Source organism: Echiichthys vipera (genome assembly GCF_963691815.1).
Source record: "Echiichthys vipera genome assembly, chromosome: 18".
In the NCBI taxonomy this organism is placed as follows: Eukaryota; Metazoa; Chordata; class Actinopteri; order Perciformes; family Trachinidae; genus Echiichthys; species Echiichthys vipera.
This window is the reverse complement of record NC_139843.1, coordinates 5,983,751-6,127,929: the sequence shown is the minus strand read 5'-3', so window position 1 is coordinate 6,127,929 and position 144,179 is coordinate 5,983,751. Positions and strand designations below refer to the sequence as shown.

Here is a 144,179-nt window from a genome sequence, read left to right as displayed (position 1 = left end):
TTTAAAAAGGGAAGAAATGGAAATAGACATTTATACATATTCACATGATATCGTGCAGTTGTTCTTGTTTTGTTTGTTTTGTAATAATATAATATGGAGTGAATAAATATGATTAAATATGTCCAAATAGTGCAAAAAGCAGAAGTGACCATAGTACAGGCATATTGCACAGTGCAGGGTACAGGATGAGGTCAGTAGTCTATTGTCACGTCTGTCTGGGCCAAAAAGTTGCGCTTGCACTTGCTGCCCAACAGCTTATCCTAACCATAACCATTCAATGTCAATGACTAACCATAACCATCTTAGCTTAAACATTCATTTGATTGGTTGGATTAGGGTATGCATGTTGGGTTCCCTTCAGTTATTAAACAATATATTTCATGAAGGAGAGCCTAACCTCAACCATCAAAACTTAACCATTCAAGGTCAATGCCACACCTAACCAGTTTGTCAGAGTCTGCAGACTGTGATGTCTCCTGCCAGGGCCCCTGAGCACAGGCCAGCAGCTGGAACTGAGCTGCAAACCAGAAGAGAAATGTTAATGCAGTTTGTTCAGGAGATGTATTTGTACCATCAACTCCTGTCTCTTGACTTACTGTAAACAATGCCTCTGTTTCTACAGTAAGACACTCAGAGTACACGCAGACAGAGGAGGTTTATATGCAGAAAAAAGTGCGACAAAGCTAATGTGATAGCCTTCTCCACTTTGGACTTTCCAATCCCTCCAAAACTCAGCATGCTTGCTGTTGTTAATAGCACACACTAACATGTCAAATTTCACCAAAGTTCAACTCTGAAATGAATTGATTTTGCTCCGAAATGTCACAGTAATAAATGTTAGTGTGGCTACGCTGGTCTGTTAGTATGAGTTTGTTTGTGTATTATTATCATTTCTGTTTCCCTTTTTCTCCGTTTACTGTTACAGATTAGGGCACGTACCATGAAACACAGCATGTACGGGAACTGTTAAGTGTTGTCAAGTCAAAGTAACATTGTAGTTGCTAATAATGAGAAACGGGGTTAATTTGTTTGGCCCCATTTCCGTTGCTGACAACATTTTCCACATTACGATAACAACATAAAGACATGGTGACGCAGAAATATTAAAGAATACAGCGAGTGTTATTATTGTAGTTACAAAGGGTCAAGACTCGGAGGGAAAATAGCTGGATAGATGTTCTTTTGCTGCAGCTCATGCAATCAGGACTAGAGTGAGAGGTTCAGGAGGATACTGTATGTGGGACAAATTAAACAGGCTTTATGCTCTGGGTTTTAAAGCATGGCCCCTTTAGCTCACCAAGGAAATTGAGTTTGTGACCGAAAAAATGCACTTTCCTCTTAACCCCCTGACCAGCCGTCACAGACACACAAACTTTCTCTTTGAAGGCTAAACGGGCAGAAACGAGGGAGGATTGGCTGTTCTGGGGAGTTATGGAAGCCCTGATCCTATTACCCGCCCCCCTGAAAAATGTGTCTGCAGGCCCCAGGAGCTTTTAACCTTTCGCTGCTCTGCGCTTTGATTCATGGGGGCGGCGGTGCTCTCATGTGAGCGTTGCTTTTTTTGTCAATACTGCGCTCGCCGCTGGAAACAGGTGACCGTCGGCCAAGAGGTAAGTCCGACACCGTCTTCCCGTAAGTGCAGGGATTCCGTCTGTCCAGGGAAAAGAAGAAAGGAGCAATGAATCAGAGAGTTAAGTAAATAAAAAAATAGCCTACTGTATGTCAACATCAGAAATAGGAAGCAATGGTTTGCACCAAGGCGTGCTGTGGTTAGGAAAAGAAGCGTTGAACGTAACAAAAGGAGACGTGACGCTCAGGAGAAACAAATGAGTCAACGCTGCAGACATCTCTCTCTGTGCGCCGAACATGGCATTTGTTTTAATCACAGTTAACTGCAGGAGTGCCAACACAGAGACACATATTTATGAACCTGCGAGTAAATGACTGGCTGGGAGACAAAGCGCTTCAGACAACAACAACACTCAATTCAGGCGTCGGAGAGTAACACAATATACAGTACATGCAGACGAACTCACAAACATGTTTATTTGATAAGATTTCAAAATGGTTCGCTTCACACATGGTGTCTCAGGAGCTGGGAGGGTAGGAGAGTGTTTCCAAACAAAGATGTGGAAGAAGATGGTGCAGAAATGGGCCAAATGAGGCGTATTCGTCGCAGGAAATAGGATTTTTCCTGTATTTAATTCATCAAGTGTGTAAAGTTCACAAGAAAACAATCTACAGATCGTTTCTGAGTAAATCTCCGAAGAGACTAAAGAGATCCGTCTTGTTTGATTATAAAGCAGGTCGAAGTGCGATACAAATACTGTGAAAGAATCAGGATGCTCAATAACTGCCTTTAAATGAGTCATCAGGACTTCTGTACCTTTGTGTTGTCACAACTATGCTACAGTATATATAGGTAGAAAGTGCAGCAACAGTGCCGTTATAGCCATTGTGATGATGGTGCAGGGACAACAACACGCCGAAGGACCCGTGAGAGGCTGACCAATCAGAGCAGACTGGGCTTTTTCAGGAAGAGGTCTTAAAGAGACAGGCGCTAAAACGGAGCATTTCAGACAGAGGGTGACTACAGGTATATTCAGACTAGCAGGACAAGAAAAATACAGTGCATGTAAACGTGTTCTAGAAAGTACGAAGCTAAAAATGAGCATTATTTATTCAACTTCCTCTTCAACCACTTGTCCCTGTCGGGGTCGCGGGGGGGCTTGAGCCGATCCCAGCTGACATTGGGCGTGAGGCGGGGTACACCCTGGACAGGACGCCAGTCTATCACAGGGCACATAGAGACACACAGAGACAGACAACCATTCACAACTACGGGCAATTTAGAGTCATCAATGAACCGAACACGTGCACATCTTTGGACTGTGGGAGGAAACCGGAGAACCCGGATAAAACCCACGCAGATACGGGGAGAACATGCAAACTCCACACAGAAGGGCCCCAGCTATGATTATTATACTGTTTAGGAAACAAGAGCATTTTAACAGAATGCACTAGACTCACTTGTGATGCTTCGCTGCGGATCACACTCACGTTTCAACACAATTTAACACAAAGAGCCATGACATCGAGAAGAGCTGACAAAAGGCACTCGAAGGCACGCTTCTCCGTTGTCGAACAACAACACAAAGAAAAAGAAAGAGCCTTTGGGTTAAGTCAATATTTCATGACGACCATACGTTCGTCGCCCTCTGCGATATCCACTTGTGTGGCAGTTCATAACTCGCCGTGCATCTCGGCTAACGTGTTGGCTCAAATACCACGGGGAAGCTCTGAAAACAGGCATTAAAGCAGACTAAATCCCCCAACGAGCTGTGTGCTTAGCGTGGTCTCTGAAAAGGTATCCAACCGTTTATGTGAAACCTAAGCACTTCTTGATCAAAGGCTTTCAGACAGACTGCGAGGTGAATGAGGAGCCTTGTAGAATTCTCAGTTGATTACTTTTTTTCAGTCGGTGCAAGAGAGAGAGAGAGAGAGAGAGAGAGAGAGAGAGAGGGAGAGAGAGAGAGATTGTGTGTTTAGTGTCTCCATAGACGGGAATCTTTCACCAGGGAGAGCGGATTAACACATCAAATCCAGCCCTTCAATCAATACGGAGGTAATGGAGCGATAGAAAATATCTGCACACTGCCGGCCCCCACGGTAGATTTAAGCAGCTTTCTCTTTTTGCACAATCCAGTTTACACACCGTACGAGAATCTCACAAAATAAGACTTACACTTAACACTTTTTATTCAGGGACTGCATACAAGATGAAAGAATTGAATTCAGATAAGATCTCTTTTTGGTCAAGGGTGTAGTAGAGAGTACTTTTGTGCATGTATTGAAGTATTTTATTATAAAAGCTGTATTTAAATGGCAGCATTCAATAAAACCTCCTGAACCAAGGCCTCTCTCCATTCTTCTCTCATAGGTTGACGACCGAGACCACTTGTTTTTTTTTCCCCGTTAGCAAACTCTTCTTCTACTGGCGAATTACAGCCATGCGTAGCCTCAGCGCACCTCATCTTCTGAGGTGACTAATCTGTAGCCTTGTTTATTTAAATCAGTTGATGGAAACTGATTTAACTTGCATTTCAACATTTTCTCTTGACAATTGGTTGGAAACAGCTTGTGATAATGTTAGCATGCTAATTAGTAAAGTGCTGTGTTCATTAAAGTAGAAAAGCACAATATAAATCCCGTTCTTTTACCATTTTTAGCAGGTATAACGTTTATATTATCATGTTAACATGGCTAGTTACAATAGGGGGACGGGCATCCCTATTATTGCTGTTCCTGAAAACATCCCGTTTCTAATTGTGTGTTAAAAGCAGCCTGCAAAGTGAAATCATTTTCTACATGAAAGGAAAAACTAGGCAGCAGAGGCTTCTGGCTGAACAGCAGGGAGGAAATACATGAAACCGTAATTGTCCTTTTTATTTCATAGATAATAACATTGGATATTTCAATATTCGATATATTGACCGGCAAACTGGAAATGTCCCCTTGTTTCATTTCATGATTCCGGTCACCTTAAATTCCAAGTACAGTATACACGACATACAGATAAGGCCGATGGGAGTGTTATCATTTAGTATCGAGTCAAACGTATTGGACAAATTGAAATTACGGTGCTAGCATGGCTAAAAACAAGCATTGGCAAATAGCTGCTCGTGCTGTACAGGAAGTAAATACTGCAACAGTCCTGCAAAGTGCCTTATTTCAATATTTTAGCCATTTCTTTAACAGAAGAAGAATTACTTTATTTATCCTGCAACGGGGAAATTGAATAGCGAGGGGGCTTCCAGTGACCGGCACCCTGAGCAGTTGGGGGTTCGGTGCCAAGCTCAACAGCCCCTCGGCAGTGCCCAGGAGATGAACTGGTACCTCTCCAGACACCAGTCCACGCTCCATACATGGTCCTCACAGGGACTTGAACCAGCGACCCTACAGTTCCAAGCTCACCTATGGACTGAAGTACTGCCGCACCAAGATGTCTGAAGCCTGCACAGCTCCTGACAGTAGCTTCAAAACTGTGAGTTCATGTTTGCACAAACTTGACCCCTGACCTCTTCCGACCCCGCTCACTGACCCACCAACAGACTAATTTGTCAGTAGTGACCTCTGAGGGCCGAACCAGTCACCGTGACCTCCCCTCTCCGGCCTCTGCAGGTAGCACTCCCCTCACAATCAATAACACGACTCAGTAATTACTTAGAGATAAAGAGTCGAGCCTTTAGTGCTGATAAATATTAATGCACGCCGCAGCCTCGGTTTCGTTTGGTCCCAAAAGCCAATGTGGTGTTTAACACTGAGCTTGCACTATGCTGAGCACTTTCCACAACGTACTTTCTTTTTGCCACTACAATTCAAGCACTGAATACTGCACTTTGTATTCTAGATGGTATATATTTCCTCATGAAACATTACTACTACTCTACTCCAGCAGAAGTCATATCATTTTCACGGAGCGGATAATGAAGACGATTATACACGAGAGTGAACAGTTTGTGCCTTTGGGGATTTTCATACATTAGGCTCAAAGTATAGAGAGGGATCGGCCATATTTTAGTTCCATATGTGACGTTCATCATCTTTGTGTTCAATCTCCATGACAACTGAGCAAACACCATCTGCTGATGAAGACGGCACCTTCACATTTCTTCATGAGTTTTGAACACATTTTTAACCAACCATCACAGTTTATATGTGCCTACATATGGGTGTAAACAATTAATAAAAGTTTTTGACATACTGTTGGGATTTCTTCTAGTGTTTAACCACATTCAGACGCAGGTTCACCTCCGTCAGCACCACGACCACCAGACACCTGATCGGGTAGGAGCCATCCTAGCTCCTACCTTCATCCCCCAACTGTCCACCACCACTCACTGTATAAAACATGGACGTAATCTCTGTGACGATACTTAGGTTTCTGATGAGTTGAAAATAAGCCATCTTGGTGGTGCCTGACTCCGCCTGCTCCCGGCTAATCCAAAAATGGGCAAAGAGTGGGATTGTGGATGGAGCTGAGGCGGGCTGAATGATGCCTGGTTGCTGAAGGACGGCACCCACCTGTCACTCAAAGCAGTCCCTTCTTTAATTATGCATCATTTTAAACCTTAATATAAATTAAACTGGTGAGTTGTAAAAAAAAAGAAAAAAAAATCAGTGGGTAAATTAACTAAAGAGACCCAAACTATTTTTGTACCAGGCTGTAAACTTGTTTATTCCTGCTGTAAAGTTGGACATTTCAACATGGTCTATGGGGATTGACTCACTTTTGAAACCAGCCTCAAGTGGTCATTTGAAGAACTGCAGTTTTTGTTACTTCTTCATTAGACACATATTCACACAGTCTTGGCAAATATTGCACATATAAGTAGAAAAATGAAGCCAAGTTGCATCATGCAGCATTCTACCTATATATTCTTAACTTGCAAACAATGCACACAGTAGCCTAATGCTGCAGTATTTCTTAACTGTATATAATTGTTGCATAGAACTTCCTTAACTTTTTTTTCTTTAACTCTTCAACTTTCTTGTTTTACTGTGCTGTGTCAAGTCGAATACCTGTGTACATTGCACCAAAGCAAATCTGATTCTGACGTATGAGTAAGTAATGTTATTAATTTACTCTTTTTCTTGAGTTATAAATGTCGACAAACACATTGATAAACACTTAAACATGTCCTTCTTTCCCATTAAAATTACATTACTAAGTGTTATAAAGAATATATATTAATTAATAATGCTAAATAGAGGCTGTTATAGTAAAGTGATAACATCAAACCCTTTAGATTTTTTATTTATTAAGACAAACTATTGTTTTTACTGAACTGTTCTAAAACATCTTGTCAAATAGACATGCGAGATACTTTACTTGTTGCTTTATGTCAAAAATAAAAAGATAAGAGTGAGTGCAGGAGATCAAATCTGTGATTGGCACAGAGGAGGAAGCTAAGCGTATGATTGGCACGTGTAGCAAATGAATGATGGTTGATCCTGTGGCGTGGCCACAATCCACCTCATGGAGCCCCAGCACGAGGCCAGCTGTGGAAACACTTTGCGCCACAGTTTTTCCATGTCTCCTATGGCATAACATATTGGCAGCGCCCTCTTTATGCATCCGTATCATGCTTGAAAGCAAGAAAAAGAAATCTAAGAAGTCCTGTTAAGGTATTGGGAGAAAACCATTGGCGCTTAATGTTCCTTCTTCTTGTCCTCACTTCATCATCTCCGTTCTTTCTCTACCTATCAACCTAGCTCCTCTCACTTTTCCTTAACCTCAAACACCAGAGGAGCAAAGCATGGCGTCAGTTATGCAGTAGCTGGAAAACTCAATGACAGGTCGAACAAGTAGATTACCTGGAAATAAAAACAGCACCAGGAAAGTGTACATCATTTGTAGTTAACTGCCGCTCATGCGTATAATCTGTTGGATGGAAATGGCGCTCATAAAGTGCCGACTGGTGGTTCAAGCTGACGACTTCCCGCCTCTGATTTGATTTGTTTCTGGACATGATTCCACTAAGTGGAGCGGTGGTATAAGCTCCCATCAAGTACCAAATACCTACATGCATGTGCACGCACACACTTACACACACATCACAGCTGCATGTAACTTTCAGTGTAGTGGGTTCCTTGCGCAGTGCCCAGTGCCCTCGTTGGCATGCGTCACAGCTTTCCACAGCAGATGGAGAGCGCCTGCATTAACGCTGATGGAACCGCGATTCTCTGAGGCCTCGTTCCTCCCATTCTCTCTTTTCAAGTACTACGAACAAAAGCAGCATTTCAAAATTGTCAGAGCTGCAGAGGGGATTGTGTGAATATGTGATAAGACAAAAACGAGTGCGCTAAGCACCGGGGCACAAAGGAGATTCTGGAAGGTAGGGAGATAAACCTCTGTGGGTTTAACTCTTGACAGATTGAGTTTGTGAGACGTGTCAGCAACTGAATTGGACAGAAATCCAAAGGACAACATGTTGTTAATAGTTTATTTTTACAATTATATATATATATATATTTTAGGGATTAGTCTTATGTTTGACTTCCATTTAGTTTTTTTTTTAAAAGCAATACCTCCTTTACTCAAAACTGTCATATTGGTTCTACTAGCAATAGAAAATAAAGCAATATGTACAGAGACATAACTAATTGTCCTTGACAAGGGCTGGGCAACATCATACCTCAATAACAATGTATATCACTATCTATGAAGTAACCACATGGTAAAGCCTATTTTTGTTTGTTCCTGTGCTAAATAAATACTTGATAAATGAAAAGTATTTTCTCATTTTTTTAAGAAGTCTAGTACAAAATGAACATAAGGATTAGAACTACTGTAAATGTGACGTACAATGTATAGCAAATTCTGCAAAAACAAAGAAGAAATACAATATAAATCTGAGGCATGGATAAATCAAAGATCCTCCTTTGCTTTCCCAAACGTTTCAGGCCCCACCCTGCCTTTGGCAAAAGCTAAAAGTACTTTAACATCTGAAATCTATTCTATAACGTTTACACGTCCTCCAAAGTAAACAACAAAGTATCGTTCTTTGTGGGAGGTGTCTCTTATAGAAGTTGTATTAATTAATCAAAAAAGTTCCCACCACCAAGGATTCATTTAAAAAAAGGCATTGAAATTAATTTGTGCTGGAACTTTTTCAAAGTTGTTCCTTTCAGATCAAGACTCTTCCCTGAACTGATTGCAGAGTATCAGCTAATGGGCAAAGAACTGCTAAATATCAGAAAAGTTGTCCAAGTGAACATATGGACACGGAGGTCACCGGAAGGCAGGAAGAACATTAAGAAGCATTAAAAAAGGTGCAGTTGTGAATGTGTGGCTGGATGGAGTCAGAGCAGGCTGAGAGGCAGGGCCCTGGCTCCGGAAACACAATCCATTTGTTCGTGGCACAGGCGTTAATGGTTGAGCTGCTCTGAGCCAAAAAACATAAGGGAGCGCTTTAATCAAAACTCGCATGCATTACCTCCGCAGATCCAGGCAAACGTTTGCAGAAGGGTGGGCAGGAGGTGAGCGAAAGGAGTGTTGATGATGGGGGTGTAACTCTAAAAACAACTCGGGTCCCTGTGCCTGGACCACATGTCGGGGGGAAATGAGGAACGTGTGCAGTATCAGAATGGTGGCAGGCGATGGTGGTTTGAACACGGAGGTAGGATTAGGGCTGTCAATAGAGCACAGTGTGGCTGATCCCGTCAGAGCTGTGCCGGAGGTTAAAAACCAGGAAATCAGTCTCGCGGCACACACACCGACTTAATGCCGTGTGGGTGCAGGCTCTTGCAGACATTCCTCTGGTGGCTGATGAAGTGTCTTAGCTGATTAATGCCACACAGAACTTTGAAGGTCATTTCCAGGACTTTAATTAGGCCAGGCACTAACTAAATCACACTTACACAATTGAGTTCTCAGTTGAGTATCTTCAATTAGGCTCAGCCGAGGGCCGGGAAACCTGATTACTGTGTTTACTTGAGCAGTGGTCCCAAATTTAAAGGTCAAGGGGGGATAATGGGATACGGTTTACCTACTGTAGATACAGGAGATTCAGGCCAAATGAAAAGTTATGCAGGCTCTTTGCAGCAGTCGTGATAAGTGCGGAGGTTGTTCGGGAGACTCCTGCTAAGGCCAGACACACCCAAATCAGATTAACGAGCCAAATTCAAGTAATTTGACCAAGTTAATAGAGAGGTTGATCCCATTACAACAATGGTCCCTCCTCTCTGAAGCCTACAGGAGGAGGCTTTTTATGGCCTCTAATTAATTGACCATCAAACCTGCCCACCAGCACATCTGTGACAAGTTATCTTACTTGGTGATTCATAGCTCTTCCTGTTTGCCGAGCTTTGTTCAAATAAACTGGGTTTTATGTCTCATTACACCACAGAGCAGAGGTGAGTTCGCTGTCATGCACGAGGACTCAAGTGGAAGCAGCACAGACACGTCTATATTTAGGGCTACAATAACCAATACTTTTATATCAATAATGGATCGAAAAGCCAAGGCGTCACGTATAGACCTGTTTCCCTCAGTTGAATAGGAGACTTTTAGAGTTTTTCATCTCATTATTTTGTTTTCACGACCTGCTACTCACTGCTCTCACCAACATTTCTACAGCAGACAGCTGTTTTCATCACTGAAGGATTTGATAAACCCACTGCAGACCTAGGTTGTCAAAAGTATAGATACTTTGATACTTTCTTTAATACCACGTGTTTAAAACAACATCCACATTCGATAGTTTCAAAAGTAACAAAGCTATAAATTATAAAAAAAGAAGCAGATCAACAATCAGGCTGCACAGATAAAACAAGAAAGAAAACCAACTGTGTGCTGGCATTTGTTCAGGGACTTTCTCCTGCACCGTGTGTGCAGAATGTTAATTAAAGAAAAGGAAAAAAAATGTTGTGCGTCAATGACTTTTTTCTTTTCACTGTGATATCAAAAGGCATCGACTTGCACTAGTATTGAACTTCTCTAGTCAAACAATACCTGCATTTTATCCTTTTTGTACCAAGATAAATGGAAAAAGACTGTGTGTGTGGTTTCGCTTTTGTCGATTTAATGCAATGTACGATTGGCCCACTGCCTCAGCAGCTACAGCCCGTACAGGCGGTGTGGCTCACATGATGGGTATTGAATGAAGTATAAAATAAAGGTATCAAATGACTCTACTGGTGTTGTCATTTTTTTAAGAGATACTGCTTTTGATCAGTCAAAATATGTTGTTATGGAAGCCTTAACTACCATATCACTGTCACGTTTATTGCAGTAATTGAGCAAAAAGAACGTAAGAGAGCTGAACGACAGCTGATAGAAATCTAGTCAGAGTGAAAAGAACATTTTAACCAATAAGTGCAGAAACTCCCCGTCTCCCCGCTGACTGCTGCTGTTGTTAGTCAGCACGGCTAAGAGCAGACTAATGAATGAAAGCTGCGGCCAAACAACATATAGGATTAAATCATGCGGGTGATGAATTTAGCCGAAATCCTCATGGTGCCTACCTCTCCCTCCCTCCCTCCCTCCCTGTTTCTGTCTCCATCCTACGCCCACACACAAGAGTTCATCAAGTGCCATCAAAGCTTTGTGCGGTCAGAGGGAACATGTTTTCTTTCCTGCTTTCACCATTTTATGAGCGACCGCAACTTATTTCCCATGTCTCCCTGTCTCTCCTCCCTGCCTCCTTTTTCCTGTTTCCCTTCCTCAATCTATCCTCCTCTTGTCACTGATGGCATAACGCTCCACGTATCCGGCTAATGTTTTAAATGTTCAGTTAAATACCCGTACTCTGGTTAAAGCTATTGCTCTCTGGGAGAAAGGCATTCATAATTTACGCAGAGGAAGAGGCCTGGGAGGAGACGGAGAGGAGAGAGGGAAGAAGGAGCGGCAGACAACAACACATTAGTCTGATCACAGAGGGATATTCCATCTCGTTGAGAAGCAGAGTTTCATAATGCGTCATCGCGGGATGCTTTAATGCAGCTTCAGAGGAAAATGCGTCAGGAACGGTTTCTGGTTTCTGTGATGGACAAAGGTGAAAAGGAAATAAACACTGCAGATCTTCAGAGAACTTCTACAAAACTGTAGGCTGCCAGGCGTAGCGTTCTAATTTTGAGGGAATGGATAAAGATCATATGAAGGAGACGCGCCTGAAATAAAGCAGCTCCTCTCTGCTCAGAGTTTTCCTGTTAGATGACGGAAAGGTCTAGTTTCGTGCCTCCTCCTCAAACTTTGACTGCACCTCTTTGAATGTAACAGGGCTGAATTATGTCACAGTTGCAACATGGGTTGTAATCGGTCAGATTATACTAAACTATCACAACAATTAGGACCTGACTGGTTTGGGACTTTTGAGACCAATATCGATTTTAGAGGGGACATTTTGCTGATTACCATTATGGCGGCCAACATAGTCAAATTTCGAGCTGGAATGAAAACAAACATTTTCAATGTAGATTTTGCACCAATTTTGCACCGATACGACCCTGCAAAGGTACTCAGAATGCTGCTTTTCTCGATTGATAACTATATAAAAGAATATTTGACATTATGGTACATTATACAGCGACGTATCACATTATGTGCATTACATATCAACCAAATTCTAGAAATTAATATTGAGAAAATCAGGATTAATAAAAAATAATAAACATCAGCATTTTCAGTATCAGTCAAATGCTGACCATTTAAATAAAGATTAAATAGAAATATAATAAATAGCTATTTCTAAATAATCAGCATCAGCAATCAGCATCATTTTCTACATTATATGTTCTACAAAAATCTTTTCATATCTGTGCATATACACTGAAATCCATAAATACAGATATGTCTGTGATGGGCCAATGTTGGCTGATAATATCGTAATAATACATGCAGTGATTTATTCGGGGTGATTCCCTAAATGTTTGATGGATCTTGAAAAGATACCCTTTACCCTTTGGCTTCACTGAGTCTAAAAGTGTTGATCCTTCAGTCATTTCTAAATCAGAAAGCTGCATTCATAATTTACTGAGCTGACTGATAGTGTGTGCAGATATAATCACCATGTTTTAGGCTGTTAGTACGTCAGCTAGCTCTGTTTGTCAAAGAAGTCCTGTTTCAAGTGTGCCAAAACTTGTTTCTTGGATCTCTGACATAATTATGGTCAGCAAAGTGTTTCAAGTAATTCACATAAATTCCTCTTTATTACTTTATGATCCTGTAGGTTTGATGACTCAGTTTTCCCTGTGATCTGATAAGTCTATAGGCAGGCTGTTGGCAGGTTTTGAGTGATTAGATTGTATTTGTGGAGCAGATTTGCCATCGAGCGTAGCTTACACTGATTATCTACTCTGGTTAAAAGTGAGTCAGCTTTATAATATTGGAAAACTTGAGTCATGCCCACGCAGCAACTCGAAAAGTGAAGCCAATGCTGAAGTGCCTCAACCTTGCATTCTTTCAAATGGCTAGCAGGGTCAACTCCACTGGTTGCCGGTCTGATTACATAGAAGTCAATGAGAAAATGACCCTACTTCTCACTTGATTTAGTACCCCAGTAAACATTTTCCTAATGAGTTTATGGATTCAATCACAAGTCTGAAGTCTTGTTCGATATGGCATGATGTTAATGAGTAAATTATGGTCCCATTTAGAACAAAATAGTCATTAAAGCAGGGTATGTTTTAGGGTGTGGCTACATAATGATTGACAAATTGATACTACAGTGGTGCTCGACCCTTTCCTCCAAATATGGTCACTTCTTGGTCCAAAAACTAAGACAGCAAGAGCAAAATGCTAGTCCACAAACCAATAAGTGGCGTCATCATGGCTAAATTCACTTCTTCTATACAGGCTTTGGTAACGCCCAAAGATAGCATGCTAACCTACTCACCCTACTTCTTGATACAAGGCCGAGGTATCAGAAAGCGAGAGAACAGACAAATGTCTGAGGAAAGGGATGCCCCCCTATAGGCAAACTGTTGTGATGACAGGTGTGGTATTTGAATTGGACACAGCAAGGTCGGGACAAAGAAAATAAAGCAAGATAGTGACAGAGCGTCGTGTAACATTTTGCTTGTAAAACGGTTTTTCAGCTCCTCACAGGCGAAGGTTAACACCCATGTGCTTGCCCTGCGCTTGTTTTCCAGGCCACTCTTGGAATTCCAATAAAAGTCATCACATTTTTGTCTGTGCACAGTATCCTGTGTTTGGACACGGCAAGGGGAGAGGACCCGCTGAGATCTCTTTCACCAACAGATGGGAACTTGTGGGTCCATTAGGCTGAGAAGCACGCTTCAGCAGGTTCAGTCAGGAATGCTGCAAAATCTATTGATTCTCCGGTGAAAAGAAAATTACAATCCCGACATCTAGTTTACAATTCTAAGGAGCTTTCCGGAAAGTCATCCTATTTATGTGCTAGCGCCTTGCAGAGAAACTTTTGTCATCCACAGATTTGTGTGGCTTGAGAGCGGAGAGGATTCATGATGGATGTGTTGCACATTCGCCACCTGTTCTTCCACAAATGAGACAATGTTTATCTGTTTCATATTAAAACCCCATCCATTAAAACAGACAACATTTTTCTTTTTCTTTTTACAGTTTGCTGTGGTTGATCAAGTTTGATCCTCACACCCTGTAGAGGACCCCAGCAGGCTTGAATCAACCTCTTGCTCTCGCTCCCCTATTTGGTTGGCTGTAGGCCTTTAATGAGGGGTAATAGGGCAGAAAATGAAAGTCTGTCAGGTAGATGTGACAACAGGGTCACAAGCAGTCACAACACAGTAATGCAGCTGCATTCGACCATGTCTAAAGGCAAACATGTTAATACCTCACAATGGCCAAACGACGCAGTGTATTTCAAGATGGCCGGATGAGTTGCGTTACCGCAGACCCCTGACGCACTGAGGATAGTCCGCCCCAGTAAACAGTCGTGCCCGCAGGGCGAGAGGACACAGCCGCAGGAAGTGGCAAGCTCTGAGAAGTGGACGCTGTCAGTGTTGGTCCTTTCCTTTAAAGTGATCTCACTGATCCAATCAAGGCATCATGCCAACAGATCTGTTTAAAGTGACAAAAATCCAGTTTTTGGGCTGAAGCACTGCCTTCTGGAGGAAACAAACACTTTGTTTGCCTATAAAAGGATATATTTTGTCAGACATGCTCACGCAGTAGCCTTGAAAATCAGTTTGGGTTATGTCTAGTGCCCTGGAGGGAAAAGTCTGAAAACTACCACCACAGTGGAACGTGTAGAGAGTGGCGACACAAGGACAGGCTGGGTAGCAAATCTGAGCGAGGACAGCAGCTTGTTTGAGAATCCTATCTGCTGTTGGAGCTCCTGCATGAGCTGCTGCTGTGAGAGAGATAATAGTTTTGTCCCTCCTCCAGGCTCCCTGTCTGCTTCTGGTAAAGCTGACTGGCCCATTTATGAGACAAGAGGCAAGTGGGGGGACTGCCTAGGTGGAGGGATGGATGAAAAGATTGGAGAGGGTTGCTAGAATCTGGCCTCGGGCACTGAACAATGTCATACTGCCTTGATTCATGTGCTGGCAGTTGGGAGGTAGTATTTCATGCCTTGTTTTGTGGCAGTGGTAGTCGAGGCAGTGGTTGTATCAACCTGTATGTTGCTCATGTGCATGCATGTGTGTGTCTGTGGCTGCCAACTTAGTGGTGTAGGTTACTATAGGATGTAGCTATTATAAACCGACGTGGTTTTCCCATCGGGGCTCGCCTCTTGGCCTGTCAGTCTCACGTCGTTGTGGTTGCACCTCAATAGTTACAATAATAAATATGGCCAGGAGAAATTGATTTTCTGTGATTCAGTCTTGGAAAATAGCACCAAAATGACTCGATGGAACATTGCTGGGATAATTAGACAGATGTGTGATGATGGACAGACTTATGTTGAGGACAAAATAAACAACAGTGCCAACAGAGTTGATTCTGTATTATTCACATGAAACAATAGAGAGCATTTTATGTTGAGATCACACCAGCAGCTATGCCAAATTAGGCCAGGGATGTGCAGTGGTTAGGCAATGGCATCTTCCTTACTTTCTACCCCCATCTTTGAGCTCAGCCCTGTTTTGATCTGAACTACAAGACTGTAGAGTTTCAAAGGGGGGTTTGTTGCAACAAAAAGTTTCTAACAAAGTTGTGATAAAATTGAATAACTTGTTTTTCACTGAAGAGAGTAGAACTGTGTATTGGCAAGAATCTGGCGATATGATTCATATCATGATACGGGGGTTATGATTCAGTATTATGCGATAAAAAAAATCAGGAAAACTGTCATAGTATACAGTCGGGTAAAGTTCCGATAACTTCTCTCATTACAGTGAAATTAGGGACTAACATCATTATACATGAAGACAATTGGGCTCATTGAATTTACAAGAGTCTCAGCTCTCATGCTTTTCAATTCAAGACTGTTTAAGGACCCCAGTACGCAGAAATATTCAAATACATCATTTTAGAATAGGCCAAAATAAAACATTTGTACTGCATGAGAAAAAAAATGCATTTTTCTGCCCCAAACTGCATTGGATTCTCAAAATAAGTGGGCATGGCTATAAAGGGGTACCCATATAGCCCATTTTCATTCAGGTATCGTAAGGTCAGAGGTCAAGGGACCCATTTGAAAATAGCCTTGTCAGTTTTTCCCCTCGCAAACATTTTGCCTGACTTTGAAGCGTTATTTGGCCCCCTTCCTGACAAGCTAGACATGGTGGAACCACTGGATGTCTTAGGTTATCTAGTTTCATACGATGCCAATAAATTGACTGTAGCTTTATAACAGAACCCACTACAGCCTCTTAAAGAAGCTAATGTCGACTGATATCACTGTCACTCTGGCAGGTCTCAGAGGGTTAATTAAAGATCAATACAGCATCACAAAACACAATATCGCAATATCACAGTCTCTCTCTGTCTGGGATTCAGAAGTTAACTGGTGTATCACCACCAAAGGCACCAGTCATCCCTATGCATCATCTCTATATTGTAATTTAATAGCATACAATCAGTTTGTCATTAAAGACTTAAACACAACTACTACTCATCCAAGGTGACTTATGTAAGTTTCCCTACAGCAGAAAGATTCAATCATGTTCTTCCGCCCTGACCCAAGTTTGTATTGGGTGTGTGTAGTACTGCAGAGTGGCCAGCGTACAGCATACCTGTGGTGTTGATTCTCACTGAAAAGTACAGGGTGGTGCAGCTGCTCCCAAACAGAGAGGTTAGAGCAGGCTGGAGTCCAAAACTGAGGCCAGCTCTCACTCTGGCACCGAGCTTTGGATTTCTAGTACAGCATGTGGAAGTGCTTTTGGCTTGGAGGAGATCTCGCAGTAAAAAGAAATGAAACAAATGGTGGCGGAATCAGCCTCTGCACAAGGATAAAGGGGCTGGGACAAAGCACATTACTCTTCATTTTTGTCACATCCAACTTGCCAGAGACCATACGGTGGAAAAACAACAAGCCACAGAATTATGATGAATGCAGTCAAAAGGGGAAAGCGGCTGCTAACTCGTAACAAGCGGCATGCATACGATCCTTAAATTCGGTTTCGTTCGAGGGAGCAGTGTTTGGTATGAGATTAAATTACCGCTGTTGCCAAATTAATCAAATTTCCTCGGAGATTTCCTTCGCCCTGCGCCTCATTTTTATGTCTGGTGAAACGATATCAGTTTTGATAGCACGTCATGCGTCATTTTACAATTCCACACAAATATTTAATAAGCAACTGTTCAGAACGCTGACCGTATAAGGCAGCTACCTCCCCTGACTTGACCTCCTCCCTGTGACGGAGCCAACTCCCAGGACTATGACAGGCTTTTCAGTGCTCAGGGTTATCATCAAGTCCATCCACCAGTCTCAAGGCTAATATCAGTGTCTCAAGGGTGTGCAGATAACCATCATTTTCCTCCCTCTAAACCCTCCCGGTAGTCCCCGGAGTGGAGGCTCAGCTGTCTCCTGAAGCCTGTTTTTACTTCACCCCTCTGCTGTTGTCACAACATTTTCATTACATTGCAGCTTAAGCCCTTAATGACCCCCTTCGAAGACTAAACATGAGGTCAAACAGGGTGTTGCCTGGACAAAAAGCAGGAGAGGCGACAAGGGATCTGGTTCGTAGTCCCCCTCTTTACGCCTCTAATGAAGTTAACTTGATAGTAAACCCCTCCGAGCTGCAGAGAAGTGATATGATGTGTCTTTTTTTACTAAATGAAAGGCTCCCTTCCCCTTTTTTTTTTTGATAATAAACAACTTCTCCCTGTCTGTATGGTCTCCAAAGCTGTTTCACTTTACAGCTCTTTAAAATAATGGATAAAATGAGCACTAAATAAAGTCAAAGCCCGCAACCCAACTCAACACCACTCCAATGACTTACCAAAATACAATTTTAACTGTTCAACTGTCTATTAAAGCATTAATCTGTCAGATTTATTGCTGTTTAATAGGGATGGGAATTGATCAAATTGTAAAGATACCAATGCCAGTAACAATTCTGCTTAGTAGCTCAGTCCATAGGTGACTCGGCTGGGAATCGGAGGGTTGCTGGTTGGAGTCCCTGTGTGGAGTCCCTGTGTGGAGCATGGACTGGTGGCTGGAGAGGTGCCAGTACATCTCTGTGCTGTTGAGCAAGGCAACGAACCCCCAACTGCTCGGAGCCGGTCCACTGGCAGCCCCCTCGCTCTGACATCTCTCCATTAATTGCATGTATATAGGTCCTGTTTGTGCATGTGTGTGTATTTCGGGCCTGTGTGTTTGTAACATGAATAATAATAGAGTGAAAAAAATCCAATTTCCTCGTTGCAGGATTAATAAAGTAATTCTTCTTCTTCTTCTTTCTCTAGCATTGTCATCTCTGAGTCTGAACAAAGTGCAGTTAAGATAAAATGAGAGAATATTTGTACAGCTTTCTTTTTTGTTCAGGTTTTCAGGTTTAAAAAAAATAATAAAGCTCTGCTCAGCCTGTCTGTGTGGCACTAATGGTATTATAACGCCACGCTTTGGACTGTTTATTCCTCTCCACCGTGACTCATTCTTGTTGCAAATTTCCAGCAGCATAGATGCATGAGTTTGACGTCATTGTTTTGTAAAGAACTGTCAGAAAAACATGCCGACATTGGTAAAAGGAAGCGATAAGCTCGGAAGCATAGAACGACTCTGGTTCAGATTTCAATTTGTCAACGGTTCTCGACTGGAACCAGTTCTGGGTCCCAATCCCTGTGGGTTAAACGTTTAATTATGAACATGAAAGCAGCACAAACCTGCTATCCTAACAATTCACAGTTGATGCTGAGGCAAATGAAATACTTTCTGTATATGTGGTGATGTTAGTTCGTCCCTAACGGATGTCATAGATGTTATTTCTTCATGACCAGTAGATGAGTTTGTATCATTTGAACTTGCGGAGAATCTTTGTCGGAGCTGTATGTAGCCTGGGGAAAGTGCTGCCTGAGAACTTCTAAGGGCCAAAGTTTCCAGTTTGTTTTTTGAGATTGTTTGAGATTAAGACTTGATTGTGACTTTTGGCACGTGTAAGTGGTCCTATATTGGATTATTTTCTATGTGGAAAGCTGTGGTGAATAGCATGCATTCTTCCAGCGTGAACATATTTTTGCATAAAAATCACTGGGATTTAAAAAAATAAAAAAAATAAATAAATAAAAAATATATATAAATAAATAAATATATAAAAAATATTGTATATTCCTGACTTCCTGCAGAATGTTTGGTACTTAATATTTGAATTCAGACTGATAGCCATGGAGCTAAATCCAGTAAAAAATAAAATAAAAAAAGGCTCAAGAGAAAGTGCCAACGCTTCAACATTTGTTAATCCACTGACGATTGAACTAACATGTTTTGTTGCCTTTTGTGTCACGACAAACTTGATTGACAGGTTGACCGGGGCATTTACTCTGGATCAGCCTTCCCACAATTAGGAGCTTGATAATTATCCATATAAACTCACGACGGCTCATGTTGCTCCCGCTCTCTTGTTGTCTGCGGTGGGAAGGCATTTATTTGGTTGCCGCTGTCTAACTCGGTCTCCAATAGTGTCAATTTATTTCTTGTGTCTGGTCTCTATGGCTGCTGGTTGTGCTGCTGCCAGCTCTGTGGTGCTGAGTTCAGCAGAGAGACGAGCTAGCTAGGCTCAGAGCTGGGTGTGAGTTCTGTGCGAGCGTTTGCTTGGTTTTCCACTGAAGTCCAAATGAAATGATTGATGGCTATGAAGGGCCGGGGCTTGTTTCACAGCCCACAGGCTTCTGAGTCTGATTAACTTGTTTACGCAGACAGAGAATTGGAATGGGTGTAGGCAGATGTAGAGACATGGAGTTTGGATAGAGGGAGAGGATGAAAAGAAAGTGTCTTTATTAGCGTGGATTCCAATCATCACTCCGCCCTTCGGAGAAAGTATCCGCACATATTTGGGAAAGCAGGGAAGTCATGTTTTTTCGAGTATCCAGGATCTTCAGACTGTCTCCAATGACTAATCTGCAAAATAAAATGAGCACTAAAGAGGAGAGTTATGCTATTTGGCTGTCATAACATGAAACTCTCATGATGACATTTTGCTGTAGTTGTTAGGTGTTTGTGCTCCAAGACCAAAGTGCTCTGTACAGAGCATTGTCTTGTGGTCTGGGGTTTGTGGATGAGATAAACCAAAGCTTGCATCATAGTCCACAAAATAGGCTTCACAGCTGCCAATCACACTTTTCCAGTCAGCGTGATGTAGCTCTTCTACTGGTGTCTTCTCGAGGATTAATAGCCCCACTGAGTAACTAAACATAAAACATTCTCAACATTTGCAAACCAAAGTATTAAAATGGGACGAGCGGTGGTCCCTGCCAGTCCCAGTCTCTGCAGCACCGAGGGGAATATCGTCTCTCCTTCCAGAAGACAAAAGTATGACCAAATCCCTCCAAAGTATAGCACACTCTGGTGACATTAGCAGTCATTTTAACAACTTCCAATCCGCCTAAGAACTACTTGTAATGTTATTTATAGAGATCTTTATGGTGAACTTGCATCTCTACGAGGTTTTAAAACATCAGAGTTCCAGTATTTCTTTTATTACTCTCCAAATATAACTCCTTGGAGATTTATCGTCATGCCCTTGAGCATTTCCTAATGCAGATAAGAATTCTGCGTTGGCATAAGGAAGATAAGAAATACCTTAGGGCACCTGCTCCCGGGGAAAAAAAGTCCCCTGTGTGTAGGTTTCTGAATAGCCTTTGGTACCTGTTAACATTACTCTCCCTTCTCCCGTCCTCAGCCACAATTAGCTCACCTTTCAGTAAAAAAGTCCTTCTTGGCCTGCTGGCCAAGGCAGCAGATGTTACGTTGGCCTGCTCACGCAGACATGCTTGATCCAAGATGATTGGCTGTAATTATAGGCTGTAAGCTGATAGTGGGGGAATAGGCAGCCCATTGAGATGTCAGTCCTCCCAGTGTTTATGAATGCATTCAGGCACTGTCACGGGTACAGCCTCAACTGCACCAGGGTTGACAGAGTGAGGGGAGGTGACTTGATTTCAATAGGAACACCTGGAGAAGTGGACTGGGTTAAACAGTGAAAGGTTTGTAAGTGTGTGTGTGTTGGCGGGGGACAATGTTACAGCTGGTGTCTGTTAGGAAACATATTAAGAACATTGCTGAATTGCCTTCACTTTAACAGCAATGTTTTGACATTTTGGGGAGTGAACTTATTCGCTTTCTTGCTGCAAGTTACATTAAAAGATCCGAGCTGCAACGCTTGGTCGATTAATCAATGAGTTGTCAACTATTATTGTAATCGACAACCATTTTTGATAATTGATTTGATTTTGTTTTTACTGAAAAGCCCCAAATTCTCCGATGTCAGCATCTCAAATGTGAATCATTTCTGGTTTCTTTACTCCTCGATGACAGTAAACTGGAAATCTTTGAGATATGGACAAGATGTGCTGGGCTTTCGGAAACACTGATCAAACAAGAAATTAAATTAAATCGAGAAAACAAGATACATAGATTAATTGAGGATGAAAATAATCGTTAGTTGCAGCACTTGAGAAGATCAAAACCACTCTTGTTTCTGTAAATATTAAGCTTCAGACGATTAGCTTAGCATCGAGACTTGAAGTAAATCCACCTACAAGCACTTCTGAAGCTCGCTAACTCATTATAGATGTTGGTCGTTTCATCCATAAAGCCCTTTTGTAGCAATTAAATAAATGTAGAAGTGCTGTTGATTTGTTTACCTTTGGGCAGAGCTGTCTCCCCCTTGCTAGTCTTATGCTAAGCTAGCAGTCTTCATATTTAACAGATGGACACAAGAGTGGTATCTAACTTCTCATCTGACTCTCTGCAAGAAAGCAACTAAATAAGCTTATTCCCTAAAATGTCCAAGTGTTCATCTTAACTGCTTGTCTAATGATCCCTATTGTAAAAAGTTTCACTTGAAGAAAGTGTCCTCAAACTATCTGCTGGGCTTACGTCTGCCTTTCGTCCCCACATGACTAGAAATGTAATTTATTTTAATGAGCTTCGGTCCCAGCAGAGAAGAAAGTTTGAAACCTGCTGCAGGGCATCAGCTATTTGTCATCAGCACACTGAGTGAATCACAAGGTTGTTGCATTGTCCCTTTAGACCCAAACAAAACACATTAAAGCCAAATGACTTCGGCAACTTCTGTCAGTGTGGAAGAAGAAGAGAAGCGAGGGAGCAAGAGGACGGAGAGAAAGAGGAGAAAATCAGAGAGGCCTGTATGTTGGGAGGCACCTAATTGTCTACTGCAGCATGTAATGACAAGCTTACTTCACATCAATCTTTCATTATTAAGAGCTATTTCTGTCCCGATGCAGCAGGCGAACAGATTCGTCTTCAGGGTGGCGCTGAATTAGGAGGGAGACACTGGTCTGTCCACTAACAAACAGGAAAAAGCAAGGAGAAGACAAAAATGTCACGCAAAGTACTGGAGTTAATGTGAGAAGTGACTGACGGACGATTTCAAGAAGATCAGTAAGGATACATTTGGCAGTAGAAACTCAATAAATGTCATTCTGGATATTGCATGTGTTGCTTGAGTTGGTATCATTTAATAAAAAAAGATTTAAACTGGCATATCAGACATCAGTGTGGTCTCAACATGTCTCGTGATCATAATGTAGATTGACAGGGTGCTTCATTTTAAAACAATTAAAATGTTGACCATTTATAGAATAGTAGTAGATTATTGCAGTGTCATTCTTATTTATATTGCACGGAGAAATGTCAATTGTATTACCTTCATTTAAGAGCCATCTCTAGCTCGCAGCACCAAGTCAACTTCTAATGTATTTCAGCTGTTCCTGGAGGCCTTTTACCTTTGAGAGCACTGCCCCCTATCTTTGAAAACTATATAGCAACTTCTCCATTCCTGTGTGTGTGTGTGTGTGCGTGTGTGTGTGTATGTGTGTGCCTCAAATTCTTTGCTGGCATGGGGGAAAATGTGATAGATGACAGAAGAGAGAGAGGAAGCTTAAGTGAAACTTTTAATTAAAAACCATTGCTTCGTTTTGTATGTATTGCACACCGCACTGGCCCATTCATCAGCTATTAGCGTGAATCAGTGAAACATTGAAATTGCTGTGAATGGTTGAGAACGAACGAGCTGGGCACTGTGCCAAGGCAGGTCGGACGTGGAGATGAGGAGGAGAGAGGATCAAGAGTGGGTGAATACAGAGAGAGAGGGAGAGAGAGAGGGAGAGAGGGAGGGAGGGAGAGAGAGACGTCTATGCGGATTTGACTCATCTCCATCCTCCTAATAACCCCACTGGATAAAATATGCTTTGAGTGGAGATGATTACCTCTTTATCACTGTTCTCTATATTTATCCCCCCCACACTTTCTTCTCTCTGCAGCTTGTAGCTCCTCTCTCTCTCTCTCTCTCTCTCTCTTTCTATCTCTCTCACTCCCCCTCTTCTCATCCTCTCTGTACTCAGGAAAATAAGCCTGAGTCTCAGTGATGCTGTTCACTTCTCAAAAGTCCTGAAGAGATTAGTACTTTGAACTTGTGTGGCTTCATTTAAACTTTCCTAAACCTGAGGTAAAGCACAGCAGATGATACAAAAGTTTGCTTCAATGATCGAGAAACTAAAGCGAAAGTGAGCCATTTACTCATTGTGATTCAAAATCGCATTGACATTTAGTATAGTTAGTTTAATTATTCAAATGACTACAAGAGCCCAGGAACCCAACCCTGCTCAACAGGACTGTGTGGGGTTCACTCCGTTTGTCTAGACAGTAATGGTACATTTTTAATAGGCTAGAATAGTACATATCCTCAAAACCTCAGTGGGATGCAGTCGAGATGTCGGGATTAAAAGATTTTGCCATAACCTTGGTTACATAACGTCACAGTTTTATAACTGTAGTAATTGTAGAAGCTATTACATCTACGGTGTCCTGATTCCTGCATCGTTGTTCTGTGAAAACGAATCTCACGAGTCACGTTGCAAGTGTGTGTGTGTGTGTGTGTGTGCAAGTTTGTTTTTTTGTATGAGAGAGTCGTCGGGCCAGTCACCTGAAGCGCTGTGAGGAAGAGCTGTAAAAATGTAATTGGGAACTGACATTCAAGGACTTCATCCGCCACAAGAGCACCTTAAATTGGCAGCACAGGAGCGTTTTGGATATCTACAAAATGAGCAGGGAGTTGTTGTAGATGGATATCCAGTTTGCAAAGCATGGCGTCTAAAAATGACTGCCAACGCTTTGAATATGCTCCAACATCTTTGAGATAATAATCCACCCCCTTTATGCTCAAGTCAAGGTAAAAAAGAAAAGAAAAAAGGTAGCAAATATAACGTTAAAAACTGTATAAACTCAGCTGGAAGGAGTTCTTGTGGGGATATGTAGTAGTTACCTGGATGTCACTCCAGCTCTGTGAGTATGTGCTGAACCCTCTATTTTCAATATTAAGTAGGCAGAACCAAAAGAATGATGATGTCAGTAATTATGATAAGACAATATAAAAAACGAAAGTGCTTTTACACTGGAATACCAGACTGACAGCAACAGACCGTGGCAGCATTAACGTTGGGCCCTATAATGGTGTTTAATATTCCTTGATCATGGACACCATCGCAAAATTGATGAGTCAAAGGAGCTATGAGACAGATTCCCAACATTAAGTCAGTGCTAAAAGCTGACTGGAGATTTTAAATTATATGAAAAAGTCTTAAGGTTTTAACTAACTCGCCCCACTTGAACTGTAATTGTAAAAAACATCTTAGAAACAGAAAAATTCCCAGATGCTTCGGCCCGGTGAGCCATCAGACCTGCAATACACACACAGGAGGAAGCGCTGTATCGTTTTCTTCAGCAACATAATCACGTTTTCCTCTGATCGTGCAGCCCAACATTTAGGGAAAACAAATATGATTTATTCAATATTTGGTTTCGGCAATCTTTCTACCAAGTGAGTTAACTTAAGCTATACAGAAGACATGGTCAGGGCACTAAATTAGCACCATTTTCCAGCCAAATGCTGGTAAAATACTGAGCGGCTGGTAAAAATTTCAAAATTCACTAGCCGTTCGGTCAATGGACAAAACATTTCAAATGAATTTAGTTAATTTAATCCCTCCGGCCAGTATCTATGAGCTAAACAACAACATTTACTCGTGACATCTCCCTTTGCACAAGCGTGCGCCTCCTTGCCTTTACAGAAAAGCCCATGTTGTTCTTTTGCAACACACAGCGCACTACTGTAAAACACTTTGCGGCTGAGCAGCGCTACGGTGGCCTGAGACCCTTATTGTATGTGCAGATCTTCGAGCAGAAACTGTTTTCCCAGCTGTCTCAGGCACGCCAGGCATGAGAGAACGACAGAGAAGTGACGGATCCGTATCCCGGAGGATTAGCATGTAGAAGACATCCTGGTGTTGAGCAGGAGCGGATTTAAAAGCACTTTGCTGATAATAATGCAACTCTGAAGTTGGCAGACTGGGGAGGAGGACTAGAAAACCCTTTGGGAAGAAAGAGCGGAGGAAGGGAAAAAAAGTGCTCTGCTGGAGAAAAGAAAACACAACCTCATCCCCGCGCTCTTTGAACTAGGAACCACCTGCTCGCTCTTAAAACAACTCGTCTGGCTTTTTATTCTTTTTCTGCTCGCCGCTCTAACACATGCTCACATGGAGAAGTGTCTCATGTGTTGCTCGCAGGAGTTTTGTGGATGTTTTCTTCATGCGGTCATGTTCCCCCACGTCGAAGCTCTACATTAAAGGATTTTGTTTGGTTGATGTGAAATGTGCCATCTTATATTCTATGCATATGAGATATTCTTATGCAGATGCATTTTATTTGACCGGCACTTTGGGAAGCAAGTGAGGGGAGATTTTGTCATAATTGCTATTCCTAAGTGTACTTAAGTGTATTTAAGGGAGAATTGTAGGAACACTTTGGGAGGTATTTAGGAAAGAACTGACATTAGAACTATGAGTCTAATTTAATCACTCTATATTGACAAGGTCCTCAACTTATTTTCCATCTTTAATTCAAATTGAATTATTCTCATTTTACAACTTTTATTTATATTTCACCCAAACTTGAGCGATGCCTCTCAAAGTTTTTCAAAGCTCTCTGTTGTGGGTGTCTAGACATCTCAATCAGCAATGATATGGAGACTGTCAGTAAGAGATATGTTCATCCATGGCATTCATCTCAGCGGGCATCAAAAGGGCCCCCCTCGACAGCCGCCTCCGTCACACCACAGGTGGAGGATACGCTGTGAAATGGCACCATTGTCATCTCTCCCAACCATCTGCCTCACTTTCTCCAGCCCCCACACCCGCCCCCCTTCCACTGCCACTTGTTGTCATCACAGGGCAGCCACAATGGGCTGTCACCTTGTAATGAACCCTGAGGGTGCAAGGCACTGATTTAAAGTCCCATTACCGTCACAATGCAGAGAGACTGTAGGAATGATGAGCGAGGTACGGCGGTTTGCTGGCTCCGGGCACAGATGGTGCTTTTTCACACAGTAAGTGTTACTGGGTAAACTGTGCTGAGACTGTTTGGAAAATAAAGGTTAAAGTGTGCGCGGCAACAGATTGGTGTTTTTCCTTTCTCATTCGGCTCCTTCCGGTCTGTAAACTTCTCCTCCAGGAATTTGTTTAGCTGAGTTATTTCAGAAAACAGAAATAAAGCTGCAATATGCCGCACCACTGAAGTGAAAAACTGAAAACTCGAAATGAATACATAACAGAGCATATATTAAAATGCAGGTATGTCATGGACATGCACAAACCTTTTGTAGCGATGAATAAAGAACACAACTTCTGTTCGGGCTGATTGTGTTGACTCTTGTTGCCCAAGCTGCCCCGTGTCTTCGCGCTCTCCATGTGAGCCGTGTTTGAAAAGGCAGCGAGCAGCATGAGGCCGGAGCGACTGTGTCCGCTCATGTCACATGGCTCTTTTCATCTCTCCATGCTGCCATTATGGCGGGGCAGGGGGTGAAGGGCACCACAGTGGCAAAGCATGCTGGGATACATGGACTGTGAGACTCCCTCCCGCCGGCGGAGGGTTGACAGTACTTGTTGCTAGGGCACGCTGGCAGCTGCTTCAGCGCTGCGTGGTAACCGACCTATGGGGCATTAGTTCTGGTCAGACCCCTGTAAGATGTTATTCAGCACCTGCATTTTAATTCTTCATCTGTATTCAAATCGAGGACTATTGCAGGCTGAAATGTGTGCTCACTGTTGATGTTTTAGTTGTAAAATTAAAATCCACATTAGGAGGAAATCAAATTTTGTCCTGGCTGTTTATTTGGACTTGTGTATTCTGTCAAAACTGTAACTCATTTAAAAATGTATGTCCTGTCCCCCAGGACCTGACGTTTGGTACTAACTGATTTTTGTTCATGTTGCTCATAGTTTATAATGTCATTTCAATTGCAATAGCATTACAGGCAGCTACCAAGCTATGTTTCTAATGTTGTTGCCCATTATACTTACACCCTCCCCCCCCCCCCCCCCGATTAACAAAAGTTTGCTGTACATTTTATTATCTAGTTATTTGTCATCACCACTTCTATGTTTTTATGTTAAGTATAATTTGAACAACAGACAAAGACCCTTGTGTGCACAGTTACGCTCAGAAACATGAACATTAGACCTCGAGAACGGCAGGTTTAATGCCACTCCAGGGGACACACGTTGTTTCTTGTGAAACTGAGAACGAGGTTATTTTTTTCTGTTTTACTGTCCTGTCTAGGAGGACATAAGGGATTTACTTTTCTACTCAAATGACCTCCATAGATATTGATTTCTTTTGGTTGGATGACTATGAAAGATTTGAATTGTGCATCAGGAAGAGAATTTCTTCGTAGCAGATTCCCAAAATCCCCAAGCCCGGGAGAGAAAGCAGAGTATTTTGTTTAAGACCGAGCTGTGAAATAAGTTTGTAATGAAATAAAATGTAATGAAACATTTGAACACTGAATGCTGGTATCTTGTAAACCCATGACGCTTGGGCACCTTATATGCATGAGACCAAAATAAAGAAATAAAGAAATCAATCATCAATCTGTCAGGACCCTAAAAGCCAGCTAACAACCAACAACAACAAAAGCTAAAACCCTTTCTTTCTAGAATGCAGTGTGAACTCAGCACTGTGTAATAACATGAAAACCATAAGTAATGTCTGCTGGTTCATGTTCAATAATTGCTACAATTTGCTTATGCTAGAAAAACACTTGGTTAGGGAAAGAATGTAGTCAATGTAAATGAGTGACAGCGCTAACATTAGCAAGCTAGGCCAACTAGCTTCCACTTTCCGAGTGGAATACAAATATTGAGTGTTGTAAAGACACAACAGCTTAAATGGGTTAATAGCTAACATTATTTGGACCTGTTCTAATGAAGAAAATCCCTCTTGTATCTGTACAGTCCGTGCCCCAGCCAGTAGCACACCATGCAAAGTAAACAGTGTGTTTCCTAGCAATACCAACTCAAACGATGTAATGGGAAAAGCACCACCCAGAAGTTCCAGATTTAGACGCCGTTTCCAAAAATCTGTCTAGATATATCCTCCTTTGGAAAACTCAACACTACAAACAATAGCTGCAGTATCATTAAAGTTTATATTTCTTTACACAAATGGTAAGGAGAATTCAAATGTGAGTTTGACTAAAACTCGGGGATTTCAGCCCTTCGCCGTGATGGACATGCTACGTGTGGATTTTCAAACAAAAACAGCCAAGGATTACAGATGCTGAGCTTGTCACATCACTCACCCTCCAGGATGGAGAAACGCTTGGATCAAACACAATCACATGTCTCAGCTTTCCCAAGAATCAGTGAAATGACTTGTGGGAATGGTGAGGGAATGATGGGGAAGGTGTTGCATTACACGCGGAGAGACGTCTGTTTGAAGCAGAGTGTCAACACAGATTTGTTCATAAGGTTGACGGTTTACATTTAGCAGGTTGATTAGTATATCTAATCGTCACAGTTGCCAGTTTTTTTTTATTCCAGCACCTTTCTGGTTTCACAAAATTTTCTTGCCTCCTCTGGTGAAATTAGTCACGTCTGCTTAGAAATCCTGCTAACCTGCCAACATTTCACTGTTTGCTCCAACAATGTTCCCTCTTTGTTTCGGAGCCCCGTCTTAATCCTCCATGGCCAGACGTGGCAATTCGCAACACAGCGCTATTAAATCGATCAGACACATCTCAGGCAATTCGCCCTGCCAGAGAGAGATGCAGATTCAGAAAGAATTAAATCAAATGGCGACTAACCAGGAGTTGTTTTTCCTCAAAAATAAATAAATTAAATAGATTTTCAGTTTAAGGTTTGCTTTTAGCCACTGGCTTGACCTTTATGGAGACAAAGTGATCATCTCTGTATGTGCTGAGTACACACTGTGAAGGAGACTATGAAAAAGAATGGTGCTTCCTCCACAACACTAGCCAGCTCATCAGGCATGCGGTCCCAGCTGGCATGGAGGCAATATGAAACACATAAACCCTTCTGATATTAATGACTCTGTCGAGCTGAAAGCCTCTGATGCTATTCAGAGATAGGCGCTAAATGTCCCTGAGTACTGAGAACACAACATTATATGCATTCATATAAATATCCCCTCGTCTCTGCACAAGACTGCCTGTCCTTGAGTTCCCATGAAAATAATAAAGAGGTGGGCCTCTTGTAACTCAATACCCAGATATTGCCTGCAGTGGTGGCGCCGAGAGATGAAATGAAATCAGAACAAGGTGATGACAATGATGCCACTTGTGGTCGAGTTGGAGACTTAAGGATCCGTTCCCCTCATATTTCAACCCCCCCCTCCAATCTTCACCGTCCCTCTTTAGCCTCCCCTTGGCACTCCTTGACATTCCTGGAAATAAAAATAATAATAATCAAAAACCAAGTGCTTCAAACAATCATGACGCTCAGCAAACAGCAAATGGTAAAACTTGTGGGCCAATAAACGACATTAAAAGGGATCAAATTAAAGTGACAACAGCTAACGTTTAACATTTAACGTATCATTATGATGTAACAGTTGATTGTTTAATACGATTGATACAGAAAAATGACACACCGTTTAAACGTTCCATATTAAACTCCTGGAGAAATGACAACTCGCTTTACAGCACAAAAAAAGAGGAAAGCCTTTACATCTCAAGGTAGGTGAAAGTAATTAAATAATAACACGGAGACTTTGTAGTCTGCACCATGATCTGAACCAAGACAGCAATCTATTGTGCCTTCCACATTGTCAACAGCGCATTACAGCTCCACTACTTGGTTCTTACCTTTCACAATAAAAGCCCTGGACATATAACGTTACACCGCATCACTGTTTACTAGAGAGCATTTCGCTAAGAGGCAAGTCAGAAGCTATCATCAGTTAGAGTTGAAGGTGGACGATGGAACAACCGGATTAACTGTGAGTTTCCTTGAGACTGATAAAAACTGTTCCCTCTACTAAGATAGACTATTAAGTAACAAAACCTACCATTACTTATTAATACTACTGGGTATTTACCTTTGCCTTTATCAGAGCACTGAGATGAGGGTTTCTGGGATAAACTTCTGTTTCAACTTTAAAATAAAGCATGATAAAACAAATTCATCAAATATGAAAAAAAAATCCTGCAAACATCGTTGATAACTGTTGATTCAATTTGCTAATTTCAGTTAAGTACAGAGTTTTGTAGGCACTGACTACAGAGTTTTATTATGCTAATTGTAGTCATTGCATCACCGTTCAAAATGTTTGTTAAGTAAATAACTAGGCATAAACAAGCAAAGTTTACAAGGCTAATAGCTTAGTAACCTCAAAGTATATGCACCAGAGTTATTGCAGCATGATCATTTGTAACCAGCAATTATTACTACTATTAGATCACAGCTGAACCGACAGTGAGCTTTGAGACACCAGTGCTCCGTCTCAGATTGGATCAATGATACAAAGTCATGGATTTGTCTTAAGGAGTCATTTGTTCACATCATTTAAAATCAGAATCTCTTGGACAAACGTGTGTTTCAAGATTCAAAAGACATGAACTAAACCCTGGAACAGACAAAAGACCTCTGGCTGAGGATCTAAAATGACACACAGGCACTTATGGGGCTAATTTTGTATTTGCCTAGTTTTAGTTTTTTTTTTACCACATGCCCCATCCTAGTTTTCCTTTCCCAATGGGAAATCAGAGGCACTAAACTGTTTTTGCGGTTTGACAAAAAGCACCAGTGCCATACGGAAAAACTGCAGTGGAAGACAGGGGCTTAGAAGTGGTTGGGCATCCCCACCAGCCAGGCTCCTAATCAGTCCAGAGACGGGCCAAGAGGTTGTCATCCCTGGGGGGTCCCACACGTCCTTTAACGCCCAAATCTGTCACACACCTGCCACTGTCTTTTATTAGGGCTGAGAGGCAGCTCGAACACTGGATCTGTGCCGATGAGGCCAGTTATCAGCCCCTCCTGCGGCACTTCAATAACAACGTCAGTGTCAGGTTCCCCTTCAGCACACTACACTTTGGATGGAGGGCAATCAAAGGCCACTCTTCAACGTTAGGGGAGATTGGCCTAAATTTAACCCTAGCCTGTTCATCTCTCAAGAGCCTGTAACAGACTGGAAACTCGCAGCGAGCCAGTGTCCGATTTCAATGCTAGTTTACCCTCTGAACTGTGAGGACGGACGGAAGGGTAGCTTAGCCTCTTATCAGGACCTCCAGGGACGGGTAGCATTGGAGCTGGATGGGCCCAGGAGATCCTTGATTTCATTACATGCCTGTTAGGAATTGGCCTTTGTTGTCTCGCCGTCCCTGTTGTTTCCTGTGTGGGAATTTCCCTCAAAAAGCAAAGGGACTGTGTACCATTACTCGTCTGAGATCTTACTTGATGAAAGTTGAGCAGACACATGTCTCAAAGCTAGTCTGACAAACATATGCTCTTTTATTTTCACCAGATTTTATTGGAAAAAACTGGTTGTTAAGGGGCCAATTCACATAAATAACGAAGACATATCTTTTATCCATTGCATATAGTCATGTAACCATGCAGATGGTTTATGTACCCAGCACTAGGGTCCGACCAATATTGTATTTTTGAGACCGGTATCGAGAAAAATAGCTCTGCAGAGGTGCTCGGAAGGTTGCTTTACGAAACAAATAACTTTACAAAAGGAATATTTAATATTATTATACATTATAGCATACATAAAATGTATTCTGTTGTCAACCAGCTCTGTAAATAAGATACATTGACAAATAAAGAAGTATTATATTCAGTATCAGTCAATTGCTGACCATATACATACAGTGTAAATAAAAATAAAAGAATAAATTAAGCATCTTTTCCTGCATTATGTGTGTCGGCGCATATCTTAAAACATTGACACTGATACCAATGGATACCAATATGTCTGTGATTTATCCATCTGGCTCTACCCAGAACTCAAGATATCTGTCTGAGTTTCTCTGCTGCTACCCTAATACAGTTTGAGGTGAGTGGAATTTCATCTGCAATGGAAAATGACAGAAGCATGCTAATTCTTTAGTTGAAATTATGATAGGGAAAGTGCTAAATTAGCTGAGGTTTGGTTATTGCCCAGCATTGAGGTGTTTTCACAAGTGGTTCCACTTTTATATGAATATGTATCTCTCTCCCCCTCCCCTCCACTATTATTTTTATTTTATTTGCAATTTAATTTTTCCAGACTTCTCCTCTGAAGAATTTACACTTCTTCTGCAGCGATAAATTATGCATCCTGTGCTCAAGAAATATTCAGTGTTGTTGTATATTTTGGAAATCTGTTTTCAACAAAGAAAAGGAATAAAGATCTTCGAAAATAATCAACAGTACCATTTATTTCTCGCTTGTTATACTGAATCATCCAAGGAAAAACAGGCCGTCCTCGGGTTTTACAAAGAACATTTCTCTGGACAAAAGGAGTTCCAATGAAAACTGCCGACACCTGGGTCTGTGGATTATCAGTGATATTGGAAAGAGATGCTGCAGTTGGATTTTTAAATATTTTGCATCGCTGTGAGAGTCAGTGACACCTTTCCATTCACCTCCATTGTACCATGATCTAATGTAATCTAATCTCAAAGACGAATACCTCAAAACATGACCAAGAAAGTCCCAACTACACCTGCGTGGCTAGAACCACCAGTGGTAAGTGGTTCTCTTTTGTAATTTTGGATAACCAAACCTTCAAAGTTACTGCATCTGCTCTGAAGTGCACTGTGAAGACGTTGCTGTTCAGAGCACTCTGGTCCTGATTAGGCTGTGAAATGCAGGATTTGCTCAAATGAGCTCAGATTGGGGAAAATGTCAAGGAAATCATTATCGCCTCCTGTTGCCAAGAGCGCGGTGCCATGGTCGATCATCAGCACTCTACTCTGCCAATACGTCCTGTTGTCCACCAAGCACAACAGTCTCCATTAGCTTCAAACCCACAACTCCGTATTGCTTCGAGATGTGTAGCTTTTCTTTCCGAATATCACTCATGTACCTGTTTTCTCAGCAAAATGGGAGATGAGAGGTGGGAATTACTGTGGGATTATTTTGGGATGTTGTACTCACTCCGAAATCTTCATACCCGACATTTAAAAGCATGGGCCAACGTTAAATTATGGGTGACAGACAAAATGGTAAACCCAGTCTAGTTGCAGTATTTGAATTGGACTGTCTCGCCCTTCGTGAGACCAAGACCTTTGACAAATCCCACCTCTAGCCAGCCGCAGATGGCATGGCAATGCACCCAGGCAATGAATAAAAGAGTAGGTGTTGAGCCCTAATATCCCATGTCTAGGACTATTGCCATTTTGAGGAGACAGTGACAGCCAAGTCAAACAACAAAACTACACTCAGCATTAGCCACAGTGTAATTGCCGCTACTGAAAACCTTCAGACTTGTGCAGTTACAAATTATTCCAAGGTGTCGGTTTTTAAAAAATCAGATGACTTCTCGATTACTGTAACACATTTATACTCACTTTAACCCAATGAGCTGCTTCAGATGAACAGATACCTCTTGCCTTCAGTCACATTATATAGATAAGCACAAGCAGCTAATTGAAAAGAAACTGATGTCCTCCTTGGGTTGTGTTCAATGATTCCTGCACAATCAGATAATTCATCTGTTCTCTCTGAGCCCTTAATCCACTTGGCTTTGGTCCGCTGACCAAGCAGCAGTCAGACTCACTTCATGTTATTCTGGCATTTATTCGCGCTGAAAGCAGCACGTCTTCACAATTACGAAAATATTTATTTTCTTCGATTCCTCTCATTTGGCTTCACGCTCCGGCTTGGCAGAATTCTTCCACCGCGTAGAGGATGTGTGCAGGTGTGGTTTTATTCAGACCCATGATAGTGTTGGGGGGGGGGGGGGGGGGGGGGCAGAAAAAAAAGGAAAACTCACAGGACTTTTAATTTGAAATCCAAACATACTCGGTCCCGTGAACCCTGCAGCCTTCTTTTCAAAGTGCGCTTTCACCATCATACAGTAAGTGCACATGAAGCAGAGATATAATTCATAACTCATTTACAGCCTGTCTCATAAGATCAAGATGACCCAGAATTTATGACGAGCCATTATTCTTATTAGGCTTGTAAAAGGAGGCATTAGCCAGCGCCAGGCATTAGTAAAATTCACTTTACCTAACAAGAGCCAGGCTGAGGTGAGAAAACAGTTTTACTCAATCAGGGCTCTACAAGGTGATGGCAGGATGCCCAACTTTATAACTAGTTTAAAGTGCTCTAAATTGATAAATGTGACAAAGTGTATAAGCTCTACAGGGGAAATGGGCGGTAAGGAGCACGGCAGAGGTTGAAACTTCCGTAGGGAGAAGCATCCAGGCGTTTAAATCTGATCTGCGTGTTGTACAGTATAGACAGCTGAATGCGTGCAAGAGAAGACGAGCAGCAACTCATCACTGCACGTCAAATCAAACTCAAGCCTCTTCCACCCATGAGATAATAGTGCAAGACTAAATAAAATAAACAAAGTGAAGGAGCTCCGATCCTCCACTCGAATGCCCCACGCGGATCCTGATTCTGCACGGCAGCTTTAGGAAATCCGGCTGTCTCAGGGTGTGTCAAATCCCACGCGGAGGACCCCGGAGGAGCGAAGAGCACAGGCCCGGTTTCTTTGATTGTAGCTTCGTATGACACGGTTCTCACATGACTTGATAACTTTTCAGCCTCTGTCAGACAGCTGGGCCAAGAATGGACCGTCTAGATGAGGGAACAGGTGGGAGGAGGCCACCTCATTGAGAGAGGTTTTGGAACCAGAAGCTATCTGTGCGGAGGTCTGGTGAGGAACTGTTTACGTCTTGGCAGCACAGAGCACATTCGAGAGCAGGGGAGCCAGTTGTATTTACACTTGGGATTAAGAGAGAATCTGTATGAATGGAGCCAATTTAAAATTGTGGGATTTGTCAACCTTGGTCTTATTTTCATATTTTTGTTTATTATGACTAGTACTTGTGAGTAGGGACGCCACGGTGAGGACATTTTCCCACAGGTTCATGAACTCGCTATGAGTTCCAACTGCGTCATGGCTAGCAGAGTTGATCGCAGCGACTCTAGACAAACGTTGCCACAAGACGCTTCCACCTTCATCTTTGACAGATTGCCTTATTAACGCTATCTGATTCCCTATCCCCATTGGGTTTAAAGGGTCTATACCCAAAATACTGAAAAGAAAGGGAGCTGAGATTGTCCCCCCACGGCTCTCTCAGACCGTTTCCTAACCTGTTAAATAACGATATTCGGTCACGACCCTCGGTGTCTGCTATCGACACACAAGGAAGCTGAACCGGCAATCAAAATAACAATAGGGGAAACTAAGATTACAACACACAGAGGGAGAGAGTCATTTTATGCTCTGCTCAGGGCGCAATAACTAGTCTATATTGTTACTATTGTTTCTATATTGTTACATAGACAATTGTTTGGTGCTTTATGAATATTCTGAATGTTGAGTACAGCCCCTTTAAATTCAAAATATTGCCAAATAGGCGCTTTTGCTTTTTGGTTTGACACCAAATCTGCAGCCATTGACTTGTCGGTCAACCCCCCTCTAAAATCTGTATCAATTAATCAAGTAATGTAATCAATGTGCCCAAACTCCAAGTAACACCAGTCACACCGACTACTGCAGCAAGCTTAGTCATAACATTTTTCTGTTTTAGATATTTGAGAAACGTGTGATCTCCTACTTACATTTAACAGGATCCTTTCTATTGTCTTTAACGCTGCACTAATCAATGTTTATTTAATTAATTGAAAATGGAATAAATGACCATGTGTACTGTGAAAGGTGTGTCTTCAAGTGATGAAGACAATACCATCAGATTGACAAATAGCAGATTTTCCTTTTTAAAGCTAGATGTGAAGCTATAGGTGAGGCATTCAGACCACAACCCTAAAGGGAAATGTTAACAACGGGATATAATCTCTCAACAAAAGCAATTAATTAGTGTGTTTGGTGTCATGCAGCTGTCTAATTCCTCCAGGCCAGAGTATTAAAATCAGGATGACTGCAGCTATCGAGTGCATCAGTTCCACCACGAGGGAATGTTGTCCGCTTATAGGCACTGTTTTGTGGGGAAATATTCTTTTTCTAAGTTCCCAAGGGTGCAAACACCATTAAGGGATATGGATTCCATCCCACTCATGCTATCATCAAATCCACCAAGAATCAAATTAACATCTGTTGTTGTTTTACGTCGATTTTCCCATATACATAAAAGGGTCGTAAAATTACGAAGGGCCCGCTTTAGGCGCACAGGATGTAAATATTTTGCTCAAGAAAATGTCAAATTAAGGCAGAGCCGATGCTGCGATGTGATGTGTTTTCCCACTGACAGTTTCTAATGGTTTTGTGGTGAGACATTAGTCCATCATCTCCAGCAGGCATCAACTCTGGATCTCCTCATTGATCCCACACAAAACAAATGGCAATCTCCGACAGCGGCGCACAATACTTCATCCTGCCCGATCCATTAACCCCTATCACAAAGCTCCCACACTGAAGATGGAAAGCGTGGATGTCCCACTGATAGACAGAAAGAGAGAGGGACGGGGTTGTGGAAAAGGTGCAGTGGAACGAGAGGGGGAGACATGGCAGCTGGAGTTGTATGTGAGAGAAGGAGGCGTGCAGAGAGAGAATTAAAGAGAGATGAGGGGAAAGAATGAAGATGCCATGGTAAAAAAAAAAAGCACTGCTGCACGGCTAATCTTATTTTAATAAAAGTTTGAGTGTGAACTTCCCCCATTCCCCCCTTCTCACACAAAGTATTAGCAGCAAAAAATCATAAAAACGTACCAACTTGTTTGTGAGGTGTCATCACTTGAGATGCTGATGAAAGCGCAGAGAAATATTGTTGTATATGCGTGGCACATCTTCCACCGCCATGAGAACGTGAGGTTGGGTGCTGGCTACCTCCTCATTCATACTTCAAGGGCGCAGATGACCATCTCCATCCGACATACAAAAATAGCAAAGCCTTCCTACCAGAAATCCCAAATTTGCCGCTGTCTTTCTTCTAGTCATTGGTTGTAAGTGTACAGTAAAATATTATATGTGGGACAGATCATAAAGCTGAATCTGCTCAGACACCTGTGTGTATATATCGTCAAACGCCGGTTGGATAATTCTAGCATATCGCCCAACCCTTATGGAAATAGACTTGTATAATCCAAAACAAGTGTTGAAAGCACTCACATTTAATGATTTCATTTTACAAATTGCATTGGCCGAGAGAAAAACCAAGATTTATATGATTAACCGGCTCAAAGACGGGTTCACGTTCACATTTCTACAGATTCCAGTCATAAGGAATCAAACATCTGTGATGTCATTCTGACAGCTTTGAGTAATCTAATGCTAAACCTTTCTACACTATTCAATGAAAAGAAACAAATCCTGACTGCCACCATAACCTGTATGTATTTTGCACACAACAGTTCAGACAACAGTCTTGAAAAACAGCCGCTGGCTAAACTGAGGTTATAATCAGGCTTTAAACTGGGCGGTGTGATGCTGGCTTACTGGAAAACGGTAGCACCAGCAGCCACCAGGTTGGGGAGAAGTCAGTGGGTCTTCATTAAAACCAAACCGCAGAGTGAGGAGGAGGGAGGCCCTCTCTCTGGGCTGCGTTGGCTTTGTCAGCCCTTCTTTGTAATTAGAACAGACCTCCCCCTCCCACTGTAATTAACAGCAATAGGATGTGTGTTGTAATTCAGCCTCCTGCTTTGTCATGCTGATATGTTTCTGGGCCCGGGCTGATGCTGGGTGGGCCGCAGCTCAAGCTGCTGCAGTGTGAAATTATGAATGTTTTTTTTTTTAACATTATAACTCCATGTTTTTACTCCTTTTTTAAAATTACAATATATAGCCTATACTATTTTTAGAAACTGGCAACCGATCCTTGCTCTCTCAGCCATCAGTGGCAACCACTTTACAGAAATATGGAGAGCAAACCGCAAAATGTTTATGTTTTATAGTTGTTGCATTAGTCATATTTAAATATTGGGACAACTGCACAGGGTGTTGTGGGGTGAAAAGTTTGACTAGCCCGTCAACATCACAAAAAAATGTGTTGCATTAATAAAACCGACAAAGAACCAAAAAGAACATTTGCTTATTTTTGGGTCTTTAATGTCACATTTTCATTATTAGGGTGACGTATACCAACACTACTACCCTGGGAAGTATAAGAAGGACTTATGATACTTAATAATTACAGGGGTTATAATCTATTATTTGGGAAATTACAATGTAAAATGCTATTCAAATGTTGAGGATGATTCTAATTATTAATACAATGTGCATTCCTGTTGTTGCTGAAATTACTTCACTACCTTGACATTGATTGAAAGCCTTTGCTCCCTGTGTCTGAGTTGCTTATTGTTGGTCAGGTCTTGGCGGGTCAGAGCAATCCGAGGTCAACCGGTGTCACGATCCTGTGGTACCCTTGTTACTCTATCACAAGTCCGATGTCGGTTAAATGGCTTCCAGCTGCACAGAGGTAGATGCAGCCCCGGGTCATGTAGCAGAGGGGTTAGGGGAAGGGAAAGGAGGCGGGCAGGTTTGATTTGAGTGTAGACGGGTTGTGAGTGTAGACGAAGCATGCTCATCATACCGCTCTCGCAGATTTCCCTCCAAATGATCAGGAGGGGGTGTGACTGTTTATTTTCAACTGATGGGTGTGAACAAATGTTCCCCAGCAATTCTGCGCTGACAAGTCAAGACGTTCTCTATATGCAGTCTTCTGTTTTGCTGTGGCGAGGAAGAGCTGTGATCGCCTAATCCTGTTGCGACGGCGATAAGTACGCCGCGGACGGTGCGTTCGATGCCAAATGCCCAGATATGACCGGAGGGACATCTTTGTTAAGACCAGGTTGGCGTGTTTTATGTACCCTTGTAGATCAAAATTACAAAACCTACCGCTGAAGAACTCATCCCCTTCACCCGCCTCACACGCTCAATCTTGTCTCACTCCAAACAAAACTGTGATTGGATGATATTTTTAACCTGTTTGTCCAGAGGTCCTTGGTATATTGAGGAAAGAAAAGAAAAAAACAGAGAGACATGAGTGGGAAGAAAGATGAGCCGTCATCGAAACACATTTGTGTCAGGCAGTGTCCGATGTGTTGCAGTAATCTATGGGAGCACTTACGTCTGTGACATGAAGGGGCATTCATCACGTTCCTCCTCAGTCTGTGGCAGAGGAACACTGGCAGAAGAATTTCAATGCGACACTTGGGCAATACATCACGACGGACGTCCTTCAATGGCGTCGCGAGGCACGTTCGACACATTCGCCTCGCATTTTGAGCACCCTTGGAACATTTGAGAAGGCAGTGTTGGTGCATCCTGACGCCAACACTGCCCTCTCAAATGTCCCAACATGTCAACAAAGATTGGACTCAAAAAGAGGTCGAAGCATAAAAAAAGCCTTTAAAACTTTTAATGAAGGTGTCCATTATGCTCCGGTGGTTAACCCCGAGAAAGAGCGGGCACAGGTCAAAGGCTGTAAACATCGGTGTTGAAACGTCTAGACAATATAGAATTGTGAAAGCAGTGGCTGAGGGCCAGGTAAACATTAACTGGAGCCCCAACACACAACCTATTTATTGTCAAGCAAAAGACTGGAGAAACACTTATCTCTATAAATGGCACAATATCATTTTCCACCTTCCTGGGAGTTTTTATTACAGCTTAGAGACTCTGGGGTGCTAATTAAAATCGAGTCCCTTCAACTACCTTTTTTTTTTTCTTCCTATAAAGCCGAATCTCCGCTGTCTTTGCCTTCTTGTGTAGAGGCTGTGTTTTCTCCATTAGTCGACATAATGCTGTCAATATGATCCATAGTCCGTGAAGATGTTTGTGTTACCACGCTTTGAGAGTGCAAATAAGGTGTCAAAGATAGGCTCTTGAGTGATGCTACAAGGTCCGATAATGAAGGTATTCATTCTCAATGTCTACAACTTGAAGCAAGTAATTGTTTTTTGTCCGTGCTGTGAAGAGTTGCTTCAGGTGCCCAGCTTTCTGGAGTAAAAGTCCTGTTAATTTTCTGGTCCTTTTTTTTTTTTAGGGCACACTCACACTGTCCTTCCGCACCGGGCCAAAACAGGTTTTTCGGGTAAAGCCTAGTGCGTTTGACCAGTGTGAGTGCACCAACGCCGCGCATAACTGCGGCCAGCTGGCCGTCCACGGCCCATCTGAGAGAGGTGGGCTTTTGTAGAGCGCATTTGCACATGTAAGAGCACGAGCCAGTGCATGTGCACAAGCACGATGCCTATGGTGGTTCTGATGTCATTTATGTGCGCCTGTTCGGACATAGAAAATAGAAGGACGGACCATGCAAGGACATTTACAACAACAACAATGGCGGAGGTGGAGTGTTTACTGCAGATTTGGTCGATGAAAATATTCAAAAACAGTCGACAAGACGCACAAAAACTCCGAGGTCTATGGAAAGATTTGTAAACAAAGCGACCCGTTGCGATGACGTCAATCAATGCGCGTGATGTATTACGACGTGATGACGTATGGACAGGCAAGAAGCATTTGCGCGAGACCCAGGTAGTGTGAGTACAAACGGGCCTGGGGCACGGGGGGAGAGGGAGGGGGGACAAGTACCCTAAAGCCTGGGGCGCGGTGCGGAAGGACAGTGTGAGTGCGCCCTTAAAGGTTGTTGTTTTTTACAAGCTAAGGTACCTCTGCTGCTCACTGTTTGTATCAATGATATAAGAAAATCCATGTTCCTTTGACCTGAAGTAAAAGCCTGTGTATATGAGGAGAGAACGTCTGTACTGTAGACTACACACATACTGTAGCAAGAGCGCCAACTGTGCATGCTTCATCTCTTGTTCCGCACTCCGGTTGGTTTGCCAAGAAGAAGAAGATAACGAAACGGATGCTTGGTTGTGCGAGGAGATTCACAGTTACCCTCATTTATATAATTCATCTTTAAAGAAAGTACAAAGACAAATTCCACAGATGTCCGTCACAGAACGCGGAATTACAAAAACAGATAGTCTCGTAAACCAAATTCGTTATGTTTGACGGGCGACTGGGAAATCTTCCCAAAAGACACTTCCATTAAACTTTGAGAGTGCATTTTGAGATGATCAAGGGAACTCGGTGAACAGTCCAAAAACAAGTCAAAACCAGAACAGCAGTGCTAGTGATCCTGTTTTATGTGAGAGAACGGTTTTCACAACATCACTGATTTAAAAGCTGCAGTGGTTATGCAGTTGAAAGCCTCCAGGCTGATTTTTTTTTTTTTACTGCTGTTAGAGATAAAAGGATGTGCTATTAATCTCTTCTATCTCTTAAGTTCTAGGTCATGAAAGACACCAAGCGGTAGAGAGGCAGTAAATGAGCAATTACCCAGCAGCCTTGTTTAGACAAGAGCTGCGTGTTGCTGACGGTAAATGTAAAGGCCATTCAAGAATTAAACTGTCATCAGTTTAAAACAGTGAAAAAAACACACATCACCCAGTAAAGATTTACAGAGATAACCATGTGTACACTAAACACGCACAGCAGACAGACTGTGAGACGGCCGTTATTTTTGTTATTATTGCATCTTTCAAGTGATGCAGTCATGGGCTGATGAGAATTTGAATTGATATTACCTGTGTTTGTTTATACTCAGCACTAATAGAGTTTTACAAAATGCAATCTCCCCCTGGAGGGAGACCAGCGCGTAGTCAGCCACAAACACAACGCGAACAGGCCGCCTGGGATGCAGCTGTTTTCTTCATTGGATTTGTTTGTTGTTTGCCGTAACACTGATGAGATCGCTGCATGGATAACACTTGTTTCACAGCTCCGCGTGACAAATCTGCCCGGGCGCTCTCTGCGAGAACGGGAGCGGGTCAAGGTGTAATCTGCGGAATACAAACTGAATTCATGATCCATTACATGTCTGTGTTTTTGTCCGTGACATGGGTGAAAAACAATAAAACCTTGATCTCTTTTATTGGTTCATTATGTTCTGGTCCACCTCCTGCTGATTAGCATAACATTATTTCATTCTTTTTCACATCACACACACCAGTTTCTCTCACAACAGATTACTTTGTCAGAGCTCTAAATGCTACTTTTCTTTTTACTGTGAATTTAAAACAGGACTGATTCAAATGGCTGTTTGTGTACGAATATAAGGGCAGGGACACAGAGGGCGCGATGACGGGAAAAGCCTCTTCCTGTACAGACAGTGTGGATGGGGTGCGATGTGTTGATGTGGAACATGGCCCGGGGAACATCCCTGCCTCTCTGCACGGTGCCCATTATCTCCCATAGGGTACAAAGCAGCCCTGCTATGGCAAACATTTCCTGCTTCCTCTCCCGCGGCAGAGGCAGGTCCGTGTATGAGGCAGTAACATGACTTCCCACTGTAACCCAGCTGGAGAACAGAGGACGGAGGAGAGCATCTCGCTGGGTCGTGGCCTCCAGATTTAGTGGGCAGGAAGCATTGTTAAAGAACAAAGCGAGTCTGTGTTTTGGAGACACCAGTGCTTTAAGGAGCATGCTCAGTGAGGGTGTGAAGTGCTGGGGAAAATACTCTGACCCTATCTTTTGAGCTGTCTTTGTGTCTACAATGACCAGACTGTAATGGCCAGCCATTGTGTGTATGTATATACATTGAATAACAATATAATATGTATTTCTTGATCAAAATTGATGCGGTAGAATCAGATATTTCTTCTTTTTTTTTCTTTTTTTTTTTTATAAAACATGCCACCTACAGTACATTACCCACAATGCAACGTGACTGCTGAAAGTTCAATCACAGATTTGGACGTGTTATGGTGGTAGTGGCTAATGTAGCCTCAGGACGCCAGCCTCAAGCAGAGCTGAACAGCGGGCTGCAGAGGTCTGGTTATCTGTCTGTCCCCATGACCTTCGTTTTACAAAATATCTCCTTCCACACTAGAACGCAAAATCGACTCCAAATGCTCGTGGGGCCAGGAGGCAGGATTGAGGAAATGGGTTCATAAAAAATAGCATTCAGTTTAGCAGGGAATGGGTTGTGGGTGGGTGAAATATTACATCATTAAGGAAAATATTAATTACATTCTATAATGTAAAAACAGAGCTACCTCCCACTGCTGCTGCAGTCAGCTGATATGATTCCTTTGTCTACATGTCTACACAGATAAACAGGAACATTCATTCATTCATTCATCTTCAACCGATTGTCCCTGTCGGGGTCGCTGGGGGGGCTGGAGCCGATCCCAGCTGACATTGGGCGTGAGGCGGGGTCCACCCTGGACAGGACGCCAGTCTATCACAGGGCACACAGAGACGAACAGAGACAGACAACCATTCACACCTACGTGCAATTTTAGAGTCATCAATGAACCGAACACCTGCACGTCTTTGGACTGTGGGAGGAAACCGGAGAACCCGGAGAAAACCCACGCAGACACGGGGAGAACATGCAAATCTCACTTTTAATTTTGCATGTGGATAAAAAGCCCAAAACATAGAGGAAAATATCCATATGTATACATGGAGCTTTTTTCCCCCCACATATGCAGTAGTACTCCACAACACAGCCTGTTGGTTTCTTTTTAATCACTGCCATGATCGTTCCCTAACCCCAACTAACAAGTTTTATCTCTAGTGACAAACTGTGTCGTCCAGATGCGGCACCAGACGAGAAAGCGATCACATGGATAATTTTTTAAGGGACTGACGACCTTTCTTGTCATTTAGGTCGAAGGACTTTGTGAACAAAAACGTGCATATTGAAGTTGTGTTTTCAGGAAGTGTGTTTATGTATTTCAATTAGGCAAAATGTCATTAATCAGACGCTTTTTTACCCATTTCCAAGGGCTTCAGGTGACTCAGCTCCACTGTGAAGCAAAACAAAGAGGACGGGCTGTTTTGCCAAAACAAATGCAAAACAGCCACTTTGTTTAAACGCTGTGCTGAAAGCACGTCGCTCCCAAATGCACAGCTTGGGCCTGAACAAAACATTTTTCTTTTCATGCATCTGACACTGCCGTCCGTCTGCTGCTTGGCTCAGCTTAGCTTGATGCATCTGTTTGTGTTAAAAAAAAATAAAACACCTGCATATCTCCCTCCCTGCTGAATTGCTCAGAAGTGCCGCCAAGTAGAACTGGACAGATGTGGGGACTGGATCTGCAGTAGACAACTCCATCACTCTCCCCGCTCATCCCTCTATATATAAATCTCTGTCTATCACGGCTGCTCCAGTTGTCCTCGAATTCTATTAGTTTTTGTCTGCTGCAAAGGGCATTGGGGAAGGGCATTGGGAGGGAAGTGAGATTGGAAGACAAAAGGGCTGCCGCTGCTCTACATGCTGTGCGCTACAGGTCACGAGCAACATGTGTGGTCCATCATGCCTTGACGTATTCTCGTCCTGTGCGGTGGCGCGCAGCCATCCACACGTTAGCCTAATGATGTGTCTGCTCCTAAAAATGTGCTCTCATTCAGCGGGGGACTGAGTCACAAAAGAAGTCAATGAGGACAAGCTATCAGAGACCATCTGAACCCCTCCCGCCCCTGACCATACTCTCTATCACCATCAAATGCGGTATTTTGTCTCTTGCAGGCCGGTCCAGAGCAGGAAAGTGATGTCCACAGATGTGTTTACGGATGTCAGCGAGTTACTCATGATTAAGTTTCCTGGAAATGTCTAATCTCTCTGTCTCCTTTGCTGTCGTCCTCAGTCTGTCTGGTTCTCATGCGTTACCCCCACATAAACCTGAACACAGTATTCTTTTTAATTGGACTTAGTGAGTTTCTGGCGATGGGCATCCAAAAGGAAGATCTCCAAGTGATTCATACGTTTTTTACTCTTTTTTCTTCTCAAGTCTTTCAGCGTTCCTGCCTGGCCGATTTCTCAAGTTGAGTCGTGACGTGTAGTTCGACGTGCAGCTTAAAAACTGAATTTAGGTAAATGTTATATAAGATCTTGCCTTTTTAGTTTCACTATGTTTCGCTGGTCTTCAACCTACCTAAGTTCTCTCACGCTACACCTCTCCTCCGCTCCCTTCACTGGCTTCCTGTAGCTGCTCGCATCAGTTTCAAAACACCAGCACTTGCTTATTGTGCTACTTAGGGATCAGGCCCAGTTTACATCCAGGACATGATTAAACTTTAGTTACCTGGCTCATTCGCAGAACACTTTGTTTGGATCTTGTACGGCAAAATGATCCACAGGTACCTCCCTCCCCACTCCTCCTTATACCTGCAGTAACGTTTTTGCTTATTGGCTGGATGTTCACCAGGTCCTTGGACACAGGACTCATTTCCCTCCGATGTTTAACAGCATAGCTATGTTTCACTGCTATTCATAGATGTTGATCAATTTGCAGCACTACTACACATGACAGAAAAAAACTACAACAGCCAAAGTTCATGTAGGCTACAGTGCCCGTCTGTGGGCAACACCAAAAGAAAGTATTTAATGTTTATTTTGGTTATAACCAATCAAAACTTGGGGTTTAATCTAATTTTCGGGAGAAACAGGACAGGATTCCGGACAACTGCTTGTTATCCGTCTGGTGACCCTAAATGTGGATATAATTATAATGAAACAACACTTATGTCATATTACGATATCCAGAATCAAAGACATATACATATTGGAAGAGTACCAGTTCAACAGTTACTACCAAACCACATCACACAGTTATTTCCAGGAAATATCAATACAGAATTATGTGACTTTGTCAACTGATCAAAATGAGAATCATAGGCTTGTTTTATCCTGTTTAACAAAAATCAATGGTGTAAATAAACACAGATAGTCCTTTTATTGATTGGAATAATTTCAAAATGATGGTACAGATTGTGCCTTTTTACCTCCAAGTGTGAAGTTATCAGGCCGTTTTTGCTCCATCTTCTGGAAACAGTAGAATAAATGGCCTGTTTGATCATGTGAAACAGACGAGTGCGATGAGAACATGCCACCATCAATGCTCCTCACCCGTAAGCCTGCACGGAGGCTTCTGCAATGAGGTGATGTGTTTCACACTCAATTTGGGAGTCAGTAGGTTCAGCTTTCTCACTTTTACGCTGGTAAAAACGCACTTGGCACCAAACTGGGTCTCTTGTTACAGTCTTGTGAATTTGACAATGACATTCTTCACATTACTGTGCTCTATTAAAGACGTGATTACTTCTCGTATGTTGAGTCGCAGCTCGGAAAAAGCGTTCGATCCTTTGGCCCGTATATTGCTTCTCGGAGGCCAATAACTAGTGTGTAACATTTTTGGTTACTTCCTTGGCATGTCACTTGGTACATATTAAATATTGGACATGAAGGGTGCGGGCGGTGGGAATGGAGTGACTACAAAGGCATTATTCACTGTGAGAGACAGAGAGGGGAATGAAATCCAGATTGGACAGAACCAACAAGCGTTGTTAGGCAGAGCAGGAGATGAAAGTACGCTCGATTGGTTCAAGTGTGCAGAGAGAAGTGCCTTTTGGACAGTTTTGAAATGATATGCGAGGCAATGAAAGTCACAGCTACGGCGTATGGTTCTGGTCATGGTCGTTTTAACTGCCTCTCCCCTCGCTTTCCTGTCTTCTGCTGGAGCATGAAAATAAAAACAACACGTCGACTTTGACGAGAATGTGGGACTAATCAGTGCCAAAAAAGCTGGCGCTCGAACGCTCTCTTTCTTGACTTGGATGTATGGATGATGTGAGTCTTTTTTTTTTACCATCTCTTGATTTTTTACACATTTCATGTTCTTTGTTGTTTTTTTCATCCCTGTGAGTGTTTGACTGAATATCCACTATACATCGAACTCAACCGAATTTAAGATTAAATAGGCAATTTAAAAGAGAGGAGGGATTCAAACGACCCTTTCCCCAGTTGTAGGGTCATGTGTCGGGTTTATGTCATATCGGACTTACCGTAATTACCACTTTATGACTTTTAAACAGTGTTCATGTCAACATCCAAGTCGTAATTGCGACAGGGAACTAGGGATCAGATTTTTCTCCCCCTCAATTTTCCAACTCGGTGGTTAATAAAATGTAAGTGGCCTAAAATCCAAACAAAAATGGATCCCTCCTGCTCGCTAAAGTCTGTCGTTCGAGGTAATTAAACCCTAATTTAATTGAGAAAGTGTTAAATTGTCAGCACATAGTTTTAACCCTCGCATGACTGACTCTTTCTCATTATTACTGCCTTTAGCTCTCCAGTGGAGTGAATGCTCACCAGTTGTAAACTTGGGAATCTTCCCATCTCTATAGTTCATCATATGTGACAAAATAAAAGCACTGAAACTGATTAGAGTGTTTGAACTAATCCCCTGTAAATACCAAAACCAACAATGTATAAATCCGGCTCTCAGTACTTCCTGACTTTGTAACACTCAGCCCCAAACCCGTTTGCTCCTTCCGAAGACATAAAACGGCTAAAAAAATATATTTTCTTTCTAATTTAAGGCTCAACAATTTCCTAAAACAGCTGGACACTACAGTGTTTAGCAGACGTTACTCAAACTTTAGTGACTATTGCATTTTTGGGGACTATTTTCAGCTGCGGATGAATACACATTCTAGTAGTATTTATACAGTGTTTTTAACAAACAGTGATTTTGGACAAATGGAGCTCCATGGCACAGAAGAATAAGACAAACCTTAGTTAGTTAGTGGGGTGAATTGATTTGTCTTCCTTGTTTTTTCTGTAGTATTTCTTGTTGTGAAATTGTTTTTTTTAATACTTTTAGATATTAAATTTTTTTTAATGTTAGGTTGGTTCCATTTTCTTGTGTTTTTGTGCATATTTCTTCTTTTTTTATCTGTACAAATAAAGAATTATTATTGTTGTTGGTTTTAATCTTGTCATGGCATCTGTTGAAAATATAAAATATCACCAGATGTTGTTTTTCAGACCTAATTAAATCTCCAAAATGGTAGATTGACATTATTTCATTATATTATAATGTTACTAAATAGGTTCACATGTATATCATTTCAACATTTGGCTGTTGAACTAGGTCCTTGTTAGTAATTCAAAGAAATATGTTGTTGAATGAAGGCGCACTCGCTTCCACACAATACAAAGAGTATTTACAGCTGAGCGAGACCCGGGTCCAAAGATCACGTGTAAATCTCATTAGTTGTATATCCAACTGTCGCCGTCGCGCAATTACTAAATTATGAATGTGAAATTAATCAGAAAAAGGGGCTTGGTGTTGGTGCGAGGGGATTAATCTTGTCCTTGTTACGCCAAAGGCAAGAGGCATTATTCATGAACCCTTCATCTCTCACTTCCCCCCCTTCTGGAATGAGAAATATAACTCTGAGCCAAGAGTGAGCGTTTACTCTCCAACTCCGCCGACCCTGACAAAACAGAGATGTAATTATGTGAAACTATTGATATAAACAAACTGATGAATGGCCTTTGCACTCGTTATGATGTACGTATACGTGCGCGAACGTACAGTATCTGCGTGCATGTGAGAAGGTGCATTTTTGTGAGAATAAATAAAGTTGGTGTTTGGCCTCGAGTGAGTGCATGAACCCGTGAGTTAATACAACAGGTCTTTGTTCGAGTGAGAGAAGGTTTGAGCGATGTGCTGTGGATTGTGGAGCATTTCTGTTTCCAAATCAATGCAGAGCAAATATTATTCCATATTGAGACTATTATTAGTAAAAGCAGAGGAGGGGGTATTTCTATTACTCATCAAATGCGAAAAAAATAAAGTCAAAAATGAAGAATACTCAAAAATGTAAGAGGTTAGGAGGCAATTGAATCTGGTGGTAGCACGTAATTGAAACCGTATAGCTCTCGAGAGAGAAAAATATCTGTGCCAAACGCAAATCTGCTTGGCAGTAAAGGGGAACAGTTAGGGAATCTTTAACAGGCTACAATCCATTACGGAGAGTCATAAATGTCCTCGGAAATATACACATCATTACAGAGTGGGATGTGACCGTACTCTCGCAGAGACTCATCCTGATTCATGCGCCCATGAGTCGAGCTTTTATGAGGACTTTGTATAAGTTTGTGAAAGTAAAGCAAAAAGCTGTGTTATGTGATTCTTAATCTACGTGTTTCATGTTGTGCTTGTTATTTGGTAGGACCGGGAGATAATTCAACGTGATGATTGGAGGTTTATCAATGGAATCGATAGAATGAAAAAATCGTATTGAGGTTTCGTGACACAGAATTATGTCGTCTAAATTGACATTGACGGGAACATTAACTTGAAATTCTCAGAAAATGCTGTCTGAAATACCTGGGGGAATATCATTTGAAAATTGCAGCTTTAGATTTTATAATCCAAGTGTCCGTGGGCTGGAACGGTGGGAAACTGCTGTGTGGCCCCAGCACCGTCTCCCGAAAAGAGCATCTCGGAGCAGCGTACCCTCCGTGCTGCTCCCACACCTGCTTCTCGGTAACAGGCTCAAACACTCCGGCAGCGACGTCTTTTATCACACACACACACACAGCGTGACCGCACCCCCAACTATGTCTCAGAATAAAAACAGCCAACACATAACGTATAGAAAAAGGAGAACTCCTAACATTTACAGCAATATTTTATGTCATTGGGATGATGCTCTTTAAATGTAATGTTCATTTTGCACTGAAGTTCTTCATCTCTCATCTCATCTCATCTCATCTTCAGCCTCTTATCCGGGGTCGGGTCGCAGGGGCAGCAGCTTTAGCAGGGGACCCCAAACTTCCCTTTCCCGGGCCACATTAACCAGCTCTAACTGGGGGATCCCGAGGCGTTCCCAGGCCAGTGTGGAGATATAATCTCTCCACCTAGTCCTGGGTCTTCCCATATTAGAAAATACTCAGTACTTTTATAGTCTATATTAGACTATTTATTTATTGAATACCAGAAAACAAGCTAAATCAGGCTAAATATAAATATATTGGCATAGAACATTTTGGTCATATCGTCGAAACTTACTCTTTGGCATGAAAATCCTGGGAACACAAAGTACCTGTTTCATGGTGTTTTTACATGAAGATTCTTGATTGACTTGTTGAATTGTTCCGTTTCCTTTTAATAATAATATAAAGTTTGGTTCCCTTTCCTTCCCACAGTATGTTGAACACACACAATGAGCTCACTGGAGTCCATATAGAGCTAAATCTCGGCGCTTTGACTCCACTTGCATGCACGTCAATCCTGATGATATATTCAAACCTGTAACAAATTACTCACTCCCCCACCGCCCCGTGGATGACAGGGGCGTCTTGTCTCTGATTGGTGGGCTCTGCCCTCATTTGTCTTTGACACCCGGCGCTGGCCGTCCAGTAGTGTCATTCATCTCCCATGTCACTGGCAGACCAGCGTAGTCATGCTGTGAAGGAAGAAGTCTGGTCCTCCTTACGAACCACCACCACTGCCAGGTATCTTCTTTTTCTCAGAGCCTTGTCAAGACCCGCCAGTCTGCCGACAGAATCTGCTAAAAAATATAATTTAGCAGATTTGTCCAGGTCCAGCTGTTGTTCTGGTTTGGAAACTGGGCCCAATATCGTGGATGCAATATCATGTTGAATCACTTTAAAGTAATATCTTCTTGATATTGATGAATGTAATTATGAAGAGCCATTGTCAAACATCAACAATGGACGCCATTTTTGAGTCTAGAGGTATTTGAACAACACTCGCAGCCTGTAGTGATGACCAATCAGTCATCCATGTGACAAGCATAAGATTTAATGAGGCGTCTTCTCCTCATATATCAAAATTTAAGTCCCATAGGCTTGTGTTTACATCTGTATTTTAATTACCGGCAGGTCTTCACTTTGTCAAAGGGCTGTTTGAGGTTAAAATCTGATTCAGGTCAATGTTAGTGGAAGTCAAAGAATGTGTATATTCATATGATTTTACTTTTGCAAATTTAGCATTACCACAGTGTAATCACACTCATCTCATCTCACCTTCACCCCCTTGGCAGGGGACCCCAAACTTCCCTTTCCCGGGCCACATTAACCAGCTCTAACTGGGGGATCCCGAGGTGTTCCCAGGCCAGTGTGGAGATCTAATCTCTCCACCTAGTCCTGGGTCTTCCCTGAGGCCTCCTCCCAGCTGGACGTGCCTGGAACACCTCCCTAGGGAGGCGCCCAGGGGGCATCCTTACTAGATGATCCCGAACCACCTCAACTGGCTACTTTCAACGCAAAGGAGCAGCGGCTCTACTCCGAGTTCCTCACGGATGCTGAACTTCTCCCCCTCTCTCTAAGGGAGACTCCAGCCACCCTCCTGAGAAAACCCATTTCGGCCACACTCCACGCGATATAAAAATTGTGATATCTAACCTTAAGTGTAAATCATATGTAGGACTGGGTACCGGTACTCAATACCTTTTTAAGACATTGACCGAAATAACCCAGTACCATGTAGTATCGAAAACTTCTCCAGTCCAACGATTCCTGCATTCAATCCTTTTTAGAAGTTACCAAGTAAACATACCTTCAAATTGTGCTAAAGTACAGTACTTAAGTAAATGTACCTGGAGACATCACTGGGTAAAAAAATGTTTTAGGCTTGTAGTGAGGGTTGAGGAAAGGGTTAGGGTAAAGAAATGCATTATGTCAAAAATGTGTGCGTGTGTGTGTGTGTGTGAGGGTTGAGGAAAGGGTTAGGGTAAAGAAATGCATTATGTCAAAAATGTGTGCGTGTGTGTGTGTGTTCAGATCATTCATATGAAGTCCCATTAGGACCTGTATGGTGTCGGGGCTTTGACCCCATGACCCCATCGCCCCTCTCTCCGTCACCCAGTGCAGACAGTTTGCCCTTCAGTGGTTTCCATTGTAAATAAGTCAAACCAAACCAACCCGCGCCTGACAGTGGGGCTGAACTGCACGCCATTGTGAGCGCTCTGTTTGGCAGAAAGAAGGCTGGGAGAAGAAAAACCGGCAAGATGCCAAGCAATTCCTCTGCTGCTTATTAAGTTTTCATAATAAATAATGTTGTTTATTTAAATTATGACCTATGAAACGGGGGAAAAAAATTGAAACCTCCCCTTTTGTACATTTGATTAATTTATGTGGGATAATCACACAACAGCTTGCCACTTTCTGAAATTGCTTGATCCCGCAATGTTGGAAATGGCTCGATGCCCTGAGAAGCTGCATCCAGACGTCTGTACGGACACTGGCTGGTGCCTCTTCATAAGGAGATGGCGTGGCTTCTCATGGACAAACTGAACGTGAAATGAATATGAAACAAACTCAAAAATCCTTTTCTCCCTGGCCGATCCTGTTGCAGTCAACGTGGGTCTGTTCGTTATTATTCATAAAGCATTCTTTGATCCTTCCCTGGTAGGAGCGGCAACTTCGACACCAGCTTATTTTGTGTTTTACAGGCACTTTTATGGGCGCACCTGGAAATTTCCCCATTAAGGGTCACAAATTGAAATATTACGAGCATTGCAAATCTGCTCAGCACCTATCCGCCTTGCCAAACAACAGTCCTGTTGAATGCTAAACAAGTCCAACACAGCGTGCGCCTGACATCCAAGCCCAAAACATCCTCTTCCCTCTCTTTCAAACTTTCTGTCTCTCCTCATTCTCACTTTGTCTCTGTATGAGGTGAGTGAGACGAGCGTCAAGTTAAACTCGCCTCCCTGTCTCTCTATGCATCTACTTTGGCTCTAATTCTTCAGTAGACTTTCAGCATGCTATAAAAAGACAGCGTTATCGGTCCTTTCAGTTGAGCCGGGGTAGTTTATGGTCACGGCAGCCCCGCTGGATCTCTGCCACAGTGTGAGGAGTCTGAAAGGCTGCTGCAGAGAGAGACAGTGACAGAGAAGAGAAGTGTACCTTGATGTCTTGTTTTTTCGGCAGTGGCCAAAATGTCTTCAACACTGTTAAGCTCTTTGTATATTTAGCTCTGGACGGAGATGTTAGGAAACGTGAGGAATTCACTGTAGGTCATATCCACTAGAGCCCGACTGATTTTGGAGTTTTGTTGAGCTGCAACAATTAGTTGACTAATCAATTAGTTGATGGACAGAAAAATAACAATTTTGATAAAACGTTTAAGTAATTTTTCCTGCAAAAATGGCGGAAAAGGCTGTTTTCGGCCTCTCAAATATGGGCATTTCCTGCTTTTCTCTGTTTCATATCATATTGAACTGAATATCTTTGGGTTTGGACACACACACAAAGAAATTGAAAGACATCACCTTAGACCGAGATGGACATTTTTCACTATTTTCTGACATTTTGTAGAACAAACGATTAATCTAAAACTAATCTGTAAATGAATCAATAATAAAAGCAATCATTGGTTGTAGTCCTAGATTTTAGCTCTGGTGCCTCACAGCAAGAGGCTTCCCCAATTCAAATCCCGGCTTGGGCCCTTCTGTGTGGAGTTTGCATGTTCTCCCCGTGTCTGCGTGGGTTTTCTCCGGGTTCTCCGGCTTCCTCCCACAGTCCAAAGACGTGCATGTGTCAGGTTAATGGATGACTCTAAATTGCCTGTAGGTGTGAGTGTGAGTGGTTGTCTGTCTCTGTTTGTCTCTATGTGCCCTGCGATAGGCTGGCGTCCTGTCCAGTGTGTACCCCGCCTCACGCCCTTCATATCTGCACATATTGGACATCATATACGCAGATACCGATGATAGGCCAACTGATATATCGGTCTAGCTTTAATTTCCACCATATGAAAATACATAAAACCTACGTATGAAAAGGCTCAGACTGTGTTATTTCTACGACAACTCTGAAAACAAACATGTCCGACATGAATTACAGTCTTAATGGGTTGTCCCTTAATCTCCGTGGCCTGCAGCCCTATTCATCAGCGGTTGTTGTCATCACCATGTGTGTACTGTATTAGGCAAAGGGCTCTGGTGTCGCTCCACTGTGGAGCTGCTGATGGCTAAGGAATGATAAGTGGAGGGATAAACCTTTGTGGGGGTACACGGGCGCAAACAGACCCTAGACCACTGCTAAGCATCCAGTTTCAAGACTTCGGGGGACACAGGGTCCCATTCTTTCTGCCACAGAATCTCAATGCTGAGTAAATACGGTATAACCACATTAGTTCTTCACGTGCACAGGTGACTCGAAACTGGGATATCCCTTGCACACTTGTTACACTAACATAGGAGAAGTCACTGAAATAATGGCCATTTTCAAAGGGGTCCCTTGACCTCTGACCTCAAGATATGAGTGATAACCAATGCTATGCTGCATTGGGTTCTGCGGATACCCACGAGTCTCCTCTTTATGGTCTTGCTCCCTTTATTATAATCCAGTCTGTGGCAAAAACATTCAGTTTTTCTCATGCAGTACTAATGTATTTTCACCTTTCTAAGACGGTGTACTTTAATATTTCTACATACCGGAGTCCTTAAACAGTCTTGAATTGCATAATTGGTGTCTGACTGGAACACTAAGACTCTTGTGGATTCAGTGAGCCCGACTGTCTTCATGTGTGATGATGTGAGTCCCCATAGGAGCCATTTCATTGTAGTGAGAGCATTTTTTGGAAACTTGACCTGACTGTTGTGACCTCTAGGATAATCACACAGCCTAACAACCACAAACTACAAACTACACACAGGGCATCGAGAGGATGGATGTCTTACCTGGGTATAGATACTGGTTTTTCTATGGTGTTCCTCAAGGTCTGGTTGTCTTAATGTGGGAATCTGGAGGGACTTTTGACCATTATTATCAATACTCGAGTGGTAAAAGCATTAGTACTTTTAGTATTTGAGCAGCATCTTATACAAATAAATAATAAGTAATCTTAAGGTTCCCAGCTTTTCAGATGATGTGCAACACTTCTATGTGGCATCTACTGTTGACCTGCTGTCTTCCCCTGAACACCCCCTTCCCCCCTTCCTCAACACTCTTAAAAAAGGGGTGTCCATGAAGGTTAATGAGCCTTTAATCAAGAATTATGGGCAATAGTTTAACTTGTGCATGTTTGTTTGATTTTGTGAGGCTGGCATTGGAATATCATGTTGTTTATGCTTTCACTATGTCTGATTTTTACAACGGGGCTTGATTGCCACCAAATAATTAAAGTTAACGCGATTGTTTAATGGTCTGAATGCTCGATCTGGATCATGACCTACTCTAATAAGCTGATGTGTTGTTTGACCCAATTCTATTTGCTATTCTTTAACATCAGATGTTAAGAAAGAAACAAGTGAAAACATAGAAAAATATATGATTAATTCAAGATCAATAAACAAGTGAGCCTCCAAACTCTGAGTCACTGGTTTTAACATTCGTACCCACCAAAATGAGATGATTCAAAATGTAGTTGTCAGCTGGGAGTTGCCGATAAGCAAGCGATATCTCAGCGAGACACATTAAAGTACATTAACTCTGGCTCCTTCATGTTTTTTTTTCTGTCTGTACTTCAAAGCCTCATATTTTTACAGACAAAATCTGCTTAACTCCAGGACACTGAGTGTGAAGCCCAAATCTGAATTTGCCCACCCCGATACATTAAAAAATAATAATTATGTAAGCATAGAGTTTGCTTGAAGGTATGTTGTGACCGCCAGAGAGAAAACCAAATCAAAGAAAACAAACTGAGGACCTGGGTTGGCGTTTTACCTGATCATCTTCATCTGAACGTGCCAGATCTGCCTCCTCATCGCTCAAACAGCTCCCAGGTTCTGATCCCCCCCATGAGTCCGAAGCACAGCTGGAAACAGGATCTCACTCTTTGGCTCTGGCTCTTCCTCCTCCACATCACTTTATTTCCTTTCCCAAATGGTATAACATGCACACTATCAATTCACTCCACTCAACGATGCCAACAAAGGCAGTTTAAGGAGCATGTCTGTCTTTTGTCACCGTAAGGAAGTGCATTAGAAAATCGTTTAATTGGCGTTCACTCTCAACCTCTCCTTTTCCGCTCCCGCTGTTTGTTTTTGCTGCTCAAAGGGCTGCGTTGCCATGGCACCTATCTGCATTTTTCATTTGCTGCTTTATCATGCGGCCATTCCTCACTTTGTGGCTCTGCAGATATAATTTCCCTTTTATACAGTTGATTTTATGGTTGGCTTTGCTCCCTGCTTCACCCTGAGGGGTTGTTTCCTCAGAAAGTGATTGTGGTTCTCTTAGTAAGCTGGCTATCTCTGAGGGAACTGAGCAGGCTAGATAGAGGGCAGTTGGTGAGCTTAATCTTCATAAGTGTCACATTAGACCTGCAGATCCAGGGCATCTTCTTTGCTAAAAGGTGAACTTAAGGACTAGAACAGAAATATATGTTAAAGGCATGTATGGTATGTGTTCAAAGGATCTATAAACTAACCCTTTCATTGTCTATTTAAGCAGCAGTGTGTTGCATTTTGGTAGAGCTGTGATGCATTTGGAGTCATGTTGGTCACTTCTCAAAAAGTCCCCCCTGCAGCCCAAAAAGCATTTTCTCCATAGGCCACCATTGTACAAGCTAAATCTGTAAACCTGTTGACAGGACACCTGAAACTTCAAACAGTTGATTATGATCCTCTCTATTATGAATTTTGAATTAATAGAGTTTTAATATTTGTAATACTTTGCCTCGAGCCCAGAAAACCGATTTAAAAACCTATGACTTCCTTCCAATGTATAGTCTTTGGACCGAGAGGGAACTCGCGGACGGGAGAAGCGGGAGAAACACTACTGCACATATTCAGTGGGCCAGATATCACAGAAGTAAATCCAGAAGCCCAGAAACGTTTTTGCCATATTTGCCAGGCGAGCAATTCTCATTGACCTGAACAGGCGCCATATTAGGATCCGGTATCCGGTTCTTATAATACATCCACAAGATAGCCCAGGAGTAAAGCCGTAGTTGTAGGAGGTTGTAGGGCAGTTTTATTTGTTGGTCAGTAGACATGGAAGAGGAATTGATAAAGTGGCACACCCATCAAGTGTCCAATGCTGGGAAGCAGGGAGACACAACCCCTCACGTCCAAAAACCTGTACCATTACTGGTTCTGCCAGCAGGATAAATCCCCTTTTACCTTCTCCAGATCTGGCCCTGTGCCATCTCTAGTTAAAAATGGCCTTTTTTGGCTAGTCTGGCTTTACAAAAAATACATGATTAATGTTTAAGTTCTGGTCCTGTTCACTGACTTTTTTCCAATAAACATGAAGTCAAGACTGGCAGCTCATTGACTGGACAGTTTTGGCAACTGTCCTCCTGCATCATCAACGATATATGGACCCACATGGGAAGTGAAATTCTGGCAATTGACAGCCAGGTCATGCAGCACTTTTACCTTGCTTTTGATTGGCCCAAGACCAATCGTTTTATTGTATTTATGTGCTTTTCAAAGCTTTACTTTACACGCCATCTTGTTCTTTATCCTACAGTACATACGAGGCCATGACCTGGCCTCTGCAGAGAGGAAACAATGTCACTGACTCTATGTGCTCTCTTTTCATGCCCTGGGCCCTGTTAGCACCTTTTTCATCATCCATAGCATGTTTATATGTGCTGTAACAGCACAAGTGCTGTAGCCACTGACCTACAGCGGATTGTTTACATATCAGAATGGGCACGATAAGTGATTCTTATCCTTCATTCTGGTCTTGTATATTGCGCAGTGTGGTTTGATATGTGTTATTCTTCGCCTGCGTGTTTGAACCACACGGATAGTTAAATGCCAGTGGGCAATAGTAAAATAAATTCTAAATGATAAGAACATAAAAAAATAGTTTAAAAATCCCTGAGTTGTATTTCTGTTGGCTCCCAACGAGGTCACATTATTTGACTGGGAATGGCATGTGTGGCACGCCAAAAAGATAAACAGTCTTCTTCAAAACTAACATCTCATCCGTTGGAGCCGCGGAGCTCTCAGGGAAAGAGCGTGAAGTGGATGTGGCACTCTTCCTTCTCATAACAAAATGAAAACCTCAAACATCACATCAGCATACATGCAAAGATTCGGAGGCCTTGCCTTGTTCCCCTCAACATTGGCAGTGCCTGAACGCTGAGAACAGGAACTACCTGGCACACTTGTGTTATTGTTGCAGAGGATGAGGAGGGTGTGAGCCAGGTATACAGAGCTAGTTCAATAAAGCTGAGACCAAAAACAGCAAGATGAGCGGGGGAGGACTGAGGACAAGCCAATGCTGTGTCTGGGAGTGCCCTTGAATATTTTCTCTTTTCAGTGTATATTCTGTGCTTATATGAGTATTTGCAGGTATGCATACAGTATGGCAACAAAAGATTAAACTGTGGAAAGAAGGGTCAGCTGTAATTCATGTGTATTTCCATAAAAGCCAGACAATGGACAATTAAGTTCATGGCATACTCAGCTGTGGAAGGAGGAGGAGATACTAAGAGACGATCCTTTGCCAGTATTCAGTATCACTACCCAAATCACAGGTTTGATGGTTCAACCCATGCCAACAGTTCCCGGAACGTCTTTTTCTTTTCCATGTGGGAAAACTTAACCTCACATGAGATTCGAGGGGTATTTGTTTTCACCTACTGTCACGTTGACGGCTAGCCCATTTGGGATGAATCAAGCGCGGCGCCAGAATCCGCTGTCACGTCTTCATGCCACTTGAGAGACGTTTCCAGAGGTAAACACTGAACTCGAGTTGAAGGCAGTCAAATATGGAATATTCACATGGATGTTTGGAGTAATATTCCGGGCGCCTGTTTGCGTGGATATCTCGACATCTTCACGACACAGTGATCCCAGATGTGGCCTTTGTGTTGTCGTCCAGCCCGGCACTCTCACTCTTAACCAGCCTGGGACACACGCCACTGTTTTGGTCCTAAGAATCACGGGTTCTCTTTTTAAGGCAACGGCCTGTTTATACGGACTATGCCAACTGGATCCGTGATTGCAGGCCACTGGTTTATTTTAATTAGCCATGGAGAGCAGTTCCGATGGATTTGAGTGTGACTCACCCCTTTTTCAAAACATTAGTCTCCACTAAGTCCCACTGTTTGTCCTTTGAGGTTGGATTTCATTTCAGATTAGTCAAAAGGAGGGGCCATCCCTGATGTGTGCCATGTACAGTACACCGTACGTGTAGCTGTGAGGACATTTACATTTGTTTGTGTGTGAGACTGAAGAAGCATTACTCTTGCTAGGCCAGTCATGAAAATGTTATTAATGCAATTCTCTACAGTTTAATCTTGTACGTTTGAGATTTTCAAAAGCACTAAAATAGTTATTTGTGGGCAAAAAACCTAAAGGGCTATAATAACAAGACTGCAGAAACATCTGGTTTTCTGTTGCTGGATACACCTTTAATCATAAATGTAGTTCAAATAGACTTGATTATAGGCCTACATTCATGCAATTTCTGTGAGTGGGTTAATGTTAATTCCCATTATGTGTTAGCCTTAAGCTAACATACTTCATTTTTAAACATTACAATGACACGAATGAACAGTAATGTTAACGGACTAAGCCCTTTATTTGCCACATGAATCATTTTAACTATAGTAGTTATTTCTTAGGATGTCACAATCCCAATGCTAATTTCCATTAGAACTTTAATGGTAATTCCTGTTAAGTGTTAGCATTGAGCTTACGCCTTGCCTTAATAAAGTCTCCGTAAAACAAAGAAACTGCATTAGTTATGAGTTTGCACCCCCCCCCCCCCCCCCCCCACACACACACACACACACACATACACTTTATTCAATGTCAGCCACCTGTGAACAAAATTTGTTATCAAATGAACAAAAGTGTAGGTGCAGGTGACAGAACTCTACATTGTCCTACGAACACAAACAACTGCTTTTCTATTTGAGCAACCATTCATAATGTGACAACCATTTTGTTCAACTTTTGTGACTGGCAGCCTATATTCCTTCATTTCGATTCCAACCTTGGTCATTGAGTAATATTTCTCACCAGGGTTTGCACGTTAGAGAGCCTGCATGAAACACTGCAGTAACGCATGGGGACTATAACACGTTCTGGTGTACGTGCAGGCGGATTTCTCTTTGTCCCACGGTTGTCTTTCTTTTTCCTATATCCTTACGACTCCTTCTTCACATCTTCGCTTGACCCCGTGAAGTTTTCCACGGAGTTCAAGGAAAAGTGCTTTGGAAAAGTGCTTTGGAAAAGACGCTGGACGTAATTTCTTTGACTATCCCACCGCAGCCTTTAGATTCAGCCTTGCCGTAAAGATGGATTTTGATGTAGCCACATGAATACACCCGGTACACAAACGTAGACACTTGCATAAGGAAAACTGTGGTCTGGATCTCCTAACGTATCACATAGCATCAGGTTTCCTTTGTGTACATATGCAGTGGCTTGGTGTTTGGAGAGAGCTTAGTGAACTTGGTGACTTTAATTTCAACAGCCAAAAGTTTGCAACAGATACCCTTCATTCTCCCTGTCTCTCTATCTACCTCAGCATCATATAATAAACCAGCTTGTTTTCCATTGCGACCGCTAAATATGAAATTTTTTTCACAGCCCCTGAGAAGATTTGTAACTAGATGACAGTCCCATCCAACACACACTCATGCCCCGCAAACTGTGAGATATCATGTGCACATTGTGTGGGAAAGACAACTCCAGCAATGTCGTTCTTGCTTCATGCTTTTATTGTTGAGGAAAAACAGCACACTCACCAGAACGCCTCGGCAGAGCACCTTTTAAACACTCGTAACTGTTAAAAGCTGCAGCTGCGAGAGGATCGGTTACATTCTTTATCTCACCTTGTAGAGCTTTCCCAATGAGAACTATCAATTTCCAGACTTGCGCTGCTCAAGAGCGTCCGTTTGTGTGTCTGTAGTGCTTTTTATCTCCTTTTTTTCCCCTCTCACATTGGCTTCAAATTAATTTCCTCACAGCTGTTAACAGAGGTTGAAGGAAATAATAGGCTGTAATTATTAAAAGTCTACAGGGGGAGGTTACATAAAACACCAACAGGGGTGAGAAAGCAGCCAAAAGCATGTGGAGTCATGGCTGTCTAGAGAAAGAAAAAGGGATAAATTACTGGCGGACACATTTGTAAGAAGTGGCCAATATAGTTTTCCGGTTAAGTCACTAATTATCATTTACTCATTTAGTAACATAAACACCTTTTTTAGAAGATGGAAGAAAATCGGATTAGCGCTTAATTTGCAGTAAGAGAGATTGTTCAGCGGAAAACCTTCAGACAAAACTGTTATTTACTTACTTGGGGCGGCAGTACCTCAGTCCATAGGTTACTTGACTGGGAACCGTAGGGTCGCTGGTTCAAGTCCCTGTGTGGACCATGTATGGAGTGTGGACTGGTGGCTGGAGAGGTGCCAGTTCATCTCCTGGGTACTGCTGAGGTGCTGTTGAGCAAGGCACCAAATGCTTGGGGCGCCGGTCACTGGCAGCCCCTTCGCTCTAACATCTCTCCTTAATTGCATGTATAGGTCCTGTCTGTGCATGTGTGTGTATTTCGGCCCTGTGTGTGTAACATGATTAATAATAAGAGTGAAAAAATTCAATTTCCCCGTTGAGGGATAAATAAAGTAATTCTTCTCTTCTTCTTAAAAGAAAACCTGGAACATTTTGCAAAACTTGAAACCAAAAATAAAACACATATGTGAATCTCAGAGAACCTGTTAATTCATATCAGCCCATTAAAACCACCAACTCTATATCCATTTCACACTTCATGAAATGCATATCAGACACGTCGGCCGGGGCCAAACAGATGTATCACGGTGTTGGAAGGACGCGAAGGAGAAATATTACAGAAATGTTAAACATAGCGGACCCATATGTGACGAGGAGGCGTATCATCCAGTGAGCCTGGAAGGAATGCCTCTGGGCCAATTACAATACAGGTTTTATTTGTTTTATACTACCAAATTAAACGGTAATCACCTGATGATGATAATAAGGCAGCCACTCAGGAAAGACGTATAAAATAATGTCAGAATGCACAGAAGAATGTCAGTAGTCAGAAAAGACTTGCCTTCTGTGCCGCAACAGCTTTCGATTCCTGACTCATCCAGCTTGGCACATTAAAATAACAGCCTACACACTGAAACAATTATGAGAATAATATGGGGTGTTTAAACAGCTGTAGACTGGGGGAGGGCAGGGGGGGCAGGGTGAGAGGCTGCGGGATTCGATGAATTGTGGAATGTCAAGACGGGAGAGATCTGTCACAATACGAGGAGAAAGGTGCATTTAAGCATCGAACGAGTTGAAAATGAAGTTTTTTTTACAAAGATTGAAGATTTCTTTTGCCGGCGGTGGGTTCGGTAAAGTGTGTTGTGTCATCCAGACACATCTTTGGCACAAAGGCACAAAAATATGTTGTGTATGTATGGATAATTTCACATAAATATAAAGCATTATACAGTTATTTTGAAGGCCAGTGTTTTCCCCTCAGAGTGAGAGCAATTCTAGACAGATGTGTGTCTTTGTATTGAATGTCCTGTTTGGCCCATGAAGATTTTAAAGTGACAGACAACTGATTTTTTTTTTTTTTAAGTTTTGGATTCACATTTTCGCTTTCTTGCCGACGGTTAAATGATACGACTCTCGTATTTATCGGATTAATCTGAACCTACAGCCAGCTGCTGGCTATCTTAGCCTAGCGTGACTGGAAACAGGGCTCTGTCCAGAGGTTAAAGGAAAAGGTAAGAAGTGTGGTTGTACGAGGTACTTATCCAAAGTCTGTGTATTACCTACAATAGATGGCGGTCAGCAGTTGCGGTCTACCTGGTTAGTTTGTTAGTTCCTAGCCCTTTAAACACAATAACACAAACAATCACTGTTATTGTCAAAGGAGTCTGGTGGCTTTAATGAGAACATAGAAAACGGCTTTAGTTTCCCACCAGAGAGAACTGTCTGACAGCAAGGTACAGAGCTGAAAATATTATAAATATATCTCTATACGCTTTAACTGATATTGGCTTTTTAGGATGCCTTAATATGTGAGGCTGTGTGACCCCAACCACAGCAGTACATTGCTTAGCTTAGCGCTTAGCATAGTTTTCAGTAGCCTTGCTAGCTTGTCTACCTGTACTGTGGAAGAAGGAAAGTGGTGAAGAAACATAACACCTGTCCTTAAAAACATATCAATGAAGCTTAAACTTAAACTGCAGACTCCAGGTAGTCAATGCTCCCAGCAAATAACTGAGTAAATATCCTATGAAGCCCAAATTTGTTGTTTTAAAAAGTGAATATAACATGTTAAATAGTAGCATTAGAGGTGCTGGTAGGTGTATTTTTTTCACCCTTGAACAGAGTCAAGCTGGCAGTTTGCCCGTGCTCTCAGTCTTTATGCTAAGCTAATGCATCACCTGCTGGCTCAAGCTTCATATTAAGCGTGCAGACATCAGAGTGGTATCGATCTTCTCATTTAACTCTCTGCAAGAAAGTGATCAAGTGCATTTCCCAAAATGTCTACTCCGTCAAGCAGAATTTTCTGTAGCAAAGTACAATTACAGCCTTATCTTTTTGGTCTGAAGAGCTTTTCAAGTGCAGTTTCAGGGTTCTTGCTCACTGATTGACCTCACATGCAGTCATACAGTATTTGGCTGAAACACAATGTCAAAAAAAGTCAATGACCCTTCTTTCACCCCCCCCCCCCCCCCCCCTCCAGATTATCGACGGGTCCAGTAGTTTAAACTTGCCCCTTTCCAGCAACAAACTCTTACCTTCAGGTTGCAGCAACACTCTTCTCCCTCCTTACAGATACCCCTCGGGTGTCCATCACTGATACTCCTCTCGCCACGTGAGCCCCTGGGAAAAAAAGCGAATAAGACGCTCCACTCCATGACCCAAAACATCTGCTGCTAATATGGGTCACTTTTATCCACAGGTTCCCTTAAAAAAAAAAAAACCTGCACATGAAAAGTAAATGAAAAACACAAATGGCGTGAATCAACCAGGATGTGTGTTATTTCCCAGCACTTGTATCAACACGCGAGGGAACCCGCTGAGCTGTGAAATATCTAAGCTAGGACACCCGTCGCTTCTCCTCCACTCCAAAAAAAAGGCTCTTCCTGGGCCGGGGTCAAGCGAGGAGAGAGTAAGAAACCCACTATGAGTATTTACTGTACAAACAGCAGTCGAGTTATCGTGTCTGGAAAGTGCCATTTGTTGTGACTGTTATAGGGTTAGGGTTAAAGAAAGAGCCGCGAAGTGAAGCCGGCTGCAGGGTAAATAACATGTTTTAGAAGTTGCCAGAGTTGCTTGAATTTTCTGGAGATTATGTCTTAAGTAAAAATGTGAGGTTGGAATTTTGAAATGAAATGATAACCTCCTAAAAGGGGAGACTATGGTGGGTCACATCCATCACAATTACCAAGCAAGGGCAGCAGCAGTTCACCCCACAGTGCTCTTTCTTACTTGACTCATTTCAGAATCAAAGCCCAGCTGTAAAAGCCCCTCGAAAAGTGGGATTTTTTGAATGTGTGGGCATGCATTGTGCAGTTTCTAGTCATTCTTATCAGGTGATGTGACCTCAACAAACAGTGAGAGCTCAGCTGGTATCAGGATGCAGAGGAGAGTAAACATCTGTACTGGACATGAGCGAGCGGCTAAATAGTTTGTTGGACTGTGAGTAAGTGCATGACTCACACTATGAGGAAAGCACTGATAAGATGTCCTTTACTCTCTCTCTCTCATTCTGCTGCTGTGTTGCTGAGCTTTTAATAGAAACACTTCTGTTTACTGTAGAGATGTTATTATAGCCAGTCCCCATTAAGCGTACGTGACAAAGATCATTGTTAATAGAAAAATGGTCTCTCTACAGTGACATATAAAGAAAAGCACAATCCAACACAAGACCTTGAATCCCCCGCCGCAGCTCAAGTATTTTGTTCTCCGTCTGCGGTGCATGAAGACCTTTGTCGTCCAGTGTTACAATTAATTTTCTGTTCATTTTGTGGCAGGAAGTAGAGTCAGAAGCCGCTCGCTGTAACTTTTTTTCGCCTGTGAATTGACTTCTTGTTCAGAGGTGCCACCCCCATCAGACGGTACGCGTCTACTGACCTCTAAATAGGGAAGTTTTATGCAGTTGACCTTTGACTTTCACGTCTCTGTATTTATGTCTGAGAAAATAGTGAAATTATGACACTTAACACTGTCGCCTGCGTGTGTCTGGAGCTGCTTTGTGAAGACTGGGGACCATTGAGACATGGGTCAGTCCCTGACACCCTTCTCTCATGTTTAATAGTGACGCACTGAAACACGTTCACACCGACAGACGTGCCATGAAAACCTAATATTCAGATGGATAGTAAAGCCTGTTATTAAAATAGTTTGTCTGCAGTGAAATTCTGCTCTTATTTCTTTTATGAGCATGTAATTATAGTAATATAGAAAGTAGTATAGTCGGTGTAACTTTACATGCAATTTACATTATTAAAAGGATTTCTAAATAATTGTGAGGTCATGCAGTAAATGCAAGACATTATCTTTACAAAGTCAGTCAAAAACACAGAGAAGAGATGAGACCTGAACTGCCAAAATCAGCCACTGGACAGGTCTATGCGTAGGTCTAGTGGGCCCCCCAGAGGACAACCGCTAAAAATGAGTGCTGTCAAATGATGGCACAGCAACATCCAACTTTAAAGTGTAATGTATGCCAAAGCCTCTGGTGGTAAAGCGCCGGTATGTGTTGAGTTTGTTTTTGTTTGTTTTTGTATAGGTCTTTTGTATAGAATAGGTCTTGCAGATAGGAAATAATCTCGTCGCAATTATCAAAACACACTCCAGATGTCACTGTAAAAACACATGGTCTCCAGGTACAATCGGTCAATACATAAATGAAGGAAAAAGGTTAAACTTAATGAAATAAACACAAACGCAATCCGGAGCGGAGGGAACCACTCTTGGTACCTTTACAGCCCGATTACACAATGGCTCTTTATACGGAGCGGGGATGTTAATAATTAACCAAAAATGAGAGTTTTGAAAGACAGTTTATTGAAATCTAGTTTTATAGAGCTCACAATGTCCGGCTATGTGTCACACGCCACTACATCGATGAGGCAAATACAGAGCTGACAACCTTTCAGGAGGATGAGGTGGAGACGGTATCGCGCACGGTATCTATTCCATGGGAAAGTGGTTGCATGTGTCTATGACGATGCACGGCCGACATCGTGGTTGCACAATTGGTACAAGTCTGCAGACCAGGGAGGCTGAAAGTATGTCTGAGCCTCCCAGACGCCTGCTTGTTGGTCAGGGATCGCTTAACGAGGGTTGGTTATTGGTCAGAAGATGAAGAAAACAAATCTAAATCAGCGTCCCTTATATGGAGTGAAGCATTCAGATCAACCTCGGCTAATTCAGGCGTCACCTCTGCAGCCCGTATCGGCGCTCTTTTGACGTGTGTTAGCACCGAGCCATCTGGGAGTAACAACGTAGCGCGGTCATCTGTTGGGGGTTAGCCTTGTACGCGAGGAGCCAGAAGCCAGCAGTAGCCTCTTTGATCATCTTCTCGATGTGTGGTCACAGTGGTTTCACTCCGCTCCTTTTGGCTCAATCAAGGGCCCTTGAACACGCCGAGGTCCAACTCCACAAAACAAGAACCTGCCCGCTGCAGAGGCACCAGCGAGACCCAATCAAATAGCAATCAGATTCCCTCTTATCTATTTGGCTTGGCTGCATGTGGATGTTAATCAGTCCCATATCTCGGTAATGGTGTTCCTGTTAATTGCCTCACTTGGTTCTGGCTGTATCCCCTTTCGCTTATGATCTCTATCTGCAAATGAGGTCAGAAAGGCATATGGATCTTGTTACTGAATCCTAACAGGGGATGTTTTGAAACAGTGCTGGCCGTGTGGCCTGGCGTTTAAAGGCTGTCCTAAGATCAAGGCCCTTGTCGTCGCTCCCATGTGTTGATGTCACTGCTGTCAGGCCTTGAAGTTGTTCGTTATGATCCGCGTTTAAGCTTTACCTCTCCAGCAGTCTCTGGGATACAGCACAGTATATGGCTGTCTTTCAGAGCAATGTCCAGAGTGGGTTTTCCACAATTACGACATTTAAGCCGGACAATGTCTCTCACTTACTTACTTCTCACCTCCTGGAAATACTCAGTTCGGTTGAGACGAGGGGCAGCGTTGGGAAGAGCATGCAGGAGACAGAAACCAGAAAGAAGTTCCCAAATCTGGTCGTCTCTCCAGTTAGACATTTTTATAGACGTCGTTGCGTAAATCGCCTTTCTTCTTCGCCCTCACATGTTTGTTTTCTTCCTCTTTTGCATGAACCACACGATAGAAATGTCATTAACACGCCCTCTTGCTTTGCGTTGAATTCTCCAGACAACGAGTTGCTCTATTCACACTTTGGGCTCAAATGGAGATTACACAAACGTTGTACCAGGGAGCTGGCAGGGTAAAATCTGATAAAACTGATTCAGACATTTGCGTTCTTACACACGATGCTGCCGGCCAATGGTTAGATGATTTCAGCTTTGCAGTGCATGTGTGAAAGGGGCTTAAGTCACCATACTTCCCTGTGAGAGCGGTGTGATTTGCATATATTTGCTTGTGCATCTGATGCGGCTCTCGTTAAACGCGGTAACGGTGTGATATCTGGACGGCTCCAGGGCAACTCAGCCACCCGTCTGAGTGACATGCAAATACAAAAAGAAAATAATAATGCAGATCACGAGTCAGGTTAATCACATTCTATACCATGACTGGCCTGCACTGATCTGGTCTGGAAAGAGGGCTCCAGTCTAAATCGAGTTAAGAGTTCAAACCTGCTGCTGACACAGCATGACAAAAATTTGGAAAATTAATTTGACAAATGAACTATGATGCAAATATGCGCCTTTGGAGATGGAGATGGATGTAGAGCAAAGGTCAGCCGGGTCACACCGAATCGTCTTTTGTCGCCTCCAACCCTTAAAACCCTCTTTCACGGCGAGAGGGTTAACCGTCATTGCTTTCAAGCTTCTCCTCATGCATAAATAAACCTGTACCCTCCTCTCCACAGCCACCCCTTGGGCCCGCTCAAGGGAGCAGAAGGTCTAAGAGCATTCCTCCATGAAGACTTTCTCTTTTCTAACTTTGCTTTGATTTTACGCTCATTATCCCCCCTGCAGCTCTGCCGGTCCTTGACAAGAGACTCCATACCTGATGAAACAATGGGGGGGAGCTGTGCTGCATGATGAAGCTAAGCTGAGCTCGGGGTGGCAGGAGGGGATTGCATTGTCTGCCTACGTCACACTGCCACAGGAGGAGAAAGGGGGAGACACCATTATCCCCAGTGTTCTGCAGACCAAATTAATTAGCAGCAGAACGCTCCTGAAAGAAGAGATTCTCCAAAGTCGGACGTCTCAGCCAGTCGGTTCTTCTCATAACCCTTTGTAATTCACGGGTGCCCAGCTGTTGTGCTGCTGCTGTCAAAGCAAAGGACCTTCTCCCTGATCTTCAACCTCCTCGCCCCTAATGATGCCCTCGAGGCACCGGAGCCAGAGGGCAGGTGGCAGGGTGAAAGGTCTCTCTGGCTGGGACGATCTCCTCTCACTCTGACGACTTCACTCCTCTTGTCTGAAGAACCGAAGATGCTCAGAAAATCCACAAAGATTTGTCGTCGCGTGATTGGTGAATGAGTGTTTTTTACAATGATTCATTGGCTGTTGGAAAATTAGTAGGTCTTAAGGAAAAATAATGGAAAAAAAGTCCAATCCAAAAGTGCAAAAAATGGGAAAATGCTATATTTATTTTGCAAGTTTCAACTATAGATGCTCCCTATAATATGTAAAAGACGCTGCCTAGAAGCTGTGAATTAACTGCCCCCCCCCCCACACACACACACACACACACACCATTAACATTAAGTGAATATATAAATGAGACACTCTACATTAAAAAAAAAACACATTCATATTCAAACATAAAGTCAAACTAATCTAAAGCATACTTCGAACCTACTGTATGATAATCCTGGGTCCTGGTCCAGCCACAATCAGACGATACAATACTGACCCCCAGTGGAGCTTTAATGAAAAACACGGTGCCTTGGACAAACAGAGATGTCCAGAACACACACTGTGCCGTGGAGATAGAGTTCTGCTGACACATTATAAATGTAAAAAAATAACAAATCATATGACTTTTCTCCACAGTGGCTTCTCCAGCTTCTTACTCCTCTTGGACAGGTTTGGCTCTCAGTTGTGCATGAGATCCTTCTTGGCCTGACAATCTTCCATCTGCGTCACCGTGAGCAGCCTGAGACCTCCCTGCCCTCTGAGTGGTGGACCCACGGGGCAGATTCTGGGCAAGCTGGTGCCAGTTTTCACGGAGCGTTCTGGATTAGGTAGGTGTCTTGTGAGCACACACTCAGAAGCCTGCGGCACCTCTATTGCCCTGCGTGTGTCAGCGCTGTGCTGCTGTGCTTTTTTAGAAAATAAACATGCGTGGTGTCTCCTGCCGGTGTCAGGGGCAGTGGACACATCCCTGCCTTTGATTGAGTTTGCCATATTCTGACTGACGGCCCTCTTTAATATTGGAACACACGTCCTGGCCCTCCCGGGGTGAACGTCACGTGCGTGCCACGTCTGAGTCTGCGGGCTCTGTTTCAGGTCGCGGTGCAGAGGATCCTGAGGGCCCCAGGAATCTCGCAGCCTAGCGTTGCACTCCATGTTGATGCCGACCTCATCCATGCACTGCGCCTTCTGCATGGCATTGATCCTGAGGAGGATGGAGTCACGGGTCAGAGGTCGATGAAGCCCCCTCCTCTTCATCCGTTCACTCGTTGCCTTCTCACTCAGCAGTACGGACTGTTCAGCAGTCGCACAGCGCTCTCTGGCTATGAAGAAACATTTTCTCTTACAACAGCCGATCTTAAAGGGATAGTTCAGATGTTTTGCAGTGGGGTTGTTTGAGGTACTTATCCATAGTCTGTGTGTGACCTACAGTAGATGGCAGCTGACACGCCCACAGTTTGGAGAAGCAGGCAGGAGTACCAACAAGAAAGCTAAGAAATGTACTCATGTGCACGTGGGCAGCAGCTAAATGTATTTGGTTTGACCAAAACAATAATTTCACTTCTCTAACAAAGGACTTGCTCGTCTATCGCTGCCTCGATCGGTTAGTTTTGTTAGTTTCTAACCGACCGAAGTCACACAAGAACACAAACTAACTAACCGAGGTCGCAGTAGACCAACAACCCCAGTGTTCTGCGAGGTAGAATGACTGTTTTTGTCAATGAAGTCTGGTGGCTTTGAAGAGAGCATAGAAAGGCCACAATTTCCCTGCTTGGGGGGCCCTTTAAGGCAAGGTAAAGCAGTGAAAATATTCTAAATAGTGTACACTTAAACAGACATTTCTTAGCTCTACTGAAGGCAACACACTGACTCTGAATAAGTACCCCACACCCCCACACTTCAATATTCTTGATACATACCAGAGCATGCTTACCTTGTGCTCGACGTTTAGTGGGGGTAGGCCGGAAGCAGGTGTAGTGAGGCAGCTCAGCTCTCTCTGGTTTCTTGTTGTTACAGTCGTGCAGTTTTTGGCTGCGTGAAGACACCTGTGCTGCGCGATCGGCCCCGACGGAAGCTGCAGATTTCTCGGAAACCAAACCATCCCCAGCCACCACATCACCCTGGCCTCTCTCAGCCGGCTCCGGGTAATCCCAAAACACTTTGGCAAACTGGTAGAGCTTCACACTGGATGCTGCGTTCACTAGTATACTGAAGGACGGATATGATAAGAGACACCCGAACACCACTATCGTAAGAATAATACAATAAAAAAACATGCTTTCATGAGAGTCCATCTGACTCACCGGCCGTCATGGAAGTGCAGGGACAGTATCCGGCCTGTTTCAGCCTCCGCTGTGATGTCTCTCAGACAATCTCCAGTGAGGAAATTAAATATGCGAATCTTTCCGTCCGCACAGCCGGTCACGACACGGAGGTAGACGAGAGTCAGAGATTTGACCTCCCTGTAGAAAAGTCGGCATTCAAGTCAACGTTTATTCAAGGTGAATTAGAACAGGTGTTAGATACAGTAAGGGTGTTTATCAGTAACAGACGTTCAACAGTGTAACCTTCTGGGCTCCGGAGGTTTTCTGCTTACTTTGGGTGGGTGAAGGTCATTAGACACTCTTTAGCGTCACAGTTGGTGCTCCAGGCCATGACCTGACCACCGGAGTCCCCGGATAAAAAGTGACTTTCGTCGGAGAACAGGCACTTCACTGGGCTCCGGTGGGCATCGATCACCTTCGGGAATGCAGTAGATTTTAAACATTTATATATAAATATATGAAGAGCTCTTTTCCAAAATTAGATAAAAGCCAAATTTAAAAAGAATGAGTGTGTCATGCCACTTTGCTGTATACAGAACCTTTTCACTGCTTCATCAGTGTTTCTGCCAAATCTCTATATTTCCTTGTTTAAAATGGTCTCAAGATGCAGTTCTTTTCCAAACTGCGACCAGCGCCAAACCTGTTTTTAGCCTAATTGCCATACGTCCTCTCGACCAATCAGAATTCAGTGAGCGCTCTATGCGATCCAACATGGCGGCGCTCTGAAGCGGGAGAGTTTTTTGTTTCGTCCGTCGTTTCAACATGTTCAGAATGAGCCATAAAAACCATTTTGACAAGATAAACTGAATGTGTGGGTCTGGGTAAAAAATGTAATTTTCCTGAAAACTATTAAAATGGATTTATAGCGTTTTGGAAAAGAGCTCCTCAAATATACCTAGACCAGAATCATTTCTATACAAATGCTGTTTACATAATTTGCTAATAGTAATTAAGTGGTCCTCCTACAATGTTAATTTTAAAACATGACAGCATATTAGGAAAAACATTAAAGGACAGTAATTATATTTCCCTTTCCCAGGACAGGGAAGTTTGGGGTTCCCTGCTAGAGCTGCTGGCCCCGCGACCCGACCCCGGATAAGCGGTTGAAGATGAGATGAGATGATGAGTAATTATATTTTCTACTATATATAACATGTTTTTTTGCCAGTGATAGGCTTTTAATTTTTGACCAAGATCAGAATATTTTACGAGTTTGTTTCCAAACTCTGCTGCAGCTGTTCTATTTGTGTCACAAATATACACGTCAGTCTACATGAGAAATAGGCTAAATAAAAAGAAAGAAAGTGATTCTGATCATCATCATCGTCTGCTTATTGATCACTACAGGAGGCTTTACTGTTTGTATGTTGTCCACAGATGACTCATACTCTCACCCTGAGCAGTGATGCCTTCTCCATGTCCCATACTTTGACGAGGCCCCGATCGCAGCTGCTGTACACTGTTTCTGTGCTGATCCTCACACACTGGACAGGACTCGGGTGCTTGAAATGGAAATCCTCAAACTGCTTCCCTGTTTGGAGACTCCACACTGACAAAGTTGCAGTTACGTTAAGTTTACGTGCACATAACAGTAAAAAAAAAACAACTATAACACAAAGTTAACATCAAAGCATTCCTGAATTATAGTGACTTCTCTTGATAATTAAACAGAAGAAATTAAAAAAAGCAAATTGTATGTACAATAAAATATTATCCAGTACAGTGGCTCAGTGACAGAGTGGGTCATCCTTCCTTTTTAGAGATCGGCGGTTCGGTCCCCAGCTCCCCCGGTCCACATTTCGATGTGTCCTTGGGCAAGACACTGAACCCTGAATTGCTCCCTGTGGTGCGCATGGGTGTGTGAATGTGGTGTGAATGGTTAGATTAGATTAGATGGTCTGTAGATGTCCACTGCCATCAGTGTGAATGACTGTGTGAACGGGTGAATGTGACAGGTAGTGTGAAAGCGCCTTGAGTAGTCAGAACACTAGAAAGGCGCTTTATAAGTACAAGTCCATTTACCAAGTCCAATTAAACATTGTCCCATTGATGATAGATGTGTTGTAATAACCTGAATGCAACGTTTTAATTATAAACTATCATTTCTAAAGATTCATTTTCTCAACAGTTATGATGCATCATTCAAAGGTTGCTTACCTTTTACTAGCCCGTCTTTAGCTCCTGAGACGAGTCTGTCAGCGTGGACATCCAGGCAGCTGACAGTGCCAGTGTGACCGTACAGCATCATCACACACCTGCCTGTGTTCAAACTCCAACACCTGCAGACAACAGACCCCCACCCGATCAGATCTCTACGTCAGTCACAAGGACGAATGTATCATCATCATCATCATCATCATCCTCCGTATCCAGCCTCCATCTCCTCCTCACCTGATACTCGCATCGCAGCTGGCGGTCACCAGCAGGCCTCTGTCCTCACAGAGCAGCGTCGCCCGGATGCTGCCAACATGGCCCTTCAACACTGACACCGCCTTTGTCTCCGACGCCACGTAAAACAGACGCGTCAAACGGTCCTTGGAGCCCGTCGCCATAAACGATCCCCCTCTGTAGTCCACCACACGATGGGGGTCTTCTCTGTCGAAACCCACACACGACCAAATGACATCAGTTTGTCTTGTCGTGAACAACGATATGAGGAAATGAAACACACTCACTTGTTCAGCAGCACTTTGGTGAAATAGGCACCACAGTAAACATTTCGCTCTTCCATTTGCACCGACTTGGTTTTGATTTTGGCGTAAGCAGCTTCGAATGGCTTGACCTGTGATGTAAAGGTCAAAGAAAAGAAAAACCCAAATATTGAAAATCATATTTCTGGTACAAACACTGAAGTTTATAGAGGGAGGGTGATTTGTTGACCTTTTGGACGCTGGGGTGAATATCCACTTTGTCATCATCTTTCGCAGGTACGGGGACTTCGACGACGTTGGCGTAAGTAGGGCTGACTTTACAAACACCTTTGCACCTCTAGAACAAGAAAAAAAGCAAATACTGATATACAGTATTATCACTTCAGATCAAACAAAATGCTGCATTTGTTGCATCCAAAGAGGTTTGGATTCTATCCTCGTCACCAAAAACCTTTTTAAAAAAATCCTTTATGCATGATTGAATATTCGTATTACTTATACGTGTATATGTGTAAATACACAAATGCTCTACCTTCATCATCGCCTTAATTTGATCCTGAAAAAGTCTCCTGAACTTGATTTCCTCGATGGTTTCCTGCGCAAGGTGCCGCCACTGTAGACACACCTTCTGACAGCGTCTCAGAGTGTGCTCATCCAAGAGACCTCGCAGAAAACATACACGTATACAGTCAAATCTCTCTGTGTATACAATATTATAAACAGCACATTTTGTTATCATTATATTCGTCTTTTTAACCTGCAGACCGAGTTCCCTGGAAGCAGACGGCCAGGTTGCTTGGCAAGGCTTTGTTGTTCTCATATTCAAGTGCTGCCCACTTGAATGGGGTTGGATTTAACAAGCACATTCTTGAGTAATTAAGTTGCATCCCCATAGCACCCCGAGGCTGACTCCATTTAAGGACACGTCAATGCACACTTCAGACTGAACACGGGGACCGCTAGAAGTCAACTCCACCACTGTTTGACTGTGCATCAGTATCCTGAAGCACTACTATGTGTAGTATTGTAGGTTGCATAAAAAAAAAACACTAGAAAACCTACTAATGAATTGAAACATTGAGGTAGACAGCATTGTTCCAGCTGAGAAACCTTACCAAAGTAAAGCCGACCTTAACTAAGCAGGATTTTGATACATTGATTCATATTACTCATGTTTTAGTCACATCACTCATGTTTTAGTCTTCTAAAGTAGCCCACAAAACACATGGGTAAACCGTGAGACTGTTATTAGACATGCAGCTACTGCCATTTACTACATTCATTCCTCTGCCTTTTTATTCTATTCCTCTACTTGTGTGTTTTGGTTCTGTTTCTAATCCTAATATCTATCTAATATAATCTTCTTGTGTTTTTCTTTGACATAACTAAAACTACAGAAGGGAAATATATAGAGTATGCTACGACATATTATCTCAAAGGATATACATGAACATCTTTCAAGGGGTCCTCGGCTGAAAAACAATTAACCCTCCTGTTCTCCCCGGGGTCAATTTAACCCCGTTCATAGTTTGAATTCTCTAAATACACGGTTGACGTCATTTCTTTTTTCTTTATATTTTTCCTAATTTCATGAGGACAACTGGGAAAACCATAAATTGACATGATTATATTTTTTCATTGTCCTGTACACATACCTGTCGCAGCGTTGTTCCTTTGGGTTAATTTGATAATTGATAATATCTATTTTACAATTCAAATATTGAGAAATGTTTGAATTGTTTGTTTTTCCTGGGCTCAAATTGTACATAACACGCGCTACTGTCCTTGATAATGGACATTACATTTATTCGAAATCCTATATATAAAACGAAAGAATACTTACAAATAATATACTTACTTTTAAAACACACAAATAAATATCCCTCGATCCAATTTTCGATCAATGTATATTTTTCAGTATATTTCAGGTCATTATTCTGGAGGTACGTATAAGAAGGTGTTTGGGATGCTGTGTTTAATTTAAAATGCTATTTAGGTCGTCAACAAATACACACAGAATATCTGACGTTAACACTTGAGTAACATCTTTAACTAGGATTTTCTGGATGTTTAAATTGCTGGGGTCAAATTGACCCCGAGGATAAACGCTGTTGGTCCCATTTGAGGGGAACAGGAGGGTTAAGAACCTCTGCCGTAAAGCACCTTGAGCTGTATTTTATGTGTGAAAGTTGCTATAAAAATAAAGTTGTTGTGATCATGTACTGCAGATTATCTGTTGAATTACCTAATATCCTCTTTGACAGATCCACAGGTAAGCAGCCAATGAAGTCTAGGTACCGGCTGACTCCAGACACAGACTTGGAGGATCCGGGCACCACCATGAGAGCAGGGTCCTCTGAGTCCCCATCACTGTCCTGATCATGCTGACTGCTGTTGCCACTACTCACTGAAAATGAGCATAAGATTATGACATGGTAAGAACTGTTACAAAATAAACAATGCAGAGTGTGTGGCATTGAGGTAAGAGAGCTTGTTTGGCTGCATCTGTGTCCTTTGCAGACCTCTAGTGGTAGCCAGAGGGAATTGCAGAAACCCTCGTTTTTGCCTGACCAGGAGCACGCTGGTTAAATTGGCCACCATGCGTAAAAGTCCCGAGTCACAGAGCGAGAAAAGACGGCAGAGATAGCGTGATTTCATCCAGTCGGGGCTCCTGTTGAACCAGTCCCAGATCTCATTCACGTCCATGCCGAGTGGTTTCCCATCCGGACCCCCGTGGTGCTGTGTGCTGCTGCGGGGGAGTTCCTGAGGGGGTGAAGTCCGGAGACTCTTTGACCTGGCGTACGTGCACAGAGTCCACGAAGTTACACTAAGCACTCCCTGGATGCTTTCGAGGACTTTGACGCTTCTGCAGCGTAACATCAGCTCCACCACGAACCTCCTTTTGAGTTCATCCGACACCCTCCACAAACACCGAGTGGAGCCCGGCGGTGGTTCGGGCGCAAAGGCGCACGATGGACACATCCCGCACATGTAGAGACATCCCTCCGCCGATAAGCTTCCACCAAATTTAACCGACTTCATTTCTTTCGATGCTAAAACTTTTTTTTGTAGTGTTCCCTGTTGGCTGCGTATTCAGTCTGTGGTCGTTACCAGGCAACAGCTTTCTCCTCTTCTTTGAACAACATCGACAAACATCATTCAGCAGGTTTCCAGGCAACATGTTCAACGCAGTACTCAGCTTTTACTTAGGTAAAGGTAGTAGGTTAATACTCAGGGGCTAATTTGATTTACTGTATATTCTGCTGTGTATTTTAATCTATAACAATATATGTTGTTTTTATTTGTTGATCAATATAACATAATGCCAAATGTAATATGGTATGGTGTGGTATAATACCTCAATGTATGTATCTTGCGAATATATCCAATGGTGAAGATGTAGTTAACCCAGTTTTTTTTATCAAACACCACAATAAGAAAAAAAATCCGTGCGCCGCCCGGGAATCGAACCCGGGTCGCAAGAATGGGAATCTTGCATGATACCACTACACCAGCGGCGCCGATGTGAATCGGAGTGACTACACTCAAAATATACTCAGACACATACTATACGTGATTGACTTCTACACTTTATTTCAATGACATGTTTCTACCTAATTGAAAACACTTGAGATAAATACGTGGGATAAATCTAGAGAGAAACCACATTTGGCATCACGTTAACACACAGTTGTAAAGGAGCAGAACTAGACGTAAATGTGGACCTTTATACTGAAAGTGGTGTTTATGTACTTCCGGGGAAGCTCGGATGTAGGTTTCTAGCATGTCAGCTAAACAGCTAATACCAACGGTGACTTAGTTGGAGAATAACAGGAGGAATACAGACTTTGTTATTCGAGTAGGTACAATTGTTTATTTATATATATGTGTGTATATATTCATGTGGCAATTATTAACTAGCAATGCATCGCTGTGTGACGTATTATAATGCTAGTGCTAGCCGCACAGCAGCTACTTGCTCTTAACTCTGGATAGCTATGCTAACGTGTAAGCGGTTTTATCATGTTATAGCTAGACTGGATATGTATTGGCAGATATCTGTAGTTAAATTCTTCTTTGTCAAAAAGAACATTTCCGATATCCACAATGACACTCGTCCTGGTACAAATAACCTCACTTTCACCGTTCATGTGTATTGCTATATTTCTATATATCTGTAATGAAATTATTACCAGGAAAAACTCCCATTTCACAAATCTACAGTTCATTTGTTTCTAGTCATAATTTTAATTTTAGATATCCACAATGGCACTCTTCCTAGTACAAATAACGTCCCTTTCACCGTTCATGTGTATTGGGCTTTCAATTCTAAATAGCCACAATTATATTTTATATTTGTGTATATCTGTAATGTCATTATTACCAGGAAAAACTCCCATTTCACACATCTACAATCCAGTTGTTTCTATATCTTAGATACCCCAAATAGAAAAAGAAACATTCCAGATAGCCATAATGTCATTTTGACCACCACAAATACAGTATAACTTGTAAACACTGCAATTTCACTAAGAATTTAAGTAAGAATTACTTGTAAATGTAAAGTCACCAGCTGCTGAGGCAGTTAACCCTGAAAATCCTGCTTCCAGTGCTAAATCAGGTGACTTTGCAGCATCCCTGATGGTGTTATCTGTTGATCCTGTCGAGTCAAAGACCTGCCAAGCAAATCCCTCACCTCAGGAGGCACAAGCTGTGCGTCCACTCAAACAGAGTCCCTACTGCTGCCCACAGTGCAGGCGCAGTTTTAGCCAATCCTCTGGCTTAATCAGACACCAGCTAGTTCACAGAAAGCAGGCGCTGAAGAAGTTATAGTGGATATCTAGAATTGAAAGCCCAGTACACATGAATTGTTGTTGTGGATATCCGAAATGACAATTGTAGATCATAAGATTGTCACGACCGTCACCATTGTAACGAAAAGAGAGCTGAGCCGGAAGGCAAAGCTCTCGATCTACCGGTCAATCTCGTTCCTACCCTCACCTATGGTCATGAAAGCTGGGTCATGACCGAAAGAACGAGGTCGCGGGTACAAGCGGGCGAAATGTGTTTTCTCAGGAGGGGGGCTGGAGTCTCCCTTAGAGAGAGGGGGAGAAGTTCAGCCATCCGTGAGGAACTCGGAGTAGAGCCGCTGCTCCTTTGCGTTGAAAGGAGCCAGTTGAGGTGGTTCAGGATCATCTAGTAAGGATGTCTCCTGGGCGCCTCCCTAGGGAGGTGTTCCAGGCACGTCCAGCTGGGAGGAGGCCTCGGGGAAGACCCAGGACCAGGTGGAGGGATTATATCTCCACACTGGCCTGGGAACGCCTCGGGATCCCCCAGTTAGAGCTGGTTAATGTGGCCCGGGAAAGGGAAGTTTGGGGTCCCCTGCTAAAGCTGCTGCCCCCGCAACCCGACCCCGGATAAGCGGATGAAGATGAGATGAGATGAGATGAGATGAGATGAGATGAAGATTGTCATTGTGGATATCTTAAATTATCATTCTGACTCGTGAGAATTCAGTTTTGACCATGAGAAATGGTATTATGAATATCAGAAATGTAATTACAGATAGGAGTGTGATGCGATTAAATGTTAAATCTGCGTGCCATAAACGTGAGCTGCCTATCTGTCGCTGTAGGGTTCAGTCTGTATTGTTTCTGTGAGCATCCGTGTTAAAGATTCATAGTTTGATCAACTCTCCACAGAGTCCCTGCACTCATGTCGGGCAGGCGCGCCGGTGTGGAGTGGGTTGAGACAACCGAGGAGATTGTTATAACGGAGGAATGCTCACCCCCTGAAAACGCCGCACCTGCAGGTATGATTAGTTTGATAGTTGAACATTTGAGGTGATGATATAGCGTGTTTCCACATATAAGTGTCTTAATGCCTTTTGTTCCTCCAGTGATCCCGGTTCTAGAGGCAGAAGAAACGCCAATCCAGAAGTTGCTGGACACTGTGGGACATGGAGACAACCCAGAGGCTGGTGGTGGCTTTTGTAAGCAACATAACGCTCTCTCCTTCCCTGCTTATTTTCACATCATCCTCGGGCTTCATAAGAAATGTCCACAGCATGGAAAGACAGAAACCAAAGACCAGAAACCTCATTGATTTATGCCTCTTCCTTTTCCTCTTCTGGAGTTTTCTTTCCTTTAATGAAAATACAATAAATACTAAAATGAGAAGTGGCACTATAACTAATTATGACACAATATTATTATTATATATTATTTATATTATTAATTTTATTATACTACGACTAAATATCATCCACTTGAGCTACACATCTGAGATTTACAGAAGCCCGTAGAGCAGGACTATTCAATTAATTTGGAATTGACAAAAATTATCCAAAATGAAGGGCTGTAAAAATATGAGCATCACATTAATGGATATTGTAAAACAATACAGTGACATAGGAGTAAATATATTGTCTTTATTTTATCTATGTAAATATTAGTCATAAGCCTCAAAGTGCAAGTGCTTGTCAAAAAACAATCCTTGTGAAATTAACAAAGTTTACACTCAATCATTGGACTAAAGTACAAGTTTGAGGCTCTTCTCCTTTACTTGAGCATTTTATTTACATGCTACTTTATTCTTCTACTTACTTTATTCTTCTACTTTACTACAAATCAGTGAAAATGTTATTCCACTACATTTATCTGATTACTTCAGTAACTAGTTACTTTACCAGGCTGACAAGCACAAATGAATCATTAGTTTATTCATCAAAAACTGGACTGACACAGATGAAAGTGACATAAATGCAGAGTAGCATGATTTTTATCAACTTCTCCTCTTTACACACAGATATGGCTGCAGAGTAAACACAGGCTTCACAGAGACAGAAACTAAAACTTCTCTGGTGAACTGACGGTTTACTGTGACAACCTTTCTTTTTTCAGAGTAGAAAGAGACATTGATGTGTTGATTTAACCGCAGATTTAACCAGACAGAAACGATTGAGAACAACAACAGAGCGGAGCTTGGTGAGCTGCTGCCAAGAGGATTCAAAACCCACGAAGAAGAGCGTAGCAGGAGCGTGCGTAGTGTTGTGGCTGTGCGCCTACAGGGAGCGCATGGAGCAAGTCTCCCAGTGTGCCGGTATTTAACACGCTGGGACAGTAACACTGAGGTGGATACGAGAAAGGACAGCGGTCATGAGTTACTTTTTCACACAGGCTTCCGGGGCCAGTAAATATTTCAATTCAATTTTATTTACAGTGCCAAATCATAACCAAAGTTATCTCAGGACACTTTACAGAGTAGGTAAAGACCACACTCTATGACTTATTCATGATTTACATACTCCCAACAATTCCCCCGGGGCCGCCAATTGAATAGCCCTGCTGTAGAGTCTATGGTTGTACCTTTCTTACAAGCAGGTGCACCTTACTTAAAGGTTGTGCTTTAGATGGACTATGGCATTTAAATGTGCCATATTAATGTGAATGTTATGATTTGTACATATGGAGTTTTATATTGATGGGCATGAAGTTCACTGACTGTGTTCCTCTGTTTTCCAGATTGTGAGGAGTGTGTGCCTCTCTTCCAGCCCCAGAGTGATCCCGCTAACGGCCCGTCCTTTATTCTTGACTTTCCAACAAGCACGGGTCTCCCCCAGAGGGCCCTGCTCACGCTTCCTTATGGCCTGATGATAGGCAGGTCTAGTATTCCCAGTGCAGGCGTGGGGGTCATAAATCATGGCCCGATGGTGTCTCCGGGAATGCATTTTGGACCGTACGAGGGGGAAGTGACAACGAGGGAAAATGCCATGGCAAGTTACTTCTCCTGGGAGGTGAGCTTGGATATGATTTGTCCCACTCTCTGGATGCTTCTTGTTGTGGTTTTTGGTACATGTGTGTATTTAGTTATGAAAATATTCACGTTTCCGCAGATTTACAAAGAAAATGATGACTATGAGTACATTGATGCTGCCAGAGAAACACATGCAAACTGGATGAGGTAATGTATTGAATTATGTGCGTGCGTGCGTGTGTGTGTGTGTGTGTGTGTGTGTGTGCGTGCGTGCGTGTGTGTGTGCGTGTGTGTGTGTGTGTGTGTGTCTTTTCTCCTTCTGTCTCAATATTCTTTTAAGAGTACTGCATCGGTTTAACATTGCACTAATGTTATATAAAGTCTTTACTTGCGAGGGACAGATTTAGCTTAGGAAAACAATTACTGCAGCAAAATGGAAGCTGAGAGCAGCTGTGCTTGAAATTGTTTTTGTAATGCCGTTATCGAGTGATATGTAGGAGGAAACAAACTCTGTCCTGAACTCAGGAACACTTCCTCACTCCCTCACTTCAAACCCAAACTGAAAACCCACCTGTTCAAAACCGCCTTTCCCCTCTGATCTCATTTTCACCGTGTTGTTGTTATTTTTACCGGATTTGATCATTTTGTTTACTCCACATGTTTATTATTGTTTGTGTTGCACTGTTTTTAACAAATGTACGGTGTCCTTGAGTGCTCAGAAAGGCACCTATAAATAAAATGTATTTTTATTATTATTAAAAAAAATAAAAGTATGTTTCCTCTTATTACTTATGATGTTTATCAGAGAGCAGATGTTCAAAGGGCCCAAATAAAGCTGATGATGGTGGATATACAAAAAAATAAGAAAAATATATTAAGAAATAAGAAAAAAGATAACTTAAATAACATCATAACACAAATGCCACTGAATTGTGAGGGAGCTTACCTTGTTCTTTGATTTCTGGGTTGGAGAGAGAGAAAGAAATATGAATAATTTCTGACCATGACTGATACCTTTGGGGTTGAGGACATATCTGAATACATACAGACACAAAATCAGGCATTTTTACTGCATTCATTTAGAGATATTCCAGAGTAAAGGCAGCTGGATCTGGGCCGTTTGACTGTATTTTAACGTAAATGCCAGTATATGGGTGCACTCCAGTTGTAGCGTCGGCTGATTTGACCACAGAGATGCAGGTGATGGCTTGCTTGACCACATGGTGCTGCACTCCTAATCTCTGCTCAACATTTAAAGTAATACCAGAAAAAGCTTTTTGTTTTCCTGTGATTAAAAAGTGAATTATCTCGAGGAAATGGAATTAAAAAAATAATCACACGTACAGCTGATCAGAGCTTTCTGTACGGCAGAAACCGATAGTTTTATTCCCTGCATTATGGTTCTTTGTCAAAACCTGAGGCCTACATTACCCACAGTGCATCATGCAGTTATGATGATGGTGTCTCTCTCTTCTTGCGCAGGTACGTCAATTGTGCTCGTAATAAAGATGAGGCGAATCTGCTGGCGGTGCAGTACAAAAGCAGCATCCTTTTTCACTGCTGTCGTGCCATCCAGCCTGGAGATGAGCTGATGGTGTGGCCCAGCAGCAAATGTATCGCCCATTTCAGTGACGCCTGGACCCAGGTGTGGGATATGAAGCTGAATGCAGCAGGTACCTTTTTACTACCCGAGTTTCACTGATCACAAAAAATAGATATATGTAGTTATTTTTTACTGGAAAGTCATTTTATGTTATTATGTTTTCCCCTACTCTCTCCTTTGCTGTAGAAAGTAGCACAACTGTGACATCTCAGATCTTCCTGTGCTCCTACTGTCAGCTGTCCTTTACTACGGAGTCCTTCCTCCAGCGACATACGGAAAACTTCCACGTACAGCCTGAAGGGGACGGCACGTCGCCAGCTGCCGAGGCAGTTAACCCTGAAAATCCTGCTTCCAGTGCTGAATCAGGTGACTCTGCGGCATCCCCGATGGTGTTATCTGTTGATCCCGTCGAGTCAAAGACCTGCGGCGATTGCGGGAGGATTTTCAAGCAAATCCCTCACCTGAGGAGGCACAAGCTTTGCGTCCACTCCAACAAACGTCCCTACTGCTGCCCACAGTGCAGGCGCAGTTTTAGCCAATCATCTGGCTTAATCAGACACCAGCTCGTTCACAGAAAGCAGGCGCTGATAACAGACACACACCATGATCCTGAGATTAAAACCCCTACTGAGGAGACAGAAAGTTTGACACTGGGATCGGATGTGATTGTTGACACTGCAGATGAAGCTGTAACTGAGGAAACCAAGGACACAAATGACAGCGAGAATGTACAAGAAGCCATGGATGTGACTGAAACTGAGAATACTTCTGCAGTAGTGACAGAAACATCCCTGAAAAAGCATAAGGTGGCTGTGCACGCGAGGTTACGTCCGTACGTCTGCACCAAGTGTCAGAAGTGCTTCAGCCAGCACAGCGACCTGGCCCGGCACATGCATACTCATCAAAAACAAAGCGAGAGGGCAGAAAAACTTAATGAGGCTCCGGAGGAATCTACCAGCATGCCTTTTAGGTGCGCTGAGTGTTCACTGACCTTTTCTTCGGTGGACTCCCTTCTGCAGCACATAAACGAACATCACTCAGAGGAGACCGCAGTGGAAAATCAAGAAGCTGATCCAGAGCCTGCTGGTGACGATCAGAGCCACGATCCAGACTTCATCCCTCAGCCCTCAGTGGCTGAAACGGTTGAATCTGTCCAAAAACCTTCCTCTCAGAGGCCTCAGCGACTTGGCGCTAGATCTAAAATTTCTGCCATAACCAAGCTCATAGCGCCAAAACGAAGGGCGGCCATCTGCAAGAAGCCGTTAACCAGCCCCGCTCAGACTGAGAGGAGCTGCACTGACGCAGAAGCGCCCGCTGACAGAAACGGGAAGTTAACAAAATACAAATGGTTCAGCTGTAACAGCTGCAAACGAACGTACGGAAACCCGGATGACCTCAAAGCGCACAAGTGCTCGTTGAGACAGCACAAGTGTGGTCAGTGTGGGGCGACCTTTAACAAGTCCGGTTTTCTGAAAAGACACAAGCAGATGGTGCACGTGAACGCAAAATCTTACAGCTGTTCCCGCTGCGGGAAAGTCTTCTCCACTTCTGGTAACCTGAACCAGCATCAGAAGAGCAAGACCTGTATGAAGTATCACTGCACGTCCGAGCTTTTCCCATGCTCGTTTTGTCAGTTCTCCTTCACCATGAAGAGCTACCTTAGTAAACACATCAAGAGGCACCACCCCGTCGAGTGTCTGACACTCCGCGAGTCAGACGTCCTGGTGGATCCGCTGGAGGAGGAGGAGGAGGGCGGAAAAGAACACGTCTGCCCCCACTGCGGAAAGAGCTGCGCGAACGCAAAAGCTTTCAAGTCCCACACGTGTTTCCAACAGGTGAAGGTGCTGTACTTGTGCACCGACTGCGGGAAAGGCTTCACGCACCACTACGGTCTGAAGCAGCATCAGCGCATACACACGGGCGAGAAGCCGTTCAGCTGCCCTCACTGCACCAAGAGCTTCTCCTACACGGGGCAGCTCAACGTGCATCTCAGGACTCACACGGGGGAGAAGCCGTACCTGTGCACCCACTGCGGCGAGAGCTTCCGGCAGTCGGGAGACCTGAAGCGACACGAGAGGAAGCACACGGGGGTCAGGCCCTACAGCTGCCCCGAGTGTTGTAAGAGTTTCAGCCGCCCGCAGAGTCTCAAAGCTCACCAAATGCTTCACCTGGGACAGAGAATGTTCAAATGCACCCAGTGCGGGAAGAGCTTCTCCCGCAACTATCATCTCAGGAGGCACCATCAGAAGATGCACTTGTAGTCACACTTTAGGGGCTTTGGAAATGCTGTAGACAAGTTTAGATTTCAACGGAATTGCACTAAATGGTCCAGTACTTAACGGTTGTGCTCTTGAAGAGAGACTTTTTGAATGCGCTGTACATTATTTTAACTTAAGTTTGTTTAAAGTTAAAGCATTTCATTCCCCAAAAAGTGGATTTTTATGTTAAGAATTGTACATTTTTGTTAATTATTTGCAGAAATAATAATAATATAAACACGTCGTTTACTGCAGTCAGCAAAAAAGTAACGGAGCTTTTCACACACCAACATTTATCACAAACAAATGCTTATTATTTCAACTCGCTTTGAAATAAAAAACCACCAACTTCACCATCACTGTTGACCATTTATTCCACAAAACATACAATGCAAAGCATGTGCACTGTACAAGCCTTAATATTATGAAAATACTCATAACATGCCTGTTTTTTTTTTTTCAATTCATTAATCTTAATTTTGTCTTTGTAGTCATCCAGATCTACTTTTTAATGACACAGTATAACTTTGCTTTTGCCCATTGTCGTCCTTGTTAGCTCATATTTCCAACTTTGGACTATATTATAAATACTAAGTAAAATGAAAATATGTCAGTCTTACCTGAACTATACAAACAAACCGGTAATGACAGTTGACACAAGAAGACTCAATTGAAATTTGAAACTGTGCGTTAATTGAAACAGGTATAAACCTGGCAGTGTTTTCCATGTGCTACACGCGGCGGTGTCAAGTGCAGCTGCTGGTTCGAGACACGAGCTTTTGTAAAATCTATAACTTTGCTGCTGGTAACGGCTTCTTTCATCCCAGTGCGAGAGCGTTTCTTACATCAGTAGTCCTAACTAATACCAGTTACACAAGTTCCTTGACAACATCCATTTTGAGGAGGAAAAATATCCATTTTTCATTTGTGGCACAGCAGTTGTGGAGGCTTGTTTCTGTGGTCCTTTGTTGTTGTTGTTGTTGAAAGAAGCGAGGGGTTGAAACCGTAGGATTGGATGCTTGGTAATGTGTAAAAAATACACAAACACTTCTGAAAGGTAGGCAGCAGGTGGTTCTCAAGGTTAAGTGACAAGACCCCTACGAAGGTCGGGTTACTATTTGTACAACTTTGAAGACGCCTCCTCGAACATTGTTCTCGTTTACTCCTCCGTTCCAGTGAAGCACCTCGTCGATGTCCTCTTCAGTGCAATCCCCGTCCAAGTTTCACATCTTTGCAGCGTAAAATATACACATAACAACCCTTAATCTCATTAGTTTATATTATGTTAAATGTTATACACATATTCAAATTTTTTACAAACCAAACCGATCGTTAAACCACACAGTAACACATCTGTACATAAAAAGGGGGCTCACAAAACTAGGCGAGAAACAAAGAAAGAAGGGGATTTTGTTTTTTGGCAATTAAAAGGAAAAAGAAAGGGCCCGGTGTGTCACGAAAAACCACAAAGTAAGGGATTAAATACTGTGAGAACTGAAAAAAGGGAACAGTACGTCGAGAGCTCAACAGAGTCTGTGGTAAAAATGCGTTCTTCACGTTCCCATAAACGTTAACAGAAAAGCAAAGTTAAAAGGGTTAAGTGGCTGGAATACTAAGCCTGAGGACACACATACAGTATGCGGCCGGAGACCAAGCTTGGAGGTGGTGACGGGGAATACCCTGCAGGTCATTGTACAGTACAATAACACTATCTTCTTCTCCTTCTGCGCACAATAAAGGTGTTTTTATAAAGGTTCAGATTTCAGCTCCTCCACCCTGCACTCCAGGTCAGCCACCTAAGGACGGGAGGGAAATGCACGTATGTTAAATTAGGCTGCTTTTGTGTCACAATAGAGATCTTCAAATTATTGTTTCAGTTTTTTCCCCCTAAAATTAAAATATCTAAAAATATACACTAACATGAATCCAACATTTTAGCAAAGATGAATCAGCCTATAGTAAAAAAAATAAATATAAAAAAACATTTCATTAACACAGCATTGATGATAAACCTACTATCCGCAGTGTTTCCCTACCATTAAATGTTTTTTTTTTTTTTTTATAGCGCCTGTTGTGATTTCTTCGCGTTCAGAGACTTTTACTTTGAAAATGCTTGTTGCGAAGTCGCGCTGTATTTCCGTTTCCTGTTAAAGCGCGCGTCTCGTTCGCGGCGCGGTCGTCACTGATGATGAAAGTCATGATGTCACAGTTTCAAGATCCATGAAGCACAATAACGTGATGCTTTTATGATGATGTGTTGTTTTACTTAAGTGTACGCACTGGGTTTAGTCTGTTCATTGTGTTGCTGTAAGACACACGTTTCAGGTATTAGTCTGATCCCAAACCAGTGAAACAGTGACGAGCTAACGGGCTAGCTCCTATAGCTGCTCTGTATTCCTGTAAATGTTCAGGCCACGTGGTTCAGTGTGATTTTATACCATTATAAGAGGGGACATTATTACCTTTTGTGTGTAATACTGATGCAGAGACAATGCAGATTTACGTTGCAGTCCTTAAATGCTTCTATAATGCTGGATATATGGAATAACTCATATATTCATGCATTTAATTGTGTTTTATTTCAGAAAATGTCCGTGCACTGACACGCTTATCCTCTGTTCTGCTCGTGTTTACTATTACTCTGAGAGTGAAAGACTTAAATCAACTAATGAGTCTGACTGGAGCCCTGGAGGGGCCACAATCCAGTTCCAGGGGCCCAGCAGCTCCAGATCACAACAGAAGTCATGTAAGGAGGATAGAGGATATTTATAAAGGACGCCTTTCCTATAGCACAGCTCTATACCTTGTCCTTAAACTAAATAGCCTCTGATTTACATGACCGTATGTCCTTTCTGACTCTATATGGTTGCATGTTTTACAATTGTCTGCTCTCTGTATCGTGCACAGCCCAAAATCTGCGTTTTTGAAAAAAAAAACAGCTGTAAACGTAGGGGAAACACTGATCCGCTCTTTAAGTCTGATGTAACACCCTTTCAAAATACGATTTTTGGGGTCCAAACGTTTCGACGAACGAAACAAACAGTGGCCGAAACTGTAGACCAGGGGTGTCAAACTCAGGCCCGTGGGCCAAATCTGGTCCGCGGTGTAATTATAATTCGCCCGCAAGATCATATCAAGGTTCTATGAGAGCTGGCCCGCGAGTGTAAAGCACACACACGTCTACTTTTCTGTTAACAAACATGAGCATCCATGCTACCAGTCTCTGCAGACACACTTAATCCACCCCTCCCCAAAAACGGCCAAAAGAAAGATGGAGAACAGGAGCTTTCAGCAGCGGTGGGAGGCAGATGATCTGTGAGTTTCTTTGCAACTGAAACTGGAGAGAGCCGTCAAAAGACTCAAGAACAGTCAAAAACTCTGCAAACCGCTGCCTTACACTTAGAGAAAAAACTGGTATAGGCTATTTCTTTCAGCGCAAAACATGCACGGTTTCATTACTCAAGTGTTTTCATATAAGATTCCTCGGTACTGTGCCTGATTGTAATGGTTCCCAACCCCCACTCACCCTACCGCTCAGCTTTCACGTTAGTAATGTCGTTCGACGCGCCGGCGTCAGCATCAACGCAACATTCGTTCATTTTGTGTCTAAAGAAAAGCCACTCGCAAGATCCCACACGGTGGAGTCGAACTTTGCACTATACCCACTGTTGTTTACATTTGGGAGACAACGTCAGGAGTGACCCTCTCACCCCCCTTCCTCCTTTGTCACGCATGGCTGTGGGTTCGGACCGTGCTACCGGTACATGCTGCGCTCGCACGCGGATTTCGGTGGAGACGGGCAGGATTGAGAAATACATTTGCAACCCTACTCGATGACTTCTACTCGCCTTAAATAGCAATCCACCTCTGTGTTTTGGAAGTTAGTTTTCCTGCCTGATGTGAACCGTGCCCGAGAACATATTGACCGTAGTCTAGCTACTGTCCAGCTTTTAAGCAGGACACGGTTTTTGCACCAATCAAACCAAAAGGGTCAATGTCCCTGATGTGAAAGCCCCCTAAGGATGTCTTGTCCCCCCCCCCCCCCCCCCCCGGTCACCTCCCGTACCTGCTCTTGAAGTTGTCCAGACTCCTCTTTCAGAAGAGAGGCCTCAGCCCCAACTTGTGCACAACGTTGGGTCTCCTTCTTCAGGTACTCGATCTCCCTGTTAAAGGAAGCAGATGACACTGTCACTTGACTGTGTGACTCATTCATAATAACTCTGTTTTTAGCTCCGCGCAGCCATGCTGTCTTACTTCTGCTGGTACTCCTTGATCAGGCGTTTGGCTTTGCTGTACTTGCGCTCCAAGGCCTGATACTGGGACTGCGTCTCCTTCAGGTGCTCGTCCACCGCCTGGCACAGGCTCTGAGCCTCCATCCAGTAGCCCTCCAGCTTCTCCATACGCTCCTTGTTCTCCTGCAGGGTCTGTTCCAGCTGGGCCTTATCCATACGCCAGCGCTGCTTGTCCTGCTCCGCGTGCTGCAACTGGTAAGTAAGGTGACGCATCCATTTCAGTAACACGCTAATGTAATCGCTGATCACTTCAAATAATGATTGCCTCTTATTCCAGTAGGATTAGGATGGACTATTATTTAATAGAACATAATTTACCTTTCTTTTCAGTTGTTGGATCTCAGCCTGAGTCACAGCATGCTTTATTTGCAGCTGTGTGACAAAGAGATGACACGTTTAAATACACGCGGTTCTGTTAAGCACAGAGGAGGTAAGATGTGATTATGCTCCAGTTAAAGAGTTCACTTCTCACCTCTTTGTATTTATGTGCCAGCTTCTCAGGGTCTGTCTCCAGAGGCGACATGTCCTCGTTCTCTGCCAGGTCGAACACCTCGATGGCGCTGGGATACGACGGACTCACCTCCTCGTCGTCCTCTTCCTCATCTGTGCCGTATTCACCGCCCTGCAGGGGACGAGATCCAGGTTAGGAACCCATTCACAGACAGAACTCATTATATTAAGTTTAAAGGGGGGTGGGCCGACCCTTTAGAGTCACATCGAGCTTTTCATATTTGATAGGATTCGTAGTTGCGTCCAGATGTTGCAGCAGTAAGACAGTATGTGTGGAAGCGTAAGTGCAAACCATATTCATCTAGATCAGGGCTGGGCAATTCCGGTCCTCTAGGGCCACTGTCCTGCATGTTTGAGGTTTCTCCCTACCCTAACACACCTGAGTCTAACAATGATCAAACTGTGACAAGCATCAGCTACTTGATAACGAGCAGAGCACAAGACTCAGGTGTGTTGGAGCAGAGAGAAACCTAAAACATGCAGGACAGTGGCTCTCCAGGACGGGAATTGCCCACCCCTGATCTAGAAGAAGCTGGGAGATTTTGTTTTTACACGAGGTACCGTTTTATCCAGGATGTGAAGTTATTGGAATTTTGGGATTTCAAACTTCCGTTTATATTTATTGTGAAATATTTGAATAAAATGTCACATAAAATAGAAAGAAACAAGTTGTTTAATGGTATCTGTATAAGCACGTTTCTGTGCCGTGACACCAAACGGCCACTAGATGGCAGAAAACCCCAAAGTTCATGCTGTATTTTCCATTATACAACCTAATGCTTTTCAAGAACCAGCCATCATCGCCTTTGCATGTATGGGGCAACTTCCTCTCTGTTATAATGAAACTCCAGACGGTGTGTGAGCACATGCTACGCTTATGTAAAACTGAAAAAGAGAGAGAACATCTGAGACACATGAGATTAACAAAGCAAAGGACATTGGAGGGCGTCACATACGAGATCCTGATTTGTCCCCATTTTGAAGCTGAGCTTATCGTTTTGATCAGACTGAACCGACACGCTGGACACAACAGTGCCAGGAGCACACACACACACACACACACACACACACGCACACACAACACAGCCACACCACAGAGCGTCACTTCTGTTGACGACTGGGATACATTTCATAATCCTAAAGGGGAACCAAGGACGTGCAGAGCCAACGAACGACTGCATAAAAAAAGACTTGTTTTTCATTTTTAAGGAAGTATTTTGTGCCTGAACAGGTTTAAAACTTGATTAATGAACTTTTCTACATTGAAGTGTCTAAAAACGACTAGACCGACAGTTATGTTATATATTTTGTTGAGTTGTGTCCTTATATTATCCAAAATGTTTTATTTATAATAATTTTATACACCTCTGTGTATATCTGTCTGACAGAAGCTTCATGATTTGATCCAGTTTAAGGCACATTGTTACGACTCGGTGTAATCAGTACTTCTGGATTTGATGCATAAGTCCGTGAATCGTTTGTTGTAAGTCTCCAAGGGCTGTACAAAAGGTTGTTTTATGAGTCTGGGGCCTTAGCAGATAAGATGGTCCCTGGTCCTTGAGACAGCTCTCTAGATATTATGTGATGTTCTTTGTATTCTTTAAGCTTTGAGGTTCTGACTGTGTCTGTGCACACATGTTGGACCAAGAACTGCTCTCATCAGATATTTGTAGTGAACGATATATTCAAGTTAAGACAACTGAGGCCCTCCGAGTTATTCTTTATTCATCTTCAGGAAGAATCATCATTACGTGCTAGAGTCAAACTCCAGCTGCTCCAGCACAAAATCATCCCATGGTCTTTTTCGGCACTTACATCGCTCAAATAAGCCTTCGAGAGAGTTTTGTTCGTGTAACAACTTTTAACGGAGAAATCCGGTAGAGTGAACGCATTCAAACGTCTTTTTTAACCACTAATACTGCTCAAAATAACACCAAACCTCTGCAGCAGCATGAGAAGAGTCCCTACACACAAAACAAAGCACCAATGGGCTCCTTCCTTTGGGATTGACTTTGGAATCCACTTGAATGGACTTTACTATGAGAGAAGCTTGTACAGGGGCCAGTAGGTAAGTCTTTAAATCACTCTTTTAATAAACTCTGGGCTCACTAACTACGTTGTTGCTGCTTTGTTTTATGTGTAAGGACTCTTCTCATGCTACTGCAGAGGTTTGCTGTTATTTTGAGCAGCATTAGTGGTTAAAAAAGACGTTTGAATGCCTTCACCGTACTGCCCCAAGCTAATCAGTGTTAGCCACGTCCAGCTGTTAGCGACTCTACTGGATTTCTCCGTTAATAGATAAATGAAAATAACTTGATGTACTGTATGTAAGTGCCAAAAAAAAGACCATGGGATGGTTTTGCACCGGAATTGCACTTTAAGGCATCAAAGGCTAACAGAAAATATATTCTTTATATAATAATAATAATCTGTTTGTGATTGTGTTGTGTGTGTGTCTGTGTCTGTGTGTATCTTAGTGCGTATATGCATGTGTATGCAGGTGAAGGGGAGGGAAGGGAGGGGAAATGATTAGTAAGCACTGCACATTCACCTCTGCACTGTGCAGACGCTGCACCGCCCCTGATGTAAGAACAACAAACCGTGCAGTTTTGTCAGCTCACGTTGGATCCTACTCCGGCACTCCTTATTTCAGAGGGTCTTAAAGATGAGCCCTGAGCATTAGCACTAACCTCTTGTTCGTCCATGTACTGGTTGTAGCGCTGCTCCATCATCTCCCTCTGCCAGCGTTCCTGCTCCAGGGTCTGCTGGATGAGCTGGGCCACTTCGCTCTGTTCTCCCGGCTTCTCTCGCCCGATCACAAACCTGTGTTTTGCCAATCAGCGCTTCAGTTCAGATCAGTTCAGGATTGAACAACTCTGGCATTTTCAAAGTAGCTCACTGAGCTGAAATGATACTGTATGTGCATGCTGAATAATGCATGATGGTCCTGTTTTTTACTCCTGACCACTGAGGAGCATGCACACTGGCTCCAAAGTGTTTTTCATATGTAGCAGACTGCTTGCAGCCCTCTTTGGTTGGTATAGTGTAATGTATTAATGCAGTAAGGAATGCGCTGGCTCTCTGGTGACAGAGAATGTCTTCCTGTTTGGAGCTGAACAAAGGCAGTCTCTATGGAGTTAGCCCGTTCTATGATTAAAATCAAAGCCTCATCCCTGCCTCTCCTTCAGCTCATTGTATCCTCATAGTTCATTATAGACACTACATGTTTCTTGATTGAGGCTCACAGATCTCTGTCCAATTAAAGCAATCATGTAAACAGCGGCTAGGAGAAAAAAACCTCACGCTGAGGCCACAGGCGGTTATTTAGTAGGCGCCGCAGCCTTTCAATTTCTGCAGCACTAACGGGTAATTAAATGTTCACAAACGCACTTCCTGCCCCCGATCTATTCGTCTGCCTGACGTTTTTTTATGAATAGGTCTGAGCTCTAGTGCCCTTCGCCATCACTTCAGCGGATCCATAATGTATGAGCTATCTATGGAGGTCTCTGATCTTCGCAAGTCACACGACGCTAACAATCATCCTAACAGTGCTGACCGCTAAACCCTGAATTATGAATGAGCTAAGATCACAGAAGGAGCACGCAGGGGGAACAGTCAGCTCCACCGAAAACGCCAAAGAGCTCGGCTACAAATATCCCTCCGGCATTTCAAAATGATACTTTACAGAGTGTATTTACTCTCTGATAACTGTGTTTTCCACGGCTCTAGTGTGGAGTCTTTGGACCTTAGTCAGGATGTCTCAGAAAGGAGCTTTTCAACACTGAAGGGTATAATCACGACCCTGTGAGACTTGAGATATAAATCTACAGCCTGGTGAGCTGAATGGGCAGGATGTGGTAGAAGTCAGTCCTGCGTGTAGGACTGGCTGCGGGTCTACATCAAGAGGAAACGTCTCTTCAAGCAAGAATTCTGCTGTCATAGCGGGCTGCGGCGGCAAAGTGTAGAGCCGAGCACGGCACGGACGAGCGAGATGGCTACTGTAAAAATAGATGAGCTGAGAGCGCAGCAGGGCTTTGACGTAAACAGCATCAGCTTGCTAACATGCTGGTGTTGAGCACGTGATGTTTAACATGTTCATTTCCTAATTAGCACCAAACATAAAGCACAGCTGAAGCTCACGGGTTTTTAGCGATTACAGTTTGGATGTAATGATATTGCTAGATGATGTATGAAGTAATAAAAAGTGATTACAATTCGCCCCGAATCTCTGTGCAATCCATCCGACGGTAGGACCATTTTCATCCCACTGTTGTGGTTTATAGATACGGAGTCACGGGAGCGCCATAAAAAATAATCTGTTAAAAAATAAAAATAAAAATAAATGTGGAAATATAAAAAACAATAAATAAGGCAATTTAAAAATGAGTTAATATAAAGAGGAATAAATAAAATAATAATTAAATTTGAATATGTGAAGACAAATATATTACAAATATTACTCATTTATTTTCTGTATATATTTATTTATCTATATTTTTTTAAATATATATATACCTATATTTTATTTATATTATATATTACCGTAACAATGTTCAGTTTTAAATGTTTATATAATGTAATGCATCCCTTTATTTTCCCTTATTTCTCCGTATTGCTTTTGCTTTCAAAAATATATATAAAGAAAATAAATTAAAATGCTAAAAATTATTCTTTTATATCTTATTTGTCTTTGTATTTCCACATTTATTCATTATTTTATCCATTCTTCTTTATCCTTCAACATTTATTATATTATTTTACAGATTTATTCATATTTATTTATTCTTATTCTAATGGCACTCCCATGACTCCATACAAAAAAACCACACTGGTGTTGGATCATTTGTGTTTCTCTGCGTTACAGTGATTGCACTCAAATCACGCCTAGTCAGAGCGACTCTTACTTGACAGATCCTGAGGTGTTCCTGAGTACGGAGGCGGCAAAGTTCTGGGTGACTCCCACCAAACTGGTCCCATCCACCTCCACGATCAGATCGTTCACCTGAATCCTGGGGGAGGCAGTTAAAGGACAGAAGGATGAGGATTCACAGCCATGGCTCAACGGTAGCCCTTGCTCATCATCTTTTATACTTGAGCCCACACAAAACACACTCCATTTATACTGTAAGCTCCTTCTTGGCAGTGAGACCCATCCGCAGTTGCCAAGAATAAGAAAGACAAGTGGGACAATAACGCATCGACTCCTGGAAATAAAACTACAACAACTACTAAGCTCACCTCATCTTGACACATTGTTTACAAAGAAAAGAGCTTTTTTATATTTTGCCTGTCGTGTGTCCGTACCAGATCAGGAGTAATCCAAAGTGAATTGTACACAAAGTTAACATACCGGCCATCCCTCTGTGCTGCTCCTCCGTCCGTCACTGTCTTCACGAAGATGCCCAGCTTCTCCAGGCCCATGTCAGCCCCTGCCCCCATCCCGATGATGCTGATGCCCAGGCCCTCGCCATCTAAAAGAGAGTAGGGAAATACCCGATCAGCTGTTAAACACCCTGTCGCTGTAATCCACATTCAACAGCTTTTGGTCAGTTTAAAGTCTTATGCTGTCATGTCTTTGTGAGTCACACATCGTGGAGCTTGCGGACTGAGGCGGTGTCACCACTCTCTGTGGGTGGAAAACAAGCCTTTGATTCCATGTTTTTGTCATCGCCCTGGTGATTTACATTTCCGGGAATATTTTGCGGCTGGGGAACGATTTCAAAGAAGCGAGCCTGTGACTGATAGACTGCCGGTTCGATCGCTGCACCGTCAGGACGAAATTAAAGGTGCCCTGTGGAGTTTTCTTGTAAACAAAGCTATGTTTACATTCAGTGTTGCTCAGTGAAACCATAGACTGTATAAAAGAGGTGAACATAGCTACTGTGACGTTTGGAAGCCTCAAGTTTGGCACATTGGCCGTCGCCATCTTTGTTTTTGTTTTTTAAAAACCCGATGTGACATGGTTTGGATGATGAGCGCAGAGCCAGTGTCATTTCAATGGGGAGCTCCGGGTGCTGGAGCCAGTCATCTGTATGTACTGCAGTGACCCAGAGCTGGTTGAAAATCGTTTCCCTTAAGTTACCAGCTAATGTTAGCTTTGTTAGCGAGTGCTTAACAAGACATTTTTAGGCAACGAAAACACAAACGACAAACAAAAACAGTGCAGCTAAAACCCTATCTTGTCACTAGCATGCTAACCTGTCAATCACAAGGTAGCCCCGCCCTAAAGCATACCCTGCTTTATTGCCTATTTTACGCATAATTTACAAAATGGACATCCTGTTGTATTGAAGAAGACTTGAAACTAGTGATTGAGACCATGAACTGGAAAATGTTGACTAAAGTAACAAATCAAGTGAGAAGTAGTTGTTTTCTCATTGACTTCTATACAAAAAAAATAAATTTGAAACCAGTGGTGTCTCCCCCTGCTGGACATTAGATAAGATGCAGATTTAAAGCTGTTCACCATTGGCTTCACTTTTCAGGGCCCAAAGCTGCGTCCATCTCTATGAAACAGTCTATGTCAAAAACACATTGTGCGTGTCCTTGGGGCCTGACAATGCATTTCCTTCCTCATGAAACATTTACAAATCCAATTTTAAACCTTCATTGTTTACATCCATGATTGCTCGCTAGCAGCCGTTCTCCACTTTGCCTTTGTTGGTGCATTGCTGCATTTCTCTACACACTACTGCCTGTCACTCAGTGGAATAGCATGAAACCGGCAGCAGGAATGAGTATAGCATTCGTCTGCATTCTTGCACGCATGCATGATACACCCCCCGCAAAAAAAACAGCGATCCACTCGTGAAAACAATAGACTTAAAAATATGGATGTAAGCTCCGGCTGTTGCGAGTGCCAGACTCTGCCAAACGTCCGGCTGATCCATACTTTTAGGCCTTCAAATAATTTAAACGGGTGAGTTATAAAATGGTTTAAGTTATAATCCAGGCTTAAAAGAGTGTGGTTCAGCCTCTATATTGCTGCTCTCAGGTCCAGCGGGAGAATCTGTCTGGATTGGATCTGAAACTCTAAAAGGCAGCTTCACCACAGGGCCTTGTCTGATTTCTTTCTTTTTTTTTTGGTACAGTGAGCAGCAGAGAGTCTGTGAGTATACCGGGGTCTTCCGAGGACATGCAGCATATCTTTGCCGCATATCAACTACGGACTCAGGAGTAAGTCGGTGAACAAAGAAATCTAAAGTAGTAGCAGGATCTCAAATCAGTGGTCAGGTCTAACTGCAGGCTATGCAAGGATCAGGAGTGATTCAGCAGCATTCTGTATGTTGCTTGTATGTTGATTTATAGTTGAAATAAAAGCATGCACAAGCGTATTTGCATCTTGAGGATTCTCATATCTGTTAATCAAAACACTTTCCGTTAACCTCTTTATATGTGACTTGAAAGTGAGATCAGAATCGGTGATAACAAGCAGATTTCCTGTCTCAGGGGTAATAGGCTGAGGTATTCATTTGTAGACACACAGCAGCGCATCGTTTCTATAGAGCATGGTCACATATAGCATCCTACGTAACCTGTCCTGTATACAATTCTAAATATAGTTTTCTATGAATATATTAATGCACGGTAATGTTAAAGAGATGTTGAGGGGAAGTGCGGCTCACAGGGGGAAATGGGATGGTTGGCAGAAGGCAGTCGTGAACACTGAAGGCCTTTTTACATAAGTAATAACGAAAAGTGGGTTTTTCTTTTTTTATTTGGCTTCAGAGAGAGACAGAAAGGATGAAACGCAGTGTCCAGTGGGAGGTGAATCACAAAAACTCATTTTCAAATCTATCTTTCTGTGAATGTAAAATGTCTTGTACTCATTTTGTTTCCCGGTTTCATGCAACCATCCACCTGGTGCCCCCGGGCTGGTTCAATTAAATGATTAAAATTCTTCAAATACCGTGTTCTTCTGTACCTTTCTCCAGCTCCACGGGGAACAGGTCCAGCCTCTCCACCCTCTTCTCCAGCTCATACTCTGCGGACGCTGCCATGGGGTCCACGTCTTCATTGCGCCTGTCGTAGTCCTCGTTGGGGTAAGTTGCAAACACCTGCAGGAGGAGACAGAGACCCCTGATAAGACTGAGATCCAGAATACTCAAAGCTCTTTGTTCAAGACTGTTGAAGACAGGGTCGTTTTTTAATAATTGTCCACACAGCTTTTCAGATTTCCTTGAAAAGAGGAATTTGGGGATCAGCTGTTTGATCCCCGCCCTGCCCTGCTTGTGTCATGCTCATTGTGTCTTTGAGCAAGACACTTCACCCACCTTGCCTCTTGTGTAGTCTGTATGTGTAAGGAGGTGGTCGGAGGGACCGTAGGCACTGATAAGCAGCCCCGCTCACGTCAGTTTGCCCCAGGGCAGCTGTGACTGCGATAGTAGTTTACCACCACCATGTATGTCTGTGTGAATGAATTTTAGCCACCTAAAAAAATATCAATCAATCAATTTAAGTGTACGCTACATTTGGAATATATTCACTGTTGAACCTTGCTGTCACACAGCCCTGGGAGGAACTGAAGCTGTTATCTGTGCTTTCGTCAAAGCCACCAGACTCCAGAAAAACAGTAATTTCACCTCACAAAACACGGGAGTTGCTGGTCCACCGCTGCCTCGATTGTGTTAGTTTGTTAGTTATTTTGTGACTTTGGTGTTTTAGAGGGTCAGGAATCAACATAACTAACAAACAAACTAATTGATCGGGGCAGCGGTAGACCAGCAGCTCCTATGTTTTGTGAGGTAAAACTATTGTATTAAGGACACTTAAACTGATTTTTTAAGGCTAAATATGTTTAGCTACTTCCTACCATTTAAGATAATACTTATGGAAATAAATGATAAACGCTATTCAACTGTTAATTTACAGTATATCATGTTTGGAAGACTCATCATGGAAGAATGGCTGTGTATTGCATAGGCTACTAAGGAAATGACTGCAGTTTATCACCAACACGCAGCTGAGACAGACGAGCTGGATACATGGCTCTGATGATGACTGGTCACCACTGTTAATGTAGACATAATGCAATTCAAATGTATCGACCGCTTCAACCGAGACGGCCGCAGCATTTCCTCGAGGCCTCCGAGCTGTATCATTTCACAGCGGTAACGTGTATCAAACACACCGAGGGGGAAAATCCATCACAACCGCTGAAGTCGCTCTCGTGAAGACAGAAGCCTCTGTTTCCCACATTCACTCTGGTCCACCAGCATGACAGTTTACATAACCACCTCCAGCATGCTAATAGAGGCCTTCTGCAGCTGCTGCTCACACACACACACACATGCGCGCACACAAACACGCACACACACACACACACACACACACACACACACACACACACACACACACACACACACACACTCACACACACACACAGAGTAAGCTGAATCTGTAAGAGCCTCACTTTCAGTCTTCGGCGCTGATTATGCATGCACCACCTTGCATGCTCCACTAGCCGCACTAATTCAGTGCTGGACCTTCTCCTTTCACACGTTCTTTCATCTATTTTTTGAAGCTTCTCCGCTTTTCTCTCCACAATCCTTTGCTCCCTCTGCTGCAACATTTCAACACTCTCTGTTTACTTTATCTCACTTCTCTCTCGGCTGTTTAGTTTGTCCATCTGTGTTGCAAAGTAGTATCTCGTGGCTTCGGTGCCTACCCTTCAGTCGTTCGGGCCCCGTCTCCCTAGCAACCCCACAGTAAAGACCCTGTCAGTTTTGACAGTGCCTTTGAAATGTAAGCAACCCTTCCTCTCTCAGTATCATTGTATTTTCATGCATCGTTGAACACTGTACAAGCTTCCGCTTCTACTATTAAGCCTTACTCATATGAATACTGTTTAAAATGTCGCCTTGGGCCAAATCACCACGATCGCTGTAAAGCCCCTTTCACACATGCAACTCTGACATTATTTTGTCACTATTACCCAGCTGAGCTGTATGTCAGAATGCAAATGACAGCAACAGTTAGTAGTGTGGGTCCCCCACCTAGTTCCCCTAGTACAAAGTCTTTGTAATGAGAGCAGGACATTGTCTGGATAATTCACAGCGAGCAGGTGTGTTGATAAAGTTTCTATCATGCAGCTCTTCAACCGGAGGAAAACAAAGTGATTTAATTATTTATCAAACAGCTGTTGATCAGACAAAACAGGCTATTTGAAGACTTTTTACAATGTAAAAAGTGAAATTACGATGTCTTTTTTTATTATAAATCGGGTGGAGGTGCTATATAAATACTGTGAATGTGTCAAAACGCATGCAAATGCACACAGCCTGTATGCCTTTAAACAGGCTGTAAGGACTTCCTGTATGGTTGTGATGTCTCAACTACACGACACGTAGAAAGTGCCACTACAGTGCCACTACAGTCATCCCCCGGCTGCAGAGAAAGCAAGAATGCAGATGCTGAAGACTAAGAAACACTGACCAATCACAGCAGACTGGGCTTTTTCAGGCAGGGGTCTTAAAGAGACAGGTGCTGAAATGGAGCATTTCAGACAGGAGGTAAAGGGTATATTCACACAGACTTAATGAGAATAAAAGTCTGGGTTTTTTTTAACATTAAAGCACATAAACATGTTCTAGCAAAAACCTGCATACAAGTATCTGTAAATGATCATAAAGTGGGATCTGGGAATTATTATTTAGCCTTATTTTTTGCCTTTTTAAATGCTGAATGTTAGATCGAAAAATAGGGATAATAAGTAATAATTAGTTGCAGCAGTGCTATGAACGAAGCGACTCAAACTGAACCTATCTGCACTGCTGATGACAGATAGCGAGGGAGCAGCGCTGAAGTCTAATGGCTTTTGATTTAGGTTACCTTCGTATTTAGAGGGATTAGCAGAATGTGGATTACAGGCACACAAAATACACTGTTTGCATCCTAAGTAACAGAGGCATAAAACAACAACGGTGCACTACGAGCCTGCGTGTCCACTGTGTGACGCTCTCTCACGTGGCACTGCTTCGCTCCTTGACTTTATGGATCAAGAGGCCACAGCTGGTGGCTTGTGGTGCCCTCATTTTTACGCCCACGGTGCTGCGGGAGCTCAAACGGGGCGGTTCAGAAGCATTTAACGTGGCAGAGGGGAAAAAAACACAGCCATGTATTGGATATTTCTCATGACATGCAGCCTTGGGCACGTTTCGGGAATGGTGTCATGATGCAGGCTGCAATCTAGCTCTCACTGACGATGAATACACACTTTCACTGCCCTCCCATTTTGTATCATGATCCCACACAGGGCAGGCAGACTCATGGGATCATGCACGATGCAGCCTTTTCCCCCCCAAATATGTAGAGTAGTAGATGGACTCCTCCTTGGACAGTGAGGTGGCTATCTTTGGAAGACAAACATTGGGATTAAAGGCCGGGTGATGTGGGGGGGAAGGGGGGGTGGGCAGGGCTGGAGAACGACGCTGTTCCAGTTGTGGCAGATAGTAGGTCAGAGAAGCTAACAGATGGCCAGGAAACTCCCTTCCTCCCTCCCTCTGCTACCAGCCGCCTGGGATGTCCTACAAAAGCTCTGTGGGCAGCTAGCTAGAGCCACTCGGCAGCTAACAGATTGTGTTTGTGTCTATACAGAGCACCTACTTGGGGCCGTGTAGTGGAAGGTATTAAAAATAAGTCACAACTAACATTTTACGATGCCGTGACAGAGAGATGGCTAAATGACAGAGCTGCTCCGGAGGCTCCACTGCACTGCGGTTCCATCTTGATGGCCCTCTGGCTACAATGCGATTGGGTAACACTGTGGTGGTTTAACAAGCGAGTCAGTACCCCACCACCCCCCACTGCCCACAGCAGCACGTCAACTGCTGCGTTTCTTTCCCTCTTCCCTCTCCAAAAACAGATCTAATTTTGGATTCAGCCAATAGGATGTGTGGAGGTGGTGCCGTTGGTTTTTCTCTTTTTGTTTTTTGTTTTTACAACAAAAATAGTGTGTTTCCACTCTGTCTCTCCACATTCTGTAGCACCCAACTTTTTCCATCCTTGTTATTACTCATAGTGCTCCTGCTTTTATTTCAACTGGTTTCAGGAGTGTGAGCTGCTGCTGCTGCTGCCACTCCGTTTCTACCTTTAACACCAAAGTGATCGCCGTGCATAACGTGATATCTGGCGCTTTACTGCTGCAATGCTTGTGTGGTGCTTTACGAAGCTGTCAAAGTTAAAGGGACAGTTCAGATTTTTTGAAGTGGGGTTGTATGAGGTACTTCTCCATTGTCAGTGTGTGACCTACATTAGAAGATTGTCGGTACACTCCCAGTTTGAGTCCAGCCACAATAGCTAATAGCTAATAGCAATAACAATAGCTAATAAACTGCTGTGGATGAGGGAAGCAGCAAAATATGTATGCTATATTTAATTATTTTTACAGCTTTACCTGTTTAGGTTTACACAGGGAGGAAATGAGGCTGTTATCTTTGCTCTGTTCAAAGCCACCAGACTCTATTGACAAAGCAATAATTTTACCTCACAGAACCCTGGTCTACAGCTGCCTCGACCAATTGATTGTTAGCGTTGTTATTTTCTAACCCTTTAAACCACCAAAGTCACAGAATAACACAAACTAACCGATCGAGGCAGCGGTAGACCAGCAACTCTGGTCCTCCAGCCCGCTTCTCCAAACTGGGGCCGTGCCGACCGCCATCTACTGTAGGTAACACCCCAACTATGGATAAACACCTCATACAACCCAACTTAAACAAATCAGAACTACCCCTTTAAATTCCAAAGTGATTACCATGCACACTGTGAGATCTGGCACAGCATTGCTGCAATTAATCCATTATTCCTGATGCTTTATGGAGCTGTTAAGCATATACAGACCAAAAGAAGCGTGTCTCCTCTATACAGATTGATTACACCTCTATTAGTTGCGTCCCCAACCACCACTGGTTAAACAGGTCCAGAATTGGCAGGTAATTGCTTCTAAATCCTCCTTAAATCGGGGGTTAATCCAGATCCCAGATGTGCGACAGGCAGACAGAAAATAAGGATGTGGTACTGGCAGCCATCGGCCTGGACTACTCTCCTCCAGCCAATAAAATGGATATTCAAGGTTTTGTCATAGCAACGGTTGCACGGCAAGAGATCTGTCTGCTGTGATCTGCCAGTCTTTGGTTCGCAGTCATGTTTCGGCTTAGTGCGGCTGACCCCGGGGAGAGACACGGCAGCATGAGAATAAGGTCAGCGACGGGACGGGATAGAACTACAGCATGTGGAAGCTTACAGCAACTTTAGAACTATACAATGTTTGATAAGTTTGGTATAGCACAGATATTGTATGTATATTTATGTTGTCATTGACATTCATATGCCTGACATTCATTTTGTCATTTCTACTACACACACATACACATGAATATATAATTTATTATATTTGGTATAACTGTTCTGTCCTCGTACTTCCTTAATGAAGCTAGTCAAAATTGTCATATATAGTTCCTGTATATATTTATTTTCTATATCCTGTGTATTTACATTTGTTTACATTGAGTAGAGAAATTGAAGTAAGGAAGTAAGCAAACGACTAAACTCAAGAGGGCGTGCGATCAAAAACAAACTTGTCACATCAGGAAAGAAAATTAATTTTTCAGCACCTGAGCTCTTTAGCAGTAACAGTTCCTCATTTTTTCATTTGTTCTTTCAACAACGGGTAGTGTTATGTGTTATGTGTTATGTGTTATGTGTTATGTGTTATGTGCTAACTGGCGTCCAAGCGTCTTGAATCTGTCGCGTTGGTCGTCTGGTTTCCCTTTTCTAGTGACAAATAAAACTACCTCCACCTGCTGGTGTGGAGTTATTTCCTCTCACGCAGGCTTAGAACGTACGTGCTGGTTGTTTGTCGGCCGTCGTCTTTGTGGTGTGTTCAAATGCAAATCTTTGGCCTTGACAGAGGCGACACAACAGTCTGCTTTCATCGTCGCTCATTCTTCCATGTCGGTTCGGCGTTTCTGTGTTTCTTAACACTTTGTTGGCCTCTTCACATGTTGACAATAATTAAAACAGGATTAACTCATGAACTGGTAAGAACTAAGGGAGATGTATAGAAACAGGTGCAGCCACACAGATCTATGTGAGACCAGTGCCTGCTTTTCCTTTTTTTTTTTTTAAAGCTTGACAAGATGACAAGATGACAAGACAACTGCGCTCAGACATCATGAGCCAGACATTGCATAACATGTCGCAGTAACCCAGGCGAGTGGGCACATCAAACAAATGCTTAAAAACCCACCACCACTGCAGGACTGAGAAGTGGGGCAGCGTGACCTTGCTGATAATCCGTCTGGTCTCCCACCCCTCCTGGCTGGGAGTGATGCACTGTATGAAATACTGCAGGCCCGCTGAGTCTAAGTAATAGACAGTTTGAGGATACTTTGACATATGGTGATGTATTACCTCTCCCTGGACATCCCTCCACCCCTGACCGTGGTGAACACAAACCACCATAGGTTGCATTTTGGGGCGCTCTCTATTTTGCGGTTTGTGGCAGCAAATGCAGTTCCTCCTTCTGTGTGCGTTCAGATTTGACTCCCCCGGATTATTACAATATAAGAACTGTTTGTTTGTGTTAATGACACAGTGCAAAGGAAAATCATAGGTGTTCTTTGAGCGGGCTGGCAGGACTGTTCAAAGTCGCGTAGGCAGCAGAAATCCACAAGAAAGTAAGTGTGTGTGTGCGTGTGCGTGTGCGTGTGTGTGTGCGTGTGCGTGTGTGCGTGTGTGTGTGTGTGCGTGGTGGAATAAAAAGTGTAAGAGTAGGCAAGGTGATGAGTGAGCAAGGTGATTCTGGTGCATGAAAAATAAATCTGATTAATTCTGGTTTGGAGGGAACAGAGATCAAATCCGGTGGAGATTACCTTTTTTTATGCTTAAAAAATAAATAAATAAATAAAAATTCCCTCCAACAACAGAATAAATAATTGAAAGGCTACATCAAGGAATACAGTATTGATATAAAACGAAGCCAAAACAAACATGCAGAACGAATACCGTAAATAAGACATGAGAGGCGGCTTCCTGTGTTTGACAAGGAGGCGTCCCTGAAAAGCGACGCAAGTCTGTGACGATAACAACAATGATGCTATTTTTACTTAACAGTAGGAGACTGGTGACAAAGAGCGAAAGGGAGAAAAGAAGGCGCGAGAGAAAGAGTGTCGGGAGGAGCACACAAAGGCTCTAGTGTGAACTCTACCCCAAGCAGAAGTGCTATTTTTGCCAGCGTCAGAGGACAGACAGACAGGCAGGCAGGCAGACAGACAGACAGACAGACAGACAGACAGACAGACAGACAGACAGACAGACAGACAAGAGTTCTTAGTGTAAAACGGGACAAAGAAAAGCCATGCGCCCACACTTACAGCCGCCATCACCACCACAACAACAAGACTTAATTGTGGAAAGCTGAAAGCTGAACTGTTGCACTGTTGAGGGGAAACATGCAGCACTAAAAATGGGCACTTCCTGTTTGGAAGAGAAACCAACGCTGACTACACAACTGGCAGTTATACAGTCGCATGACATTTGAGCAGCATAATAAAGCCCCTCCCATTTGACCTCGCCACCCCCCGGCCCCCCACCCTCCTTAACTCTCATCCACCCCAACACCAATCTCCATAACAAAGGCCACACTGATACAGTGTGAAAGGACTCAGAGGGAGGTTATTCTCTGACGACGGCTGCAGGGTCACAACCAAATCCAGCCTTTTTTTATTAGTTATGACTTCTTTATCACAGCATGTGTAATGCTTCCTCCTGCTATCCGTCTTTGCGCCCATTAAGGATTGAATAGTGTGATAGAAGAGGGGTTTTTTGCATTACAATTCCACGACGGACGTATTAGCCTCAGGCAAATGGGATTTATGGCATTTTCTACTAGCATATGTTTACATGCTTTAATGTTCGACAACCTCACTATCTTCCTCATCTATGTCTTTCTGAATACACCTGAACGTACCCCCTGAAAGGCTCCGCTTTAGCTACTGTGTCTTTAAGCAGGCATTTAGACAGGATCAGGCTGTCCGGCAAAAAAGTCCCTCCATTGATTCTGAATGGGGGGTAGTGCGTTTAGGTAGGCTGCACTGGTGGAAGCTGCAGGGGGGATGCGGGAAAAGAAACACAGAGAAGTCGCAAGCAGTCGTACCGGTGGTGGTAAACAATGATAGTAGCCACAGCGGCCTTGGGGCAGACTGGCGGGAGCAAAGCAAACCATTCAGCGCCTACAGCCCCTCTGACCACCACCTCAAACACACAGCAGTCACACACATTCACACGAGGCAAGGTGGGTGTAGTGTCTCATTGCCGACCCTTCAAACGTTGGCCATCCCACTCTACCACTCGAGCCACAGCCGCCCCAACTATTGGAGCACAACCGGACATCGCGCCGCGGTGGGCAATGCAATCAAACTTGTCACAGTGTGTTCTGAGGCGGTGTGAGAGTCCCTGCCTCTGTCACTACCACAAGAAAGTGTTTTTTTTTTTTTTTAAATACAACAGGAACAATAACTTAACTGTCCGGGAGTTTGTGTAACAGCTGATTCAGACTGCCACAAACTCCACAGTCCCTCTGTGTCTTTTCTTTCTCTCTTTCGACATGGAATGACGCTGCCTTCAAGTGCGGTCAGAAATGTTGAGATAGTGTTGAAACGATGTGACGGGAAACAATAATTGCCTGATTGTGAAATATAACCGTCTACTTGTGCTACATCAGCATTTCTGGGCCTTCTGCAACTGTGCCACTGAGTCCCTGCACCGTTACTGCAGCCGGGGAATGATTTTAACGGCACTGAAGCGTCACTTTCTACCCATGTGTGGCGTAGTTGTGACATCACAACCGTACAGGAAGTCCTGACGGGTCGTTTAAAGACACAGTTTCTGAATATGAGCTGTGTGCATTTCTCTGTGGATTGAGCGTTTTGAACACCCCCACCTGCTTTATAATAAAAAAACACATTACTTTTTACAATATGGGACCTTTAAGGGTTTGTGTAAAAAAAAAAGGAGCCTATGCAATACTGAAATATCAAGCTCGAGTGACTGGGCACTACGAGCCGATGTGCAGCCATGTAAAGAGCGAGAGCAACTTTTCGACTTGACTGGCCATGATATGGGACAGGAGCCCTTAGTCACTGTAATGGCTTTCTGTGTGAGGGAATGCGTGTGATGCGCAGTGTCAGTGCCCACTTTTAGCCGGCAGAGCCTCTGTACGCCTCAGACCTCAAGGCAGAGCAGAGCAGCGAGACAGAGGATCCGATGCTCTTCTCCAGATCATTACACCACCCCCAGACACACAGAGACACTTTAAATCAACTCCACCTCCTCCTCCTCCTTGTATCTCCTCATCTCTCATCCAAGCGGAGATCACAGCCTCTCTTTTCTCACTTCCTCTCTCTCTTTCTCACACACACACACACACACACACACACAAAACACTCCATTCCTCACCCAGCTCCCCACAGACTGTCCACTGACCTTGCACTGGCCACAGCAAGAGTATCCACTTCTCTAACACCACTAATTATACAGACCTCTCTTGTCCCTCCACCCCCCAGCAATTATTTACAGAGGGAGCACCCGCTGCATTACAGATAACTTTCTTTTGGGACCTGGGTCAGCTGCACAGTAGGAATGCAGCAGCAGGACCGTCTATTAGCAGTGGCTGTACTGACGGTGGAGGTGGGGGTGTTGGTAGTGTGCAAAGCCCTGTGTTGAAACAGGGGTGAAATCAAAATGTCAGCATCATTCTGACACCGGCTGAGGTTGAGTGAGTTCATTAAAACAGCTGACAGTGGCGCTGACTATGACTGTAGCAGGCTAGATAAGCTTTAAGGTCAAGCCGAACAAGCCTCTCAACACGCGCGATGAAAAAAAGAAACCGCCTCCCAGAATGTAAATCAGAAATCAGCACCTCAGCCTCATTAGACAAAGCTCTGGGGGGGAGGGGGGGCAGTCTGAAAGATAACACCTTCATGTTCTACCCACAGTGATTAATATTCATTCATGGGTTGTTTTTTTCCTTCCACTGCATATTTCCTCACCTTGATGGGCTCCGTGCTGAAGCGAATCTTCCTGGAGGGAGGCGGGTCCTCCTCCGCAGGCAGCCCAGAAATCTCTGCACAGCTGGACTCGGGCTCGTAGCTGTCATCGACCTCTTCCTCCTCCTCATCCACCTGGCTTCCTCCAAAGTCCTCCCCCACCGCGCTGTAGGTACTGATATCCACAGAGTCGCGCCCCGACTGGTCCTCTCTGAGAGTCCTGTCGTCCTCCTCCCCAGCATCCTTCGCCATCTCACCGCCCTTCGGAGAGCCGTGCTTCTCAGCGGCCGTTTCTCCATTCTCCATGGAGATGTGGTTGTCACCTTGCAGTGTTGTGCTGTGAGGCCCCTTGGCCCCATAGTGTTCCTCAGGTTTGACCTCGACACCTGCGTCTGAAACTGTCTTTTCTCTCTGCTCACGGGGCTCTCCGACAGTACTGTAAAGTTCAGCATTTGTGGCACTTTGCCCCCCATTAATGCTTTCAGACGGAGGTGTCGACCTCCCCCTCGGGCCCCTCGGAGGCCCCTCTTGGCCCATCTGATTGCTTAGATCTTCCTCCTGGTTGCCTGCTGCAAAGGCACAAACCCTCTTTGTGATTATTTTGGAGTTCAACACACCCACCTTGGCGCTGACCCCCCTGGAGGGGAGTGGTGGGGTAGAGGAGAGGCGGTGGAGGTTGTTCCGGAGCTCGGCTGCCCGTTCAAACACAGCACTGAGCTGGCTGACAGTGGGGGACACAGCCTCGCTGGTGTCCAGGCTGTCCAGAGACTCCGTGCTGCCGTTGAAACGAGCCATCACGTCCAACCTGCCATCCTGGAAGCCTGAGGCCTTGTCTGTCTTCAGTAGGACCCTGGTGGTGGCCAGCTTCTCCTGCTGCTGCCTCTCCTGCTGCTGCTGCTCGAAGATGCGGCGGGTCTCCTGCAGCTTGGAGTAGCTGGGTGAGGAGGCCCGCGGGTGCCCGTTCTCCGGTTTGGTGATGTCGAACTTGCTAACGCGCTCGGACACGGTGGATCCCAGCTTCAGCAGCGCGCTGTGGTCCACGTTCTCGTTCAGGCTCCCGGCTCTGGGGAGGGAGAGGCGCACCGTTTTGTCGGCGTTCCTGGCGCCTTCCTCCAGCTCTCCATCGCCCGGGGATGTGGTCTGCATCTGCTGGAACATGTTTTTAATACGGTGCACGTTGGAGCCGTACCTGCGCCCTCGGGGGCCCTCCTGCATGTCCCCGTTGGCAGCATTGTCTTTGACGGGCTTCAGGGCCTGCATCCCCGCTTCGTACGCGTTTCTGTGCGGGGATGGGCTCCTGAGCGTAGAGCCAGAGCCGGTGCTCTTGGATGTGGATTCGGTCTTCATCATGGTCAGTCAAGCGTCGCGACGGATGCTCAGCGACGGCATGTCTCCCTTCCTCAACGCCCCGGCGGCAAATCTGTATTATCCACCGGCAGCCGATCCAAGCGAGGTGGCGCCCAGACTAGACCGGCAGATGGAGAGAAACAAAAACAACAGATCGCATTAAAGGCCTGCTTGCATCCGCTGCAATTCTCGTCCAATGCAACGGAGAAAGTGAGCACGATGCATCTGTCACTAGCTGGGCTTGCAGTTACAACAATGCCAACCTTAACCCTCACAGATCATTTGCATTAGTCATAACAAAAAAAATCAGTTTTGCACAGAGAAGTAGAGCAGTATTGATCCGCGGATTTACCGCAGCTGACTGTGGATTGCTTACGTTTAATCCCTTTTTAGAGGCAGCATCATTTTGATCTCTTCATTCTGGGAGCTGCAGATTTCTGGTCCTCCTCTCAGCGGCAGAGAGGCAGCTGCTGCTGCATGGAGGAGGGAGCCGCCGGGTCCTAGTGCCCGACACCCATCCTCCATAATCTGTATAATATAACCAGGGGTGCCACCAGGAATTTCGGCCCCGTTAAAAGATAGCAGGTGCCCCCCCCCCCCCCCCCCCCCCATCCCAGGCCCACCAACACTGTAAACAATTTCAAAAAGCTAGCAGGTTGCATTCATTTTCATTACTATTCATTTAACCAGGAACATTCCCGTTGAGATTTAAAATCTCTTTTCCAAGGGAGCATAAACATACAAGTTTCACGTTTAAAACCAAAACAACACACAACTAAACATGACACACAACATAACATGATAAATCGACAAAATAAAACAGCATTAAAAATAAAAAATCAGTGCTCAGAGACAGTACGTGTGCAAATTGTATTTAAAAAGTCCCTGAGCCTGCTTTTGAAATGGTCCGTGCTGATGCAACTCCCAACATTCACAGACTTCACCCCCCTTTCTTGACATATTGTCACCCTTTGTTTTGTCATACCTGTTTTTCTTGTCTTTCTTTTCTCTTCGATTGAATTTTTTAAGGGCACCTGGAAGTCACGGGGCCCTGGAATCGCCCTCATTTTTCCTTGCTCAATGCGCCACTGCACATAACCTCTCGCACATAACCCTAATTTGTTATGTTATCCAGACGTGTATAACGTGATGATCGATGGATATAGTAGATCAGTTAATCCCTGGGGCATAGGCCTACTTGTGGGGGTACTTTTGCAGATGTCAGGGGGTCAATAAAGTTCGCCTCCAGGAAAATGTGGAGCGGAAAAAATATTAGTCACATGTAATTAAATGTACGATTTCAAGCATCCGGAAACTGAGCAACCTATCAGAGACGTCTAAAAAGTTATAAACTATTAGATAAACGTAGTGCGTGAATGAGAGATAAATGAAATAGCTTTAGAAAATGATGAATTGCAGAAATGGTAAACATTAGCTGAAAGTAATGGTAAGGTGGTAAGGCTAAAGGTAGCTGATAAATGCAAAAATAAAGTTGCCGAGCTAAATGTAGGCTAATGGATAATTACCTGAACAGTAGAAGCGGATGTCTAAAAGGTTGAATCAGCTTACTGTAGACAACAAAAAACTGTTTAAATAGTTAACAGATAGCTTAAAGTGGTGGAAAAGCTAAAAAAAAAATGTTACACAGTTGAAAATGTTGACTAAAATGAATAAATGTCAAGTTAATTTAGGTTAAATGGTTCAAATATCCACCTTTTCCCATCACAGGTGGTAGCAGTATGAAGGCAACCATGATATATATTTATATAATTAATCATGCTGAATAAAATCAGTTTACATTAAATGATATCATCACATTTGGACTGGAGGTGTTAATGATGATGAGTAATATGTGGGAGTAGCCTACATCCGCCTCGGGATCCCCCAGTTAGAGCTGGTTAATGTGGCCCAGGAAAGGGAAGTTTTGGGTCCCCTGCTAAAGCTGCTGCACCCGGCGACCCGACCCCGGTTAAGAGGCTGAAGATGAGATGAGATGAGCATACATCTGATAAAAAAGGTTGGGGATAATAATAGTTTTTTAATTCATTAAAGAAAAAGTAGAGAAAAGTTGTTCGTATTGTCAAAATCCCAACCTAAAATCCATATTAGCACAATATAATAGTCCCCCTCTATGTTAAGTGTCTATATGTTTAATTTTACCCACATGCAAATCTACCTTGCTACCCTCCACATGCATTTATACCAAAGTCTGTGTATTGTGCTCCTGGAATATCCAATGACTGAGGCTGTCAGAGAACAGGACTACCGTTAGGACCCAGTCAAAAACGCATTCACGTCAAACCTCCGTGGCCAATAACACATCCGTTATTTGCAGGGCACGTTGTTGCTTCCTGCACTCTGCATCTGTGCTTACACAGATACATTAAACATTATCAGTGGAAGTAGACAAAGCATTCGCCTTTTTTGGTTATGAACCTACTCACGCCGTCTCAGTTGCTCCCACAGGGGTTGAGTTATCGACAATGCCACAACACACTCACGCATCTGTTTCACACACTGGAAAGAACATGAGACGTTTTCAAAACAGTCCTTTCCCTTTTATCACCTTCTCTTTATCTCACAGCAGGTGAAGGTCCAGTGTGAAGGACGTGACTAGAGGAATATTTCCTGAAAAGACTGTAGTGCTGTCAGACAGGATGTGCATCACTCTTCTGTAAGGCAGTAGTGCCATCTAGCTATAGCTCCCTTATATGAAGCTGGTGTGTAACCGTAGGCTTTGAATAGCCCTGTCCTTGAGTCAGTTACCGAGAGGGAAAAAGTGAATTAAATAACAGTTGTTCGCTCTACAGTGACTTATGTTTTAAGTAAAATCATTCATCTATATATAACATTTTAGTTAATTAAAGGAAATGTATTGCTGACACCACCATTCCCTCTTGCAACTTGCAAATTGTGTCGCTTCTTTGGGATATTTTGTGCCTGAATACACTTTGTAGTTAGCCTTATACTTTGTTTTATGGTGTAGGTATTTGGTCAAGACAATATATATCTATATCTATATATAGATATATATATATCTTTGTTGGTGGTGTCTGAGAGGAGGATGCTGTCTTAACTGCACAGCATCCTGGACAACAACACGCACCCTCTCCACCAGCTGCTGACCTCTGAAGAAGCACCTTCAGTCACAGACTTGTTCTCCCTCAGTGTAACACTGAACGTCGGAGGAATAATTCATCTCCCCCTGGTCAGGTAAGGAACAGTGGAGACACTGTGTCACTGTATCACTTTATTTAGTTGTTCTGTAACTTACTTCAGTAAGAAATGCTGCTACACTTTAACACTGTTATCACTTATCGATCCTTATCACTTATTTAGTTTGTACTCATTTTATTTCAATACGCTGCTAAACTCCACGCTGCGTATTGTTGTATATTATATAAACCTACGTTTAACCACAATGTTAGCTTTATTTTGTTTGATTTATGTTAGCTTGTTGTTACTCTGATCCTTTCCCATCTTTGTATTGAAACTGTTGCACAATAATTTCCCTTGGGCTCTCCAAATTGTAACTATCCGGCTGATACATGTGAATGTGAACAATTAGGATCACCTCTTTCATCACTTAGACACCTTTTTCATCCATAAGAAAGAATTAGAATGACAACTAAGTTGTTTTTTTTAAAACTCAGATCTGTTCAAACAACGGGCAAATACGGCACTGCGGCATTGTAGAAATACAAGGCTCGGACCGGCTTGGACCCGGAAATCTTATTTTGAAAGGGCGTTACATCACGACTTAACAGCCGGATGGCAGCAGTGGAGGGCTGAGCATCGAGGCCAAATCCAGAATTTCTGAATAGGCATTTTCAGACCCAACATTTCTTGGGAGCTCACCAGGCAGACTACAGTGGATATACAGTTAAGCTAGCTTGTCTGTCTCTGGTGCAGCCTAGTTAGCCAGCTAGCTGTCGCCCGGTCTCTTTCCAGTGATATCGTCTCCCAGCTCAACTCATTTGCTGTAACTAGTGTAGCATGAAAGTATGTTGGAATTAGCATGTCAGCTAGCTAGCTAGCTAGACAGATGTAACCTTACCTTAACCCTAGTAGTTCTGGGAGTTGCTGGGAAAGTACCAACTTTTGCTTAAAAAGCTTAAAAAGTCCCTCAAAACGGTGATCTCCTACGATTGTTCCTAATTATTGTTGTGCAAATGCGATAAAAAAGGAGGTCCTTGGAGCTATGACAATGTTCCACCGGTCCAGAAATTTCTAATGAGGGAAAAGAGTTTATTTGCTTCCATCCCCTTTCAGTGTTTTAAAACCTTTTTAGTGGGAAAACCTTACCCTGGGAAAACCAAAATAGGCTTTATAGCAGAGTATTTACATACTTTGACACATCTGGAGGACGACTCTAAGTACTTAATAATAAATGTAGCCTACTTAGTTACTTTAAGCTTTGAAAAATCAAGCCTAAAGTAACTAAATATGGTATTTTATATCACCAGAGGGAATAATACAGCTCCTTATTCACCCCCACACTGTCACATTCACAGACAACCCCTCCGGATGTTATGAGGTGAGCGCGGCAAAAATAGCTCTGACATGTATTTTGCTGTGACCAAGCCCCTCTCCTCATGGCACTGTCAATCAAAGGCCAAAGCAAGATGGCAGGCTGCCGGAGCTGGGTCTTCTTTGTAACAGGCAAGTTTATTCCTGAAATGCTATTTGGAAAGTCTTTTTTATTAACGTTAATATGAGGACTGTTGTTATTTAATGTAAACATTTGGTCCTGATTTCAGCTGTCAAGGGCTGCAGCACTTCAGCTGTTGGATTACAACATCAGGGGCTGTGTGTTGTCATATGTTAATGTCAAATTTAAGGTTTTGTTTGACTATTCCGATCAATCGTTTGGTGTTTTCTCCTACACTTCTACAGTCTGTGCTGTGGGTTTATTTGGGGCCAATGCAGAGATCAAAGTTACCATTCCTGTGGGGAAGTTTTTCACATATGAGCTGCTGAGAGAGACTTTCCAGAATGACTTTGAGCCTTTGTCGAAACTCTACGGTAAGAATCGTATTGTATTTGTCATAATTAAACACAATTAAAAGCTATTTACCTATTTAAAATCTCTTTTCCAAGGGAGCATAAACACACAAGTTTCACGTTTAAACCAAAACATGACACACAACTTAACATGATGAATCGACAAAATAAAACACCATTAAAAATTAAACATAAAAAAACAGATCAGTGCTCAGAGACAGTAAACGTGCAAATTGTATTTAAAAAGTCCTGGAGCCTGCTTTTGAAATGGTCCATGCTGATGCAACTCCCAACATTCACAGACTTCACCCCTCTTTCTTTGTGAAAATATGACATATTGTCACCCTTTCTTTTGTCATACCTGTTTTTCTTGTCTTTCTTTTCTCTTCAATTGAATTTTTTAAAGGCCCCTGGAAGTCACGGGCCCCTGGAATCGCCCTCATTTTTCCTTCCTCACGACGCCCCTGCACATAACCTCTCGCATATAACCCTAATTTGTTATGTTATCCAGACGTGTATAACGTGATGATCGATGGATATAGTAGTTCAGTTAATCCCTGGGGCATAGGCCTTCTCTGGGGGTACTTTATAGAATATTTGTCTAACCCTCTACTCATCGTTTCGTGTGCTTTTAAGCTGGACGCTTGTACGATGACCCCATGATTTTTAAGTGCAACCGGCAGAACTTCCCAGACCTCCCAGAGTGGCTGCGCTTCACCCAAAGGCACCCCTATGATAACGGCTTCCTGTACGGCACGCCAACATCTCCAGGAAAAAGTATAATTGAGGTATGAAGTGATGGCGAACACTGGCAGTATGCTGCCTCATTTTAGTTGTATATATTCTTACATTTCCTGTTCCTGTATAACGGTCCAAACACAGATCAGATCCAGGGGAGACAAACCTGAAAAACATGCAGCTTTGTGACATTTCGGTGGTGAATGTCAGATTCTGCTGTCAGAGCCGTGGAGACAAAAGCTTTGGGTTTTTCTGCACAGCTGCTATTTTGAACCAACATTAATAATTCAGGAGGGAACACGTCTTTGAAGAAGAAGAAGAGATAACAGAAGTGGCACTTTTATCTCAATCAAACAGAATCTATTATGACGGCAAAACATGTTACGTCCTGGATGCAGCCACAGATTACAGCTCCTCGTCTGATTCAAAACACTCTCCTTATTGAGACGTTTTCCGGGGTTTACCCTCTGGAGTCCACTTTGTGTGCGTTCATTTTGGACCTTTTAAACTGTCCTTTCTACGGAAGCTCTGAGGGGCAAGTGGGGAAAAAAGAAGTCTGATCTAAACTGTTTTCTTTCCTGTGTTTATGACTTAAGAACAGTTGGAAAAAACAATGTTATGCCGGGAAAATCTCTCTTAATTGCTTTAATTTCATCTGTGGAAAAAGTCTTTTCAGGTCAAAACAGGGTCCCCTTTAAAATGTTTTTTTTACACGTGTAAACAGGTTTAAAAAAAGTTTGTTGTTTTATCTTTTTCTATTTTTGTCAGGACCATTTTTCTAAAGTAATATAAATCTAACTATATATACTCTAAAAAATATGATTCCCGGGTCCAAATCCTTCGTTGAAACAAAACAGACACAACAGCCGTACATGTGAAGAATTACGATCACCTCTAACACCAGTTAGGCACCTTTTCATCTATAAGAAAGAGGTAAAATGACAATTACGTTGTTTTATCTGTTCAAACCACAGTGAACGCGGCCCGGCTGCATTGTAGTAATACCAGGCTTGGACCGGCTTGGACCCGGACATCATATTTTAATTGAGTTACGACTTAACAGCCGGATAGTGAAATAAATATGGGAACTAGCTATGATGGTAATAAACCCTTGAATAAACCCTATGATGGTAATAAACTCCTTCTTTTGAAACAGATCTACGCCATCAACAAACGGACCTATGAAGCAGCCAGACACATACTCGTAGTCAAAGCCACTGCAGGTAGGATTGATTCATCACAGACGCCCTAACAGGAAGTGAATGATAGAGGGAGTGCAAATGTCAACATCACTGCTGTCACTCACAGAGAAGATGCTGCCTTACCAAGCTGAGTTCTTCATCAAGCTGAGGGAGATTGAGAAGGTGCTGCCCTCTTCTGTCCAGAATGAGATAAAGCAGGATGTACAGAAGCTGTGGGACACAGAGGCCTTGGAAATTGTCAATATTACCAATGCCCTGGACCGCGGCGGCAGAGTTCCCCTCCCTCTGGCGGGACACTTTGAAGGGTAAACAGAGAGATTTTAAGACACTGTAAGTTTCAGCTTTGTGAATAACCACGTGTTCACGACGGTCTGATTTGTGTCAGTGTGTATGTGAAGGTGGGGTCGGAGCAGTACTTCTCTGATTGTCTCCTGAGGGTGACGACACCAGAGCATGAGAAGCAGTGCACCGCGGGGGGCAAAGTCAAGGTGCCCGGAGGCTGCAACTTCTGCAGCATTCCCAGCAACTGTATCTCCTGGTGCAAGACGGAGCTGGTGAGGCCTGATAGACACACGTGAATATTTTCTGAATTCAAATATACGTTATATCTGAATGTGTGTTAGTGAACGCATATGAGGCTTGTATGCAAAGGTGATTCTCTTTGAATGTCTCTGGATTAGTTCATGAGTTGTTTCTGATGCTTCAGGTCAGTCACAAGATGATTTAGGGGATAAAAAAAACACTTTATCTAATAGATATCACCGTTGAACGCCCCCAGTTCATTACTGACATTGAGACAGATGTTTTTTGTAATACAGATTTTCCGAAATTGAACGTTTGAACGTGCAAATGAGGTATTATCCAGTGTCAAATTTGACTGAATTTAAAAGAAATCTACAGACGCAAATAGACGAGGTAAACAAAACCAACAATGCTTAAACGTGTATATTAGATGTTTTATTTCCACGAGTCAAATAAAGCAAAATAGCCCAAAAAACATGAAAAAGAACAGTGTTTTGCCTGCTGTAAAAAGTATTTTAAATTCTTTTTTCCCCCATTTTGTCTCGTGAAACCTCTTCAGACGCCTACAAATCCATCAAATGAGGCTGAAGTGACAGAAGTTAAAGTCGCTCTATCTCGGCTCATCATTTAAGATCATAACCCGTCTCTGTTTCATATAATTGTCTGTGGTTAATCCCAACAATCTTGTCGTCTGTGACGTCTCACAGTTTGTATACACACAAGTTGTGTATGTTTCGTATTTTTTTTCCTGCAGATCGATCTGACAATGCAGGAGCCTGCTCCGCCTGCTCCCACGGTGGGTTCTGGGATTCTGGCAGACGGAGGCGACTTCGACCCTCCCGAGTCTCCCCCGAGCAGAGACTTCTTCCCTGACTACATCGTGACAGTGATCGTGCCCCTGATCCTCGCCATCATCCTGTGCCTCCTGCTGGCCTACATCATGTTCGGCAGACGAGAGGGAGTGTATGCATCCTTCTTTCGTCTACTGAATCTAAATAGTGACCTGCAATGTTGTTGTGATAAAGGAGCGATTCGCCAAATTCCAAAACCCTTTCCCCACTCATCCTTGCCGGGCTGTTCAGTATGACGTGAAGTCACCCTTTGGGCGAACACGCAGAGCTTTTGATCGATGTACTTGGACACAGATGTGACACTTTGTTCTTTGTCTTCACAGTGAGAAAAGGAACGCAAGAACAAACCAGTAAGTACTTTTGTGTTGTACTATTACTAATGCTGTCACCGGTGTTTTTTGGATGAATCACAGCAGCAGTACAAATATCAAATCAAATAATAGTATCAAAAACAAACAAGTACTGATGTAATATGAGAGTAAAAACATGCCCTTTAACTGTACATTCACACAGTGCAGTGTACAGACTGGCTTTATTGTCTTCTCCCAGAGTTGCAGAGAATGTAATTGCGAGTCCAGTTACACTCAGTGTTAGTGCTGTATAGTGCACTTTTGAGTATTCCCATTTCATGCTAAATATTATTATTATGGCTCAGATTTATACAGCGTCGCTCTCAGTGCTCAAGGCGCTTTACAGAGTCCAGGTTTCATTCATTCACACAGGCATACACGGTGTAGTTAAACTACGATAGCAGTCACACCTCCCCCCCGGGGCAGACTGACGGAAGCGTGGCAGCCAATCAGCGCCTACGGCCCCTCTGACCACCTCCTCACTCATACAGCAGTCATACACATTCACACGAGGCACAGGGGGGGTGAAGTGTCTTGCCCAAGGACACAATGACCATGACACAAGCAGGGTGGGGATTGAACTGTCGACCCTTTGGACATTGGCCGTCTTGCTCTACCAAATGAGCCACAGTCGCCCCAACTACTTAATACTTCTACCTCACTCAATCTCAAAGGGAAATATTTTACTTTTTCCTCCTTTATGGGTTGAGACAATTCTCCACGCACACTGTGTAATTTTCTGCCGCATCCAGAACAAATAAAACACTGATAAGGAAGCTTTTACTGCACAGTGAGTTCTTGAAGTCTTTTGTTTTGATGTTGTGTTTGCTGCAGAATCCAGCTGTACCACCACCACACCATTCACGGGAACACCGATGAGCTGAGGCACATGGCCGGAGACCGTGGTGCAACCCCGCCTCTGTCCACACTGCCCATGTTCAACAGCCGGACCGGGGACAGGGCTGCGCGTCTGCAGTCCGACAGCCCCACCATCCCCCTCATCATGGCCCAGCAGTAAGGGCCCCCACCCACTGATTCTTTACTTTTAATGTGACTAACAGCAGCCTGCTGCTATTACAACTACTTCAATTGTCACTTTTCTCCTGAGAAGTAAAATTAAATGTTAATATTTCTTTTATTATCCTGATTCCACAGTGATCCCTACAGTGAAACCCTGCCCAGGTAAACCCAACCTCTCATGGGATTTCCTTCTACAACCCTGCACTCATTCTGGATGTTTTTTTTTTTTTTGGATTATTTTGCATCATCATGTTGTTTGTTTTTGCAGGAAATGAGAACAGCGCTGGATTAAGCATCTTTGATACGCTTCGAGAGACGTTCATACAGTCTGCCTTCCTATATTTGCAGTGAGATATTGTGTTTTTTTTCCTCTTTAGGTGCCGTTTAAATAACTGAAGTGTGCAGTTTGTGTAATTGTTACTCGCCTTTTAAGATTTTCTGTATCCCACCATCTTTCACCACCAATAAAGAAACATCAGAAGCCACATTCCTTATTGTTTTGTCCGTCAGCAAAGCCAACACTTCTCAAAGCAGGTCCCACCTGTAGTCATAGAGATTATCAGAAAATAGGTCCCCTTCCCTGTCTACATATGAACGAGACACTCAAAGAGTCTGTTTGGAGTTGTTTTGCTTTGTTTGCTTTGTGATTGTGTTGTATCAACTTTTAGTCATTTTGCGTCTGTGGTGGTTTTGCATCAATTTAACCCGTTTTTTATCTTTTTGCGGTGGTTTTACAAATATTTTTCGTTTTCTCACGTGTCTTGTGATTATATTGTAGCTAATTCTCATCGTTCAGCACCCAATTTTAGTCATTTTGCATCCTTTTCTCATGGTTTTACATTTACTTTTAGTTGTTTCGCTTGTCTTTGTGGTTGTTTTGCATGTAATATTAATCAGTTAGGATCTATTTTCAGTGATTTTGCATCTATTTGTGGTGGTTTTGCATCTATATGTAGTCATTTAGCCTGTGTTTGTGGTTGTTTTGCATGTAATATTAATCAGTTAGCATCTATTTTCAGCGATTTTGCATCTTTTTGTGGTGGTTTTGCATCAATTTGTAGTCATTTAGCTTGTGTTTGGGGTTGTTTTGCATGTAATATTAATCAGTTAGCATCTATTTTCAGCGATTTTGCATCTTTTTGTGGTGGTTTTGCATCAATTTGTAGTCATTTAGCTTGTGTTTGTGGTTGTTTTGCGTGTAATATTAATCAGTTAGCATCTATTTTCAGTGATTTTGCATCATTTTGTGGTGGTTTTGCATCCATTTGTCGTCATTTAGCTTGCGTTGTGGTTGTTTTTAGCTGGTATGTGTATGTTTTTGATCCTTTTTTGTCTATTTTCAGTCATTTAGCATCTCTCAGTGTTATATGTAGTCTTCTTGGTATGATGGGGTAAGTTCAACCGCTGACAAAAGCTAAACCTGTTTCAGTGCTCATATAGGCACCTGACTACAGACTAGAAGAATCCTGAACCTATCCTCTCAGACTTTTTACAGATATATTTTGGGTTGAAGTAAAAGGAGCAGCCACGTTTCCCTAATCTTTGCTGGTGTATTGTAATAATTTGACCTCTTCAGACCTCTAACAAACTATGAAAATGAAAGGGAACATCGCTTTGTTACTTGGTTGCTCTCTGATTATCGGCTGGTTATTAGAAGGAGTCGGGTCCAGAATCCAAAATGGTTAGGAAACATTGCTCTATTGCATTCACATTATCTTTATATCACTTTCTATAAAAGATCGACGATGTCTCTTTTCTCAAAGGGCGGCATCCTTTACATTTTCTGCTTTTGTTGCTGCAGGCCAGAAGCTCACACTGAAACCTGAACCACTTGTGAATCCATCAGGAAGCAATGGAGCAGCAGTTTTCTGACCCTTTCCCTTAAAGCAGCTGTTTGTTGCACAAGACATCCAGAGGGGGTCGCTGGTGTATCTTCACCTGATTTGGGAGTTTTTGGGGTCAGACACACATCTCCTCTCCTGTTGACAGTTTGGTCTGAGGAGGAAAAACTTTACTCTCAAATATAGTTTCCTATTTTCTAATGATAGTGGAGATTAAAACAAGGCAATAACATGAAAACTACAACGGTTACATGTCTGATAAACATTCAACGTTTTCTGTCTGATGCATTTTACACTACCATAGGTGGATTCAATAAAAAAGTAGTAATTAATGTGTATTGATGAGGAAAAGCCAGGTTGGATATTATTATTGGCCTTGCTTTCACTGCTGAAAGTTAATATAAATGTACTCGGTGCAACTGCTGTGGAACAGTTGATCCCTCAACTCTATTTCAGTGTAACATGCAGAGTCTCCTGGTGCTCTCTGAAAACGTGCAGTGCAGCTTTAGCGTATGGAGTATTTTCCACGATTTCACTTTCGCAACAGTTGCAAAACAGGACAGTGAAAGCTCAGCCACTGAGTAGACCACTTCACATGCTTTATTTCAGCACCCAAAATAATTAAAAACATCTCAATTTATTATACATGTACAAAATAAGTACAGAATCTCTCTTTTAAACCATGAAAGTGGGTCCGCTTCAAATTCTTTTTTAAGAAACCCTTCGCGAAAGACATCAACAAACAACATGAACAACAGGGTGGGAGACGTGTGCTGTTTTTTTCTTTTAGTGAAGAGCAGTTTTTACACAGGGGGGGCAAACAGACAGAGGGATCAACACTGAACAAATGTGCAGGGGAGTGATATTGAACCAGAGTCACTTTGCTTCTTTTATCTACAAAGACATGATTGCATGCATTACATCCGCAGAGATCACCTTTTCAGAACACTTAAGAAGAAAACAATTGCACTGCATAGACATCAAGAGAGTCAATTTAGTAGCACCAAAGGTTCTGCAGGCATTAGTGGCAATAATTACAGTATGACAGTGAGAGTTTCACCATCAAACACCAATAACTGGACCTCATTGAAATGGTAATAGCACCTTTGAATGTTTTTGATATCCCCACGATACACTTGTGTAAAATAAACCCTTTTCATTTAAGAAAAAACGGTGGTGTTATGAGGTAGCCATCTACATATTTGCAATGAAGGTGAGCTTCTTTGTTTTTTGCTCTTTTCGCTGTTTGTCTGAGCAAGAATTTAGAGAAGACACTTCACACTTTTTACAATTTATTTAACACCAGAAACATGGTACACATCACTTTGTTGTTTTCAATGTCCTTCCGCAGTGGTAGAAAATGGCAAAAGTCACCTGTGTTTCATTGCGCGTGTGGATCTTTTTTTTTTCTCAATCTCCGGGGGGAAATTTTACACAAGCATATATTATTTTCTTGTTGCCAGTGGAAACAAAAGATTCTTTTTAAAGTGTCCTTGTGGTTGGTTTTGGTTGAAGTAGCAGTCCCAAAAACTTCTCGTGATTGGGGAAAAAAAAACACAAACATCGTCTTCGGTAGAGTGGTTTTTAAGCATGTGGACCAATGGCAGCCGAATGAGTTTTGAATGCATAGACAAAAGGATTTTAGAGATGACTGCTAGAAAAAAAACAACAATGTCATGTCCATATTTCTTTCTTTTTACAAGAAGCAAACGGGGCCAACTTCGACGCCAAATTCCTGATCAGATGCACCAACATCCATAGGAGCAATGTCAATGATGGGCAGGCGAGATGTTTTTGATGTCTTGTAGTCGATGACTGTCTTGCCCCATGTGCCAGTGTGTGACTGCGGAGAGGAAACGCAAAGGAAGAAAGTATCAGAAACTGCTCAAGAAAGTGCGTTGTCATCTTTTATGTGAATGTACAAAAGCGGAGAGAGAGAACTCACCGTGCAGCCATCCTCGCTGACGCTGTATGTGAAGCGACTGTTGCCCTCGGCTCTGATCTCGACGTCGTTGGATCCCTGGAGAAGCACAGCCTTCTTCAGGTTGCCGGTGGCGGAGTCCATGTAGGCAATGCTGTTCTTGCAGTGGTATGTCACGTTCTGAGAGGCCTGGTTTGCCATCAGGCGCATGAAGGTCATCTGGATGCTGACATCCTCGGCATCAGCTCCATCGCTGCCATACTGGAACTGCGTGGTGGAGGGAGGAGAAGGGTGCATGTGCTTTACTGCCACTGGTCTAATACTTCATGAGGTTCATTTCTTTTGTGCAGGATTTTCGTTTATAACTTCTTACCTGGAATCCACCGGTCATGGACTCGCTGAACCAGACGTGCTTCTTCTCTCTGATGTTCTTGCTGGTGTACCAGTTCTTCATGGGCACGGTGGACTCGCTGGGGTAGATGCAGGTCTCGCCAGTCTCCATGTTGCAGTGGACCTTGACGGCATCCAGAGAGGAGCCCTGGTTGGGGTCAACCCAGTACAAGCCTGCAACAGAGCAACATAAAAAAAAATTAAATCCATGCCCATCTTTATCTTTGTCTCGAGCTACAACCTCGGCTCCGATCCACACTCACCGCTCTTCAGCTCAGGGTGGGCCATCTTCAGGTCACGGCACATGCGGACTGGGCTCTTCTGGGTACCATCGGGGCTGCGGATCTTCTCGACCCTCTGGGTCAGGGTCTTGAGGGTGGTGTCGACCTCCATGTCGCGATCGGCCATCACATTGGGGTCATCAGCGGCGCGGTAGTGGCCGCCACGGAAGGGATCGGGTGCCTTCTCCTGAATGGGCTGGCTGACGAAGTCGAATCCACTGCCGGGAGGTCCGGGGGGTCCAGCGGGTCCGGGAGGTCCGGGAGGACCCTGTTTGGAGACACAAGGAGTTTTACAAACTGGAGGCACATTCATTCAAAATATTCACCTAAAACAAGGATCATAGTGCAACTTACAGAAGGTCCCATCTCTCCATTGCGACCACGAGGTCCAGGGGGTCCGATGGGTCCAGGCAGACCGTTCATGCCATCCTTACCAGGGGAACCGTTAGATCCAGAAGGTCCCTATGAAGCAAAATCAATTCATAACAGTTCAGCTTGACATTATTTGCAAATGTGTCAATAATTATAAGACATGAAGTCAAGCTAATTGTTTATAATGTTTTTGTCTTGTACTCACAGACAGACTCTCCAAGTACCACATTGGCACTGAATTAATGTGCAAATACTTGTAAACCAGGTGTACTTACTCTAGGTCCAGCAGGTCCAGAGGCGCCAGCAGGTCCTCTCTCTCCATGAGTTCCCTAGAGGCAGAAGACAAATCAGATATTATGAATTTTGCGTTTAAAAGCTGGGACTGTTCGATGCAGTTATCTGTACCCTTTTGCTAGCTACCCTCCCACTTTTTGAGGTACTTACAGAGGGGCCGGGCAGACCCTGCATTCCGGTGAATCCTCTGTGTCCCTTGTGTCCTCTGTCTCCAGCCTCACCAGCCTCTCCTCTGTCTCCCTTTGCACCAGCAGGGCCCTGAATGGGAGCAGCAGGAGGTCAACAACATGCCATTTCAGGTTCGTACGATCACGAGTGAATTCAAGACTGGAGCAATATCATGTTGATGCTTATAATGTAATGATGAACATACAGCGGGTCCACGGACACCAGCAGGGCCAGCAGGACCGGCAGCACCAGCGGCACCCTAAAGGAAAGAGAGAGTGGGTAAAAAATCAAATCAAATACTAGCTGCACAGTGAGTTCATGTTGCTACATTTTTCAAAGTATAGAAGGAACTTACGCCCTCTCCACGGTCACCAGTCTTGCCAGAGGGGCCGACATGTCCGGGGGCTCCAGGAGCACCAGGGGGTCCTGGGGCTCCAGCGTTGCCAGACTCACCACGGTCTCCCTATAGAAAGCAATATTTTCGGTGAGACAATGCTAGGCAGCTAAAGGCTAATTTTGTGTTTCTATTGGGAGGCAAAACAGCCTTGTCAGCAGAAGGATGACAATGATGGAGGAGGGTCACCTTGGGTCCAGAAGCTCCATCGCGACCTGGGGCACCATCGTGACCGGCAGATCCCTGTGAAAGAGTATCGAAGGACGGTTGGTCATCGCACATATAACACAGGCGTCATTAACCACTGAATGCTGAATATACAGTATGTGTGACTGTCCGCTACAGGCCTCGTACCTCACGACCAGCCTCTCCGGAAGCACCGGACAGTCCAGGGGGTCCAGCAGGTCCGGGGGGTCCGCGCTCACCATGAAGACCAGAAGGTCCCTGCTTACCAGGCTCACCCTGAAGAAAAACAAGGTCAGGTCAAATGATGAGACACTGATACTGTACTACATTCAGTCATTCAACTAGATCAGTATTTTCTATGTGTCGCCTCTGTAAACTGGGTCCAACCAGGGATTTCCTTTGTCGAACAAGTTAAAACTATAACTTTACGCTTGTTTTTACTTTTTTATGTGCTTTATTCCTATTTATTATTAATCTTGTTATGTGTGTGTATGTGAGTGTGGGTTGTCTTCAAATATATGCTCAAAACTATTGATAGATTCATACAAATTATGTCTATGATCTTGCCATAATTATTTCCTGGCTGGAGACAGGTCTCCTTCACGTTAACTTTCAAATGATATATTGTATCTTTTTCAAACTTTTTATATGTGTAAATAAAGAACAAAAAGATCACGGTGAATACTCACAGATGGTCCAGGCAGACCGGGGAAACCACGCTCTCCACGCTGTCCGGGGAGACCGACAATACCACGCTGTCCAGCAATACCTTGGGGTCCGGGGATTCCAGAGGTGCCCTGCACAGAGCGACACAGAGCTCAGTTCAGTGTTCATGGTCGTGTCACAGTTACAGACACTTGAACTAACCACGTACTCAATTAGCGGATCACTGTCGTACATTTCAAACCTTCACTTATATACAAAACTATTAGCACTCACAGGGGCTCCATCAGAGCCAGGAGATCCCTTCTCTCCAGAGAGTCCAGCGGCACCAACGGCACCGGCCTCACCAGGGCGACCAGCGGGACCGGTCTCACCACGGGCTCCTCTTTGTCCATCTTTGCCGATGGGTCCGGTGGGTCCAGGGGGTCCACCAGCTCCCTGGAGAAATACGAGAAGAGGATTCAGGTCAGTGAATGAGACTCTGCAGGCTGCAGGCCACAGGCTGTGATGGCGATTTACAGACAGACTAAAGAGAAGACGAGGTGAAACTTACAGAGGGGCCAGGGGGTCCAACTCTGCCAGCGGGTCCAGGGAAACCAGTAGCACCCTACAGAGAGACAACAGAGGTGAGGCGTGGAGAAACCAAACTGGCATCACTGATTGTGTCGTCTAATTCTACATAGTGTCACATGTGGATGGGATACTTACAGGGGGTCCAGCACCACCACGAGCACCCTTAGGTCCAGATGGTCCAGAAGGTCCCTGTTGACAAAAAAAAAAAAGGAAAAAGGAAGCAGATTAATAATTAAGTCCATCTGGAAACTGGAAGATACTGTGACTTGAGTGTTTTCCATGATCACTCGAAAGTATGCCTTTGTGTGACATGTGGGCCTACCTGAGGTCCAGCACCTCCAACAGGTCCGCCGGGGCCAGGAGCACCACCATCTCCCTTGGGTCCAGAGTCACCACTCTCTCCCTTGGCACCAGGCTGACCATCAGCACCCTGAGGTTGGAGGGTAAGACAAGAACCAGTTTAACTCTTCTATTCTCTAAATTGTAACATAATTGAAAGCGTCTAAATCTGTAGTAAAATATCAGTTTTGGTATAAAATATGAGGTTGGATCCTTACAGGAGGTCCAGCGAATCCAGCAGGTCCGGGGGCTCCGTTCTCTCCACGCTCACCCTGTTTAAAGCAATGAGGTTCATGTCATGATATCTTGCATCTTATACTGAAGAAATGAATCTTGTGCATCTTGTGTTGGCTTTCTAGTCCTCAGTCGGGCGTACTTACAGGGGCACCACGAGGTCCAGTGGGTCCAGAAACTCCAGCGGGTCCACCCTCACCCTAAAACCACAGAGGTGAAGAATAAGGACAGGTCAGCAATTATTCTTAACACTCATATTGCAAGTCTTACCACCGTAATCTGTACTTCTGTGCTCTTGTATGGTTTCTTTTAATGCTATCAACCGGCAAGCGACTGCAAATTGAACCTGTATGTCTAAATCTGGCACGTTTACATGATGGACTCAAGTGCTTATGTGTTTGCATTGCTCCTTCTTAAATTAAAAACACATAAATGTTGCGCCAAGAAAGAAAATTTAAGGTGTCCAAGTTAAAACCGAACTGAAATCCTGAAAATATCAACAGCAGAACGCGTTACCAACGACAGGCGTATGGCTTGTTTTTATACTATCATACTATTTGAGATAATGTAACGTAATTGCACGAGTATGAATGAAGTGGAGGAATATTAAATAAAAGTAGACCCTGTTTTATGTGTATAAACATGATGGATTAAAGACACTGTGAGGAGACGATCCAGCAGAGCTCATGAAGCTGCATCACTGGGTTAAAACCCTGGTCTCACCTTCTCACCCTGAGCACCAGGGGGTCCGGGGACTCCAATAGCACCAGTCATACCACGCACGCCATCTTTGCCGCCGGCACCATCACCTCCCTTGGCTCCACCATCGCCCTGAATAGAGAAAGTTTGTTAATCTTACTTGTGATGATGTTAAAATCAGTTTACTCGTCCTTATTGAGTGACAGGAACCCAAGTATGTTACATAGAGAAACTTTCTTTACATTTCACTCACCACTTTCCACTAATAATAACAATAATATTAAGTATTATCAAGCTGCTTTTGTCATAACTAACATCAATTGTAGTTTTCATGCCCCTAAAGTAAAATTAAAACTATAGATTTGGCACTAGAGTCGAGCAGAACAGGCAAGATACTTACTCTCTCTCCCTTGGCACCGGGCAGACCAGAAGCTCCGCGCTCACCGGGCATTCCCTGCATACCAGGGGCTCCCTGACCACCGGGGGCACCGCCAGCACCAGGCTCTCCCTGCACAAACAGAAACACACAAATTCTTATCCATTGATCCTCTTCAATCAGCAGCAAGTGGACTGAAATCTGCACTACACAGTGGACAACAATGTTTGGTGAATGTGCAAACAGGGAAGCTAAGGAGACTAAAGGGTCATTTAGCAGCATTTTGAATCCAGACTTTATTTAAATCCATAATCTATAGTGTCAGTGTCGAGAAAGTGTGTGTTCTACGGCAGCTTCTTGTTTGCCCTCGATGTCTGTGTGTTGCATCTCGTAGCTACATCCATGGTGGATAACAAAGGATGGAGAGCATTGTTTTCCTTCTTATGTGTGGTTACTCTGTAAGCAACGTTTTAATACAGGCTTGGGTGAAAACGTAAACGTAAACCTTTACTTTAAATGTAAATAGATGAGCACTTGGGGATGAGGAGAGTGCAGATGTTTCAGGTTAACATTATAAAAGTAAAGAAAAGAGTCTTCTATTCTCATGTTGACCATCTCAGCTGTAAATGTGTGTGAGTATGGCTGTTTTATACAGTGATTCATCCTTCTGCTAGTAGGAATTTGTCTTTTGTGCTCCTGGATGTATATTGATTTGATTTTAAACTTTATTTTTATTATTATTATTATTCAGTTGGTTATTTCCCATCATTCTATGAATTCTTTTTCATCTTATTTGTATCTTGTTTTTTTTTATTTGATCTATGTTTTACTATTCTTATTGAGTAGGTTTAATTTGCCACGTTGTTGTACATTAATTATAGTATTATATCTGTGTTTTTTCTAGAGCTGCAACAAATGGTTGTTTTTGATGTCAGTTGATCTGTTTTAATGACTTGTTTGCTCCATAAAAAGTCAGAAAATCCAATAATGACGTCCTTTAATGTCTTGTCTCATCCACAACTCAAAAATATTCAGTTCACTGTCACAGGTAAGGAAAGAAACCAGAGAATATTCCCATTTAAGAAGCTCGAATCAGAGAATTTGGACATTGGAAAGCAAATAATCCTCTATCAAAATAGTCGGCAATTAATTTGATAGCTGACAACGAATCATTGCAGCTGTAAAGTATTTTTTGCACCGCTGCATTTCCTGTGTGGAAGGTGCTGTATGAATCAAGTTTATTATTATTTTTAACCCTTTTGCACTTAAAACTAACATTGTTTTTTTTTTTTACATTGTGTTTGTTCGTTTTTTTCTCATTTTAAGAGTTGTGCGAGAGCTGCTCCACCTTTTTTAAGTGTTTTCTTAAACCTACCTTGGCTCCATCGTTACCAGCAGGTCCAGAAGCACCACGGGCTCCAGTTGGGCCGCCGACGCCGGGGGCACCGCGCTCACCAGGGAAACCTCTGTCGCCCTAAAGAAGAGGAGAGGACACGAGGGTCACGACCAATTCATCTCAAGGTTTTTTTTACTAGGGATGATGAAAAAAACGCTTCTCAAACGCATGAAATGTACTCACTCTTGGTCCAGATGGGCCGGGGGGTCCAGACTCACCAGGGCCGCCCTGAACAGAAAGAGGGAGAAGGGAAGTTGAACTCAGGAGGAACCAAAAAACAACAGGTGTATGATGACAACAAAACAGAAATAAGCTCAAGTATATCTGAAGAGCTGCTCCTCCACTAAATGAAATACACATGGAGATCTTTAGGCGACTCTTACCTGCTCACCAGGCTTGCCAGTCTCACCAGTAGCACCTTGGGGTCCGGGAAGACCCTGCACAAAGAATAAAAGGTGAACAAGCGGATTTGTGCCACAGCTCAGAAATACATCAACAAAACTGAACACAGACTGATGAGATTCTCCCAAAACGAACCTGGAATCCGTTAGGACCGGCGGGTCCCTGCTCTCCCTTCTCTCCAGCAGGTCCCTGAACACAACGAAGGAAACTGAATGATGAGAAACCTTAAAGCAAGATGCTTTTATGTCATAGTTCAGTTTATGTTTTTTAAACTTATTAAGTTAAGTTGCAGACGGGATACTTACAGAAATACCAGAAGGTCCAGGAGCACCAACGTCACCGTCTTTGCCAGGAGCGCCCTGTGAGCAAAAATCCAACCCATTATCAACGGTTTTTATGCTCTTTTTGTTCTTTTTTGTTCTTTTTTTCTGATCAAAAACATCTTTTACACAGGTAGATATATACAAGTACTCACAACAGAGCCAGCGGGTCCACCGGGTCCTCTCTCTCCGGGCTTACCGTTCTCACCCTGTGAAAAAGGTCAAAATCAATACATAAATCTGCTGTAGAAGGGATCAGTATTTCCTATTTTATCTTATTTTTACAGGTTGAAAAAACCTCATATAAACACTAAAGTAGATATTACTAATAGCACGGATAACATTAACAAAGGGATTAACAAACTAGGAAGAAGTGATCCTATATATTTCTGTTCTGAAACAAAGTGAGTGGGGCCGTTGACTCACAGCGACACCCTTGGGTCCGGGGAATCCCATGACACCAGGCTGTCCTCTGGCTCCAGTAGGGCCAGCGGGTCCAGAGCGTCCATCTTGACCAGGGGCACCCTAAACATCATCAGAAGACAGACAGGACAATACTGAAACACAGCCTCTCCTTCACGATTAAATGGGCTGTTTACAGGCTGCAGTTCTTCCTCATATGAAATCCAGTTCCATTTGTGAGTCAGTACTTACAGCGGGTCCAGATTTGCCGTCAGCGCCGGGGCTTCCGGGGCTACCAGTCATACCCTGAGGAGGGAAGGCCATTCAGTGAGTATGGACACAAACAACAGCCCATATTGAGTGTATGTTTAGCTTTAAGGTTAAAGAGAGCTTCTGTGTTGAAATGTGCTGCAGAACTCACCTTGGATCCAGGTGCGCCAGGAGCGCCTGAGGTACCAGACTCTCCAGTGGCTCCCTGAGCTCCCATTGCACCATTGGCACCACGCTCACCAGGGCCTCCCTGTCATACAAGGGAGGGAAGAGTCAGGAGAAATCTACACACGTGGGTGATGTTTATGGCCTTAATTTGACTCCTAAAACATGAAAACAAGGCTGCTAATGTCTGACTCTCTGACTCTCTGACTGTTCTCCCCTTTAATAACCCTTTATCATGAGAACCACGGCCAAACTCACAAAGTTTAAAGTGGTGACACTGTTTTATAGCTGTAGTGAAGATGTTGGTACCATGAAACTATGAAACTAGACGACCTAAAACATCCTCTGGTACCGCCATGGTTAGCTTGTCGGGAAGTTGTTAAGGCTAAAAACTGGCATGTCCATTTTCAAAAGGGTCCCTTGAACTCTGACCTCAAGATATCTGACTGAAAATGGGCCACATAGGTACCCGCAGGTCTCCCCTTGATACACACACGCCCACTTTACGCTAAATCAATGCAGTTTGGAACATGCAGTGCAAATGTGTTATTTTGGCCTATTCTAAAAGAGTGTATTTTACACTTTTTGCACATTTCTGCACACTGGGGTCCATAAATAGTCTTGGATTACATAAATTGGATCTGACTAGAAAGCTGAGACTCTGGTGGACTCACTGAACCCTGTTGTATTAATGTGTGATGTTGTTAGTCACTGTAGTAACATTTTTATTGTAGTGAGAAACTTACTGTAAAAAAAGAGCTGTTGTGACCTCTAGGATTATTAAGACCTAAAGACCTAGAGATTGGATCCGCCCCCTCGTTTGAAAGTACCACGTACCACCTCTGCACCCCACTGAGGTCTAATCGCCTAACAGACTCTCCAAAAGCTTAATTTTATTGTGCATCGTTTCATAAATCCATGTGTTCGCTCTAAATGAAGCCTCTCCTGATTGAAATGCATCCCTGACCTGGTCGGTTAACTCACCTTGCCACCAGCAGCTCCATCAGCACCAGGGAAACCACGAGCACCAGGGGCACCCTAAAGGACAAACAAGCATGTCAGTAACTGTGGTGTAAATGCTCCCACTTCAGGGGTGAATCCCCCTGGGAATTTAATGTACCGAAACACAATCAGAGTTTGAGATCTAACGGGAGCATCGACAGTATCTAACAGGGGTTTATGGGAAAAATAATAATAACATACACGCTCTCCAGAGGGTCCACGGGGTCCAGCACCACCGGGCTCTCCACGTCCTCCTCTCTTGCCCTCCTCACCAGAGGGGCCAGCGAGTCCCTGAATTCCGGCGGGGCCCTGGAAAAGAAAGCAAGTTCGTTAAAAACCCCTTTTCACCCGAAAATTCCACATAAAATGAAAAATTCATATCCTATGTGTTTTGAAAACTTACAGGCTCTCCCTTGGCACCAGGCTCTCCCTTAGGACCGGAGGCACCGTGGTCACCCTGTTGGCAGAAACACACACGTTTCATCTCAGGTCTCCGTAACACCGAAGAACAATTTGACACCAAAATTCACCAAAAATCAATGATCTACTCACGTTGTTACCCTTGGGACCGGGAGCACCGACAGCTCCCTGAGCTCCAGCAGGACCACGAGCTCCAGGGAAACCAGGAGCACCAGCAATACCAGCGGCACCCTGTGGGATTAGAGAGCCGGTGTTCAGAAGAACGCCTCACGTGCAGGACTGAAGCGGACCAAATGTGATCAGTGAGCACGATACTTACAGGAGAACCCTTAGCACCAGCAGAACCATCAGATCCGGAGGCACCCTGATGAGAAAAGAAGGAGATAACAATGTGTTTAGCGCTGATTTTGCATTTCTATTCTTCTTTTGGAAAAGATTGTGTGAACGAATGAATCGACTCACAGCAACTCCAGCAGCGCCAGCGGGTCCTGGGTTACCAGCCTCACCACGGGCTCCTTGGGGTCCATCATTTCCACGGCCTCCAGGAACACCGCTCTCTCCCTGTGAAGGGGAAGCAACGACAGCTCAGACATCTGCAACTCGAATACTGTAAGTTTCTTTTTTTCTAGTTTTTGGTTCTGTTGTGATAAGTAGAAAACTCTGCGTTGATTTATTAAACACAGACTTTTAATAAATCAACGCAGAAGTCATGAGTGTGTGTGCGTGGGAATGTTTTTGTGCCCCTGCAGTTACAAAAAAAAACCTTTTACGTGGTTTGTTTTAGCACTTTTCTTGTTTTAATGCTGTTTTTATGTGTTTCTATGTTTTATGTGTTGTCTGCTCGCTGTGTGAAACTTAATTACTGTATGTGTTTGACAAGTGCTTAATAAATTAAGATATCATCGTTAATCATCAGTTACAAGTCCATTTTGGCAAGTCAACTCTAAGATGATTAGATTAAATACACACTTAAATGACATTTTAAAGTCGTGTTAACACTCTATAATAGTAGTTTATTGATGCTACTGGGAAATAAGTCTTAATTCTTGATAATAAATCAAAGTACAAATAAAGAGCTTAAATTGATTCATTGCACTTATGCGGAGAGTAATTGGATTGTGCTGTTGTAATAGCCCTGGTTATGCAAATAATCCGTGTGTGTGTGTGTGTGTGTGTGTGTGTGTGTGTGTGTGTGTGTTGTGTGTGTGTGTGTGTGTGTGTGTGTGTGTGTGTGTGTGTGTGTGTGTGTGTGTGTGTGTGTGTGTGTGTGTGTGTGTGTGTGTGTGTGTGTGTGTGTGTGTGTGTGTGTGTGTGTTTGACTTCACGACAGGTACGTTTTATAAGAGGTGGGGGGGGGGGGGTGCTGATGCCATCTGGTGGCGACAGTGTTCACCTGAGGTGTACAGATTTGGGGCCGAATGGTTTGTTTTCAGGCTTTACAGCACGCTGGCTAATGGTTGACCCCCTATAATTGATCTGTTACATGTAGAATTAAGATTAAGAATGTATGCTAACGTCCCCTACAGCCCGTGTAGGGTGACAAGACTTAAAACTACTGACAAACATCCTATTTATGAACAAGACCAGGGAGACACTGAGACCTGTTATCAGGTGGATCATGTATTCAGTAGTGTCCCTGGCTGTGGGGACGACCCTTATCTGAAGGACTAAGGAAGAGCTGCAGTTTTAAAGGATTCAACACGCACCATGAAATAGTGCATGTGAGTAAATGCTGCATAGTGCACTTTAAATTTTACTTACATGTCACTGGTTACGTGCAGTATTATCATTCAACCTCCCAAGACACACCCCTCTGTATCCGTCACACTGAGCCTTTACTGCTCTTCTGCTGCTGCCGCGAATGTTTTGCACACTTGTTATTATATTATTATTATTATTAGTCCTATTGCTTATATTTTGTACTCGATTGCTTGATAGTCTGTACTTTACGTTACTATATTCTTTGTGAAACAATGTGTGAAAATGCAACGCACCGTTTGAGGCCCCTAATTGCGATGTCGTCGTGCTTGTGCAATGACAATAAAGATCTCAAATCTAGAATCTAGAACCTAGCGAAGGCCTTTTCCCTATATCAGACTTACCTTAGCACCAGCACCGCCGGGGAAGCCAGGGGCACCAGCAGGTCCAGTGGGTCCCTGAAGGATAATGAGACTTGATGTTAGGAGACATCCTCAAAGGCTAAATTAGAGGGAAGGCTAATTACAGAGCAGTGCATCCAGCCTTTCGGTACGACATTAGGCAGTGATGTCACCGCACAGTTTAATGGTTAATATGACCTCATTTACAGGTCGAATTAAAGCACCTTGCTAAAACATTATACTTACAGGGGGTCCAGCGGCACCAGTGTTGCCATCGTTACCACGAGCACCCTGAGGAGGAGATTAAAGTGATTTACAGGAATCATATTTGTGTCAAAGTATGAACTCAAACCAAATATTATTACAGTATAACAGGAATAGAAATGTAAGCTTACAGAGGGGCCGGGAGGTCCGGGGCGACCTCTCTCACCAGGAAGACCACGAGCACCCTGGAAAATACAAAACAACAGCAATATTAGCTTTGCAATGCTCTGGAGTCATTTACTCCTTATTGTAGATATGAATCAGATGAGACTCATGTGTGACCTTAAGAGCGATTGTGTTAAATTGAGATGGGACAACAACGTACCATGGCGCCGGGGATACCGTTCTCACCAGATGCACCAGACTCTCCCTGTGGACAAACGCAGAAGGAAGAATGAGCGATAAGAAGTTCCTGTATCGTACGAATTCCAGCTTCGGTGAGCAACAGCACGATCCCGCTGTCCTACCTTGGGGCCAGCAGGTCCAGCGTCTCCCTTAGCTCCATCCAGACCGCTGAATCCCTGTGCACAAGAGCAATCCAGGTAAGCTTCCCATGTATTATGACGTCACAACAGCTTGAAAAACGGTGATTTTTATTTTGGTATTCAATGCTCTTCCAAACTCACTCTGTGTCCCTTGATGCCGGGGAGTCCGGGGGTTCCGGGGAATCCACGGGCGCCCTGCAGCGAGAAATGTGTCAGAAACACCATGCCATTTTTTTGTACAACACTTTAATATTTAGGATTTTCCGCAACTTGTGCACTAGTGCTCCTGCTGAACCGACTGGAGATGTATTCAAAATGACCTTTTGTGCCCACGCTGACTGACAGGTTTCACTTAAAAGCCAATGTGGGAGTCATTTTTGGCTAAACCATCTCATGACCTTTGACCTCAATTGGCGTCACTTACCTGAGGGCCAGCGGCTCCACGCTCACCGGGGCGACCAGCTTTGCCGGGCTCACCCTGTTGCAGATGAACAGAGAGAAGGTTAGTCTGTGTAAACACCTCACAGGAGCTATTAAATGTCTGTAGACAGGGATGGAAATAATCAAGAAACCACTTACATCATCTCCGTTCTTTCCGAGGGGGCCTGAAGGACCACGGGGACCCATGGGGCCCTAAAAACCCAAACAAATGAGCGGATTAGCACCAAATGAACGTTGACTGTTTGAAGTAAGTGTGTGAATATTCACTATGTCATGAAAGGAAAAGAAAGAAGGGTGTGAAATGTGTGTCAGTGTGTCAACAGGAAGTGGAACACAGGAAGCAGCACATTAAAAAGAACCAGTATAACACAGACGAAACAAGAGAAACTTTTATTTTGCTGAATATTTCACTAATACTCACAGAAGCACCGGGCTCACCGGGCTCACCGGGGGGGCCAGTGAAACCCTGAGGACCCTGATGGACAACAAGAACAACACATCTTTAATGTTTATGCATTTATCTTCGATGCGTCGTATCTGATCCGAGAAAAACTGGATGTTGATGAATGTCATATCATCAAGACTGTCATTCTAATACTTACAGAGGAGCCAGGGGGTCCAGGACTACCACGTTGACCCATGGGACCCTGTTGAGGAAGATTAGGGGGGAAAAAGCCGTTAGATTCTCGTTATTATTTAGTCTAAACAGGAACAATGAAGGTGCATTGAGAAAGGTGCATCCTACCATTGGGCCGGGCTGGGGTGGGCCGCTGGATTTGGAGTGGTCGACATAGCTCATTTGAGGAGAGAAGTTCTGTGAAGAGAGAGGACAAAGAGAGGAATTAGCCCCCGGAGAAACAGGCTTTGGTGTCTGATGTAGCACCTGAAAGGTCACTCTGAATCCTGCTACAGTATGAAGGGATTGTGATATATATTTGATCCTGATATTGAGTTAAATGTGACGAACGCTTAGTGGAACTCTCGTGTGTCACAGACTGATTAAACGGCTCAGATCAACACTGGATATTCTTTTTTATTTATTTTTTACGGAGCTAACCCTGAGCGCCAGGGAGCTGTCTGCACTCCCTGTGCTGAAACAAACACGGAGGAGAGTTCCTTCTCTTTAGCACATGTGCTCTTCTACTGATGCAGAAATTGATTATAGTATTAATAAGAGAGTCATCAAGAGAAGGACATGTTTTTTTAAAGCTGTATGTCGTCTGTCGTCAGAACTGAGTCATCTGTAAATCCATCTGTAAAGACTTCCTGATGATACTTACTCCGCCAAGTCCGGGAGGGCCAGGGGGGCCGGGAGGGCCGGGGAGACCAGGCTGTCCATCAAATCCATCGTTGCCAGGAGGACCGGCGGGACCCTGCAGACAGGTAAAGCAGACAGTCGCTTAGCAACAGTCTTAACCAATTATTTCACGTTTTTATTTATTCTTAAGTTGCCCTGCAGGGAGAGCTCATAACTCATAACCAGAGCAGAAGATGGCCTTTCTAATGAATTATAATCTATGTTGACAAACGAAACTGTTACACATGCTCCATATTTGTATCTTTATATACTTTTTGTGTAGCAATGCTGTTTATGAATCAAATAAGTTGACATTAGTTTGATTTCTAGTTCTTGCTTGTGTTACTACCGTATTATGATTATTTAACATTACGTCATCATTTTATAAACTCGTTTGCGTCATGTGACCTTTGAACTTCTCATGACCTGTTGACCCTCTGACCTACTTACAAAGGGTCACCTGCTACAATTAGGTCACAGCAGCTTTACCAGCATTTAGACGAGTCTGGAGGGACTAAATCAGCAAAGACTGTGTTCATTTTCACATTTTTAGCCTGTTACTGGTCGAATGTATAACAAAGTAAAATGCTACACCTTTAAACTATTGAAAAAGCTCATGAAAATGAATCAACCAATGCAGCAATGATGCATATTTTGTACTGAATACGCCAAAATGATGCAGCACAACAGGGAACGTTGGGACAAATGCATCTAACTTCTATCTGACAGAAAAGAATCATATTCAAGAATAAGACAAAGTGGCTTATACACACTTCTTTATTTGTTGTTTGTTTGTCCTTGTAGCAAATAAATATGAATAATAGTTTAAAAGAAAAACTGGAGTAATCTGCATTGAAGGGCAGAAAAAGTCTCTTGAACAGTGAGAGTGAACTGGGACTTACCTCGTCTCCCTTGGGGCCATCGCCTCCACTTACTGGTGGCTATGGATAGACAGAAAAGGGCAGTTAGGCTACGCTGCAATCTTTCATGGAGACTGTAAAAAAAAGTGCATCCTCTGGAATATAAGCAGGCGTGATGACAAACTCAACTGGGCCATGCAAGCGTCTCCAAAGAGAGGCCGATATGAGGTTTGAGTCACACACATATTTCTAAGTATAAAACAAAGTTAAAGGATAAATACCTCTGGTGGAACCTCGGGCTCTGCAGAACCAACGGAGAAAAAGAAAGCATGAGACACATTGATAACATTTACAAAAGCATGTAAATGTTTAAGGTCCGGGCTGGGGCTGATTACAGCATCAAATACAGCATTTCATAGCATTACTTAAAGAAAAGCATGTTAATTTGAATCTATATGACGTGGAAAATGAGGAAAATCAATGGTGATGAATGTTTTGGGTGATGTGACGTGTGTTGCACCCTGCAGTGTCGCTGCACAGGTAGGCATGCTGGCGAATGACATATTCATTGCCAGACTTCACCAAAGGGCAGGTATAATCCACCGTTAAAAGAATGCATAAAGTGAAATGGTAAATCCAAATGCGATTCTTTTCGGAAGGAAAATCCTCAGGAGAGCCGGCAGGCTTAGGGCCTCCAGTCCATTTGTGGCCACAGAGCCGTGGATGGTCAGAGGTGAGGTGGGGGGCACTAGGTGGCGCCACAAAGCTAATTAACCACAGAAATGGTGGGGAGGAGGAGGATGAAGGTGAAGTACCATCGATGCAGACAGGGCAGCACTCTCCGTCTGGGATGATGGGGTCGGCACAGTCGGATGTGTCCTCACAGATCACCTCGTCGCACATGACAGCGCCATTGTCGCAGACGCAAATCTGGCAGGGCTCTGGTTTCCATACGTCCTTGTCGTTGTACAACTGTCCGTCTAATGTGCAGCTGCCGAATGTGCCTGAGTGGAGAGAAGCACAGTGAGTTCAAAGTATCCCAAAGGAGAGTCAGACATCTTACAATTCTGTCTCATAAATGCACCAAATAAACGGAATTATGCGCCACGTGTTTGTAAGATGTTGAGCCTTGGCTACACCTGCACAGGTGTGCATCATATGGGAACCCGATGGGCCCAAATGTCTTAGATCAGACACTAGACTCTTGCAAGACAACATTCAGTAAAATAACTGTTCAGTCAGTTCCCCATGCACAGCTGTATTTTCCTTTCAATACTGAGACTGTGAACTAATCCTCTCTTGGCCTCTGACTTGTGGCCTTTTTTTCTTTTTTCCTTACAGTGATTTTGTAAAAAGCTGTTCTCCAACTCATGTCATTCTAGATTATGGCTTCATTAAGATGTAGCAGAGTTATATAAACAGCTCTTTTAAAAAAATAATCTGGTGTTTATTTATGAGCAGGCATAGAGCTTTAAATGAAGCATAACATCGGTGCCGGTCTGCAGGAGGTCTACGGTGTTTGGGCCTGGTAAATGTTAGAATCCAGGCCTCACTGTGCCACAGAACAAAACTTTTCTCCTGGAAAAACTCTGGGTGGAAAATGACAGTGGGTCTAATCACTTTTCAGGCTGGTGGATGTGTGGTTGGGCCTCGGAGGAGGTGGGAGGACTGAGCTCCGGAGGGTGGATGCGCAGTTCCAGTGTTTTGCCACTAAGCGACGCTGTTACCCCACAAAAGCAGATCCTCCGCACCCTTCTCTGCATGGTGATTAATTGATGTCTAGACTTTTTTTCTACCGTCGACGTCATACTTAGGCGATTTTTCCATTGTCCCTTTTTCACCTAACCAAAGCAGATTTGACACAAACTGGATCTAAATGTTCTTTAATGCAGTGAACCATCCACATGAAGCCTCAGTGCAAACGTTTAACCTTATAAGTGCTTCAAAGGTCTCCACTTTACCAGGTTTGGTCCCTCAACAAACTTGATGAACTTCTGATGCATTCCAACTCCTGAGACTGTTGACGAATCTGAGACTAATCTGAGACTTTTACTGAGGAAATATGCAACTGCTAGAACAGGCTTTGGCACATCTTTGGCACATTTTTGTGAACTGGGATGATTTTATTCTAAAACTGGTGGAAAATACTTTGCACTTATGCACTTAAGATTTCCTCATTTAATTTGTCATTTTTCTCATTTCTTTATGCTTGTGCTCTGCTTCAACTCCCTTTGAACTCCTGCCATAGCTCATCAGAGATAGTGCAGCTGCTCGGGTTTGCGCTCCAGCGCGAGGACGCACAGTGAGCATGTATGTGCACGTCAGTGAAAGCGGCAAACAATAGAGGAAAAAGTTATATGAACTCATATTGGCTTCCAGATCTCCGCAAAGAAACGCAAATCAAAACGCCTCCCTGCGTAACAACTTTCACACTCTCTGCGCACTGGAGTCAGAGGACGTTCAGTTCCAGCGAACTGCTCAGCATCCTTGCGGGCTCTCCACATCCCGAGGGTGCCACAGTCCCAAAACAACTCAAATCAATGTTTGAAAGGGATACTTACTATCATCCTCGCCTTGACCTCTCGCCAAAAGCACCGCTGCGCTGAGCAGCAGCGCTAACCGAATATCCACAAAGCTGAACATGTCTAAATATTAGACATGTAGATTCTTTGCGACACAGGGGGAATCCTTTTTTCTCCTCAGACACCACTCATACAGGGTAGGGTCGGGTGTGTGTAACTCCAAATCCAGACCCTAGCAGAAACTCCCTACTGCTTAAACAAATGACTTAGCTTGGCTTTTATATGCCCAAACTTTTGGGGAGGTCCCGTGCGCACCAGATAACTTGTACATGTTCAGAGTCAGAGTCCCTCCTTCATCAGAGAGGGGGGCCGTCTCCAAACATGTCAAACAAGTTCACGTTTCAGCGAAAACGTGGACGGTGAGGACGCTCGTCATTTACGCGCCGGCTCACCACCGTTCAGACGCGTTTCATCCTCTTCTGCTTCTCCATGGACTTTCCTCATTAAGGCTTTTGTTGGGCTGTTTTGTTTTTTTCGGCATCCAACTTGAGACATTGTGTTGCTGAGCTGACTCTCAATCCTCTGGACACTGGATGATTTTATTTATAGAGCAGGTCATTTCCAGTTGCAGCCTTCATTAGGCCCCAGTTTATTAAGGATGCGCTGAGGACTGTTTTTCTTTTAGTTTTACAGGAAGATATTTTATTTAAATTCCTTTATTTTATGACAGCATGGGCTCAGTGGTTTCTTTAAAGAAGAAGGGAATGGGTTCAGAATGATGTCTTTCGTGCGCAATTTACGCACGGAGCCCAAACCAGATGGAGATTCAAATATTACCAAGATGATGTGAGGATGCATGTAGACTTAACTATTTTCTATGTACAAGTACTTCAGATCTTCTTTCGTTTGCAGACATTCTTCAGAGAGAATCATAATCAGGGTATTATATGTATTAAAACTCTGACATCTATGTGTTTTTTAATTCTTGGTCTATACACGGTCTTAAGCACATACCAGCAACTGCAGCTTCACACCAGCATACTGTTTATATAGACCACATGTATACATTATTAAATGTATTTGCACACACACTGAACCCCTTCATTATAAAGCACCTGATTCCTTCCTCCACCACTGTTACTCCTTCAGACAAATACAGTGTGGGCTACCAATAGTACTTTTGTCTTTGTCTCCATTGACACTAATCCAGAAGCCAAAACCAAGTGTTTTAACGCATTTACAATAACCTGTTTTAAAAATCCACCTTTTCCAAAGGAGACATGGCCATCCCATGATGTTAGAGACAGGGAGGGAGGGTGAGAGGGAGGGAGGGAGGGAGAGAGGGAGAGAGGGAGAGAGGGAGGGAGAGAGAGAAGAAAATTTGGCAGATCCACAAAGCAGTCTCGTTACACTATGGACACGTTGCAGCTTCTACAACTATAATATGGCCCAAACTGACCTTTCTGCTGTTGTCTTCTACTTTTTCTGACATTCAACCCAAAGAGCCCATCCTGTCTTCAGTAGTTGGACTCACTGAAGAATCTAAATACTAAACATTCAGAAGGCATTTAGCCGGATCCAGGAGTGGAAATTGTGTAATCATATTTTACTGTATGTGAGCTCAATAGTTCAGGGGAATGAATCCATTTTGAGAATGAAGAGTTTATAAAATACAGTATGACTGCTCTCTGTGCTCATTAACGTACATTACCTTGAGATTAAAGTGTTATTATGTTCCTGTGATTGTCCTGACATTTGCCAGAAAATGCAGCGAGTAATAACCTGTGATGGGTTGAACGGCTCTTCCGACAGAATCAGTTCCTTTGAGTTGAGTTGAGATGAAAATGAATCAGACCTTTTGTGTTTTGATCAAACCTTGATGCATTACATTTATAAAGATAGAATATTGATTTTAATGCACTGGTTCTGCATCTCACCTGTAGGAAGGCTATGTGAGCTCAACACAGTGTTACAGCAATGTCACTAACCTACGATATTTCATTCAAGTAGCAGATGGCCTGGTTAGAGAGTCAATTTTGTAGCATTTTGTAGCTAACATGCTTACTATATCATGCTATATGACATACTTACTAGATCAACAACAAAAACAAAATAGACCACAACATGTCTGAAATGTCGATAGCTAACAAACAAAACAAAACTGAATCTATTTGGAAGAAAAAAATAGAAATGCAATGAAAATAGTAAAATTCAAGCAGCTTATGGAAACTAACGTTACTAGCTACATAGCCTACTAGCTTCATTAGCTTCTAAGTATGAAATCATCATAGAGGTAAGTTCTCCCATGATTGAGAAATTACACAAAATATCCAAAAAGATCTTAAAAAGCTCACTTTTTTTATCTGAAGCATGTTTTATCTAGCATGCTAGCTAGGCTCTTACAACAACCATAGTACATCAAAGGTATTAGCTATAGCCTTCTAGCTTTAGTAGCTACTAGGTTCTATCTAAAATACTAGCAACAAGTTGAAATAAGTTTCCCCAAATTATCACAACTAGTAAAAAAAAGTTTATTGGCCAATTATAATCTATTAATGAGTCTTTCAGCCATTTGGACATCCACGTGTACACGGTCGGTGCAAACATTGGCTTGATATTGTTTCAGCTGCAGTGTCTGAGAATTTTTTTTGTGGTCAGTGATTTTGTTTGCGCTAAGCGGGTAGCCTACGTTTTAAGCATCTGTTCCTCGTCTAATGAAAGCCGGCTTTCTGCTCAAACACCTGCCAAACAGACAGACGCCTGTCAATCTCCATTTCACTGACTCTTCACATTTTTCCTTCCATATTTTCCATAAGGTGCACTTGTGTAACACGCATTGCAGCCTGCAGGAGGTTTACGTCACCTTTCCTGAAGCGTGGAGATGCTGCTATGGATTTTTCTGATAATGTAAATTTAAATAAAACTGCAACAAAGCTCTCCTGTATGTGTGAAGAAATAGGACACTTCTAACTCCCACAAGGTCACATTCAAAATAAGACACAGCCATTTAAGCGACTTTTTTTCTGGGGGATAAGAAAAGAAAGGATTTGATAAAGTCACAGTTATCACACATTTCAGGGTGTTTTGAATTAAATGAAAATAGGGAAGTCCTGTTTCGAGCGATCTTGTTTGACAAAGGAAACCCATTTGATAAGACATGTGGGTGTGTGCTGTCTCTGTGAGTTTGACTTAAAAATCACCTTTTCCACGGCACAGTAGTATGACTTTTGGTTTGATTCTCTTTCTTATATCCATGTTCTGAAAAAATGCTGTTAAAATATTGTATTTCATCACGAGATAGAAGCAGTATTTAAAGCAGCACTTTCTCAGTGACTTTCCATGAGTGAAGTGAAGCCGAAGCTCACAGGAAAGTGTTTAAATAGAACTGGTAATTTTCTGGTGTTTGGAGCTGCTGCAATCTATAATATATTCTTTTGTGGCGAGTCTCCCAGAGTTCAGACTGGTGGTTTGGGTGAAAGCGTTCAGAATGAGTTTATAGCGTTTCTGCTGCATTCGAATATCCTACCACTTGTAGCTTGGAGCTACATGTTTTCTAACTTCTGGACAAGATATTTATCACATCTTAGCAAAGAAATCACCGTCAGTTTCTTCAGCTAAAAATAACACAACTTTCAGGACTGTCAACATAGGTCATCACTAGGAATCCCTTCTTTTTAGACAGTGCTTTTTAGCCATAAGAGAAGAAGAAGTACAAATATAATAGAATTGAAGCCACCAAGCTTTGCCAAATATGACAAGATTTGACAATTCTGAGTTTGTCACGG

General features: G+C 43.2%; 5 protein-coding genes across 6 annotated transcripts; 2 read left to right on the top strand and 3 right to left on the bottom strand.

The window, feature by feature from the left end:
• Positions 1-69,525: 69,525 nt before the first annotated feature.
• On the bottom strand, positions 69,526-76,861 carry fbxw10 (F-box and WD repeat domain containing 10; the record flags this gene model as incomplete). The annotated part of the gene is made up of 12 exons (XM_083932164.1): positions 69,526-70,166; positions 70,778-71,052; positions 71,148-71,306; positions 71,441-71,583; positions 72,563-72,717; positions 73,326-73,447; positions 73,560-73,763; positions 73,844-73,950; positions 74,049-74,156; positions 74,352-74,482; positions 76,065-76,226; positions 76,342-76,861. 12 exons carry the CDS (start codon positions 76,859-76,861, stop codon positions 69,526-69,528), a joined length of 2,727 nt encoding a protein of 908 aa, XP_083788290.1.
• A 729-nt stretch (positions 76,862-77,590) lies between these two features.
• On the top strand, positions 77,591-85,676 carry prdm9 (PR domain containing 9). The gene is made up of 7 exons (XM_083933305.1): positions 77,591-77,678; positions 79,522-79,631; positions 79,719-79,811; positions 81,343-81,614; positions 81,714-81,781; positions 83,057-83,247; positions 83,364-85,676. The coding sequence occupies exons 2-7, from the start codon at positions 79,535-79,537 to the stop codon at positions 85,436-85,438; spliced, it is 2,796 nt and encodes a 931-aa protein (XP_083789431.1). The 5' UTR covers positions 77,591-77,678; positions 79,522-79,534; the 3' UTR covers positions 85,439-85,676.
• A 450-nt stretch (positions 85,677-86,126) lies between these two features.
• On the bottom strand, positions 86,127-112,287 carry LOC310961367 (neurabin-2-like). Of its 2 annotated transcripts, none has more exons than XM_083933398.1 (12): positions 112,198-112,287; positions 110,008-110,159; positions 108,288-109,749; positions 98,147-98,294; positions 95,588-95,708; positions 95,142-95,246; positions 92,928-93,060; positions 90,200-90,349; positions 90,046-90,099; positions 89,690-89,919; positions 89,502-89,598; positions 86,127-87,231 (listed from the first exon to the last, which is right to left on the bottom strand). In XM_083933398.1, the coding sequence occupies exons 3-12, from the start codon at positions 109,632-109,634 to the stop codon at positions 87,181-87,183; spliced, it is 2,436 nt and encodes an 811-aa protein (XP_083789524.1). In that variant the 5' UTR covers positions 109,635-109,749; positions 110,008-110,159; positions 112,198-112,287; the 3' UTR covers positions 86,127-87,180. The 2 variants fall into 2 exon arrangements, with proteins under 2 accessions (XP_083789524.1, XP_083789525.1); XM_083933399.1 differs by having other exon boundaries at positions 98,162-98,294.
• Positions 112,288-114,244: 1,957 nt separating this feature from the next.
• sgca (sarcoglycan, alpha) lies at positions 114,245-119,803 on the top strand. The gene is made up of 11 exons (XM_083933428.1): positions 114,245-114,293; positions 114,528-114,656; positions 115,272-115,423; positions 116,530-116,596; positions 116,682-116,880; positions 116,961-117,129; positions 117,852-118,060; positions 118,272-118,298; positions 119,133-119,312; positions 119,454-119,480; positions 119,587-119,803. The coding sequence occupies exons 1-11, from the start codon at positions 114,257-114,259 to the stop codon at positions 119,591-119,593; spliced, it is 1,203 nt and encodes a 400-aa protein (XP_083789554.1). The 5' UTR covers positions 114,245-114,256; the 3' UTR covers positions 119,594-119,803.
• Positions 119,804-121,734: 1,931 nt separating this feature from the next.
• On the bottom strand, positions 121,735-140,657 carry col1a1b (collagen, type I, alpha 1b). The gene is made up of 51 exons (XM_083932531.1): positions 140,434-140,657; positions 138,688-138,876; positions 138,154-138,173; positions 137,915-137,953; positions 136,996-137,088; positions 136,461-136,529; positions 136,318-136,362; positions 136,137-136,190; positions 135,854-135,907; positions 135,699-135,752; positions 135,416-135,469; positions 135,257-135,310; positions 135,115-135,159; positions 134,921-134,974; positions 134,772-134,816; positions 134,529-134,582; positions 132,889-132,987; positions 132,746-132,790; positions 132,559-132,657; positions 132,410-132,463; positions 132,208-132,315; positions 131,989-132,042; positions 130,991-131,089; positions 130,822-130,875; positions 130,594-130,692; positions 130,323-130,376; positions 130,153-130,206; positions 129,983-130,036; positions 129,829-129,882; positions 129,629-129,673; positions 129,425-129,523; positions 128,074-128,181; positions 127,698-127,805; positions 127,121-127,174; positions 126,959-127,012; positions 126,724-126,831; positions 126,537-126,590; positions 126,382-126,435; positions 126,105-126,266; positions 125,855-125,962; positions 125,334-125,441; positions 125,169-125,222; positions 124,941-125,048; positions 124,791-124,844; positions 124,568-124,675; positions 124,399-124,452; positions 124,106-124,213; positions 123,734-124,019; positions 123,454-123,644; positions 123,105-123,347; positions 121,735-123,002 (listed from the first exon to the last, which is right to left on the bottom strand). Exons 1-51 carry the CDS (start codon positions 140,513-140,515, stop codon positions 122,856-122,858), a joined length of 4,347 nt encoding a protein of 1,448 aa, XP_083788657.1. The 5' UTR covers positions 140,516-140,657; the 3' UTR covers positions 121,735-122,855.
• Positions 140,658-144,179: the final 3,522 nt, after the last annotated feature.

Coding starts and splice junctions, on each gene's coding strand:
- prdm9 (XM_083933305.1), top strand. CDS start 79,535: ATGTCGGGCAGGCGCGCCGGTGTGGAGTGGGTTGAGACAACCGAGGAG. Junction 81,782..83,056: donor ACACATGCAAACTGGATGAG/GTAATGTATTGA, acceptor CTTCTTGCGCAG/GTACGTCAATTGTGCTCGTA. Junction 83,248..83,363: donor TATGAAGCTGAATGCAGCAG/GTACCTTTTTAC, acceptor CCTTTGCTGTAG/AAAGTAGCACAACTGTGACA.
- LOC310961367 (XM_083933398.1), bottom strand. CDS start 109,634: ATGATGAAGACCGAATCCACATCCAAGAGCACCGGCTCTGGCTCTACG. Junction 93,061..95,141: donor AACACCTCAGGATCTGTCAA/GTAAGAGTCGCT, acceptor GGCAAAACACAG/GTTTGTGATCGGGCGAGAGA. Junction 90,100..90,199: donor TGGCACATAAATACAAAGAG/GTGAGAAGTGAA, acceptor TTTGTCACACAG/CTGCAAATAAAGCATGCTGT.
- sgca (XM_083933428.1), top strand. CDS start 114,257: ATGGCAGGCTGCCGGAGCTGGGTCTTCTTTGTAACAG. Junction 114,294..114,527: donor CTGGGTCTTCTTTGTAACAG/GCAAGTTTATTC, acceptor ACACTTCTACAG/TCTGTGCTGTGGGTTTATTT. Junction 114,657..115,271: donor GCCTTTGTCGAAACTCTACG/GTAAGAATCGTA, acceptor TGTGCTTTTAAG/CTGGACGCTTGTACGATGAC.
- col1a1b (XM_083932531.1), bottom strand. CDS start 140,515: ATGTTCAGCTTTGTGGATATTCGGTTAGCGCTGCTGCTCAGCGCAGCG. Junction 132,791..132,888: donor CTGGCGCTGCTGGAGTTGCT/GTGAGTCGATTC, acceptor TTTTCTCATCAG/GGTGCCTCCGGATCTGATGG. Junction 126,267..126,381: donor TTGGACCCCCTGGCCCCTCT/GTAAGTTTCACC, acceptor GTATTTCTCCAG/GGAGCTGGTGGACCCCCTGG.